The sequence below is a fragment of the Lepidochelys kempii genome, chromosome 8 (genome assembly GCF_965140285.1).
Source record: "Lepidochelys kempii isolate rLepKem1 chromosome 8, rLepKem1.hap1, whole genome shotgun sequence".
Lineage (NCBI taxonomy): Eukaryota > Metazoa > Chordata > Testudines > Cheloniidae > Lepidochelys > Lepidochelys kempii.
The window spans coordinates 65,479,971-65,624,149 of record NC_136387.1 but is presented as its reverse complement, the minus strand read 5'-3'; the positions used below and the strand labels follow the sequence as shown (position 1 = coordinate 65,624,149).

The window sequence follows — 144,179 nt, the reverse complement described above, 5'->3', positions numbered from 1 at the left end:
TGCAGAACTGGAATTAATTCTGCTAATTTTAACTGCAAATTTCCCTCTCCCACACACACACTGTTACTCACACCTTCTTGTCAACTGTTTGAAATGGGCCGTCCTGATTATCACTACAAAAGCATTTTTTTTCCCCTGCTGATAATTGCCCACCTTAATGAATTGGTCTCATTACAGTTGGTATGGCAATACCAATTTTTCATGTTCTCTGTGTATATATATCTTCCTACTGTATTTTCCATTGCATGCATCTGATAAAGTGGGTTTTAGCCCATGAAAGCTTATGCCCAAATAAATGTGTTAGTCTCCAAGGTGCCACAAGCACTCCTTGTTTTTTTTGTACACTTAGTAGTATAAGTAGTTTATATCTCCTGTGTAGATATGCTGTTTGGAGATTATATGGTTTCCATTATCTCTGTTTATTCTGATAGAATGTACTTATTGTAGGACCAAGTCCTGACTGCTTATGCAGGGTGTCAAAGGGCCTAACACCTGAGAAACTATAAGCTTCCATTTTGTAGGTGAGACAAAGCATCTGCATAGGATGACTCAGCATCCTCTGTGGGCTCCAGATGGACACAGAGGAACATGCAGTGGAGGAGGGGGTGTATTGCCTCCAAATGAGGGTGTAGCTGCTGGGTCTTCACACGATGTGGATCCATGTGAAACAGGTGGGAAGCAGAGTGCTGCCTTCAGTGCTCCCTCCACCTCTGTCTCCAAGAGTAGCTGGAAATGGAATGGTTGTGCGGGTGCCCTGCCACTACAACATGTGCCAAGGCTGTGATTTTGTTCCAGGATTTTGGTTCCAGGGTGTGGGTCCAGGATTCCAGGATGTGGTCCTATGTACAGAATATGAAACCAGGAGACCTTGGTACTATTCCCTATTCCGCCACTGGCTGGCTCACTGTGTGACTTTAGCCAAGGCACTTAACTTTTATTTGCCTTAGGTGCTCCAGCTGTAAAATGGGAATAATGACATGTACCCAGCTTTGTACAGTACTTGGAGATCTACAGGTGAAAGGTGCTACATAAGAATTATTATTATTCCTTCAGCCCCATGGTGGGGCAGTTGATTTTTGTGCAAACAAAGTCCTTTTCATTAGGCCTTTTCTCATCTTTTCAAAATGGGGTTCATGGTTCATTTGCCTTTGCTACATTTTTAGGTGAGGAGCTGAATCATTCTCTCTGGTTACATTATGAGAGATCTCTGTGCATGGTTTTTTTACTAAAATTCGTGATTTTCAAATGGGCCTAATGCATCCCTTATGTGCAATAACGGTTTTACTTTGTTTGATTTATGCTTCTGAAGGAAGCAGCCCTACAGGAATATATGGAATGCTGTATGCCAAAAACAACACAAAAATATTCATGTATTTAAAGGAAGAACACCCCCCCGAACAATAAACAAATTCAAATCCAGACCTATGTTTGCCAGTAAATTATTAGGAAGTTATGTAACAGCAGTTTAATACAGAGTAACTTACTGTAGCTCAGTAGAAGTACACTGCATCCTGTGGGCATACAATAGATTGTTTCCTTGAGAAATACAGTTATTAATGTGTCATGCTAAAGGACGTCCTCTTACGGGTTATGCCAAACACAGTTGGAGATGTCAAGGTAGGGAATCTTACAATTAGCACACAGCAGTAACAGGTTGGTATGCATATTTCCCCCACTCTTTTTGTCCCACCTCATCACCTCAGGAGTCAGTGTTCACCCAGAGGTTCCCTATAAAAGTCCCCCTGCAAATTAGATGGCTACATTTTAAAAATTAAGAACAGGGACACTTCTATAGCAATAGACCCTGCTACCCTGGCACACTTACTCCCAGCAGCTTCACTTCCCCTACTGATACTGACCCACACAGCTCAGCACCAGACTCTTCAGATGGCTTTAAAGGCCCAAACAACTACTGGAAGCCACAGCTACAGCATAAGCTGGGGAAGTACTGTTAACCCACCAATTGGTTAAATCATGAAGCACTAACCACCTCCTGCCTCTAAGTCCCCTTTCCCTCTGTATCTTTCTTTGCCAGCCCTTTGTCTCCATCTCTTCTTCCTGCCTCCCTTCTTTCTCACTTTCTTCCCTCAAATGCTCTTCTTGCCCCCTTCCTGTTGCCTCAGAGCTACTCATTTACCTGTTCTGATAGATTAAAGGGCCATCCAATGGTATTGACTTTCTACAGAGATTGAGCTCAGCTGTAAAGGGTCTTCCAAATATAGCAGTTTGTTAATGTTGAGCTGAGGGTGCCCACCACCAGCAGACTTTGGTCCTCATCTTTCAGACATAGTCACTGGCCCAAAATAATGTTAATTCTCCTGAACAGAACTGTAATCATACCACAAAGACAGTCAGAGATCACAGGAACCTTTGGCCTACTGAAAATCATGATACTGGCGAGAGATGCTTTTCTAACATGTACCAGAGAAAGTGTGTGAGGTCTTTGCAGTAACCTGTGCGTTACATAAAGTGACCTGTAAACAAGCAAAGGATACAGGATCACCAGGAAGGAAGGCCAAGAAGAGGCTGGAGCTGTTGGGAATCAGCTTTGTCAATAGATGTAGAGACTGTTTTCTGGTTTCAGAGAAATGTTTGCATACAGTACAAAGATACACTTTGGATGGGCTATCACCAGCAGGAGAGTGAATTTGTGTGGGGGGGGTGGAGGGTGAGAAAACCTGGATTTGTGCTGGAAATGGCCCACCTGATGATCACTTTAGATAAGCTATTACCAGCTGGACAATGGGGTGGGAGGAGGTATTTTTTCATATTCTCTGTGTATATATAAAGTCTGCTGCAGTTTCCACGGCATACATCTGACGAAGTGAGCTGTAGCTCACGAAAGCTCATGCTCAAATAAATTGGTTAGTCTCTAAGGTGCCACAAGTACTCCTTTTCTTAGTACAAAGATATGTGGCCTTAGAAACATCATGCTACTGCCCCTGTGTCTGTAACTTCACTCCTGAAAATAACGAAAGGTTTTGATGTAGTAAAATCACCTAGGAGAGACCTATGTAGTCTACATAGACAGTGGAATGCAGTTTGTTTTACAAGAGGAACTGTAAAGTGACTTATTTATATAATTGTTAGCCACGTTATCAGGTAGACCCTGGCAATCTGTGTTACTGTCTGCATCCACAAAGGTGCTATAGCATTTGATTAGCCTAATCCAATATCTGAAAAGTTGTAACATAGGTGAAGCGAAAGAGAGCAGTTAACTGCAGAAGAAGGGAGGAGAGAATAACAACCCTCCCCCCCAATCTCTCCATATCCAAACCACCCCCCTTCCCCCAACCAAACTAAAAAACACAAAGTTTTCAGAGCTTTTGCTTGGGACAGTTCTTTTTTTTTTTTCTAAACTGGCTCATACCTTTCTAGTTGGCTTTGTGAAGGTGAGCTCTGCAAATCTGTTACTGGCAATTTAACATGTAGTCCACTCTTTGGGCTATATTCTATTATACTGCCATGAAGATGAATAGATAGCTAATTAATGTTTATTTCATTAAGAAAAGGAGTACTTGTGGCACCTTAGAGACTAACAAATTTATTAGAGCATAAGCTTTCGTGAGCTACAGCTCACTTCATTAAGGTTATTTGTAAATTGCAAGCATAAAGGAGGGACTAGTGGATTGTGTACTTTATGGGTGTGAATTATACTTTGATGGTTCCACACATCTTCACTAAATTTTGTATGTGCACTGTAACCAGGGGGGACAAACAGAGGTTTTAAACTGGGCATGATCTGAATCATATCGTTCCCCCCTTTTTAGAAAAATAAGAGTTAGGAGGAGTGGATCTTTAGGCAATCCTAATAAAATGTATTTTAAATCTGGTATACATTTCCCATTTGTTTTAAGATACTTCAGATTAGGAGTTATTTACTGATCATAATGGTCTTATGTTTCATATTTCATTAGAAAAGACTATGATCAATAGTAGACTTAGATTCCTTCATGTTATATTCTAGTCTAGGGATCGGCAACTTTTGGCCCACGGCCCACCACGGTAAGCCCCCCAGCGGGCTGGGCTGGTTTGTTTACCTGCCGCTTCTGCAAGTTTGGCCGATTGCAGCTCCCATTGGCCATGGTTTGCCACTCCAGGCCAATGGGGGCTGCAAGAAGCCATGGCCAGCACATCACTTGGACCGCGCCGCTTCCCGCAGCCCCCATTGGCTTGGAACAGCAAACCGCAGCCAGTGGGAGCCGTGATCGCCAGAACTGGCGGAAGCGGCAGGTAAACAAACCGGCCTAGCCTGCCGGGGGGCTTACCCTGGCGTGCCGTGTGCTGACGGTTGCCGATCCCTGTTCTAATCTATAGAGGTGCTCATCAGCACGGTGTCTGAGCATCTTCCAGTAGTGTCTTAAGCAATGTGACTAACATCTGCCATGCATTTGTTCTCTCATCCTCTCCCCAAGGAAGAGAAGTGGGTGCAATGGAATGTTTTGTTTTGGAATGTTTAATATATAGATACACACACAGAACCTATACAAATGTTAAGGGATACTGAGAGATTCCAGAGAGAATTTCTAGTTCCAGAGAATGGTGGGAAGTTCTGGTCATCGTTATTCTACTGGGATTTTCAAATAAACTAAGGAATTTAAGCTAGGTGCCCAACTCTCCCTGAATTATTGGAACAATTAGAACAGAAGAACATAAGAATGGCCATACTGTGTCAGACCAAAGGTCCATTTAGCTCAGTATCCTGTCTTCCGACAGTGGCCAATGCCAGGTGCCCCAGAGGGAGTGACCAGAACAGGTCATCATCAAGTGATCCATCCTGTTGCAAGCTTTTGGTAAACAAAGGTGAGGGACACCATCCCTGCCCATCCTGGCTAATAGCTACTGATGGACCTATCCTCCATGAATGTATCTAATTCTTTTTTGAACCCTCTTATAGTCTTGGCCTTCACAACATCCTCTGGCAAGGAGTTCCACAGGTTGACTGTGCATTGTGTGAAAAAATACTTTTTTGTTTGTTTTAAACCTGTTGCCTATTAATTTCATTTGGTGGCCCCTACTTCTTGTGTTATGAGGAGGAGTAAATAACACTTCCTTATTTACTTTCTCCACACCAGTCATGACTTTATAGACTTCTATTCCTGCTTCTGCCACTCATGTGCTGTATGATTTTGGGCAAATCAGTTTCCCATTTTGTAAAGTGGGCATAATGATCACCTACGTTTGTGAAGTGCATTAAGCTTCTCAGATGAGAAAACACTATAGACTAGTTTGTGGCTTATCCTCCGTGCCAGCGTAAAGAAGTAAGGGGGCTAAGTGCCCTGCCTTGCACAAGTGGGTGTGGGGTGTAGAAAGGATGGCTGTGCCAGTGCATTGGGGAGTGAGAGGCAATGAATTGTTGGAGGAGGAGGGAAGACTGTGAGTTGAGGAGTCACAGAGCCCTTTTGGGCTGTTTTTGCTCCAACAGTGTGTTATCTCTCACAACAGTCTAGACTGCAGTCTGATAATCTCACCCTGAATTAGCACTAAGTATTATTAGTTATTTTTATAACAAAAGAATGAAATGAAAAATAACCCAAACCCATATGCTATGAATGTGTAAAAACATGGCTGACTGTAAAAGGAATAGAATATGACATCAAAGTGAAGAGCTCTGGCAAACTGTCAGAACTGTTCCTTGAGCAGCTGGAGGTGTCTTTGCTCATTTATGCTGTAAAGATTTTGGGTGTGTGTGTGTGTGGGGTGGGGTGTGAATTGGGCAGAGAAATGTGAAGGGGATTCTAGGGAACCTCCACATTTATCAGGTGGCACTAGCAATCTCCTGTCCACAGGGAACACTTATTTTATTTCTGAAACTTAAAAAAACCCTCATTGTGTAAATAAATTGAAAAAAAATACAAAACTTATCTTGATCTTTCTAGCCATTGCTATGTTTTTGAGTAATATATTGTCTAAGCTATGGCACTGCTGTGATGTATTAAACTAATATATCATAAGAATGCCATAGCTTTGATGATGTATTCATGTAATACATCATTAAGGCGCCATTGCTCTTGCGACGTATTATTCCAAATATTACCAAATGCTTGGGTCAATGCACAGGGATCTATGTATGTGGGACAGAAAAACAGGAAGTGTTTCTAAGTACGAAAATACAATAGAACTTAACAAAAATGCTTCACATGCAGAAACAGTTTAACAGGATTTGGAACCACCTGGCTTGTGCAGGAATGTTTGAGTTGAATAGGAACTTAAGGACCAAAACTTTGATTTGAATGGCAAAATTTATGTTTGAAACATAAATATAACATTTAGGAAGATGGAGCCTGGTCCTACTCCTGTTAAAGTCAATGGCAAAATTCTCTTTGACTTTAAAGGTGAAGGATCAAACCAGTAGTCTCTAGGGATGGGCAAAATGATTTGGAATATCTATGAACCTACCTGAACACCTCTTCAGAACTTGAATTCAACATGCAAAAGTGAAGGAATTTTTTGAATTTTTTGTACAGACTCTTTACAGGACACAGTTTTGCACTCCACTGTGTACACCTAGCTCCCATTGACCTCAGTGGGAGTTTCATGGGTGTGTCTGAGAGCAGAATATTTCCCTTGCCTTTTACTTATTTTTTTCATTGCTTCTGCAGTTACTGGTTTCAGCTGGATGCAGAAGTGAAAGTACTACAGTATGTGAGAGAGGTTGTTGCTGTCACAGCCTGACAGACATTGGGAAGTAGGGAGTGTCTTTCATGACAATATGATCTCACAAAATTTCCAGCCTTTGCATAAGTTTCTGAGACGCATCCAAACCATTAATGTGCCTGAGGTCCAGCCCAATCTAATATTCTCCTCAACAAGTCCTGGGAGTTAGGTACACATGGAGATGAATGTACTCAACAGCATCTGAAAAGCTTAAAAAACTAACCTAATTATGTGATAACTACGAATTTGACAGTAGCACGTCATAAAATGTATTAATATAGTGATGTAAAATCTTACTCTGGTAAAAAAACAAAACAAAACAAAACCCAATCCACAATGTTTTTCTGCCAACAAATTTTTTTTGTGTGAAATTTGCAGCCATCTTTGTTACTCTTCTATTAGAGAAATAAAATTTATTTCTGTGGTATTGTCATGGGCTTTACAGACTCCATCCTCTCCAAGCCTCTAAAAGGTTGACAGGGGGCCTCCTCAGCGGGGGCTGAATGGAGACCCTGTACCACCTTGGGAGATGTCATAAATATAAAGGGAAGGGTAAACCCCTTTGAAATCCCTCCTGGCCAGGGGAAAGCTCCTCTCACCTGTAAAGGGTTAAGAAGCTAAAGGTAACCTCGCTGGCACCTGACCAAAATGACCAATGAGGAGACAAGATACTTTCAAAAGCTGGGAGGAGGGAGAGAAACAAAGGGTCTGTGTGTCTGTCTGTATGCTGGTTTCTGCCGGGGATAGACCAGGAATGGAGTCTTAGAACTTTTAGTAAGTAATCTAGCTAGGTATGTGTTAGATTATGATTTCTTTAAATGGCTGAGAAAAGAATTGTGCTGAATAGAATAACTATTTCTGTCTGTGTATCTTTTTTGTAACTTAAGGTTTTGCCTAGAGGGGTTCTCTATGTTTTTGAATCTAATTACCCTGTAAGATATCTACCATCCTGATTTTACAGGGGGGATTTCTTTATTTCTATTTACTTCTATTTTTTATTAAAAGTCTTCTTGTAAGAAAACTGAATGCTTTTTCATTGTTCTTAAGATCCAAGGGTCTGGCTCTGTTGTCACCTAGGCAAATTGGTGAGGCTTTTTACCAAACCTTGTCCAGGAAGTGGGGTGCAAGGTTTTGGGAAGTATTTTGGGGGGAAAGACACGTCCAAACAGCTCTTTCCCAGTAACCAGTATTAGTTTGGTGGTGGTAGCGGCCAATCCAAGGACGACGGGTGGAATATTTTGTACCTTGGGGAAGTTTTGACCTAAGCTGGTAAAGATAAGCTTAGGAGGTTTTTCATGCAGGTCCCCACATCTGTACCCTAGAGTTCAGCATGGGGGAGGAACCTTGACAGGAGACCAAAAGGCTGCAGGTTGGAAAGGAGGGGTGGCTGCCAGAGCAGGTGAGGAACCACTGAGAGCAGGGGCCTTCAGCAACAGACTGGTCAGAAACCTCCCAGATAGTTTGACTTTCAGAGGAAGAGGATCACAGAGTGTGCACCTGGGAAACAGTCTACATGAGAGGCGTAGTGGGAAACAATAAGAGATGAGGTGGGAGGGGAAACTGCTTTATACAGGATCTCTAGATTCAGGGGCTGCAAAGCACCATTTAAAGTGGAAAGGCCATAGATTTGCCTTTGATCCTCCTGTTCCCTTCTCAGATGCCCTCTCCACCAACAGCCTGATCCCCTGGTTCATGAGCCCCTACACCCACTGCCTCCAAATTCCATTCTTATATAGGTTTTTATACCACGCATATCACCATAGTATCCAGGTGCCTTCCAGTTGTGCATTAAGCAACATGACTACGCATCTGTCACGTTTGTTCTCTCATCATCTCCCCAGAAGCAGCAGCATGTGCAGTGGAGTGTCCTGTTTTGCTATGCTGTTTTTTTAAATATACCTGTTTGCGATGGATTTACATTAGAGAAGGCAAGGTCAAAGGAATTCGCCTTGAATTTGGAGAAAAAACAAGTAAGGTTTGTGATAGTCCTTAATTCCTGGGGGAGCTCATTCCATACTCTTGAGCCATCCCTGGAGAAGACTGTGTCCTGCAGAGACCAGCTTTACTTTTATTGTTGAGATTTCCATTGTGCCAGAGGAGCAAAGTTGTCGAACACAGTCTTTGTTCTGGAGCATTGAATGGTCTTTTAGGTATACTGGGCCCAGGACAAAGAGCACTTTGAAGATAAAGATTGAGATCCAAAACTTGATTCCAAATTGTATGGGAAGCCAGCACAGAGTGCAAAGAACAAGTGTGATGTCTTCATGGTAGTCTGTGTTGCTGAGGAGATGTCCTGCAGTGTTTTGTACTAGCTGGAGTTTCCTAAGTGCTGAAGGTTTCATGCTCAGGTATATTGCACTGCAGTTGTCCAGCTGAGGGGTGACAAAGGCATGAATAAGTGAGGCCAAGTCTTCATCTGCTAGGATGGGACGGAGTGTCCTAGCCAAGCGGAGATGGTAAAAAGCATTATTTGTGGCTATTGCTGTAGCATCAGTGAGGAATCCAAGAGTACTCCTGGACTACAGACTGCATTGACCAATTGTGGATGTGAACCTTCAAACAAAGGAGACTGCACTGTGGTTGCAAATTCCTCTGCCCAACAGTGTTTTGCTTCGGTTCAGCTTCAGGCAGCTGTCCTTAACCCATGAGCTTATCTAATCCTAGCACTGGACCATCTTGATGGTGGTGATTGTGTTGTATCTGATGGATAAGTAGAGCTGTGTGTCATTTGCATATTGCTGGCCCTTCAGTCCATATCATCTAATCACTTCACCTAGTGATTGCATGTAGATATTGAAAAGGACCAGAGAGAGAATTGATCTTTGTGGAACCCCACAAGTGAGGGATCTAGTGGTTAAGTTAGCATATTCATAAACTATCTGGAAAAAGGGGTAAACAGTGAGGTGGTAAAATTTGCAGATGATACAAAACTACTCAAGATAGTTAAGTCCCCAGCAGACTGTGAAGAGCTACAAAAGGATGTCACTAAACTGGGTGACTGGGCAACAAAATGGCAGATTAAATTTAATGTTGATAAATGCAAAGTAATGCACATTGGAAAACATAATCCTAACTGTACATACACGATGGGGTCTAAATTAGCTATTACCACTCAAGAAAGGGATCTTGAAGTCATTGTGGATAGTTCTTTGAAATCATCCACTCAATGTGCAGCAGCAGTCAAAAAAAAGGAACAGAATGTTGGGAATCCTCAAGAAAGGGATAGGTAAGACAGAAAATATCATATTGCCTCTATATAAATCCATGGTACACCCACACCTTGAATACTGCGTGCACATGTGGTCGCCCCAGCTCAAAAAAGATATATTGGAATTGGAAAAGGTTCAGAAAAGGGCAACAAAAATGATTAGGGGTATATAATGACTTCCGTATGGACCTTTGGTCTGACCCAGTAAGGCTCTTCTTATGTAAAGTTGCAGTTTCCCATCACCTCTCCTTGTGTGCGTCACTCTCAGACCATGTTGGCACTTTACCTTGGGCTCCTTCCTCCACTCAGGTGATACAGCAGTACCTCCTGGTCAATGGTGTCCTCATAGAAGTCCAGGAGAATGAGAACAGATACCTGCTCTCTGCCCATTGACGGGGGGAGGTCATCCATCAATGTCACTAAAGAGGTTTCAGTTCTGTGCCTAAATGCAGATTTTGCCAGGTCTAGAATGTGGTTAATAGGTCTTTGGCGAGAGCCGCTATGAGCTTGCTCAGAAATGACAGGTTTGACACTGGGCAATAGTTGGCTAGGACTGTAGTATCCAGGGTGGGTTTCTTCAGTGTTGGCTGGATGATTGTGTATTTGAAGGAGAAAGGGAATATTCCTTCTCTGAATGAAGCATTGGCTATTTTAGTGAGGACTGAGTAAGTAGCATTACAATCTGGTACATGGGGTTGCAACGCCACTCAACTCTAGCCCAGCCAAAAAGGTTGGCACGATGGCCCAAGTGGTTCCCTCCCTCCAGTTCTGTAGCCTATGGGATTGGAGCCCAGAGGAGTGGGTGTGTCTGGGTTTCCATACCAACTCCAGCAAGGAGCTATTAAAGCCTGCTGAGCAAAGTCTGGACACCTAGATGGAGATACTAGGGTTACCAGCCTGTTGACTCACTAGAGGGTAGAGACTATTAACTTTACTGCCCTGAGAGGGTGGAGACTATTAACAATACTGTTGGAGGGCTGGAGTTACTTTGAGGACCTACCAGACAAGTGGCTGAACTGTGATTGGCTGAACAAAAGGGAAACTGAGGCAGAATTGACATAATACTTGTTTGACTGCAGAGGGTGCCACTGGCTGAAAGCAGCCCCAGACCAGCATATATCATAAAGACAAAAACAAAGTACAATTCCTTGCAAAGTCTGAGAGGGACTCATAAGAAAGTCTACAGGGAATAAGCAATAACATTTTAATTACAAATCACTGTATTTCTTGCACTCAGGGACTTATGAACCTACTGGAAGCATTTCTCTTTTCAGTTCTTGCCACTGTAATATCTGCAAGAAGATCTTACACCTTTTAGTCAATTTCTTACATCATATTACCCTCACCTCTAGGTGGTATTGGTAATGTACTTTGGTGAGTAACACAATTTGCATACCATCTCCCCTCTTTAACCCCCAATCCAAAATGTATGGAATTGATGCTATTACAAATTCTTGACTACTAGGGCTTCACAGTTGTCTCTTTGCAGCATGGTCACTTCGCACTTCACAGCAGCTGCAGGGATAGAACCCAGACACTCCTATTCCTAGAGAGCAAACTCTGTTCCTTGAGCTTAAGACAAATCCTGCTGTCTGTGAGCAGTGAACGGGCTATGATATACAGTTGCGCAGTCCTGCTTCTAACTAGTAGAAAACCTGTATGTTTACTACTGGTTTATTCATACCAATATACTCCATAGATTACTTTTTCACCAGATAGTCTGTATTCTGATACCACTCCATCTACAGTCTTTGTTTGAGAACTCTTTTGTATTGTATCATATGATCTCACGAGGTGGTGGTGGAGGATATAGTCAGAGTTGTTGGATGAGGCAGTCACTTGAAAAGTGTCATTTCCCTGGAAGTATCTTGCACGTTCCCTGGATTTTCATAAGAAGAGTGAAAAGAGGGCTTCGGTTTTGAAGCTAATAGCCTAGCGTATGTTAATTTCATCCTGCAAACACAGAAATGACCAACATTCTATTAAAAGATTCTGGGTACCGTAGTCAAAAGGCATTTCCTGTACTAAGTAGAATTTAATTGGAACTACCATTAGAGGGCAATAAATCAAAATGCAGTGCTATGTGCATATATTATAGCATTGTTTTTCCAACCCGATAGAACTGAGCAGTGTTTTGCGCAGTCATGTGCCCATGGGAGTAGGAGCTGTAAAAACTTGGCTGCCATCTTTATCATTGCTGTTTCTAATCTTGGACACCTTTACGCTGTTTTCTTTTACAAAATTATGTTTGAACATATATTAGGGCTAGGTCGGTGGCTGGTTGGCTTCAACTCCAGGTGACTGTGGCCTAGCCAGCAGTGGGATCTTCATCCAGCCTGGGTGATGTCAGGCTGAGGGTAGAGAATAGAGGTCTGGAAGACTGAAAAGACAGACCTGTGGAGAAAAAAATGCCAATGGGGGATGAAGAACTAGAGGAGAATTCCAAGGGCAGTAAAGGAATTTTCATTATAAGAAACACCTATGGACATAGTCATGTTCTGGATAACAAATAATTTTGTGTAGCTGAGGTTTGATTAGTTGAGGTACGACTATAGTAAAAATGAAATTTCTAAACTATTTCCAGAAATACTTGCCACTGTTTCTCCATTTCTGTTGCTGTGGATGCTACTGTTGTGCCATTTTACTGATATTTCCCAGCAGCAGACCCAGTGTGGTGGAAGGAGAGTTTAATAATTTTCAATTAAGCTGCATGTGACTAATAGCTCCGAGAGCACACTGCTAAAATGGTGCACTAATCATTGCTGAGGGTCACAGTAAACATACAGAAATCCGAACTGGGCATATATCCTTCAAACTCATTTTGCAGTTTTCACTACATTTTTCTGAGCGTAAGTGGATGCACATATGTTAACTGTGAAGCTAAATTATTTGCCTTGATTTTGTCAAAAATCTAGCTCACTATTGCCCTGATCCTGCAAAACCTTAAGTTTACTAACTTTAACTTCTAGGGTAGTTCCACTGAAGTCAAGATCCCATTGATCCCATTTGCAGGACTGGGACCTAAGTCAGTTATAGATTCACGAGGCTCATATTTTCTGACTTGTGCATCTAGAAATGGAAAACGCAGCTAAGTTTCTTGGTAGCTGAAAGATGGCAAACCTTATTTGTGCTTAGGTTGGAAGACAATAGTAATCCTCTGCTGATTTTTGCAATACAGGGAGACTGTTGTACTGAGGCAGAAAAATGTATAAGCTGTTTTTTGCTGTTTGGGGTTATAGGTCTTGTTTTCTAAGTGCTACACCTTTATTGATGTAGATTTTTTTTTAAAATAAATGCACCTCTCTGCCAATAGGCTTTTCTTATATGATGGTTCCTGAGATACTTGTTTGTTTTGACAGCAACTCAAATCGGGTGGGTATGTTACAAATGGTTGCTGTAATAGGTCACAGACAGCTTGACAGTTTGGCACATTTTGTGACAAGAAGCAGTTCTCAGACCTAACAGATGCTACTTCACTATTCTCTTTGATCACTACATGCCTTCTTAAGAGGTACTGCTGCTGTAAGTATGTCATTTTCAGTTCAGAGCTTGCTTACTGATATCAAGTGACTGCTGCTGGGACTGAGACTGTAGTCTGCATTACATGGGAACTTAGTGTCTCCTTGGGTATACGCTAGACATAATAAAAATTTCTTTCCATCAGCCGATACAATTTCTTCTGGGATGTTGGTGTTAAAAAGGGATTTAAAAGCTATCCAGATCTGGTGACTGGCTAGGAGGAGATCACTAGTAAAAAAACATACTGCTTTAAATATACTAGGTGGCTTTTTTCCTCCTTAGATTATCTCATAATTTGCATTATTGATGGAATTTACATATCATAAATAGCAAATGAATTGTTTATGAAACAATGGCGTGTACTTCCTTTTAATACAGCCCTATTTATTGCTGTAGTAAATGTGTCTTGGAGTGGGAAACCATTCATAACCAGCCATTAATGGAAATTATTTTAATGGTCGTTTAGTAATATGACATCTTACTTAGCGCTACAGGGAAATGCATTTCAAGAAAAGTCCATCTTATAATTCTTAATTGTTATCCAACTTTTTAATAATTAAAAATTATGAATAAAGAGTATGCATAGAAATGAGAGCAACAAAAAGTGAAAAATTGCAATGAGTCTAGGAACTCTGCAATGCTGCTTGATACGAGTGGAAGAGTGGGGATTTAATGCCACTGCCATCTCTTACACTCCATTCCTTTAATTAAACAGCCACATTATTTAACGTTCTCACTTGTATTATTCCTGAGGGAATTCTGTGCCAAAAAATTAAAAATTCTGCACACAATATTTTAAAATTCTGCAAAATTCTGCATATTTTATTTGTTAAAATAATGCAATATAATTATTTTGGTAATTTATTTAAACTACAATACAATGGATGAAGAATGGGAGTGGGGAGCATTGGAGGAAATCCCCAACCCCCCTCTGTCTAATAGTAACGTAGCTAGTATTGACCCCTCACTGCTGGTTATTAGTCAATAAATATATACAGCCATATGCTCAGTGTTACATCATAGGCAACTGAAGAGCAAGCAAGGGCTGAGGACTCAAACTCTCAATTTATATTGGCTACTGACCATCTCTAGGAAGGTCAGTAGCAAACAGTTCATGGAGCACATTTTGATAGGATATTTTTTCAGTCCAAAAATTTAGACCAGCACCATAAGTATTTATAAGGCTACACTGGCCTTTACAATAAGGCTCGTTTACACCACTCTGGTAATGTAAAGGAAACTTAAAATTTTTACACCTGTTTTATACTTCTGGGGGAATTCACTAAGAACAATGGGAACAATTCACTAAGCAGGCAAGCTGCTACATTCTGTTCTGCCTGAGAAGACCGAGCCTGCCCTATGCCTACCTCCCCAGAAACACCCCAAAGCTCTGCCGCTCCACACCGAGCGTGCCGCAATAGTGAGTGACAGGAACAGAGTGGTGTTTCTCTCTCACATACATGACTGCCCAGCCCTCCCATCCCAGCAGTGATTTATGTCTCTGCTGGCTGCTCCAGGCACCCAAACTGATCTGCCTGCACTGCCAGAGTGGGGAGCATAACCGCTCTCGCAGCTTCCCTTTGCTTCCCAATCAGAAGCCATTTTTCTGCAAAGAAATCTGTGGGGGCCATGAATTCTGCTCATGAGCAGTGACGCAGAATTCCCCCAGGAGTAAAAATTAATATTGTAGTAGTGCCCACAGGCTTCTGGCAGATCAGGATTCCATTGTGTCAGATGCTGTATAAATACTTGTCACATTCTTCACGATGGACCAAATTTGGTCCAACACTCTTTCCGTTAGTATATAGAGAAAATCAGTGATGTTACAAGAGGAAAATGTCCCCCCAAATTCGGAATGACATCCTTTTTCAACCTGCCTGGCCCAAAGTGAATAACTTTCTTTGCCGTGGAAAGGTGGTACAGTAACCTTTTCTTACTATGTTTCGAATTAGGCACTCTCTTCATCATTAATATTTCCTGGGGTGTAAGTTCAGCCTGATTTCTCGGCGTGCTAAAACACCTCCATTCCTTGACACGTTGCTTTCTTCATTCCAAAGAACCCTAATACCCACAGCTTATACTGGGTGGCTTTACCCCCACACTAAACTACTTAGCATCTGGGTCACAGTTGCATTCACTTTATATCTGCGCATTTGAAATGCCAAGTATCCCATCTTAGGCTACAATCTTCCTACAGATTCCTGTCATATTCCTTGTAGATATTTTGATCTTGCAGGACTTGGGCACCTTTGAGATCTACTGAAAGAACCACATAAGAGCTAGATATTATTAATACCTAGGTATTATTAATGATTATTTATTGTAATTTTGTGGGCTTTTCTAATTGCCTGCAGCTTTGCTCCCCAGAAACCCACAAATAGCCAGCCCTAAACACAGAAAGAAGGAAGGATTAGCTAATTTTTGCCTCTAACTGAACAGAGCTAAAAAGCCCAGAGGTGGGGTGGAGCCTTTCATTAGCCTTGACTTTCTGGCTTTGTCTCCTTACTATGAAAGTGAAAGAAAAATTATACCAGTAAAATGACTTATTTCATTCTTCTGTCTCTTCTCCCACAGTCAAGCTGGGTTTGGTTACAGTATTGTGAAACATACATACATTGCCCTTCTCTCCATGTTTTCAGAGTTCTTAATGTTTCTGAACAGCTACTGGTCATTCCTAAAAGCTGTGCATTGTGCTGTGATTCTTCTTCTTATACCCAGGCTTTAGATCAAATTGTAGCTTAATTGTTACCTGTTAACTTTTCCAAATGTGGTTCAAAAGGGTGCAGAAAAAGTGGGGAGCTTTCTCAGATCCTCTTCATGTGCAAGTCTCAGTTGGGTAGCAGAGGACAGTAGGATATGGAAATACAGGAGTGGGCTCCTCCAGGACCAAAGCGCAGCTGTTCTGTGTGCCTGCTTATTTTGAACAATAAGTAACTACAATAATGCAGTACTTAACAAAGTTAGGTTAAAGCCTGATAAAAGCAGAGTAATGAAACAGATTATTGGTTGGCTAATGTGTGCTAAATCATCTGCTGTTGGCCATGTTCTTGGTTCTTATGTCAGAATTATGATTCACCAATCCAGGGGCATTTATACTCTAAACATAAACATCAAACCAGAAATATACTACTTAGAACAGAGTTAGTCCCATTGGCTTTAAGGTATGAAGTGCATGTGGGATCCTAAGAGGAAACAGATTGGGATTGGCTGGCTAGAAAGACAATAGGAAAACCAGGAAGCATGGGTCTCTAGTAACTTTATATGGGGGTAAGAATCTCACTTTTGGGAAAATGTAATATGTGCCTAATAGTTTTGCTCAGCCTTTCAGCAATCTTCAATGAAGTTTGGAGGGATGATTCTTGAAAATCAGCTAGAGCCTGAGAGCAGTTGCCGTAATCTCAAACTACTAGGAAAAGTAGGAGAGTGGTAGTAAAGTTTTATTTTAACAAATTCATTGATGGCAACAGTGGCTGTAAATGTTCTTTGTTACTGGCCTAAATATTATTGAATCTCTTGCAGTAGCAGTTTGTACTCTACTTAAGTGTCAGAACTACTTATATGCATTACAATAAACTGTCAAGTACCCCACTCTAAAAAGAGAGGCTGGTCTTTGAAATCAAAATAGCTAATTTTTTTATCTATTAGCTTCACAAGGAGTTGCTTATGACTATAACCACTGACCCAATGAGCCAAGCACCTCCATCAAATACTTCACTTAATGGTGTCTTTTATTACAGTTCAGCGACCCAGTAGACTACATATTTGGTTGGTGTGCTAAGTACCTCTGAGAGCTCAGCATAAAACTTGCTGCACATCAACTGCTGCAAAATGTTCTCTTGTGACTCTGAGCAGGTATTTCTTTTTACTTTTGCTTAGAAATATCAAATGACAGGAAAATAAATCAGGAAAATCAGTGCTTGCAAACCTCCCATTTATAGTCTGAGATCCCTATTCTGGTCAATAACTTGATAAGGTATAAAATTTATAGAATAAATGAAGAAAAAATGAAATTGTCTTTCTGATTCTCTTCTTGCTTACGTTGTTGTAAATCAGGAGTAACTTCATTAAGTCACAGCCATGTAAAACTGGTATAGGCAAGGGGCAAATCAGATGCTTAGTTTTCAGTGTAAATTGTCGTTAGGCTAAGTCCATCACAGCAATACAACAGTGAAGATTTCTTTGTGTGTGTGGGCGGCACCTCTATTCTGTTATGTTTAAAAGCGCGGTATCATCACTTGTTTATCACAAAGTTCTGTTGTTGTTATAGGTTCATCCAAAATTAAATTTAAAAATAATTAGTGAACTTCCTGATAGAAGAAAGGAATAAGGATAAATCAAACAATAATTAGTAATTTAATATTCAACATACCGTGTCCTCATGCAGGATCATACACCCCCCAAAGTCATCATCCAACAAATACATGATGAGATCAAATTTCTGAACTAATGAGTGGGATTTTATTTCCAAAGAGGCTATCACTTTGAACTCTAAATTCTGGCTGGCTGGCTTTTTTTTTTTTTAATGGCACCATAAAGTATATATCTGTACCTTTCAATGCTGTGCTGTCTTGGATTGATTTTCTTGGACCTAAGATTTTGCAGCCGTGGGATTGACCAGCAAGCAAATAAGTTATATTATGCATATTAATTCTGGCTTTGTAAGATAGTGAAGTGCACAATACTCCCCCAGCAGAGTCATCTTCAGATTGTTTTGTACAGAGTTGAAGGAATTGCTTTGGTTGGACTTAGATCGGTAATGAAGCTATCATAGTGTTTGATAGGTTGGCATGTAACAACTGCTCCATGTATTTCAGTTCATATTATCTCTGCAACATGTCTTGGTCTTTTAACAGTTCATTCAGTAAAGGAGAGAGAGGATGTTAATCAACAGTATATCATTGGTATTCTCTGTGGAAGGGCTGCTTGTAAACAGTTTCTGAAAGGGCACATACTGTAGTTTCCAAGGTGAAATAGTATTTAACATTAGAACGTGTATTTACCATTGGAATTAGACATGGGTAGTATCCAAAACCCAAGATCCCCAAAAATCAGAGACATATGGAAGTTCAGATCTGAATTTTGAAGCTTGAGATTAGTTGCTGGGAGATGACACTGTCTAATTTCTAATGCTAAAGACTAACCCACTGAAGGAAAAAAAAACCTAAAGTGCTGGGTTGACAGGAGTTCTGCAAGATAAGGAAAGAAAGAAGATAAAGATATTTTTTCCTAATAGGTTATACTATTAAGGGCAAAAATGTCAAATTCTTTGTGTTGTATCTGATTGAAATTTTGTTGTCATTACATTTTGTAAGTGTATAACCAGGGTGCTGAAACAATTTATAAAGTGAGGGTGCTGAGAGCCAACCAAACTGTAAACCCTGTACATGATGGAAACCACTGCAAACCAGGAGGTGAAGCAGCACCCCTATTTCCCACACCTATGCAGATTACCCTCCCCAAATAAAACAACAAAACCCACCTTTCAAACAAAAACAAAGAGATGTTGTCATTATTTTGGTTGCCTATTGGAAGATGTGCTTACTTCTTTGGTCCTTACTCTTTCTTGTTCAGTAGCACATCAGAAAAGAGGGAGTTAATCAGAGACATGTCCAAAAAACTCAACTTCTCTAGGGTCACAAAGGAGTTGGTGACAGAAGAGGGAGTGGAATTTAAGACATAGTGGCTCCCAGTCCTGTGAGAAGGACCATTAGACCACATCTCTTTCTTGAAGAGTGTCCTAGATTTTAGCCTCTTGACTAATAGAACTGGTGGAAATGATTCAAAATGTTAACACATTCCCCTCTACACCCCAATTTCTGTTTTTCATACACCTTATGAAACTGGTCAATTTTTTTCTCTGAAAAATGATTAAATTGTTTTTTGAAAAAAATCTTCACTATATTTTGACTAGCTATGTTGGTTAGTATGACCCTTCTTATAGCTTTGAAACTTGGAAAGAGTTAAATTACAAAGCAACTATTGGGAAGATCAGCCTAGCTTTCACAATATCCTTGGCCTTAATTCTATCACCCTTGCAAATCTGACTTCGCTTCCTCTTTGGAATTTTGTTCTTGTTTTGCATAATTACTTTTTATGCAACTGTAGCCTTCAACCCCCTGAGTTCTCTTTATTGAACTTCATTTTGCATATGTAAATATACTATGAATTTATTTAAGAACCATGTGCTTCATGATACATTCTGTGTCTATTGAAGAAATAAGTAAAATGTGATACAATTAAATGAATTCCGTAGTAGTTTTTAAAACTCTGCTTGATGGTAGGGTTTCATATATGCTGCTTTCTCAGTTGACCATAGTGTTGAAAACATTTGTGTAGATGAGTCTTTGAATGCTCCTAGGGCTAAATTCTGTTCTGGGCTATTTGTGCATGTGTCCTGTTGCTTTCTTTTTAAGGTCTGATTTACTAGTGTAGGAACCACTCACGTGAGTATGATTTGCACTGCAAGAAATCATGTGACTTTTTTTCTGCAAGACACACGATAAGTGTCGTTATAACAAAGTTTAGGAAAGCAAACAAAAATCCATATTAATATTTCCTCACCTCTAGATGTCCCATCTGTCCTTATTGTAAACTCTTTGGGGAAAAGTCTGTCCTCATTTGTGGGAACTGGAGAAAGCTAAGCACATTGTTGGTGCTAAATGAATTAATTATGATAGTAATAAAGTGGTCTCAGTGTTACTTCTGAGGACCAATAACCGTTCATCCTGAGATCCAGTTCATGAACTAAAATTCTCAGCTGTCATTTTTTCTGAAAACAAATTTACTAAATACAGATAGTTATTTGATTCTGTAAAATAGTTTCACTTGAGCCAAGATGCAGCAGGCTGACCAATGACCTTGTCTTTGCTGTTGGCCGGATGATTCTTCAGGCTGATCTGACCAGGGCCAGCTGTTGCTTTTCCTGTTTTGACATGTTTTGGTCATTTTGCTGCTTTATAAACACAGCAGGCATGTTATTTTGAATCCTTGAAACTATTTTCAGGTCACATAGGTAACATTCATGACACCTTTCACACATTTTGTTCAGTTGATTTGTAAGCTTTCTTTGAGACACAGAAAAAAGAGGTTACAAAGAGAGAAATGATGTAGAGATTAGATAGAGAACAGATTTAGGGGGAAGACTGAGGGGAGAGAGAAGGAGGTGAGAAGGCAGCAAACAGGAGACAGAAACAGAAGTGTGTTCATGTTAAAAAGGACTTTGGTCTGAGTAGGAGAGCCTGAGTGAATTAATCATTGGAATTAGAGTGGAATAGATGGGCAGAGATGAATGATGAACAGAACTGGAAGTTAAAAACAAGCAAACAAATTTTCCAAAAGGAATAGAAACAAAATAAAATCATTGCATTGATGAGTGAGGTGTCAGGAAACTAAGTAATGAGAGAGTTAAGAACTTGAGGTAGATGTCCCATCTAGTACTGTGACAGGGTTGGGCCAGATGGCTACAGGAGAGTAACAGAAGGCAGATATATTAGCCCCAGGTTAAGTAGGTCCCTTTCCCCTGGGTAATGTAACAGGGAAGGTTCCAGAACAATCAGGAACCTTCTGGAGACAAGACAGACAGGCTGATTAGAACATCTGCAGCCAATCAAGAAGCTGTTAGAATCAATTAAGGCAGGCTAATCAGGGCACCTGGGTTTAAAAAGGAGCTCATTTCAGTTTATGGTGTGCGTGTGAGGAGTGGGGAGCAAGAGGCACTAGGAGCTGAGAGTGAGAACGCGGACTGTTGGAGGACTGAGGAGTAAAAGCATTATCAGACACCAGGAGGAAGGTCCTATGGTGAGAATAAAGAATGTATTGGGAGGAAGCCATGGGGAAGTAGCCAAGGGAGTTGTAGCTGTCGCACAGCTGTTCCAGGAGGCACTCTAGATGGCTGCATTCCACAGGGCCCTGGGCTGGAACCCGGAGTAGAGGGCGGGCCCGGGTTCCCCCCAACCTCCAAACTCCTGGTTAGACACAGGAGTCCACCTTGACTGTGGGTTCAGAAAAACGGTCAAGCTGAGGGCTGCCGTGAAGCTCCAAGGTGAGCAAATCCTCCAATAAGCGCAAGACCCACCAAGGTAGAGGAGAAACTTTGTCACAGTACATATGTCTTGGTGGTAAGTCATGCAAGGGGCCATGGATGGGGTCTCCACAACTGGTGAGTTTCTCCCTTAGGCCACAATCCAGCAAAGCTCTTAAACCCGTGCTTAACTTTAAGAACACAAGTAGTCCCATTGACATCAACAGAACTATTCATCGACTCAAAGTTAAAGATATGCTTCAATGTTTTGCTGGGTCATGACCTTAATGAACTTGAATTTATGAAGTTCTATTTACAATGAAGCAGAACAAGAGTTCCGTGCTTTGCAAAATGTGAACTATACATCCAGTTACAGTGAACTTTTACTCACAGAGAAATTGTTCTGTAGAAAAAATGACTTCACTGTCTTTTGATCATACTTTGGGGGCTTATATTCTAAATGGAAAACAATCCTTTTACAGTTTGCATTTTCTTAATAGTCTGTGAGACAATCATACTATATGATTTTAAATAAAAAACGGTCTAATTTAATCAGAGGCTTCAGTTTTCACAGCATGATCTGAACGAATTGATTGAACGTATTTAATCAATTATGCAATGCTCTGGTTTTCTTCATCATCAGTTTGTATTGATTGGGTAAAACAACGCTTAGATGTATTAGATGTAAATTAATAATGTCACTTTATATAGCAGCTCCCCGAAATACATAAACAATAATTTATACAAGACTTGTTAACACTTCAAAGCAATAGTAATAATCCAGCATTTTATTTAGTTTTATTTCTTCTAGATTAAAAGTGAATTAAGTTTAAATATTTATGAAACATATATGTCATATTCAGCATCTGTGCTTCCTTCTAATTGTATTGTATTTTTATTCTAAGTTCTTTCTCTGCTCTTCCCTTACCCCATCCCCTTCCTGTTACATTTTATGGGTTGTGTTCACAATAACATAGACATGGACACAACTGCATATTTCTTAATATGGAATGCTAATGCAAATAGTACTCCAGCTCATCTGTTAGCTCAAGTAATTTGAGAGTACCCAACTGGAGACGAGATGATCAGTACCTCTGAAATTAGACTGCACCAATAGTTATCTCAAGATAGGGAGATTAAATTAAATTTTAATTTAATTTAGGGAAATTAAATCCTCTAAATTAGAAGACACTTGAAACTTTGTCCCTTTTATTTCTTTCTGTCTCAATTTCCCCATATATAAAATGGGGATAATACTTATCTACTTTAATAAAAATACTTTTGAGCCTTGCATAAAAGATGCTACAGAACTGCAGAGTATTAATTTCATCAGTCTGTAGTGTGCATTGAAGAACTTCTTTCATCCTTTGCTGCATGTAGATCTAGACAGAATCATGAAGTTCCACAAGGTTGTGATCTTCCAAAGGAACGTGGCACCAGGTGCAGTTGGTTGTATATGTTATACATGTATGGTAATAAGGAATCAAGAACTGACAAATTACAGTCCTGAACTAGCTTGGGCCCATGACACACGCTACAAGTCTGAGATCCTTTGCTCTTGAGGACCACAGTGCTACTTTTGCGCTGTTTATGAGGCTACGTTGAATGACTGACTTGTGTTCTTATGCTCTGTTGAATTTTGGAAATTCAATTATTTGGAAAACTTTTCCTCAGTACTTGAAAAACAGGAAACTGGCATGAGGGAATGTAAATCACAGAGCAAGTGGAAATCTCCATCTTCTCACTTTTGCAGTACTTCAAAAGCAAAGTCTAAAGGCTTGGTGGATCTGAGCTCAAAGGAAGAGAAGTCCCACTCTGAAAGCACGCTCACATGGGAAATTAACATCTATCCTACAATGAACCACTGAAATAAAACAAATAACCCAAATTTAAACCAAATTAAATATAACAAAGAGAAACTAGCTTTCTTTAAATTCTGCATAAGGAATTTCTCCCAAGCTGAGATGGCATCATATCAAACTTTATCTCTGAAAGAATTTATTATAATTGTCTGAAAACAGGAGTTTAATAATGAAAATGCCACTTTAACTTCACCTGTAAGATACCTACCACTTCACTCTTATATGGCTTCTGAGAATGATGAGTGGCAAGGAAAACAGCTTGTCACCTGGAATTGCATGATGGGAGCCTTTCAACTTTACCTATGGAATTGCAATATTTTGTGCTAGGTACTATAATATCTAGAATCTGCACTGGAAATCTCCAGATCTAGTTTTTAGGTCTATCTGTGACCTTTTACAAGTCAGAATATGACGTGCTTGTATGGCCGTCAGTTTAAAGAAATATGCAATAGCCACCTATTAATAGTAGGTTAATTTAATAAGATTCTGGACCCTCCTGGAGCCGTGGGGTGGAATGAAAACTCTGAAACTACTTTTATGTTGCGATGGATTACAGCCTACCTGACAGCTGGAGAAGAGAATCCCCCCCCAGTCTGTATTTCTGGCAACTAAGGCAAGAAAACACACATTTTACCAGAACAGCCAGTTCTTCTTCTGTCGAATCTCTTTACTTCTAGGTTGATGCTGAATGACTTCCATCAATGTTGCTTATGTTTCTGAAGACTATACTGAAGGAAGATGGGAGAACACTAGTTAACTCTCCAGGAAACTGACCTCACTTCATTATATCCAGTGGTCACAAGAACATTCTCCCCCACTCTAGTGATGCAGGGCTATGGGAGTAGAAGAATGTACTGGTCAGTAAAAGCACTGGTTAACAACACTTGGGGGCTTTTATCGTGTTTTCATCTTTAAAATACTTACACCACTCCTGTAAAGCGCTGCTGAAATTTCCATTTTATTTCTTTTGAAAATATTAAAGGCAATATATACAACAAATAGTCAGTCTGGAAATGTCCTACAAATAATTAAAAGAAAGTGATGATGCATATTACAAATACTGTGCGTTATTGCCGACATTCTCAAAATGCTTTCCAAATGTTAAACAAGGGAGCGTATGGACCATGGGTAAAGCCAATTTGCGGCTCTTCCATTCACCCCTCCTTAATAGAACCTCATCAGAATCTGGCCTGGGTGTGAAGCTGCATGCTAGGGGTGGAGTCTTTCCATACAAAAGTAATATTGACTGATATCACTAGGGAGGTGTTGATGGATAATGTCTCAATGCTAGCAGCATGTTAAATATAATTATTGATAACTAACAGATTAGACCTGTTATCAAAGGAGAAGGTATCTGTTTTGGAAAGAAGACAAAGTACTCCATCTTTGGGACAGCCATTTCTAAACACATTGTGAAGCTGACAGTTTAGCACTCAGTTTATGAATATGCACTTAGCTCTCACATGGACGCTGGCTGCTAAACAGAAGATAATGTGGTAAACCTTTTCTGCCACTGCAACTCTACTCTAAACATTTAATTTGATGCCAATGGTTCTCTTTCAGTTTTATGCTAACTATATATTATTGATGGAAATTAGTAATAACAGCTCTCTGTACATGACATAAAAATTGCCATTTGTGGCATTTGGGGTGTGTGCATGTGTGTATACAGTTACTGGGTGACATCTAGAAATGTATAACACACCGACTGCAACTTCTTCTGGGCCCTTCACACAATTTTACTTTCATCTCTCTAGTGCAGGTTACTATTTGCTATGTTATTACAAATGACATTGTGGATTAATACCATCCAGGGAAACATTCTGAAGCAACGGTTACTGTGTGACTGACATCAGCTCTACCAGAAAGTTCCTGTTTCGTTAAGGCTTCAACTGAGGCTCCTGAACTCTGAGATCTATCATGCACTGCACTGAATGACTCAACTTCTTTTGAGTGGCTGCAACAACATAACAATGCTCATTAGTGTTGCTGGGAGCATTCTGAGAAATGTTCTGAGCCTCAGTTTGAGAATTGTTTCCCTCCTTTAGAGTGTGAATTTAGTAATCACAAAAGTAAAAGAGGGGGAGCAGATACTGATGTGCAGCATTTCCCCATGTTGCCTTGCTAACGTGTGTCAACCTGTGTGGCGTTATGGAGACAATTCCTGCTGTCCCTTTGCTGTTCTGACTCAGGGAAAGTGCCCACTAATTTCAATGTGCCACTATTGCCTTTGGCCTATGACAGCAAGATTGAGACACAGGATTGGTAAAGAGCTTTTATAACGCCGACAGATCCCGGTTGTCGGCATTGAACTTGGGGCCTTTGGAGCTTAGTGTATGAGCTTCTACTGCATGAGCTAAAAGCCAACTGGCTGTTAGCTAAGGCTGTAGAGCAGACTCATTTAACTCTCTTTAAGTAGTCTCAGTGCCACTAGATGGGACAGAACACCACACGCAGAAGGTGTGTGGGTACACTTGCATACTACCACCCTGTTGCTTTTGCTTTGTGACTTCTTCATTATACCCAGAGTGTAATAGCTGGAGGGCCCCTTGAAGCTGATGGTTACTCTGCAGCTGGCTCTGTTAGTAAACCTGGGACAGGTCCTCAGCTGGAGTAAACTGACATAGTTCCATTGACATTAATGGAGTTGCATCAGTTTACGCCTGGTTGTCCCAAGACTGCCAGTTAGCGCATCTCTCTTATATTAATGGCAAATTGCTATACTTAAACTAATATGAAAGCCAGGGTCTGAGTGAGCTCTCCCCTGCCATCTATTGATGAACTGGGGGAAAAGACCTACCCACAGACATCACTAAGAGCTGAAACCACTAAGAACTGGGCTAAGTGGTGGAACTGCTGAACACAGCATTGCAGTTAGAAGCAGAGGTGGCACTGAGCAGCAGCAAAGATGGCAGTGACAAAGGCAAGCAGTGGCAGAGACCACAGCGACAGTAATGAACAGGAGCAGAGGCATTGCTCAAACCATCTTCCTCCTTCTCCCATTCAGGGGTAGGAGGTGAGCTTACATGCAGATCCCTGAATTCTGGGACTTCACTGACCTCAGACAATCAACTGTGAGTGGGGTGTGGTGGAGGGAAAGAGGCATGGCATTTTAAAGGGACATTTGTCAGACTTTGACACCACAATGTGAGAAACTGAGGCAAAGGTCTATTGCCCATGATACTAAAGGGTGGGTGTTTACTTATGGTTTGCATACTTTTGAATAAGTGGTGCAGTAGTTTCCCAAATTAATCCTGAGTTCCTCCTGTTCTTAATACGTTTCCTTTTGTTACACACAGACTCAATGCTTGCGAGTGGGGAAGTATTGCCTCTTAGAGGCACCCGGGGTGGTGGTTAGTTTTCCCAGCTTTCTGGGTGAAGGTTTAAGCTAGTTCTGTTTTGTAATGTTAAAAGTAACCCCTCAATATTGGACTTGGCCCTTGTTGTTGAGGACACCACCTGGCAGAAGGATTACAAATATTTTTTTTATCCAGCATATATGCAAATAGCAGAGTGCTGCTTTGACACACAGGTGATCTGAATCATTCCAGCATCATAAGGGTACCTCTATAAAACTGTCTTAATACTTGTCCCTAATGCTGTTGTAACTTGGCTGAACCACGCTTTGATCATTGTTACTTTAACACTCTTGGACCTACAAATATTGCCAGCTTAGATATTAGCATCTAGTTTCTACACAACAACTTTTCCTATGAAAGGTAGTAGCTCATTGTGTAATGCTGCACACAGCAAATGCTTTGGTGAGAGTGAAAATATTGTTACTATATCTTATGTTAGAGATTGAACTTCATGCTTCCAGTGAAGAGTTAAAAAAAACTGTTTTTTAGCATGCCAGGAAATTGTCAAGATCACTAAGTGTTGAACTCCGTTGACCTGAGTTACATTGAACTCTCTCTTTGCATGTTTCCAATAAAAACATACATCAGCTTGCTTCAGAACCAATGTCAAACTTAGTTAAAGCTAAAATCCCCTCCTAGTTTGTGTGTACTGTGGATACTAAATACATAACTCATATATATTAGGAAGTTTTTTCTTAAGTGATGCTAACTTGATAAACTTGACATCTTCTTTGCGGGCTGATCCAAAAGTTTCTTGTAATATGTGTGCCTTCAAAATAAAAACATATTCCTCCAACATTTAAGCCACACAATATTATCTTTAATTTTTGTGTCTCTTTTGTGAATTTGTGTTTCTTTTAAGCAAAATATTTGTACACAACTAATTCTAGACTTAACATTGACTTCAGTGGGAGCCTGATCAGGGCCGAAGAGGAAAAAACACTTTAAGCTAGAAAAGGTGTGTTTGATCTCATAGTGGGATTCTACTGACAAATCATAGTGTACCACTATTCCTCATGTTCTTGAAATGGCAGGCAAAATAATTTTTCTAGTAGCAGCAACATCTGTCTCTTTGGCAGAGTCCTCTGGCAGTTGTGTTGGAAGCTCTGGCCTTGTCATGTATTTACATTGCTGACAGGTTAGTCTGAGCTCTGCTGTCCTCCTGAATGCTGTTAATTGATTCTCTTTTGTCTTTGTAGGTAACACTGAATATCAAACTGCTATTCGAAGACTAAGAATGCTGTTAAAGAATACATATAAAACCATGTATCTATAAATATGCTATTTTGAAAGGAGATTTATCTTACCCACTCTTTCAAGTCATGTGTATTGCTTTCAGCATATGCATCTACACCGTGTTCATCATGATATCTGAGGTTCTGAACGTAATGTTTCATACATGCAAATTTATATTCCTTTCTGCATCAAATTTTCTTTGGCCTCATCTTCAGTATTTTTTAACTCCTGCTTGAGTAACTGACTTTTCTTTGACTAGGACTTAATTTCCAATGCAATGGGATTATTATAAAAACAATTTTAAAATAATCAGGATGGGCATATCAATATTTATTGAAATACTGAAAAAAAATCCATTGGTGATGCATAACTCCTGGCAAGAACTGACATGACAATAGGTATTTCACTGATACAGTAAGAGAACTTCAACTTCAACAAGTAACTAACTGCACATTCTAAAAGTTGCATGGATTTAAATCCGAGGCAGCTGCAGAACGTCTGTAATACAAATATTCAGACATTACAGATCGTCTGCTTACAAATACAGAACTATAATAAACCAGGCAAAGCCAAAACCTTTGTATTTCAGTCTGCTTTTACTAATATGTCCTGCAATCAATAAGGCAGTCACAAGTAAATGTCTGGTTACAAAGTGGTTAACAATTAACTTAGGGAGATTTTTGTTTAGAAACTTTGGGCAATCTGGAGGGATTCTTGGAACCACAGATACTGCTAATATATGTTATAGTTTATCTGAAACTGTTTCCATTAAATTGTATGCAAATTGTTGCTTGTCTTTTACATCCTTATATTAGTACTCTTGTCCTGTACATAGATAATGGTGCTGTGCATTCAGTTAGCAACACATTTTTATTTATTTTTTAAGCTTTAATATTCACTGAGGTTCACTGTAGAGTTTCCATAAAAACAAATCAAGAATTTACAGAATCTGAACACTTGAAAAAGAAAAAAGAAATATTATACCCATGTTGTACATATGTGACCACAGCAACTTCACTACCACCCTCAAATGCCATTCACATCTTACTTTCTGTAAGTTTAGTTGTTTTGTTTTTTTCAAGTGATACTTCCATCCCTATTGATTATACAAGATACTCAGGTGAAATATTTTCATATTAACATTTGATCTGTAAAACAGCGTGAGTGGTGTTCCATGATGTGAGACAGACATCTACGTGCTGCTGACACTAGGCTTAGCTAGGTTTGTACCCTACACATGGACAGAATATTAGAGATTATTAATACAGGTGATTAAAATAATCTGTTTTATACTAATGCAGAAATAACTGATGTCTTTGGTATACAATGTACAATGTTTGGAAAAGAATTTAAGATAAGAATGCACCTTGTTAAATTCACATAAACCAGAAGAAGCTACAAGTCACATAATTTACAATAGATTTAAATAAACTACATTTAGGATTATGAAGATTTACAGACATTTATCAAGTGAATGGTTTTAATTTGTAAAGACCCTTGTATGTCCCTGAACTATGTTCCACTAACTTGAAGACATGCTACAGTAAACACATATATTTGGCTTCTTCATTCTGGCTATATCTTATATAAAGATGAAACCAAGGACCAATAAATTAGCATCATCATTGTCTACAGTGGAAACTATGATATACAATATAAATAAACTATTCAAAAGCCAGCAACTGTCATGAAAAAAAATTAAGGGATTAGGAGTTTATACAGTTTCTACAAGTGATTGTGCAGCCGATAATCTCAAAAAATTAAAGTTTAAATGAGATTCCCTTTTTGATTTTAGTGTCTCACGACATACAGTAATTCAGTACTGGTAAAATAATTACCAATCAGAAAGCAACACTAAGGGAATCACTTCTTTGCAATCTTATCACAGATTTTTTTCCCACAGGACCTAAAGAATGTAAACACTAGGGTTCTTTTTAACGTAAAGTATTAATACTCTTATTTTAAACATACGTCGATCCACATTTGCCCAGTTACCTTTTAGGATAATGAAATAAGGCAAGACTTTCATAACTGGGGCACTACATGTTATAATACTGATATCTTCATTTGGATAGAGATGTAATTATTTGTCCTTCTCCAATATTTGTTCTGCAGCAGACTTTGGTCTACATAGACATGGCAGTATCACTCTTCTTTACCCATGGAGAATATTTTAATTACCTAACTTTTTTTTAAAAAAAAATATTTGTTTTATTTAAATTATGTGTTTAAAACTTACTTTCTTTTCTTGATAATTTTAAAGATCACTTCTTAGCAAGCAGTTTTACTTCATCAGCTCATACATTTTGATTGTTGGTTTTTTTCCATCGCTAAATGCACTTTAGATGTTGACTTGCATTATTTAGCAATGTTACCATTTGAAATCTGAGAAGATTTTATTTATTTTTAAAAGAAACTAACTTTAAACAGGATGGCTAAAAGACTGAAAAACTTCAGCAAGCTTATTTAGCATGAAAATCTTAGACAATGCCAGAGCCATGTTTTTGACACTGTAATTGAAACATGGTTGAATTGGCAAATTTACTTTGGAGCAACTATTTGTGATGTTTTATATCCATCTCATGTGATACTAGTAGAAGAGGGATACTGCCTGATTTAATTACATGAACACACAAAAAACAAACTTCAGAACATATTAAGAATGTCAAGCTAACTTATTAACAGACTCTTCATATTATCTATTTGCAGGCCTGAGACACAGACATTCAAAACCAGGCTTTTATGATTTGGTGGAGTTACTATACAGTATGTGGCCTACTCCAGACCTTTATTACAGATTGAATAGGTGTCACAACATTTATCACAGGCAAAGTAAGTGTTGGGTCCTTGGAAGGATGATAGAAGATGTTGATGGTGCAGTTTTGCATCCTTTAGAGTTGTTTTAGAAGTCCTGCTGTACAGTGAAGGATTTTAGTGCACTCAATTTCTCCGCTATATTAGCTTAATAACACAGATCAGTTTGTTCCTAAATTTCTTCATAGTGGCGATCAGAAAAGTTAAATATACAAGAATTGTTCCGGTTTTTTTCATGTTGACATTGGTGATAGATCCACTTGTAAGCTTGTTTCATTCCAGTACAAAGTCCTGTAAAGATTCCTTTGGGGATGTGTAGCATTTGATTCACAGTTTGCAATACAAATACCCTGATACATCACTTATTTACTATTAAATATTTGATTATTATACCATTTTGCAAAGTCTTAAAACCAAGTTTTTAATTAGCATTGCTTGGAGCTGTTCAGAGTATTTTTTTTTCTTGAAAGCAGAAGCTCTAGTGGGTATAATTTATGCTCTCTTTGCATGCAGCATTTCAATGAGAAGGTTATTACATGGCACATCCCCATTCAGGTGTTTGTAGTAGAGGTATTCTTCGGCCTGCATACTGATGGCCCGGATTTCTGGTAGCCGCAGGAGAAGCTGCCCAAATTTGTCTGTCTGTTGTGGATAGTTGCACATTGTATAGTCCAGCAGAGCAGCATTCACTTGTTCCTGAACACCTTCCACAAGCTGGAAGTTCTCAAGGTTTTTGACATCTGAGGGGGGGAAAAAGAAAGTAACATTTCAATTGCATCTGAATTCCTGTTTACTAATGCAATGTTTTACTTAAAAGATGTTTTTTTCTCTTGACAAAAGCATACTTTACATGCTGCTGAATATTCAGCAAATCCATTCCCCAACTTTCCTGGGAAAATGATCACAAAAGAACTCTAGCAGAGTGTCTTGTTGAAATTTTGCATACACCTCAAATCAATTAGACACCAATGGATTTTGAGCAAGGTCAACTCTTTTCATAGCTTACAAAAGGAAAGGTTGAAGATTTCTGAAGTAGATGACCATAATATATTGCCAGCAAATGAGTCCCCAGAGGGAGACCTATCTTTAACCCAGTATATTAAACAATTCATATAATTCTGTATTAATTTTTCTGACCCAAGGTGAAATCTTTGTCCAGGGTATGATGTAGTTAATTCTAATAAAAAGTGACAGGGTTCTTGTTTCTGTTTGACATTTTCTAAATGATTCTGAAAGCCTTTGACTTGTCTAGCCTATGCTAATGAGCCATCTGGTACACTCCAGTGACTGCCAAAATAATCTTACCTACTAGAAACTCTCTAAAATATATATTTCAATGACTAATGATCTTTATAAAATAAAACCCATGTCCTTTGGACAGAATAAAAGATAAGAAAAGTGCCCTTTAACCTGAATATGGTTTATAAATTCTGATACATTGATCTTCTTTGCTATTGGACAACTGTCATTCACACTGGTGAGGTGGGCACTGACAAATTGTTCATTCTAACAACATACCATTATCTATAAAGCACCTCTGAGCTCTCTAGGAATGTTGAAGTAGATGGTTTACTAAAAGGTAGTTTGGTGGCATACTTATTTTGATGTGTCTATATTGCAGTATTATATAGTCCTTAACATGAGATGCTGAACTTTTTTTATTATTCAAAAGAGTGTAAATTAAAGTTCTGTTCAATGCAAAAGACAACACTATTGGAAAGCTTAGTTAGAAACTAAAACACAAAAAGATCTAGAAATTCAAAATTTCAGGATAACTAAAATCATCCTGCATACATGTATGCACCAGATGCTGTTAAATTAACAACTTTAAATATATGTATGCAGTGATCAAGGTACAGTTGCTGTGAGAACGTGTCTTGGTTGTCAGCATAACATTATGACACAAATGAATGTTAGCAAGAAACACAATAACAATGTTAATTAACATGAACGTAGAGGCCAAATTTTCTCCTGTGCAGATTTTTCCAGCATAGTAGGCAGGGAACTTGCTGAATTCCCACCTGTGGAGTCTCCTTCAAATTTTATTGGTGAAGGGAGGTGAATGGAGTTTTTCATTATGAAGAGCAAGAATGGGTTTTGGCCTGGGATACAAGTGGCACTCACTTGAGCCCAAGCTTTGACCTAATTTATTTTAAGCTTTAGGCTATTAATGCTAGAATGTGTTTTAATGCTTTTAATAGGTAAGAGGATAAGAGTGCTTGAAACGCAAGTAGATGAACACACGGTATAAATTACAGGCTTGGCAAAAAGGTGAGACCTAGTAAGGCCTATTACAAAGTTGGCATAACTAAATCAGGAGTAAGCATTAATAAGTCACCTAGGGTCACCAGTTCTGGGGACTTTTTGTGATTTGTATCTTGTGACAAGCAAGTTAGCCACACAAGTGAAAAACAAGTTATATAGTAGCTTTTGGGGGGATTTGGGGTACATCTATCCATGGAGCTGACTACACTGATGTATCAAAAGTAGTGGGAAAGGGGTTGACCTAACAGTGAGGCCAACTGTAGAAAGTTAATTATGGGTAGCCAGCATACCAAAAAAGGTTTCCCAGAATATCACAAATGGGTTGGGGCTGAACCATTGTCAGATATGGTCCCAGTCATGTGTAGATATAAGGAAAGAAAGGGGTATAAAGAAGGCATGTATCTGATCTTTGGTGAGCACCTGAGAAGCTGATGTAAACTGGACCGTCACTTCCAGATTATGGTGGACTCCACTGACTATATCTATTTTTATCTGTTTCCTATGTTTTCAGAAGTTTTAGTATGACAACACTAGGACTGGCTGTTTCTATGCATCTGATTTTTGTTCAGTTGCATGAATGATTTGTGTGCTTTGGTTATTAAATAAAAACTCTATTAATGTGATTCACCAATCTCATTTATTAAATAATAATGTATGTAGCTGGTAGAGAGGGAACCTGCTATCTGTGATTGGTATACTTTGCACCCCAAATCAATTTTTCAGCCTATATGCCAGAGATCAGGTCCATCGGCACCTATTCCTAAAAGTACTTCTGATGGAGCAAAGCCTGGTTCCTGCACAGAGCCCAAATAAATTCTGCTGTGTGCAGGAAGACGTTGGAGGTGATTGAAGGACAGAATTTTCCCATTCCAACCTGGCAACAAGGTCTGAACCACTCTGAAGTTTCTGCATGGCCATTAATGCAGACTTGGGACTACAGTAGCATACGCAGCTCTTTGCATGGGTTGTCCCATAGCCACAAATCCCTACTATGTATGCCTGCTGTAGAGACTGACATGCAGCAGCTGCACTCTTCAGCATGCTGAAAATATGAGGTTTCCCTCCATGGTTACTCTGCACCTTGCTCCTTCAAAGTGCTAGTTTGACTGTGTGTGTGTGTGAGGCCTCCTGTGACCAAGGTGTATTTGGCCCTTACACTCTCTGTCTGAAGAGAGGAACAGCCTATGCCTCTACATTGAGCTGAGTTCATGAATCAACCCTGGGCAATCCACTTGCCTCCTTTTTATTGTGCTGCAGTCCTGAGCAACTGGGAGCACAACCTCCTCATGAATTGCTCGCTGGCTTTAAGGAAGCCAGTGGGAAATCCCTAAAATTGGAGCAGGTTCTATTCATAGCTAGGGGTTCCAGAAACTAGACTTCAAAGCCTGATCAGCCACCTCCCCTAGTTATCCAAACCCTCAGTTATCCAAAGTTTTCTGGTGTTCCCAGAGATCTTTGGATAATCAGGTTTGCATTATATTATAAAAATATACCATGCATTGTTTTTAAAGACATTGTTTCAATGCTCATAATTGCAAACTATGTGGCTGTAATTAGTCCTCCAGGAGGCTGTAATTAGTCACTTTTGCTCTTTGCAATGTCTTGTGTGGGAAATGGCATAATTTCATTTTCTCTAGTCTACAGAAAACAAAGTGCACAGAATTAAATGTGAAAAGTTGTACTGCTCTGCATAAATTACCACTGCCATTTGCTTTTTAGAAGAATAATGACACTCACAAGGTATTTTGCAATTCTGCAATGGTTTAAAAATCTGTCTAAAATATGTTTCTGGGAGGTTGTTAAGAATACTAACATTACTAACTGTCACAATTATTTAAAATGGGTTACTTTCAAATGTGAAATATAATCACTAGTTTGCTGCTATAATGTAAGAAATTCCCACAGACACTGCAGGTGAAGTAAAAGACAAACAGATAAACAGGGAGTATACAGTTTAGACTATATTAAATGAACAATGATATGTTACAAAATCAGTATGTCAAACATCATCTTATAAATGTAACTTTTGAACTGCTTTCAGCTACTGTGGACCTGATCCAAAACCTATTAAAATTGATGGGCATCTTTCGACTTCAATAGATTTTGGATTAGGCCCTATTTTAGGTTAAATTATTATAATATTTTTATAATAAGTTTAATCCTGACTTCTGCTCTATGTTCTTAAATATTACTCATGTTTTCAACTGTAACTTCACAAAACCACTCAATTCTTAGCAGAGATGAAGAACAGCCAAAGTCTGAAAATACACATACTTCTTAAGTTGGTGTTTTTTCTTCTTGTTTTTTGTTTGATATGGAGGCAAAGTATGTGCTGTTGAGAGACATATTCTGCTGTCAGATGTGCTGGTATCATATTGGAGTCAGCTATATACTGCCCTCAGTTAAACTTGTGCTACCTGTGACCTATGACATTAGTTAGGCCTGTGTGACCCTTTGTGAGTTCAGTGGCTCGATTTGATTTAATGGAGGATGCATGGAGGTGAGGACAGAATCTGTCTCTGTGATATTTTCTCACTTCAGTGCACAGAGCTTTAAGCATTCCTATAGAACAGTGATGACCACTCTAGGAATGCCATATAAATAACTTCAATTAACAATGACATTAAATACCAATGCTAGTATTGTGGCTAAAATGCCACATATTCAAGTTGAAAATACACTTCTTAATGCATTTGCTTTAGAGAGGTATTCTTAATAAAGTATTACCATTGCCTGTGGTCTCGGAAAACCCGCTGGGTCTCACAAATTATGCACAAAACAAATGTAGAAAAACACAGGAGATAATTATGAGGCATTGATATAATGGGAACACATGATTTTAGGCTTCATTGTGAGGCCCAGTACCCCTATAAAATATAACATTTACTTCATAATTTTTTTTTCTTGGAACCCTTATGGATTTACTTAAAAGTAGTCACAGTAATAAATGTAAATACTTTTAAAGAGATAGACAAGGTGGGGAGAGGTCCACCTCTGACGAGGATGAGTAACAAGGAAAAATAGAAAATGTAAGGTATTTTTGTTGGCTTCTTCAGCTTTGCAGGTTAGAGCAAAGGAGATTATAACACTATTGGGCCCACTGCTGCTTCCTGATGCTTGTGTATTTAGCTGATTATTCATAATGTGGTACTTAACAGTAATTTTGATTTTCTTTTATTTTAGCTATTCTAGGATTTTTTTTTAACATTTGTGGTTGTACCTCTGGGTAAAGCGATTTGATTTCATTATAAAAATATTTATCTTCTGACTAAAGATTCTATGACCACTAATGTTTTATGTGGACAAAGCACCAGTCAACATATTGAGATCAGTTGGGATGAAATTCACCTGACAAGTATAGTAAGAAAATCTGTAGTGCTTTTTATAAAATTATTCAACCTATTCCAGTTTTTTTTGCAGTCTATATGTCTGTCTATCTTTGTATCTCTTAGTGAGATTTTAAAGTACATATGTTTAAGCTTAAAGTAATAAATTCGTTTAGAAGATTTAAAAACTTGTAAAATAAAATGAGCAGAAATAGCCCCCCCCCCCGGCACCCATACACCCTTTAAATTCTAGCAACTAGAAAACGCATGTTGTGTTGCTACAGTAAGTCCAATCTCTTATCTCATCTACTTTATTCACTCAGGGACTAATTACCAACTTTTTACATGAAACAGCCTTACTGTGAGCTCACAGTGGGGCGCACATCTTTTTCCATCCTTATTGGAGAGTACACCCTTAGGTCTTCTGGAATATATTACATGTTTTACAAGAACTAGCAATAGCTATTCTGTCAAACATAGACTTTGTGTTCTCTATAGTTTACTTCTGAAGATGAAGACAAAAAAATTATTATAGTGGTGCCAGTAGCAGCCCTATAGTCACAGTAAAGGTCTGTCAGTATTCTCACTAAATCCTCAATTTTCACGGGTTCATACCTCTGTCATCAAATTGTGCTCTAAGCTGAAATTTTGCATACAAGATGAGCACACTTGGGTTTTGAAGAAAACACTTTTGCATATTTTCCAAAAAATGGGTCTGGCCTTTAGAGGGGGGAAATATTTAGGTTTCAGAGAGATTTCCTCCCCTCATGTTCCAAACTTGAAACACTGAAATTTGGTGTGCTATTAATCTATAGAGAGCTCTCACTGGTTTGGGAATTTTGAAAAGAAAAATGAAAGGGAATGAGAGATTTAACTTTGAAAAATGGTTACTGTGCAGGAGCTGTGTAAATACTTTTCAAAGAATGTTAATTAATTTTTAGTACTTCATTTCACCAGCCACTCCTGTCTGTATTGCATGAACCAACTGGCCATGCACATGCACAGAACCCATAATTCCACTCCCTCCTCTCTGGACTTTGGAGTTCTCAGCTCCTAATCTAGTTCCACAAATGAGAATGCTAATGTTCTCAATATTTTAAGGTATGAGAGGAGAATTTTTCCAGAAGATGTCAAAAAGTGAAGTACTTTAGAGATGAAAATTCTGAAATGGTTCCTTTTTTAAATGTTTACATTTTCCCCAATGTTTCCTTGCCTCTCTGCTCTTAGACTCCCAAAAATCACATTGGGCTGCAAAATTTGAAAGAGAGAGATTTCGACAACATTTTGTAGTAATAGGTTTTGTGCTGTATTTACAATACTTTAAAGTAACTTGCTATTCTAAAAGACCATGATCCATACTTCCGCAACAGATCTGCTCCCTATAAGTGTTCAGAATCATATCTACTTACTTTTGTGTCAAAATATTTTATAACTGCTTCATACTTCTGTTAAGTTCTGGAGATAAATATGACTAGGAGAGAGTGAGCTGGATTCTGTTCCTTCCTTCCTTTGTGCATCAGCATATTTACTAAGTTCCTATCACATCTGCTTGTGCAACCCCAGAAGACAAGGAGCTTTGTACAGATTCACCTAGGCCTAATTTGACCTCCAGAATCTTTATTACTGGTGATGATACATGAAAAGAAATGAAGCCAGCTTGACTCTCAGATCCCAGGTTGAATTTGCAGGGCTGGCAGATAAAACAAAAACCATTACTACTTTTAAACTGAGGACATTTATCATTGAAATAATTGAGACACAATAAAAATGGAATCCCACAGCAGCATATTTACCAAGTCACTTTTCAAAGTAGAGATTAATTTAAGTCCTGCTCCAATCCCTATTGACTTCAGTGGGCCATAGATAAAATTCTTAAATTTATTATATATTAAACTCTGTTTCTCAAAGGACTCAGCTGTAGGGAAAACATATGGACAAATACAGTAGTATACTTGATGTATACAAACTGCTTGGGTGCCCTATTAAAGACCTTTGTTCTCCTCTGCCTCCTCACCACATTTGCAGCAGCTGAAGCACCCTTCAGCCTCAGCCTCCTGAGGTCACAACTGACATTTACACTTGGACTTTTTTGGCCTATCAGCTGTCAGATGCCTGAATCTCCCACTCTCTCCTCCTTCTTTCCTCTTCTCTTTTCTCCTCATGCCTTCATTTCTTCCCTCCCTTCCTTCTGTCCAATTTATTTCTTCATTATTCTTCTACCTGCCCATCCAAAGAATAAAAAAAGCAACTCTGGAACTAATAAATCATGTGCCATCCATTCCGGTGACCACATGCTTGTAATTTGCATCCTTTCCCTACATTATTTATTTTTGTCTTTTTAAACTATATACCCTTCAAAAGAGGGACTGTGTCTTTCCATATGCAAGGTTGAATAGCAACTATGATATTTTGGGGTCTATCAAAAATAAGACTCCTCATAGGTTTCTAAAGTTGAACATGCAAAATTATAGGATATTTTGGACAATTTGGGCAGAAGTGACTTGCTGAAGGTCATATAAGGAGTCTATGGCAGGGAATAGACTATATCTACACTTATGGTGGCGTGTACACTACAGGCAGTACACATGTCACTACCTGCCACAAGGAAAGAAGGCAGGCAGGGTCCATACTTGTCACTGCAGTGTGTAGCTACGTGCTACAGTGAAAGGCTCTGGCAGTGGGGGAAGGATCTGGGAGCAGGGAGGTAGTGGGGAAAGGCTCCGGCAGCAGGGAGCTGCTGCCAGAACCTTTCCTCACTGTCTTCCGGCTGCCAGAGCCTTTTACTGTGGTGGGGAAAGGGTCTGGCAGCAAGGCTCTACACTGCTAAAAATAGACGTGGGAGGCTCTACTTTGGCATGTAGAGAGCTGTGTGGACAGTGTCAGGTATGTACACTGGGGGTTCAGGCATGTGGGGCACACTACTCGTGTAAGTTGTGTCTCGCTGTCTGCACTGATATTTATAGTGCTGGCTGGGTGTGCATTGTCTGTACTCTACATGTTGCCATAAGTGTAGAACATAGATTAGAACCCATATTACTTGACTCCTAGTCAAGTCCCCTGTCCACAGTATGACTAATGGCTAGAAATATTCAGCTTACCAAATATGGCAAATACTTGTACTTCTAAGCGAGCTAAGGATTTCATTGGCCTAATAATTCTTTCTTCTCAGAGCCTCTTTGTTTCAAGAGTTGTTGACTGAACTAACCGTAGTCATAGGAACCTGATTTGTCAACATATAATGTTTACAATTTGTAGGTTATGAATATTCAAAATCAGTGTAATTTTATATGAAATTCCTGGAAATGGTGGGTGGGGCAATCTTTCAAAAGACTTGAAGCTGAGAACAAAGGTAAATAAGGTGTTATATTTAGATAATGACAAATCACAATAAAAGAGGAATGTGGAAATATACATTCCTTGGATGGGAAGGTACTGAAAGTCTGGAATAAAGAAACAGGGGTTTTTAGATAGGCATTTTAGGGGGGGAAGTTGGAATATTATGTTTCCCCTTTACTAATTAAACCCTGTTTATTAGAGGAATAATGGGCAGATTAATTTCAGGTGTAGTTCCACTTTAGTCAGTGAAATTACACCAGGAATGAATATGACCAAATAGAAGTACAAATATTTTTTGAAAATATAGCCTATATAAATGTCTACTGTGGTTAAAACACAGAAGTGCAGCTGTCACTGAAACCCTCTTGAGTAGCAGGCTGTATCCTTTTATAAAGCCCATCTGTCTCTATGAAAAATGCATGATCATAAAAAGCAGTGTTCCTTAGGGAAAAACCTCTCTGTGCTAATCTTGTAGACACTTTACAAAACACTTTTTTAAAACTTAAGTTTGCTTTTGATTTTCATTCTGGAACTTTTGTGTTTTTGCGAAGTTTTCTTATTCTAATAGAATAAGATATGAGGTTCAGTTTGTTCAGGTGGCAAGTCCAGACTATGAATAAGCTATGTTATAATATGAAAGAGAATTAAACAGGCAGATCCAAGTGGGGATATATTAAGCCAAATTTAAGCTCCAGTTGTTGAATTTAGCCTGTACTGGATGTCTGGTTTGCCTCGGGATAAATTCAGCTTTTCAGCTAATCGAATGAGGAAAACTGCCTCCGGTATGATAAAATTTACAAGAGAGCTCAGTCAAACAGTTCTTGTTATAAATATTAGCTTAAAGGCATTCTTCTGGTTTTTGGATCAGGAGTGTATGTACATTTAATTATTACATTTAAAACTTTTATCAACTTGGCTAAAATGTTAGGTCAGCCAGTTATATTATGATGCTCTATAGGTAAGAGAAGAGCTTCATACTCCTTTTACTTTTGTATTATTCTGTGAATCTTGTTTGGCTACACAACACCATTTGGTTTCAGTGTAACCAAGTCCCAGCAAGAACAAGAATTGTAACGTCTTTTCTTTAAAATGAGAAAATATAGCTTACAGTAAAGATGTTTTAGTGATTTACTAATTTCAGAGACCCTGTACAGTGCCATGTTTTTCTGTCAACATAATAGATATGTTGGCAGAAAAATTACCTAATTTAGTAATTAAAACAAAACAAATACAGATGAAGAACATAAATATTTAGCAAAAAAAAAAGGAGGACTTGTGGCACCTTAGACATCTGATGAAGTGAGCTGTAGCTCACGAAAGCTTATGCTCAAATAAATTTGTTCGTCTCTAAGGTGCCACAAGTACTCCTTTTCTTTTTGCGAATACAGACTAACACGGCTGCTACTCTGAAATAAATATTTAGGTGTACTGTGGAATCTAGTTGATAGGTAGCTGTAAGTTTGTATAAGTTTTAAGTGCTAACCATAGCAACATGTTCTGTATGGTATGGTAACACACAGCCCTCTCCTAATGGAACACAGTCATAGACCGTTTGTACTTTTTTGAAGTTTTGCACACTCTACAATGTGAGTGGAAATTCTTTTTCCATTAAGCAAATGACTTTTCTTGTTTAGTTTTTTTGTTTGTATTCACTTGAACATTTTAGCTCTTACCTTAAAGGGCTCAATCCTGCAAGAGGCTGAGCACTCTGGTCTCAACCCAGCAAAGCAGTTAAGTGTGTGCTTTACTTAATGTGTGTGCGAAGCGCTTTGCTGAATCTGGACCAGAGTGCTCAGCAGGATGGAGCCCACTGTGGCAACAAAACAGTGCAGACACACTCACTATGATCACAATTCACTTTCCTGGGCCCAATCCTACACCACTGAAATCAGTGGCACTTTTGCCATCAGTTTCAATGGGATGAGGGGTCAGGCCCTGACATTTCCATATGGCAAGATTACAAAACCAGGGGCCAAAATGAAGGAAAATAATCCAGAGTCCAACCAGCATCTTATTTCTGGGGGAAAAATATCCATTGTCAAAGTGATTTCCTAACAAGGTCATTAAAGCCAAGTTCTTATCAATAATTTTTTGACATTGTTTAAATTATTAATTCATCCAAGTGCTTGGGGAAATGTATTTTGTGTATGACGGACAGTAAATCCATAGTGTGATTTTTGTCTTCTGCACTCCAAAGCATGTGGCAGAGGGAGCAACAGGGATACTGACCAAAGGAATCTCAAAGTACATTAGCCATTGTAGCTCTTACTTTATATATATATTATATAGGTACAATGAGGTGTGTTAAGAATAGAATGACAGCCTCACTCTTTTCCATGCATTCAGTGCTAACAGTAAGGGGTTTTGTTGTTCATAATATCTATTTTGCTATATCTGGCAAGTAGTTACCATAATGAGAATAAAGATTTGTATAATTGTTATGGTTCAGTAATGTGCTGTGCAGTATGGTATGATAACAATAGTGGTAATAAAGTTTGACTATTTTTACATAATATCAATGAAAAACTTGAGCTTTACTATTATTACATATGGGATAGTCTTTATTGGGAGCATCTGCGTTTTTCACAATGTAGACTTTACAACTACAAAGATGGTTGGAGATTGGTAATGAAATATGGGGTCTTCCCATCTAGGCGACTGGTTCAAATCCATCCAAAATTAGAGCTGATCAAAAGTCATCTGATGCCAGTTTGGTGGAACTATGTAAAATGAAGGGGTGGGAAGTGCCATTCCTCACTGGCAGATGTGGATGTCACAAAATCCACCATCAGGGCCGAGTGTGAGAATCTGTATCTGTGCAGATAATAGGTACTGCTGTTGGCATTCTTGGCAGAGAGGCCAAGGAATGAATGGGCATGGAGACTTTTCACCTTTCCCCCCTTAAAGTGGTCCCTCCAGGTCAAGGCAAGGCACTGCTGCTTCTTGTTCCATAGATAAAAAGCAGGCTTCACTTTCAGAATCCTTGACCTTTCACTACCATTAAGTGCAGTTTAACTATGTGATTTACTACCAGAATATTTCAAACCATCTTTCTTTTTACATAGCCTTGTTACTTGCCTGAAAAGTGGTAACATAATTTTTCTACCAAGACTTTTTGTCTACGCTTGGATATAGAAGTGGTTTGGATACTTAAATTACAGAGAGAGATTTCATCCTGTGGCTTCCACATGTGCAAAGGCACTTTGCAGGTACAAATGCTTGCATATGTACTTTAAAAAGGTTATATACCTGTGCACATGCAAATGTTAAAATCTGTATTAATTATTTCCCCCCATTGGGTCTTCTGTATCAGTTGCTAACTTGCATATGCAGATATTTACAATTTCATGCACACACAGGTAGTGGATGGGTAAAGACTCCACTGAAATTTTACCCCACAGTGTGATGCTTTCCATAGCACAACTTAACTGTAGATTCATGTCTGTAAATTATATTATTTATTTGTATTCCGGTAGTGCCTGTGGGCCCCAGTGGAGATCAAGCCCTACTGTTCTAGATACTGTGTAAATAAATAGCGAGAAGCAGTCCCCGCCCCCAAGCACTCACAGTTTCGACAAGGCAGGGATGGGGGGAAATGAAGTATTATTCTCCCTATTTTACTGATGGGGAATTGAGGCATAGAGAGATGAAACTGACCTATCTAAGTCAGTGGCAGAGCCAGGACTTGAACTCAGATTCTTTGAGTCCCAGTTCAGTGTCTTAACCAAAATCCCATCCTTCCTTTCTAAATATTATTTTATTTTATGCTTGGTGGCCATTCTGTTTTGAACACATGACATTCTCATGAAGTGAGCTTTAATTCTCAGTCACCACCTTCATTTTCCTAGTCACAAATCTATTCAGAAAGGCTTCTATAGTGTAGCAGCAGAGCACATTTTAAAAGTTTTCCCTGGTGTAAATATGAGGGCTAATTAGGGATGGGTGGGCCAGGTTAAGTAAATCCCAGATCTCAAATCAAATTTGAACCATTGCTGTGGATAAACAGCTTGATCCTGTTTGTTGCTGAATGCCCTCAAGTAAGTCAATGTGAGTAAAGGGTGCTCAACACTCCAGAGGATCAGACCCTTAATTCTGCCTCCACTATCAAATCTCTGTAAAGACTTCTAATCCTAGTTCCATCTCCCACTACTGTTTCCTCTTCCACAGGGCTCTGGTGGGCACTAGGCTGAGCTCAGGTGCACCACTTACTGTCACCTACTGCTTCCCCTTTAGGGGCCCAATCCAACTCCCACTGAAATCAATGGGAGTATTTCTATTGAATTGACTGGTATTTGGACAAGGTCCTACTTGAAAGTAAGTGTCCCAATGCACCTCAGAGCATGTGAATTTTTCCAGCTGTGAGTTACAGGAGTGTTTACTTGTGGACAGGGTTACATTTCCCATTCCCATTTTATTTTCAAGAGTGGAATTTATATCTTCATTTTAATTATTTTTTACAGATTCTCATTAATCTTTCTAAATTAACAGTAGAAGTTACACTGGCTGTAGCTACAGAAATCTTTAAAGAAGCTTGAGTTTCTTACTTTTAAATGTGAGGTCATGACCGCGAAATATTGCTTTTCCATTAAATCACAGTACTGAAACAAGGGGGATATATGTTTTGTGGGATATAATTTAAGTAAGTATATACCCGCACCCTTGTGGTATATATTTATATAAACATGCAGACTTTCAAGTTCAAAGGTATTCAGCAGCAAACACTGGATTCTCTGGTTATACATGATCATATCCTAGAAATGCCAGAGGAACTGGTAAAATTTGCTGCAGCATTCTCCCACCCTTGCTGCAGAAAACAATACTTCACTGCTGGAGAAATCCAAGGGCCCTGATCATATCCCAGGCTATCAGCTCATAAATTTTCTTTTGTTTCTCTGCATTCTTGATTTACATTCACTAATTGGAAGTTAATGTGCTCCCAGAGGCACATAAATCATATTTAATCTAAAAATCATACGACTTTCTTCCAAGGTGTGCTTCAGAAGGCCACTGAACATGTTAAATATTCTAAATGCCATCACTGTATCTACTATGTCTTTGGTAATATTATGGTGAACCTTTTTTAGTAGGTAGTGGTGACTGGGTGTTTAACACAGAGGTTATTGTACCGTTTGCTTTAATCAGAGGAAGTTTTCTGAATGTGGACTAGTGAACATTAAAGCAACCCTCACTATATCTGTCCGGCTGAATTTAATTAAATTATTTCAAAACAAAGCAGTGAAAGATTTCATCTTGATATTAATTTTCGTAGTTCAGCTTTTGGGGTAAACAAACAAACAGTTCCCAGTGTAGAAAAGACAAATCAGCCTTGGCACCTACCCTGCAAAAGAATTACCAGCTAGAGTAACATGACATTGGATCCAGTTGCATCAAAAATCCCAGATGTTTGATGTTTCAAATTCAGACATCCTTCATTTAGACCGAAATAACAGACATTTATTGTGTACCTTGCAGTTGGTGACTATTTAACAGCAAGGTGCTCTCACAGTATGGTACTCTTTACTTTATGTGCACAGTAATGAAAGTTCACTATTGATTTTTCTGTAGCTGCTTGTAACTATTATAGTTGATACATCAATAGAAAAGGAAAGCACAATGTTTCACAGGAGGCAGAAAATCAGAGAATACATGATGCTGTGATAGTAAATCATGGCATAATCTCAGGAATTGATAGATGGTTACTGCTCACTTGAAACCCATGGCTTTCTCTGAAAAGACTACCCTATAATCGCCCAATATGTTCTAACAGACTGACTGCCTGTAACAGTGCTAACGGACACAGCACAATGTTTCATCTTCAAAGTAATAGTTTCCACAAGCTCAGTTGTTTTGTTGTGGCAGAGTCCATTTTGCATCTTATTGCAAAGGGAGACAGAGAGAGAATATGGGTAGGACTTGAACTTTGTAAGAGATTATTTCCAGAAAAGAGCACAGAGGATTTAAGTAAGTTGTCATTAATTCTCAACTTGCAGAAGTCTGCAGGTCTCAGTAAAGGAAATGCCTAAGAATTGGTTATTGTTGGTGTCAAAATATTTGAGCTGTTTTGTCAGAAAAGACAACTGCACAGAAAATAAGTTTACCACAACCACTTCCGGTTCCAGTGTTCTGAAAGGGTGCCAGAAGTCATGTGAATAATTGGTGGTGCTCTTAAGTGTCTGCTGCTGTGTCTGCAGAATGTTTTCAGGGCACAAATATGTCTGAATTGTACAGTATGCCTTGTGAGGTTTTTACCAGGAATGTGCTCAGCTGCTCCATTCCCTTTTCATCCCTGTCCCAGCTATGGTAGTTTTACTTGTGGTTTTATTAACTGTATGGTCCCATCTCACTGCTAAACTTTTAAAATGTAAAGATCTGTGGTAAAGAAATGGGATATTACTGGGGGCAAAACTCCAGATAACATAGCTGGCTGGATGAAGCTTTATGTATTATTTATGCTCTCACAGTAGCTATTTACCCATGTTCCTGCACTTGTAGAATTCCCTTCTAGTTATTTTTTTGAAGAGTTCAGGGTTTGACTTTTGGCCCTCTCAGCCCTCCAAAAGGCAGCAGATGATTCCATCTCTGCAAGACATCTGCCAGAAAAAAATGGGTATCCACAAAGGGAACAGACATCCTCAGAAAATCACCTGCCTCCCTACCGAACTTGGACAGCAGCTGCCCTTTGAGGAAGAGTCTGTCTACAGTAATTTATTCTGTTTTGGTCCATGGGTATTTTTGGAGAGGAATCATCAGGAGGAGGCCCAGAGTCCTTGCCTTTCCTGTCCCCAAGCAATCCACTCCCATGAAGGGTTCTCCTGCAGTTGGGAGAATGGAGAGGGTGCTGTTGAGGTGCCACGCCCCATTTTGGCATCCTACCCCTTCTGTAGCTCAACAGCAGCAAGTGGAGGGGTATACTGGGACCCACATTTCCAAAGGGCACTGAAAGTCACTGTCTGGTGGTGATGGTCAAAGTATATTTTCCGCATAAACTCTTGAGTGTAGTTTATAAAAGCAAGTTAAGAATATCCTTAATAATTAAGGACAGTGAGTGAATCTTGTGCAGACTGAGGTTTTGGAAACTGCATTGAGTATTTTGGGGGCTTCTAAAGCTAGTTCACCCTGCTCACTTTCTGCTGCATGCTCCACCATTGTGGTAGGCATTGTACAAACAGATACAGACATAGGGCCTCTTCCCTTAAGAGCTCATGTACATAATTATGTATCTGTATTGTTGTAGTGTCTAGGAGTCCCAGACATGAACCAAGACCCATGGGGTGAGGTGCTGTAAACACAGTACAAAAAGACAGTGCCTGCACCAAAGAAATTGCATCTAACTACCGAAGCCTGTTTCTGCACTTTCTTCCATTGCTCTTTTCCTGTTCATTTATTTATTTCATTCTCCCTCCATCTCTCACTTTTACTCTTAGTTCTATTACATTTTTCTTTCCTTTCTGCCAATTTTCTCCTCCCCACCTTTTAATATTTTTACTTCTTTCTCATGACCCTCCATTCTCTTGCCATCTTTTCCTCTGACCCCCATACCATACTATTCTTACCCTTCATCTTTTACACTTTCACCACTTCCTCTTTTGTCCTGACATGCTCTTTTTCCTCCCATCTGTTTTCCTTCCTGAACTTCCTTCTCTCTTGTTGACCTGCTCTTGCCTCCATTTTCCTTTCTCTCCTGCAGATCCACTCATCATTTTTCGTTCCTCCTTTGCTAGGAAGCCACTCAAACTGCCCCAGTTGTTCCTTCTACTCCACCCAGCATCCATATTCCTTCCTTTTCTCCACTTTCAGGTCTCTCCCCCTTCTCTCTCTCTTTCCAAGTTGTCCCCCCTTCGCTCTCTCCCAGGTCCTCTATTACATGTCTTCATTAACCACCTCAGTCCCCACAGTTACAAGAGTGCTCTCTAAACGAGATGTCTGTATATATATAGCTAGTTAAATAATGTACTAGAAGATGGTGCTTAAGAATATGCAGCATTGCACACAGGTTTTCTAGGAGCAGTAAAAGTTATTGTTGTGCCTTGCAAATGGATTCCTTTGTGCAGCTCTTTACTTCAGTTCTTAACGGCTTTCCTGTCTCCACCATGGCTAATTCCAGCTGTGTGTTTTTGGCTGTAAGTAGGATAGGCCCAAGAATCTCTTCAGCCTGGCTGCAAAGATTCTTTTGATGCAGAGCCAGGATGAATCAGGAGCTACTGCTACTATGTATTTGCATAGCCCTCCACATCAGACCTCTCAGCAGTAGGAAGCAGAGGTCATGTCCACTCTTGCTGCACAGCAAAGAGGCAGGCAAGTGTACATTTGGTTGGCCAGCAGGTGACAGGAATAAAAGCTCCCATTTGGCACTGGAGAAGGCACTGCTCTGCTCGCAACCTGGCAGGGCTGCTACAGCCATCGTCGGGCATCAATGGGATGAGAGAAGTATGACGGGGATTTTTGGCACACACTGCAGCGTGTGTTCCCTTAGAGGCTGACTATCAAGTTTATGTTGGCTTTCAGGTGACCATCTTATGTTCATGCTGTGTTTAAACATGTTTGTAGCCAACAGCTCTGATCCCAGTGTGGAATGGGCCTCTGTTGGGGTAGATTGTTCCATATTTCAGATTTAGCTCATAGTTATTTACAGCACTTCATTGTTCCCTTCTACACCTCATCATAAATTAATGTTTGTAAACAAACTCTCGAGATGTTAGAAATTGGCTGGGAAAATCACTGTTAAGATTTTTAAAGGTTCCATATATTTAGTACTGCAAACTCCTACAAGTTAGATATTATGGCCAGATCCTGCCAATCCTTACTTATGTAACTAGACACATTGCTTACTTACAGCAGTAAGGATTTGCAAGAACCTCTTAGTTTTACTCTGGCGGGAGGGAGTGATGGGGGAATTATCAGTTCTATAATGATCACTTCTACATAAAAATATTTAACTCTCAGCCTGCTACAATTACTTTCAGAATCTATCCATACATTCAGAATATTACCATATGTCTCAATTCAACAAAGCACTTAAGATCATGCTTACCTTTAAAAATTTGGGGTGGGCCTATTGAATTCAAAATTAATCAAATGGATAAGTTTTGCTGGATAGGGGGCCTGGGACACCAAAACTGAGGAACTGGTCTAAGGAGTTTACTGCTTCTGCTTACAGTACTTGAAAATTGTGTATGTATGCTCATTTGCTCCCTCCCCCCAAACACATGCAATCCAGTGCCATACAAACATTGAACATATGTAATCTACATTAAAGACATATATGGTGCACAAATTCCAAAGTGACCTGTCAGACCCAACTGTTGATATGTGCTGTTTTCAGTATAGATGTTAGCAATGGGGGAAGCATCTAATACTACAGTGACTGACATTCTATAAATTCATTAGATAGATAAAGTCCCTTGGTGTTATGATTGCAGAAGATACTGGTAGGCTTATTCTGAAATCCCCACTGAATGCATATAAAGGCAGTATAGAATATAAACATCACTTGGATACCCATGTTTCTAATTACTGACAAAATTGTGTCTAACAAATATGTGACCTAATTTTCTCTTCAGCATCTGATCCTTTTGTTGTTTAAAAAATTGCATTTTTAAAAACCCAGTGAAAGAAACTGCCGGCTTTTTTTGGTCTGTAACATTCCCCCTTCCCCAAAGGTATAGTGACCATATCGAAAGTAGTTCATGCCTGGTGTAACTCCATTGAACTCAGTGGAGATACACCAAGGTGAATCTGCACCATTCATTGTGTTTTATCAAATAAAACCAATGCAAATGAATGATGATTATTTAATTTCTACATAATTTTGGCTTAGTGCAGTTGTTAAAACACAATCCATGTAACCATAAAACAGAAGGGTAACTGTGCTTCCTTTTGAGGAGTTTATTAACCATGACTCTAACATCCAGAGCTGAGGTGAATTATAAAGGATTAAAAACCAAAATGGCTGGTTTAATTCCTCCTCATAATTTATTAATCCCCCACCTCTGTTCATTTTACTCCTTTAAAATAATTTACTTTTTTCATAGACACTGAACAGATATAGATTGAGAAACTCTTTGAAGAAAGAAAAGGAGTACTTGTGTCACCTTAGAGACTAACCAATTTATTTGAGCATAAACTTTCATGAGCTACAGCTCACTTCATCGGAGGCATCCAATGAAGTGAGCTGTAGCTCACGAAAGCTCATGCTCAAATAAATTGGTTAGTCTCTAAGGTGCCACAAGTCCTCCTTTTCTTTTTGCGAATACAGACTAACACGGCTGTTACTCTGAAACCTGTCTTTGAAGAAAGGAAAGTAGAAAACAAATGTTAGCTGTCTGTTTTTCTTCTGAGCTGATTGTACAGTGTTTGGAAACCAGCATGGAAGGCTGGACTAAAAAATTGTCAGCTTGCCGAATAAGTGTTGTCCAAGAAGCAAAGAGTAGTCTTGCATGGTCAACTCAGTTTATCAAAAGCGGCAAAGAGTCCTGTGGCACCTTATAGACTAACAGACGTATTGGAGCATAAGCTTTTGTGGGTGAATACCAGTTTATCAAAATCCTCACTCCACCCATCATCATTTAGCATCTGTAACAACTTCAGGAATCAGGACTCATTTTCCATTATTTGGCTTTTTGTTGCTGGTTATGATGGATGAAGTGAAAGGAAGACAGCTTGATTTCTTTCCCTATATTGAATTTAGAAGGGCCAGAGTAGCAAAGGAATATGGTTTTGATATAAGGTTGCAAAGGAAAGTCAAGTACGTGTCATTTTGTGCCATACAATATATGGAATGTAAGTGTTTGGGTGTGAAAATTGATCTTTGAAAGGATTCATTTCAAAGGGTTCCACACAGTTTTAGCCCCTTAATTCCCACCAACATGAAAATGTAGAAGGTAATTCCTTCAGGACAATATGTTACACAATTTATAAAGAAAAAAGACTTCCCCCAACATCCATAAAGGTTCTTTAATCAGGGGCCTTTAGCTGTGACTTTTATGGAGTCTGTCATAAGGCAGCCCTGCCTAGAGTGTCCGCCTGTGACAGACTGCAGTATAACAGTCATGCTTGCCTCAGTTTCCCCTTTCAGAGGCCCCAGTAACTCTATGCAAGCTGTCTAGACCTACTTCACTCACAGCGTCTAGTCACCCTGTCTCAGTGCCAGATGATATTTTGGTTACGATACTTTCAATTATATAGCATCTTTTATTCAAGCATCTCATTATAACTTACAAAGGTGGATAGATACTATTACCATTTTACAGATAAGGAGATTTAGGCATCATTTGAATAATCCAAAGCCACATTGTGAATTTGTGACAGTCAATAATAGAAAACAATTCTCCTGACACCCATCCCCTTCGGAAAATCCTTCATAACATGAGTTAATCCTAAATGTGTTCAAATCTAAAGCAATTAGGATCAAAGACATAGAAAATAAACAAAAGCAATATGTGAAATATCTTTATTGGGCCAACCCAGTTCAACCGAAGTCTACTTTAATAGATTTTAAGGCCAGAAAGGACCATTATGATCATCTAGTCACAGGTCAAAGAACCCCACTCCCCCAGTAATTCTTCCATCAAGCCCATAACTTCTATTTAAGCTATAGCATATATTTTAGAAACCCATCCAGGCATGATTTAAAATCTTCAGGTGACACAGAATCCACCATGTTCCTAGGTGGTGGTTCAATAATTAATTATCCTCACTATTAAAACTACACCTACTTACTATGACCTGCCTAAAAAATATTTATTAGCTATCTCACCAGTTCCATTAGGGCACACTTAGGGCTTGATCCTAGAAATGTGAATAATCCCATTGACTGCAGTGGGATTACTCACACTAGTAAATATTTGCAGGACTAAACTTTTATCTGATAACCAGGGCAACTCTACACTAATAAGCAACCAACTCAATGAATTTAAAGGTGTCTCCTTGCTTGTGCAAGTCATTCTTAGGCTGGGAGTAAAGAACAGGGAATGTAAATGATCTTGTTCATTTCCAAAAGTAATCTACGCTAAATACCATCAGTTAAGTAAACAACACTATTAATGTAACAAGCATCACATGGGATAAATATATTGTCAAACTGCTGTTTGAAAAAATATACTTAAATTCATGGCGTTTTTAGCTATTGCAGCCAGCTGCCATCTCATAATAAATGAAATTCACTCCTTCCCTTGATATAAATACATATTGATTAGGTTTAAACTCTGAACTTCAAAATGAGTTATATCTGCCCATGGCTCAACTGCTTTGTTCACTAGACAGAGAAAAAAACCCCAACAACTCCAACACCTATTATACTGCGTTTAATTAAGACAAGCATCAGCTTTATGTACAATTATTTGCTTCTGCCAAGTCTCTATGGTGCAAATATTGAACGGTCACATCTCCTGAATGCTAATCAATCCTTTCTGAATTCCAAATGATTACATAAATTTAAGGAAATGTTTATTTGCCAGTATTATCCTCCGATGCATACATTAGTTAGACATTAGGATCAAGATATGTGCATCTATTTGACAAGTGTACAGTAAGTATTTTTTCAAAATTAGGCTATCATATGGGGAAAGTTAAAACTACGGCTGCATGCTAATAAAGCTGAGAACCCCAGGATATTTCTCTTGCTTATCTGAGTTCACTAGATACAATTTTTCTAATGCACTCGGGTAACAGTATGTGATGAATACATTACAAAGACCTCCAATGGTTATCACTTAAAACCATCATAATATTAGACCAGTTATAAAGAGGCATATTTTATAAGCTGTCAAAGGTAAAACAATAAATCTGGCGTGACCACGATGCTCATTCTGAATAAGATTAAATTAAACCATAAGTACTGTCTGATACTTTCAATAAGAATCAAGCATATTTAAGGCAACAATTCTATCTTTGCATGCATGTGTGCAGTCAGCTTTTACAGAACTCAACTAGAGATCTGCATTAGCTACTGGGGGCAGAATTTGTCCCACATAATACTTCACTTCCACCTTGTAAAATCTGTTTTGAGATCTTTGAATGAAACATGCTATATAAATGCAAAGTATTAGGAATATTATCTATGAGCCTCACAACAGCCTTTAAGATAAAGAACTATTATTGTTCCAATTTTACAGACTGTGAAATAGAGACACAGAAAGTCTTAAGTAACTTGCACATGTGAACTGGAAATAGAACTTCTGGGAATAACTTTGTCTGACCTAATCCTTCCTCTTGTTATTTTATGTTCCCAAATTTATAGCACCTTTAGTGAACTGTGTCTTTAACAAACCCAATAGCAGCCCAAACCAGAAAATCCAAGTGGCTGGGTTCAGGTGTGGTAGATGCAGAATGATCTCTGAGGAAGCTGCATTAAAGGTCTGTTTGTTGGGTTGTGTCTCTGTGTGTGATGATAAATTGAGGATCATATACCCCTGCACTGATTAGTTTCTGTCTAGCTCTCTGATATTGTCCTCTGTTCACTCCTCAGACCCCTTTGCCCTGCTCAAGCCACATGACTCACTTTGTTCCATCTCACACTCACCAGATCTGTGCATCCCTAAGCCTTGAAACTCCACCACAAACCAGTCCCCATGCCCCCTTCACATCCCGCTTTAAAACATAGTGCTTCCAAATGATATCCTAGTGTTCCTCACCTAAGAAGGGCTAACTAACCATGTGATAAAAAAATAAACCCTCAGCAAAAACTGTGGAAGTGACAAGTTACATGTGAACCACAAAGCTTTAGTAGTATTTGTTGCTAGCTTTTGTCTGTTTAGATAGTAAGTTCTTTGGAGCAAGGGACCATTCCTTGTCTGTATATCACCCAGCACACTGTGGATGCTATATAAGTAAATAATAGTAATAATTAATAACAAAATGCTTTTCCAGCTTCAGGCTGCTGCTGAGCTCTTGGAACCAACTGAAAAGTGTTGCGGCACAGATTTCTCTGTGTGCTTTCCAAGAAGCAAATGATGGAGCACAATAATGAGAGCTGTCCTCTCCCATCTGTGCTTGAGTACTATAGAGAATACACAGACATAAGTACAGGTTTCTTTGCTAATATTGCTCCTATCTGGCAGAAAAGGGGCACATCCATAATGGACAATATAACATCCAGGGAGCGTGAATCACAATTGTCACCCCATGTGACATGGTGGCCTGCTTGAAAACTAAGGCTTTCTTTGCTTTGTTTAATAGCCCATTGTTTGCCATACATAATGATTAAACGTTTATTGTTTGTACAAGTCCCTGTTGCCTCATGTTAAGTGAGATGCAAGATCAATAGTTGCTCTGCAATTATTTGCCCATTGATAAAGCCTTCATTTCTTAAATGAAGTACATTTATCTCTGTTCTGACAGAGATGAGAGAAGTACCAGTCAGTTGCTGCCTATTCTAGCAGTAAGCTCTGCAGGCAGACAAGTGGCTGGACATGGGTCAAATGATGTCTAACTTTCTTCCTATTGGCATTTCACTTTACAAACTGTTCTGATGGAAGCGTTGACAAATCCTTGCTGAGTTCTAATGGTGAAAGCTAGCAGGACAAATAGGCAGTTTTGGTAAAGGGAAAACAGTGGCTGGATTTCAGTTTAAATGACTTGACTGTAAAAATACTGGACAGCAATAAAGAAAAGATCTGTTGCACTGAAAACTCAAGATGATAGAAAATATCCCAATGAGAAACCTGCTTGGTTGTTAAAATGTCCATCTTAAATTAGTCATTTAGGTAATGAAAAATTAATCTGAACTCTTTTTCTTTTGTAGAAAGGGGACCTAATTTAGAGCTAAAGTGTGAAATCCTGGCCTCGCTGAAGTCAGTGACAAAATTCCTATTTGCTTCAAGGGAGCGAGGATTTCACCCAAGTTATGCTGTGTATCTGTTTCTGCTTTAGGGTTGCGGAATGTTAGTGCTAATCAGTGAAGCAGGAAGGTGACGATACTGTTCTGCTGCTAAAATACATGCACTTTTCTGTTTGTGTGTGTATGTGAAGAGGAATATTTTTGACATTGTTGGATCTGTAAATAATTTGTACGTTTGTAGCTTTGTTTATATTAGCTGTTATGATCAAGCAGTCTGCAACTAGTATTTTAATTGTTAGATGTTTAATTTTGTTGGGGGAATTGATAGCTGTTTCTGTGTGTGCTGATTATTTTATTTAGATATTAATTTTCAAGGTTTGGGTGGTAGTATAATAAGCAGTTAGTACCTGTGGCTACTTTGCTTTCTAGGTCCAGCGTTTGGAGATGGAAAATCTGTGCATGGAATGTTAATACATTGGGGACTTGGTCCTGTGAGATGCTGAACTACATGTGAGAGATGCTGATCACTCCCAAGTTCCACTGATTCCAAGGGGGAACTGAAAGCTCTGAACCCATTGGTGAAGCAGGACCTGTAGGTAGAACTATTCTGAGGAATTATGTATTAGGATATTAAAGCCTGTATTTTCTACTATTTTGACCCATCTTGGTCTTCAGTTCCCTGTAAAATGAGATCAGGTGGTATCTGGCTATTTTTGAATATAGGGGTATAGAATTCCAGACCGTAGTTTGCTGCTCTGTTTGGAAATGCCCTATAAAGTTTAATAGAAAAATAATTTTTCTGTAGGTTTTGGACCATCTTAAAGAAAATTATACTCCTGCTGTAGAATTCTATTGGATGTTTCTAAAATCCCACTGGAAGGATCCCATTCCTTGTTAACTTCTATAAATGTTGAAGGTAATTTCCACAGAACTCTGTTTAATCCCCATAAAATTCCATGGGATTTTCCATAAAAGGCTCGCTGAGAGTGATCCTGCTCCCATTGAAGACAAATACAAAACTCCCATTGACTTCAATGGGAGTAGGATCAATCCCATGAAGAGCTCAGGCTTCAGTGGACTGTTACATTTTGTCAATGTCTGGAATAATTTCTCGGAGGTGGGGTGGGAGGGGAATTGAATCGGTAACAATTTAGTTATATTTTGGTGAGACTTGATTTAATTGTGGCAGAGAAGGGGTGTTTATTGATTTCGGTCTAATTTATTTTGGTCTTATGATCTCTGTGGGTCCCATCCTGCTTCCTTAAAGGGGATGCTGTTTCCAGATACCTGGGCTTGCTGACTCTCTCCTGATATGCTCTGCTCCAGCTCCTCTGCTCTCCATTCCTTGTGAGTTAGGCTATGGACTTAGATCAAAGCTGTGATTTGTAATTGGCATAGGCATATTTTTGCTAGCTTTAATGTAATTAGCATAGTTAAAAATAGCAGTGAAGACAAGGTGGAATGGACCACAGAGTGGGCTAGCAATGTGAATACCTACCCAGGGGGACTGGGCTTGGAGAGGGGTCTTCAGTGAGAAGAGAAGAAACAATGGGATAGGAGTGGGAGGCACCAGAAAACAGATGCCAAAAGGGGCAAGGGAAAAAATGGAACAAGGAAAATCTGTAAAACTCTCTCTCTTTTCTAGTTCCTAGCTAATTTTGGGATTGGCTGGACTTTGGGACTACAATACAAATCTTCTCATTTAAGTTTCAACATCCTTTTATTATCTCTGGAATCAATCAAAAGCATTTTTCTGCACAAGCCCCTTGGATCACTTTACTAGCAGATACTAACAGTCTACGTCTCGAATTTTATATCTAGACCAACAGTTCTCAAACTATGGGGCGGGCCTCCCAAGGGAGGCGTGGGAATGTGCCAAGGGAGGTGCTGTGTGCTTGTGCTTTTTTTGTGTGTGTGTGAAGAGCTCTGGCTGTCAGCCCTGGGTGGCTGGGCTGGGGCTTGTGCAGAAGGGCTATGGACACCTGGGAGGTGGGGATATGGGGACAACCGGAGCCCCACCACCCAGGATTGGACTCTCCTTCCCTCTCCACCCCCCCTACTCAATGCTTCATTGGGAGGCAGCCTGAGCTCAGACTCTCCTTCTCCCCCACCCCCAATCCCTCACCTGGAGGCGACGGGGCTCTAGCTGTCAGCCTTGGGGTGGCAGTGGCAGGGCAGAAGTAAGGATGGCAATGGCATGCTAAGTCTGTGGTGAAAAGTGATATTGACAATATCACTAGGCAACTATCTGCATCTTTATGTGCCTAAATAGGTTCAAAAACCTGGCCCTTAAACACATACTTGGCTTTAAGCCTGTGAGCAACATCATTAACTTCAGGGGGATTATTCATCTGCTTAAAGTTAAATATGTGCTTAAGTGCTTTGCTGGAAAGGACATCTGTGTTTACTATATTAATTGTCTCATAATTCTACTTAAAATTTCTGCCTTAGTTCCAGTGAAAACTTCAGATGAGGATGATGATGATTAATATATTTACATTTTACTCTTAGTAGGATAACATGTAGCTTTAAATATTGGGCCAAATTCAAGCATGCAGTAAGTAGGAGACATTCTATTGAAGTCAATTATGTTGTACTTGGATGTGCTAGGCCTGAATTTGGCCCTGTGAGTTAATCTGTTTTCAGATGCACTGGTCCTCTCTCAGGTACACCGCTTTAAACATGCTGATACATAACTCCTTTGATTTCAGCAGAGTTGGCCCTAATTTACACTAGTGTAAGTGAGAGGAGAATCAGACCCTCTGTCTCTGCAAAGGGATGGGCACCATTGCAAGATGCTGTATACCCTCAACTCCTTTGAAGCCAAGCTCATCACCTTGCAGAATCAGGCCAAGAGCCAAAAATATAAAGGCAGGGAGCAGAATACTTCCTAACTGAATGGCAAGTATTTGAGGAGCTGATGATAATGATCAGACATAAAGACCGCTTAAAGTAAACTTGAGTGTTTTCCAAATGTAATTCATTTTTTCAGCTAATTTGAAATACCACTGAAGTGAGATGAATTTCTCAAAATATTTTATCAGGGAAAAGCTGTAAGTCTCCTCAGACCTTTCTATAACATTGTCTAATGACTACAAAAATATACTGTACTAGAACTAAAGAAGCAGATGCCTTGCTTTACACCACGTTAATTCATAAGACAATACAACTCCTGCCAAGAAAGCTTTTCCTTCTCTGCACTTAACATATGGGAAGAGACAGATCTCCAAATACAGAATGTTAGTATGTTGCGGACAGTAGATAAATTACACCTCATTTGTTTTTGGGATTGAGCATGCACAAGCCTTGCAATCACCCAGAAGGCCTGCCAATGCTGACATCTTCAGGTTTTTTCCAATAACATTTCTGGTTATGTTATTTCACTACACGTTCTATGTCAGAAATTATTTTTTCTTCTTTAAGATGCCTATATTTAAAATGAGTTTCCTTCACAAACACTCTAGTTTTCAACAAATGCTGGGTGGCAAGTCCAAGAAGAGTGCAAGGCACTAGGAGACAACTTTGAACATTAGGACGTAGCTCTCGGATTTATGCTGCTGCCCAGTCATTTCACTCCTGCAGTTTATTTAAAGATGTGTTGCAATGATTCTTTATTTTTAAGGTTTTAATCCTTTGCACAAGAGCTTGTAACTTGAAATTAAAGAAAAAATATCAGTATATTTCAGCACTACTGGTATTTATTTGTTTTTATTACATTTGGTTCAGTCCCGCACCTTCTATTTGGACAAAATGCCCTTTGATATAAATGGGACTTTTGTCTATGGAGGGATGGCTGGATCTGGCCCTATTTATGTTTTTCAAGTCTCCTCCTTCAGCTGTCTATCAGCATATAATAAATTCACCTGGCAAAGCTGTATTTGCTGGCTTTATTAAGTCAACAAAATGCAAACCTAAAACAGACGACAGGCAGAAAAATCTGGTCTCCGGAAATCAATAAGAATCCATCTCCCTAATCCCTTTTTTTATTCCTGGCAATAGTGATTTTTCTTGACTGATTCATTGGGAGCACTGATTTAACTAATTTGTCTTGCATAGGTATCTTTTCCATTCTAAGGCCTTTCCACTAGTACAAAATAATCTCCCCCTTAAAGTCTATTTCCTGGATAGATCTTTCATAAAATGACGACCATTTATTTACACTTTACTAGTGCCTTTCATTGTACTTTTAAAAACTATTAGTTACGTTGTTGGTTTATGTGTTGCAATACTGACACCAAAATGCTAACAAGACTGTGTGTACTTACCATGCACGCTCTTCCAAAATACATGTATATTTCAACCTTACTACTTCTCCATCTCTTACAGAATTGCTTTATAGAATTCAACACAAAATTATGCCTTTCTATAGTTTTTCTGCACCCTCCTTTAGAATTTAGTAAAGAACTATATACCTGGTTTAAAATTTTATAGCATGTTAAAGTAAACGTTGAAAGCATATCATACCCTTTTAAATCCCATAGAATCATTTCCACAGAACCTTATTTTGAAAATCCCTCCTACATTGTATAGCATTGCTCCAAATGTGATAATTCAAGAATAATTTCCAGGTTACTGTGAACATCATAAAATATGTTTCAAAGTCTTACTTCATTTTTCAAGAAAAAAATAAAAAACATTTTATAAAGCCAAAGATTTTCAATTAAAAGATATCAATATTAAATAATGCACAAATAACAGGATTTACCTACCTAAACTAAAGAGCACCAAGAATTTGAGACACACAAACTCCCGTAGATCAAACTGCAGGGAACGAAGCTTTGCTACTAGCTCCTGTGCGTGGCTCATAAGGTTGTTGAGGGTGGCTCCCGCTTGAGATGCTATTACTGAATAATCCATCTGTAAAAGAAGGTCACATTTTTGTCTGATTATCATTGCCAGATATTGTGTCCAGTTGGAGAGTCTCAAGAAATCTTATGCATGTGAGATACCCCAGGAAGTAAAACATTTTACTTTAATGTCAAAATAATTATGGAATCAAATCAAGAAGATTTTGTTTAGAAACCTATTCTTGCACGGCATTGTACTTTTCAAATGTTATTGGTGTAAAGCATTATGGCATGTAACAACATTTTTGAGTACTGGTTTGTACTAAATTAAAGGATAAAATATTTTTGATATGACACTATGCATTACCAAAACTGTCTCCTCTATCTGTTAGTTGTATCCAACTGTTGTGTCTCATCCTATACCTAGATTGTAATTGTAAGATCCTTCAGGCAGGGACCATCTTTTCACTGTGTGTGTGTACAGTGCATATCTGACCCTTGATTGGGAACATTTGGTGCCATTACAAACTGGAGCATGAAAATAGTTTGATTCAAGGGGCTGAAATCCTGCCCCTACTAAAGTCAATGGGAATTTTGCTATTGACTTTAATGGGGGCCAGGCTTTCACCATAGGACTTTATTTTGAGGATCAAAAAGGTTACTGTATTTAAAATATAAAGAGCCATATCTGGGCCTCATTTACACACCCCTGATTTCAGTTGGGTTGCTCAGGTTTAAATGAAGGCAGAATCTAGCCTGACTTGTCTGCTCTGCAGTTGAATCCTGTACTTTAAAAAAGGAATTTACAATGGAAAGCACTTTTAAATTTGTTTGAGAAGGGCTATATAGGAGCTAATTATTATTTATAACAAGATGAAATCCACCCTCAACTTTAGATAACACTTCACTGTAACCGAACTGACTGAGTGAAATTTACCCATTGGAAGAGGTCTTGTACAAGGCCCTCTGTACTAAGGAAACACTGTGGTACCCTTGCTTGGAGGGCACTGGTTGAGGAGCCTCATAGGCTGGTCTTTGCTCCTGTTGTGTACCAAGGAAGTGGGCTCCGTGCCTGCTGTGAGTACACTGATCCAGAGGAGACTGGTGCCAGGTGTTTGAGAGGAGTGATGCAGCCTCTGGCAACCTCCATAAATGAGACAGTTGGGGCAGTGTCCTCTCTTCCAGCCCATAAACTGGAGTCCCATAGAAATTCCTAGGGCTGTGGGAGTGGTTTCTCTCTCTCTCAACCCCTGTCAATCCAACAAAGTCCCATTTGCTTTAGTGAATTCCAGTGGACTTTAATTCCTCTTAGAGGAGTGAAGCAGGAGTGCTATAGACAGCAGCCTCATCCACACCATTCCACTGCTGCAATGAATGTAGCAGATTTATTTATACAGGGAAGAAAGCAGGACTGCTTTTAGGGTTTGCCTTCATTGGTATGTACCCCATTTACTCTGTAGAGGAGCTAGGACTGCCTATGAACTTTCCTACACTATCCTCACATGCAGAAAGAATTGAATGTTGGAATTCATACCCTGAATTACAAAACTTGGTGTGCATGCACAACAAACATTTTTTTTAAAAAGTAGCTTTGATCAATAAAAGCCAATTTTCACCTACCCACTTATTTGCAAGAGGGAGACATTCTGTCTGCTAAATTTCAAGTTTCAACATCATGCATTAGAACTGTTTAAAAAAAATCAGTGACAAAGCCAGGATTTAGAACCCAGGAGTCTGACTTGCAACCCTGTGTTCTTGTCTCTGGCCCAAGCTGCATCCCACAAACCACCTTAATCACCAAACTAAGTTAATTGTTTCAGTAAATAATTTTTTTCAATGTTAACATATCTGTCAGAACAGCAATTTTCTAGTAGTGACATGATGCTACGTACTGCTGTGAAACTATTCACAGCAAAATCATCTCATTCACAACTTAATTTCCCTTTTTGTAATTGTACTGCTTTGTTAGGGGAAAAACATCTCTCAATGCTGTACCAATTTCAGAATCTTCATGGGTGAAAATATGATCTTCACTTCCTAATAATAAGTTAAGATGTTTGGATGGATTTCAGGAATATTACTGGCCTACTGCTGTGATTATACTATAATGGAAAAACCTAATAGGTGTCTGAATGTCCCACCTTCCCTCTACTGGAAAGCTCTCGGGCAACCAGCTACTCTTTCAGGTGCATTTAATATTTGCAGCACCAACAAATTTGTCTGGGAGGCAAGTCCTCATCTGCCACTCACCAAGAGCAGACTGTATTAAATTTTTATATTTATTGACATTTCATTACCATAATTGACTGCACTTGGTTCTCTAGTAGAAGGCACAGGGCTGCCTCCTAAGCAGGAGAATTGGTCCCTTGAGGAGGATTTGCAATTAAAAACAAGACAGAATGGATTTTTTATTGTGTAAATATGATGAGTTGAATTTTCAGCTTTAACTAGAGAATACTGGGTGTACAGAAGCCTTTTTCAAGAGTGAGAAAAATTATGAGTCAGTGGAAAGACGACCCCCAAAGGTGTCAATCAGTTTATATAAAGTCAACTGTGCATGAAAAAGCCTCAGTTAATGTCTATTCTGAAAAAAAGTGTTCATGTTAAACAGCATGGTGTCCTATTTGCTGTGTCTGTGTGCACCGTACACAACTAGAGGTGTATAGTCAGAGTGAGTTTTATTTCTGTATCGAAGCAACTAAATGCTAGACACTCACAGATAGCCACAATTACTTTCACAGATCCAGTAACTATCCAAAATGCACCAAGCAATCTGTTATCTACAGCCAGGCACTCAGAGACCACAGAATATGCTCTGAGGAGAAAGACTAGGACATACATCTTAACACACAACCACCTTCACCAAACAAGGACACTCCACCAAAAAAGTAGACTCCATCATGGAATGGGCTACTCAGAGTCCCAAGAGAACCTGCTTCAGTACAGAAATACCTCCCCTCAACCGTACACATCTAGTTGTCACCTACCACCACACATTGGAGCCCATATTGGGTATCATCAAACAATTACAACCCATACTTGATGGGGATCATCCTGAAAGAAATCTTTCCTGAACCCTCTCTTTCGGGCTTCAAACAACCCTCCAACTTCTCCAAGCTCATCATCAGAAGCTCCCCCAGACCAGGACTCACCAACTCAAAGCACCAGACCCTGCCAGAACAACAGATGCAAAATCTGTGAGTATATCTCCACTGCTATAATGATTAACACATCTTTCAAGATCCATGGGTTCTTCACATGCCTATCACAACATATGGTGTACCTCATCCAGTGCACTAAATGGCCCAATAACAACTGTGTGGGTGAAATTACATAACCACTACACTTTCAAATGAACTCACACAGAAAAATTATGTAAGACAAAAACACCATATCACCAGTGTGTGAATACTTTTTACAAAGCACTCACTCTGTATCTAACCTCTCAGTTCTCATCCTCAAAGGAAATCTGCACACCACTTTCAAAAGACGAGCCTGGGAGCTTAAATTCATAACTTTGCCTAGATATTAAAAATCATGGACTGAATAGAGAGATGGATTTATGACTTATTACAACAATCTATAACCCACTTAACTTACCCAGGTTTTTTCCTTTCCCCTCTATGACTGGAGAGATGTTAAAGGGGACACTTCACCTTGAATGGTCCTTTGAAATGTGTAAACTACTTATGCTAAACAATCTCTTCAACCTTGTATTTAGCTGTGATGCTCTGGGTACATTCCCCAGACCGGAAGAAGAGCTCTGTGTAAACTCAAAAGCTTGTCTCTCTCACCAGCAGAAGTTGGTCCAATAAAATATATTACCTCAAATACCACGTCTCTCTAAAAAACCCCAAATAAACTACAGTACTTGTAACTTGAGCTGCAAATTCACATCATATGCAATTGCATACTGAAGAGCATAACTTTTACCTAATAGTGAGTCATACTGTGCCATCAATGCTGGTTAATTAACCAAATTAACCAAAAACCCGTTTGAAATTAAATGATGATTTGCATCCGATGAAGTGAGCTGTAGCTCACGAAAGCTTACGCTCAAATAAATTGGTTAGTCTCTAAGGTGCCACAAGTACTCCTTTTCTTTTTGCGGATACAGACTAACACGGCTGCTACTCTTAAACCTGCCTTAAGATTGATGGTCTGATATTGCACAATAGATTTTAATGCAGAAGAAGATGGTTCAACATGATGATTGACACTTTCAAAAATAAGAGCTTAAAACTAAGCGCCTAAATCCCTATTTAGGTGCCTGAGGGTGGGATTTTCAAAAGTGCCTAAGTAACTTAGGAACACAAGTCACAATGAATTCAATGGGAGCAATGTTAGGCCAAAGCTGAGTACATTTGAAAATCCCATCTTAAAACTGTGAAAAGTGATGTATTTGGGAAAACTTATACCGGAAACCAGATCAAGTAATCTCTAGTTGATCAATACAGTTGTAAGGTATTTACTTAGATGAGGCCAAATTCTGCGATCCTTACCCACAAAGATCTCTCTGAAGTCAATGAGAGGTTTTGCCTAAGTAAGAATTTAAGGCAAATCTTGTTTACAAGGGAAAACTATATTCTGGGCTAAATAAGCTTTGAGCCTGAAAGCCAAGATATGAATACGACTGAGTTAACAGGGACCATCAAATTGATTGGTGCTCTTATGATTTAGTATAATAATTGTGCTCTCCATCTCACGGGTGCTCTGACCGGCTACTGCCCAGGACTGCCTGAATTTCTCCCCAGCCTGTCACTTGACTTGTGGCTGGCCTTGTCCACAAGCAAAAGGGGTTGTGGCAGTGGCACAATGAATCTTTTGTGCCCTGAACAGGTGCCAGCAAGCATTTGGGGGCAGAAGGCCTAGCTAGGACTACTTCTTCAAGACCTAGCCGAACAGTTGGTCGTAGCAGTCGTTCGCCATTTGGTCTGTTCCTGCGCGGCTGCAAGGGCTTGACGGCCTGAGAGTCCAACATCAGAACAGATTTGATGAACCTATGTAATAGGGGATCTGCCTCTTGGCTGCTTCCACCCCTCGGTTGGTGGAATTTTATCCCAGATGTTACAAGCCACCCAGAGAACGGCGTTCGCTGCAATGTCTTGTGGTATTCTCGCTAGGACTAGTAGCCTCTTAAACATAGATTAGGAAAGATGAGGTCCTCATCCCTTTCACTGGACAGCAGAGCAGCACTGGTCTGAAGGGGAGAGTATGCTGCACCCTCTTGTGGGGCAGCAGAGATCCTGCTGCAGTGGGCTCCTCAGGAGGAATTCTGGTTGAGCCAGCCAGAATGCCACAAAGGATTCCGCTGCTATAGAACTCTTTCATACAGATCCTAATACAAATCCTAAAACGTAAAAGCACAATCTGGCTCCTTCCCTGCACTAAAATTAATTCTTTTTTTTAAGTTAAATTGTATTTAACATCTAGGATCAGGTGGAGAAATAGAGGGTTGGTGGGGGAAGCATGTGAGTGGGGAGATTGAAGCTGAGTGGTCATATTTGCTGAATGCTTATGGATGGGGTGCAGTAGCCAGTCATAGTGTAGCGATTTGCATAATCACTGTATTGTCCTTTTTCAAGAATTAATCCTTTAGTTGGCTAATAATTGTCCCCAGACTAGTAGATTACAGTGACTTTCACAGTGTATAGTTATAAAATACCAACTGTACCACTGAATTTTACATCCTCTTCAACCAGTGCCAGGAACTGCATAACTGAGGAATAAAGCTACAGTTACAGATCAATAACTGGACAGCAACTGGACATTCTGACTGGCTGAGATAATGTAATTTCAGTTTAGTGACATTTAATTCATATATAATTTAGTAAATTAATTTACTGTTTGTGGATAAGCGGGTGTGTTTGGGAGAAGGGGGTGGACAGGCAGGTGACTTAACATAAGTTAGCTTCATACCTGAAACTTTCTCATAAGGATGTGATACTATAGTGACAAGCATGGTTTGTAGAGAAGGATTATTTAATATCACAAGCATAATTATGTTTCTATTGTTTGCTGAAGCGTGAGACTGTATACCTTTCACTGGCAACTACATTTCACTTTTCACTACATTTTTACATAGCTATTAAAGCTCATTTAGAACTTTTCATATATAATTTAGCTCAGTAACTTAATGTTGTTCATAAATATTTGCTTCAGATTTTTAGATCTGCCTTTGTTTTATATAAATTGAGATGGGCTCATATTGGACAAAGACAGAAGGTATAGTTAAATCAGTTTTAGTTATATTAATTAAAATTGTGATGACTTGTACAGTGTAAGATGTCTGACATTTTAACATGGTACACAATAATAGAAGATAATGAATTAAGTTGCCAGTGGACCTTTCCCTTAGAATGATGTTATTGTGGTTGCTAATTAGCTATAATATGCAAATAGTAAAACTGATAACACTTCAAAGTACTGTATTTGTTTTGTCTAACTTACATTATAAAGACCACTAGTACCTCAAGATAGGAATAGATTGCAATTTCCTGTATTGGGCCATATATCTATTATCTACAGTGACTGATTTGACTTTGTTATAAAACCTATCATTGTAAAAGTATTCTCAAGGTGCTGTACAGAGAGCAGTTTTAATCAATTACTTATTTTTTTTTATAGAAGTAATGACCAAGATCAGGTTCTTCAAATTAACAACACTATAAACATTATGTTAAAGTAACATGCAGGACCTGGCTAACTCAGTTACCACAATACATTGTTAAAGAGCCCACTCCATCCTTTGCTCACCTTATCTTGATTAATACTATCACATCTGCTCAGAGACCTCTACAAAATTACTACAGAAATTACTATAACAAATGACCCTCCCCTTGGAGTACAACCTACATAGAGATGGCCTGGAACCAAATCCCTGAGTCTGAACATGCCAGAACTTCAGGGAAGTTTAGATCTGAGATCAGAACTTTCTACTTTTGTGAATGATTACATAGATGCCTTAGTGTCATACTAATTCACTATTTTCCCACTGATAGGTAGTGAGGAGGTGCTTTTAACCCCAAGGATTTAACATTTCCCTTTGTACTCCCCCCTATTCTCAAAGATTTTCAAATCTCCTTCCACTGGAGGAGGACTGTCTATGCTCACTCTGGAGACCATCAGTGTCACTATTGCAATTGCCCTGAGGGGTTGCTAGAAATGATATAGTGTCCACTCCCTCCAGGGATATTGCTTCTGAAATGCTCCCATTGCTTGTTGGTTCTAGAGCTTGAAATCTAATATGGGACCTATACTGGCACCATCCTTGTGGTGCTGCTACCAGACTGCCAGTCCATTAGCTCATGGTTTGGCAATGACCCTCTTTGTCTTTCTGGAAACACTGTATTAAAGAATGAGAAAGGAAAACATTTCCCAAGGAAGGGTCTAGGTGTTAAAACTGCGTGAAACAGCAATTTTGGTTCACAGGGATTAATAGAAGGTGTTCTCCTTGCTGTGGGGATCCTCATCCCTATATATTTTTTTGAGTTTTAGATGTTGGATCATATTAAAGAAGTTCTGTATTAAAATCACAAATGAGTTCGATTCCCCATAGTTTAAATTCCAGGCTATTACTAATTAAGAGATCTCTTGGTTTTTGGTACTGTTTCTCTCCCTCTGTGTGAAACTTGCAAGCTGCTAATTGTGTTCTCCAAGCAATTCTTTGTAACAACAACTACTCACACAGAGAAAGGCTCAAAGCAATACTCTGTAAAATAGAAACAGCACCCAGAGACTCCCCACCCTTTTCTTGTATTCATCTCGCTTTGTTAACAATTGTGATTAAAATAGAGATAGAGGATGTATGTGGATGGATGCTTGGTGTGGATAATAACTGAATGATCAGGGAGGTGCCAGCCTAAGAATCCAGTGTCCATCGGCTGAAGAAGGCGTCAAGTGGAAATAACCAGAGGACCCCCAGAGGGCAGACTGGAATCCACCCAACAGCCTCAAGAATGGGAGAACCAAAGAACAAAATAACATCTGGCAGCACAGAGCCATCAGGAATGTGACATCTGCTGATTGATTCAGCAACAGCATGATGAAGCAATTCCCATAGACTGGCATAGAAAGAAATTCCTATAAAAATGGACTCTAGAAAGTGAGAACTTTGGGGTCTGATTCTGCAAACCAACTTCCAGGAGCATCAGATGAGCATCTGACAAGTCCCTGCTCCCTCTTCATGTCCAGGCCACCTGGCCAGTGGCTTGGCATGAGCAACTCTAAGGCTGGTAACTATGATGATAACCTTGCAGAACCTGTGTGTGTGTGTGTGTGTGTGTATGAATGAATGTGTGAATAAATATGAAATTGAATGGAATGTTATAGCTGTAACTAACTGTTTACTATGATTCTTTCTGTATTCACAATAAATGTGGTATTTTGCCTTTCCCCCTTTAATAAGATCCTGCTGGTTTTTATTTTATTGGTATAACATTTATTCAAACTCAAAATCTCAGTAGTAAACTGGTTTTGTATTGAATGCATAACATAGCAAAGCCTCCTAAGCAAACACTAATCATGGCAAGATTGCTGAAAATCTTGGTCCAGGGTTACTTAAAAGGTTCAGGATCCTTAGCAAACCTTTAGACGGACCTGAATTTGGCATTTGTAATTAAGCCTACAGTCTGGTGAGTTTTGTGTAATTTGAGGTGTCACTGTAAACTTTTAGCACAGATGGAATGAACACACCATTTTATCATCAGAGATGAGAGACTGTTAAGGACAAACCTAACACTGTTTTAAATATGTGGGTTAAGGTTCTGTTTTTTCCTTCCCTTTTGGTCAGAGATAGCTAGATCAGATGAGACTTGGGCAAACCTGAACACAAGAGGACAATAAACCGAACACAAAACAATCATTGCTGTACACTGTTTGTATTCACCTTGTCCCAAATCCTGCAGCCCATTGCCTGTGTAATGACTTCAGGATTTGGCCGCTTGTGCACAAATTAGTACTGGATGCTCTGTGCGCTGATGCTCTTTTTAAATTTACACCACCACGAGCTGCACTGACTGCAATGTGTTCTTGTCACAAAGTTAGTAAGAAAGCAAAAAGAAATACCATTTTTTTTCAGAACAATTTCATGCAAAAGTTAACGTCATTACCATATGCCTCCTTTATAAAAATCAAGGGTAATCATCATTTTGTTGTTAAGTATTGCAATATACTGGCTGTGGATTCCATTTCACTAATAGACTAGGGGTGAAATTCACCTCTGTATAGAGGACTAACATAAGGTCTATTTACCATTTAGTTCCTACTTCAGTCCTTAAAATTTCTTCCAATAATATTGGCTGAGTGCAAAACAAAATCTCATATCCTTAACATGCAGCAAGTTGGAAAGTTTGAAAGTTCTGCCTAAACACATGGGATGGACAAATTCAGAAATTGCACTTTAAGAAAAGTTGAACAACTGTAACACCAAGTATATATCAGATATTTATTGAATGGAACTGGGGTTTATAGTTGAAATATTTTTTCATTCCTTCTTTACAAAATGGAGAAAGAGAAGAACAATTCACTTATGTCCCTTCTTTAACAGCCTCTTTTTTCTCTCTCACTACAACTCTTTCTCCTGTTCCTCCTGTAGTTTTATTTAGGTGTTGCTGCCATGGGACACTGCTTCTGAAATGGATTCCTCTTTCTCATGAAGTTGTGTGTAGCCAGCACCTAGGAAGCTCAGCTGTGCCCCCAGATTCTCTCCATCAACTATGTGCTATCAGGGTGGATCTTGAGGCAAATTTGGTCTCCAAAGGCCTTGGCTAATACGATTGAGGTGAGTAAGTGTCCACCAGAGATTATGGCAGCGCATAAAAAAGCCCACCCACTCCCCACCCTGCCAACATCTGATAGTAATGGGGAATTAAAAGAAAGCTGCAAAGTATTTCACCAAGAGATGGGTTCAAACCACAATATTCAGATGTAAGTTGAGATTCAGATCTTAACCTGCTTCAAAACTAGACGTTGTTTAGATCTTCGATTTCAATTACAGCCCATCCTCATAAACCCAATTGGGGATAGAAAATCATGTGACCTGTTTCAGTCAATTGGCCAACCAGTCAAAAATTTTAAAAAATATCTCAAAGAAGTCTGAGTTTTAGGCAAAGTTGTGAGTCATTGTTTTTTATCTGAATTGATTTGACCAAATGTGGTGATCTGTGGTAATCTGTCTGTACAATTTTATGAATTAAGACTGGTGCTCTGAAGTTGTTCTTATGAAAATACTGTATTCTGGAATACCTCTATGTAAATGTGGAATTCACCATGTGCTGACAGGGCCTGTAGCACATACAGACCAGACTAGGGATGATGGAGGGTAGATAACCATAATGATTGTACTCTGCCCACATAATAGGTATGCTAAGAAGGTTGGCTGATGCAAGGAGAACCAGTTTTTTCCAACCCCTCCACTGGGGACTGACATTTAGAGCAGTGGAAAATCCCCAGAAGCAGAACAAAGGACATATTGTTGTTGGTGGGACATATAAACTAAAGGTACTCAGAATGAGAGAGGCAGGAAGGTTTAGGTAGGAAGAGATGAGTCAGGCATGCTTTCATAGCTGCGGGATGTGCGTGCTCTCTGTTTAGTTGCTAGAACAACTAACGTCAGAGAAAGCGAGAGACTCCCTGGTTCAGCAGTAAAGCCATGAGCTGCAGCAGAAGTATCCTGGATATGCCTAGAGGATACCTCAGCCCAAAGGCTGCCCTAGAGTGGTGAAGAAATCGAGGCAGGGAAATGTGTGTAGCATTCATTATTTTTATATAGATCTGTGCATTTCTTGTGGTTTTTAAAGGAAGAATGATGGTTTTAGAAATCTGTGCAAAATCTGTCTGTGTTGTGTTATGCCTCTCACGTGCCTAGAAGAGTTAACCTGTGGACCCAGAACACCCACGCAACTGGAGTTCTGGGAGACAGTGTGTTTAAGCTACAGGAGAATCGGGGGGAATGGTCAGTATTGGTCCCAGGGTCTTGGCAGTTGGATCACAAGGTCTCCGCTCTCAGGATGGGCTGCTAGACAGATCTGCATCACAAGAGTGTGTCTGAAGACCCCAGCCTGCACCTCAGAAGGAGCCAGAATTTACCTATGAACATTGCCAAAGAGCCACAGTAATACATCAGCAGCCCCGCATCAGCTCCCCCGCCGCCTGCCAGCAGCCCTGCTGATCAGCACCTCACCCTCCTTCCCCATGCCTCCAGTGGCATGCAGGAGGCTCTGGGGGGAAGGGGAGGAGCGAGGGCATGGCAGGCTCAGGGAACAGGGCAGGAAGGAGTGGGAGCCTTGGGGGAAGGGGTGAAGTAGGGACAAGGCCTGTGGCAGAGTCAGGGGTTGAGCAGTGAGCAAACCCCTGACCTCACCCAGCTCATTGGAAAGTTGGCGCCTGTAGCTACAGCCTCAGAGTTGGTGCCTATGGAAGGAGCCAGATATTAAGTTCTGAAGAGCCACATGCAGATCTGGAGCCACAGGTTGGCCACCCATGCTCCAGAGGCTTAAAGCACACAGGATACAGTGGTTGGATTCCCTCACAGCTGTCTGATGAATGTCCAGTAGGGGGAGTTCAACTAGATTTATAATACCATACTAAGAAAGCAGAGGATTTTACTGCAACTATAAGGGGAGCATGGGTAAGATCAAAATGAATAACTCATGTCCTGGCAGCCTGGGCAATATATCTCATGTTGCACATTAACTACTGCAGCAAAATGCATGAACAATGAATAATATTCTGTTGTAATGTCTACTCTTGAGTTCTGAGAACAAGAAAAATGACAGCAGCTTGTTATGTAGAGAATTCAGTAGGATAGCACATAACCCTGGAGGAATTAAAGTTTCTCTTTAATGGGAAATGGTTTGTTACCATCACATACCACGCGGTTAGCCTGTGAAACCTGGAACATGGAAAGCAATGTGGCAATGATTTACAATTAACGAATACAGTGCAACTCATTCCTTGGTTGTTTTGTGTTATGAAATTTGAAGAGATGTAAAATGCACCTGTGCTAGTTTATGTCCTTTTGAAATGGTAATTACTGTTGCTGAGGGGCAGCATTTAGTACAGAAAATGAAACGTGCACAGAAAGGAACTCATCCATGAGGAACTGCTGAGGGACCGTAATGATCTGAAAAAGTGCTTTCTTGCAACACCCCCCCCCCGCATTATTTATGAAACTCCAGCCAAATAAATAAATAAAACAAAGCCTTTCTGTGCAAGCCCCAGGGCTTGCTGCTTTGCCACTGACTGCTCTTTCCTATCAAGGGTCGGCATGTGGCTGGAAAGAGGGCAGTACAGCTGTGCAGAACTCCAACCAGAGCCCCTAGACATCCTGTACTTGATTCGAAGCCTTTGAAAGGGTACAGAGTGTGCTTCATGCAACTGGCCCAGTTCTGCTGGCTGGGGTGGAGTAGGTGAAGTTTATGACACTTATTTATCCTGCTCTTCCCATGGCCTTAGAGAAGGTTGGCATCACTAGCCAGGAGTGGTCCTTCCCCTATGAGAGCATAATGGCTATGATTATAACCAGCTCATGGGCAAAGGTGCAAGGAGGAAGGCTTTCTGGGCTCTCTTAACTTTATTACCTTGCAGGGCTAGTCACAATCTAGCTCTTAATGTCTCCAAGTTAACAAAGCAGACTATATAGGACTCCATTTACAAAAAATGATGGGCTTGTACTCAAAGATAGTGACAGCCAGAACCACAAACATTTCTCCTGAAAGCTTGTATGTTGCCCTATAATCTTGCTTATAGTGAGGATGATAATGATAAATAATATCCATAGCGCTTCTCAGTCAAATGACTCAAGTACTTTCCAGACATTGAGCAATTTAATGTCATGACAATTACTTAATATAGGCATTATTGATGTGATGCAGGCATTATCTGCATTTTACTGTTGGGGAAACTGAGGCACACCGTTACATCTTGGGTGCCGGGCAGCAGTCAACAAGCACACAGCACACTGCACAATAGCAGAGGTTGGAAGTATTTTGGTCTAGGACATTGGTGCCCCAGAATTACTAAAAACACAGTGGGATCTTTAGCATCAGTGTAAAGCCGACAGTTTCTAAGCTTTCTATCAAAAATTCTCCCTGCGTAGTAAGCCATAGTTTCAGTTTATCTCTCTCAGATATAAATGGGATGAGTTTATCCTGCCAGGATTTGAACTTGTGGTTCTAGTAAGTCTGGATATTTAAAACCTGATCCTTGGAACACTCAGCTAGCCTCTCTGTAAAATAGTTTCTGTTAGTCCTGAATGGCCTTTTAAACTGAGTGTTTTAAAATTACAAGTGGCAAATTACTTATACTGGCATAGTTAGAGCAATCCCATAGTTCCCTGCTAATGTTCCAGTGGATAGGCCACTAGCATAAACAGGCACAGTCAATGGAGTAGTGTGCACTTCCACTAGCAATGAATTTGATTCCATATTGATGGTGATCAGAGTAGGATGAGACTGCATACCTAGAATCTACCAGATGTGTGTTTGATTTCAGACTATTTACTGTCTTATTACCAGCAGTCTCAGACTGCTGTTATTTTTGGATAGCCTATTTGATCCGGCTGCTGTTCATCTCTACTTCTCAGTGAAAGTCTGTAGGAGATTAGCTGGAGACTAAGTTAGTTCTCAGCACGAGTGAAGTGAGCAGTAGCCCATCCATAAGGAGAGGCACTGAAATTGGTTTTTGTTGTTGTTCTTGCAGGGTGGGTCCCTCTATTCTCTGAACATTTCAAGTTGAAGGAAGAGTGCTCAATGGATGAGGAGAAACTCTTTGAAGGGGATGCTGAGAGTGACTGCACCAACTAATGCAGCACTAATGCTGGAAGAGACGTAGGTGAAATTGGGTCTGAAAAGAGGACATATTAGACCAGCTTGTCAGTGGTGGGGCAAAAATGGATGCAACCAGTCCAATTTAGTCATATTTTGAGACTCTAGTTTTGCCTGGAAAAATAAATTTTCCAAGCAACTCTGATCATTTGTAAGCAGTGCAATTATTATGCAGCCTGCTGTGCATTATTGCCCAATAGTCATGAAATCTTCTGCTTTGTCTTTGTATCACAAGCACCTTTTTTTTTTTTTTTTTTTTTTTTTAAGTACAGGCTAAAAGTGCACAAGGCAATAAGAAATTACTATTGCATATAAATGGCTGCAATGCAAGGGAATAAGTTAATCATAAAATAAATTAGACATTAATTTACTACAACCCTCAGGAATAGAAAACTGCCAATGTGTCATCGTGACAGATAGTATTTTCCATTTTGAAAGGGAATTATAAACATAAAAATCATAAGCATCCTTGTGTGGTAGGTAAGCCGCTACTATTATCTTCATTTTGCAGATGGGGAAACAGAGGATCGACTTTGCTTTCACTGACACCAATATAAACCCAGAGTAATTCCACTCCTTTCAGCTGATCTCAGTGTGGGGCAGAATCTTGGCCTAGGGACATTAAGTTATTTGCCAAATGCTGCAAAGGGCATCAGGATTAGCCAAGATTAGAATGTGGGAGTAGTGTGGCTGCCCAGTCCTGGTCTAGCACCACTAGACCATGTCTGTGATGATAAACTTTCTAATAGCAAGCAGAACACTTCTTCTGAGCATAGGGAAATGGCCTCCATTCATAAAATTATGACTAAGTTGCTAAGCAAATTCTGCACAGCATAGACCCATGCATGATGTATTTCTGTAGTTGGAAAAAAGAGTTGTTTCCCATTGTGCATATCAATCTAGGCAGCTTAGTTTTACTCCTGAGGGCATTCTGCGCCAAAAAATTAAAAATTCTGCACACAGTATTTTAAAATTCTGCAAAATTCTGCAAATGTTATTTGTCAAATAAATGTGGAGGCTCCATAATGGCTCCACTGGCTGCGCTGGCTGGATATTAGGGGGTCTGGATGCATGCGGGTTGGGCAGATGGGGGAGCAGCTCCCTGTAGAGGGATCCCTCCCACTGTAGCTGAGGAGTGATGGGTGCAGGAAGCAGGGGGTAGAGGGCAGAATTTTCAGAGCTTTCTGCAGCTGGGAAAGAAATTGGGGGATGGGTCTGACCCAGCCCTGGATGCCATGCAGGGGAAGAGGAAGCCCAGTCCTTCTCAGCCCAGCCGGGACTAGCAGCTGAGCCCAGTGCAAGAGTAGGAGCCACCAGCCGGGTCTTCCCCAGTCCTGCCCCCTGCCCCACAGTGATTTACCTCTCTGCAAGCTGCTGGGGCACCGGAAGCATACTGCTGGGGAGGGTCACATGACTGCTCTTTTGTCATTCCTTTGCTTCCCTGTCAGAAAGTCATTTTTCTGCAGGGAAGCAAAGAAATCTGTGGTGGACATAAATTCTGCACATGCGCAATAGCGCAGAATTCCCCCAGGAATATAGTTTGCAGTTACTTAAATACCAGTGGACCATCATTTGTTTTCACTTTGAATCAGGAACCAAATGTACAGGCACACTCTACCTCTCACTGATACTGTACATTTTGTTCCATTAAAGTCTGAATATGTATTCTATTAATAGGTTCTCATTTTCATTGTCAAGCCCGTTGTGCTTTTGGAAATTATAAATGATTCAAAGCTTTCTATATTATTTTGATTTTCCCACAATTTTCCTCATTTCATAATTTAGCCTGTTTTTTGCTGTGTCAGACAGACTATACCTCTGATGCCTGGAGACAATCAACTTTTTTAGAAGCTGTTTAGCAACACTGGGTAATAGCTGCAGGGAACTTCTGAGCTGACCAGTGATTATTCTGAGTAAACCAGAATTCTCAAAGAAAAATAAATTTTTATTGCTCAGGTCTAAACCCTAGTTTTTGTCAGAAACCATCTTAGCCCTAGGAAATAAAACTTCTTGAGAGACACTTCAGGTCTACTCTCTTTCAATCATGGTGGTATACAAGTAGATTGGAAAAGCAAAGTGCTTATAATTATATCTGCTTTTATAAGTTTAACTGTAATCATTGGACTAGGAACAGAGTACACAAGTCATTTTATCTACATTATTTGTAGCCAATCTCTCTATTTCAGAACACAAGTGCTTCTGATCTAGTTAAGCTCCTGCTATTCTGAAGATGATTAATAAAAAAACAACACCTCTTGGAGTCTGAACACTCACTTGTTGCCCAGTAACCAGAAGGATAGAGCCTTCTTTCCCATGTACCACTTGCCGGAAAATGTGATCTAGAATTAAGAGTTCACTCCAGCAATTCTGAAGCAGCTTCATTTGGTCATCAACCTGTAAAACAAACAGAAAAATTGATAATATTTCTTTGGTAATAACTTTTACAGAACTCATACTGCACAGATTGCTGAAGGAGAAGAAGGTAGCATACCACCCTTTTTAGTTGTCTAGTTAAGTTTCAGATATTCAGATTTAACGTTTTGAGAACTGAAGTGATGTCAATAATTATGGGTGTCAGAACACTGATATCGCAGCTGATAGGCCTTTGTCATTAGATGGCACAATCTATGGTTAAGTAGAATATTTACAATTGATTAACTGCTATAATAAGGTGATCCATGAGCATAATAACCAAATTATACTGGACACCTGGTGAAATGCCAATGACTGAGCAATTAATTTTATTTTTCCACCTTATTAGGTGCTTATCTCAGGAGATCAGCATTCTTTTCCTTTCTCAACCACTAGCCTGCTGTGTGACCTCATGCCTCAATTTCCTTATCTGCAAAATGTAGATGATACTCACTTTCCTTTAGACTGCTTTGAGATCTATGAGAGAAAAGCTCTGGAGAAGAGCTGAATATTATTATATGCCTATTATGCTCTTATGGCGATGTTCTTTTAAACTGCAACTTTCACCATGGATTAATATAAATTGAATAACTGAGCGTGACACACACTTTAAAAGAAGTAATTAAAGAATTTTAGGCCTTCTGAACCCCCCCCCCCAGCTTTGGGGAGTGGATCTTATTTGACTCACAGAACAGGCATAGAAAAGACAGTGCTAGTGCAGCCATCTCCCTGCCACTGAGCCTCACTCTTTAGAAGTACTGGAGAATCAGCAGAAAAGTATCAAAAACCCAGTTGCCTTGACAAGCCCAGGTCCAGGATTAATCCCGTGACAAGGAGCAGGCTCAGGAAGAAGTAAATACTGCCTCCAGCAGTGGTGGTGTTACACTGAAAAAGGAAGGATGCTTCCTCTCCACGGTTTACTTCTAGAAACAAAATGGAGCAGGGTGACTCCAGGCAGGAGAAGAAAATGTATGTACAAGCAGGTGTCAGAGAATTTGTACAGTAGTAAGAGCTGTATCACTGACTGCATCTGGTAATAGCAGAAGCATATCTGACACTAGTCCTGATTCTGACCACCTAGAATATTGTCCAGGCTTTGAAACATAGCAATTATAATCTGAGTCAGAGACAGACTGGAAGAGGCTGAGATTAAAGGAGTCTGTCTTCTCCCAAAAGGGAGGAGAAGAAAAAACATGCAAAATAAAGGGTAAATTTCCTGTGAGTAGTACACCTTCCTGAATACAGAGAGTAAACAGTGCCAGAATGAACCTAGAGGATTCTGGTGCTACTGTATACTGAAACCAAGATTTTCAAAATGCATTCCTGAATTTAGGTTCCTAATTGATTTAGGCAACTTAATCCAAACGTGCTGAACATTTGAAATCAATGGCTGTTGCTATGTGCTCAGCACTTTTGAAATTCAGGCTATGGATTTAGGAGCACTCATTTTTTAAAAACTTAGTCTGAATAAATAGGCATGACAAAAACTAAACCAATGCTATGGCATTAGGTAGTGGGACCAGTGAAAAATAATCTTTTTGAGAGAAAAATGCAGGTAAAGTGCACAATGTCAATGTTTTTTTTACAGAAAATGGCCCAGATGACATAGATGATACAACATGAACAGCCACAGACGTGCAATTTTAATGACTGTATAATAGTCATAGATGAAGCTTCAAAAAAAATGAGTGATCATTTCTTATTGCCACATTGTTAATCTTATTTCTATACTTAGAACATATTGAGAAACATATTGTAAAACATCTAGAGAATAGTGGAACCATATTTAATATCTTTATTAATGCTCAAAAACTGGGGGCATAATATTGCACAGTACTGAAATTTGAATAATACAAAAGGCTTGCTCCAACTATCATTAAAATTAAGAGAAAACAGCATTTGCTAGAAGTGGTTTGCCAGAATGAGTGATAATAGCGAATAGCAAATTAGAGAGAAAACTTTAAAATATGATATGGCTGCAAAGAAGTGGCTTGCAGTACAATGTATATACGTGCAATGCAGTTTGGGTTGGTTATGTAAAGAGGCACCGTGTTGCAGACAAGGATGGTTCCAGCAACTGAATTTCTCAGTGAAAATGTGTGTGACTGCAATTGGAATATTGTTTTTAGTTTTGGACTTTCTTTTCCTGGCCAAAAAGAAAAATAAAAAAGAGACAAATTGCAGGGGAATCATATAAAAGCAGCACAATTGTTGGGGGGGGGGGGGGTGTGAGTCTGACTTTTAAGGAATGATTAAAGGCATGACCCTACAGTCTCATTACAAGTAGTAGTCCTACCAACACCAAGTGAAGTTTTGCTTGCTTAGGATACTGCATGATTTTGCCCTAAAAAAATACATATTTGTACAGTGGCTTTGCTGGGCAACAGTTAAATGGGAAGCATGATAAGGTTCAACAAATATTTAAAGGCTGTAAACACCACTGATGGATAGGAACTGAGGATAATTAAAATATTTATAATTCAGAGAAATAAAACAAAATTACAGATGGGAAAATTTAAGCTGAATATCTACCTAAAACAATTTCTGAGAGACAGACCTATTAGGCTGCAAAAGAGCCTCCCAAAGGAAGCGGTGGACACTGCACAATTTGATACATTTAAAACTAGACTGGACAAAGCACTAGAAAAATGTATTTCAGGGAACAATCCTGCATAACTGGAGAGCTGGAATAGGTGATGTAATAGGTCTTTTCAATTTTTAACTTCTAGGACTCAATGAACTTTTTATCAGTTGCACCCTTTCAGACTTAGGCTACAGCCAACAGGGTGGTACTAATTGTATGGTTTGCTTAGCCTAAGAAACTGAAAGCTTTTATTATAAGCTTGGCTAGTAGTGCCGCCTATTATTAAGGCTGCCTGACACCTCCCATTATAAGTTCCTGTTTTCAGTTGCTTATAATTTTGTGAAACTTTATCCATTTGGGCTGAAATTTTCCATGGTGGTTGTCTGCCTCAGCCTAAATTGTTGTGGAAAGTTTCAGCCAAAACAGTTCAACCACTTTCCAAGAAAGAAACATGGGAAAAGTGCTTTGTTCTTCCCCTGTTAAAAAAAATCCTGGTGACCTTTTCATTGAGAACCTCTAGCTCTCCCATGCTTTGGAGCAGGGACTTTGGACTTTGTATGAGGGATGTATCTTTTTCCAGCCCCGGGAAAATCTGCCCAAATTTGGTCAAGTTAGAAGCCTTTGAAAAATTGCAGTTCACATATGCTCAGTACAGACCTTTCAGATTTTTAGCAGCTAAATTTCCTGAAGATTCTGTCTGTACTTGGCATGTTCCAGCCTACTGCTGAGCAGGGCTTCTGCTGCAATTGCAGTGCTGTCAACCAATACCTGTAAAACTCACTCTCATCTCCTGCTATCCTCCTCACAGAGGATGACAGCCTACTACTGTTATCAGTTAACTCCATTAGTTTAAGTGGTAGAGATATGTGGTAGAGATTCCAGCCCTGCTGATGACCTATATAGGTATCAATTTGATGCCACATGATGGAATTTTGTGGGTTTTTTAAAAACCTAAGAAATTACACACAACATCTACAATAAAAGAATATTATTAAAATTGCAAAGTCAACCACCCAAAAGTTAGGTAACGCCAGAAGTCAGGTTACCTGTGCAACCTTAATTTGGCCTTGTTGTGCATATGCATTATGATACGGCTTTTAACTGCGTAATCACATACTATTTTTTCCACAGAACCCTGTCTCATTCAGTGTGCAAGATGGACCTGTTCTGGGGATGAGTGAGGGTTTTGTAGTGAAGAAATTGCTGACTGTAGGATACCTGCTTCTACCTTGCAGAATTTGGAAGGTACATACTATTTGTAATACTGGGACCGGCGGGTCTAGGCCTGCTCATAACTAAAGGCCCACCTCCTCAATTAAAGGGGGGAGACACTAAGTCCAGGTTACAATTGATTGTTGGGGACAACAAAGGAGAAAACAGGAACGGGAGTGAGGTTAAAGGTTGAATATTAGGAACCAGAAGGGGACACTGGGCAGAGAGCCCCGAACAGTACACCCTGCTTCCCAAAGGAGCTCAGGAGTCAGTGGACACTGCCCAGAGGAACTCTGCCTGGAGATGTGGCAGACAAGGGACTGGAAATAGGCTCCACAGTTGCAGAACACCCCTGCCCTATCCAGCTTTCTCCTCCTGGTATGACTGATGGCCATCTTGGCCAATGCCAGAAGGAGGTTGATGAGGAGGTCTCGTGACGCAGGGTGGTGGATGGGGTGCGAGGATCAGGAGATGTGGGGAGAAATGCAGAGAGAACTCAGTAAGAGGTTCTGGAGGAGCTGGAAGAAGAGCTGCAACCTGACACATTATGTAGATTTGTACCAGGGTCTCCCTCTCACCACAAAGGGGACAAATGTTGGAGGAGTTTGGGAGCTGTGCCATGTACATATCCATGCTCACAGGTCCATGGAGGAGCTGTCAACTAATATCCCCAGTGGACCATATATTGGCAGGTATGTAGTGAATGAGGTGGGAGATTGTGGGAAGAGAAGAGTTGGTCTCACAGTTAAGGCAAATGAATGCTACCCTAGAAATTTGGAGTCTATCCCTGCCTCTGTTACAGAGTTCTTATGTGATGCTAGCCAAGTCACTTGAACCAGACTTTTTACAGTTGTTTAGTAATAGTGTATTCCTCATTATCTGTGTGCCTGAATTGAGATTCTGGGGTCTCATTTGTAGAAGTGCTAAGTATTCATAGCTGCAGATGAAGTCAGTGGGAGCTGTGCTTTGAACACATAAAGTGCTATATTATGGTAAGTACTCTAAAAAATCAGGTCCTAGGTGTCTCAACGTGTGCACCAAAATTAGTGGATATTTTTGACCTTAATCTCTCTGTGCCTCAGTTCCACATCTGTAAAATGTTCCTTCATCTCACAGGCATGTTGTGAAAGTAAATTCTTTAATATTTGTAAAGTACTCAGATACTATAGTGGTGACCACCACAGAAAACACCACAAGGAAATTAATACTTCTGTCTTCAGAGAAGACTTTGAATAAATGTACAATAAATAAGGCCTGGGGCCACATATTGAACAACATGTAGAAAAAATATTGAATAGTTTCTTATTCAGTAGCACCATCCATTCTGTGCACTGCACAAGGCAGTGGTCCTGTGGAAAAAATAGTATGTGATCAGGTAATTAAAGACTGTGTCATGATTCATATGCACAAGGGGGACAAACTAGGGTTGCACAGACCACCTTTATTCTGGCATTCCCTAACTTTTGAGTGCTTGACTTAGCAAAAATGTTCTTCTAACGTGTTTTTATGTGAATAATTTTAAATGGGTTAAAAAACCCCTTGCTGTATTTATTACAATCACAGTGTGCAAACCAAGTTAATATATGTACGCTCAAATATCAGCTACAATTCACATATCCATTGGCAACAGCGACGGAGGAGAGAAAGAGGAGCGGGCTTAGTAGATGGATATATTTCTGATCAAAGTGAAGCTGGAGCTATCACTAACTCAGCTCTGTCCCGATGTTGTGTGTGGCCACGATAACTCATTTCTGTTCAGATCACAGAGCAAGGCTGAGTGTGTATTAAAAATGTTTCTTTTCCTCTGCCCACAACGTGTATTTGACACCCCTTGCCATTTCAACCAAGCAACATGTTAGCTGGAGAGAGGATTGTAAATTACAACATTCATACACACCCTGAAAAGACTGTGGGTATGTCTACGCAGCAACCCACCCTCCGCCCCCGGCAGCAGTGAGTCTCAGAGCCTGGGACAATTGATTTGGGCTTATGGGGCTCATGCTATGGAGATAAAAATAGCGCCTGGGATCCAGCCCAAGTCTGAATGTCTACGTGGCTATTTTTAGCCCCACAGCTCAGGTCCCATGAGCTTGAGTCAATTGATTTGGGCCGTGAGATTCGGTGCCGTGAGTGGTTTTTTTGCTGTGTAGATGTACCCTATGGGCCAGATTTTAAGTAAATGGAATTACTTGGAATTTACAATAGCATAACTGTATTCAGAATCTGCCACTATAATTTGAATACCTGAAACTCTGCTTTGTGGTCATTTTGCTGTAGTCTACGCTGCACAACAAGGATTATAAAACCATTTAAACCATGCTCTACATATAATAACCTCCAACATAAATTGCAATTTGCACATTATTGTGTCTCTAACTCTGTTTACCGCATAATAAAACAAGCTCTGAAACAAAGTTTAATCATACAGTCTTCATGAGTAACAACTCATACCTGGAAAAGAGGCCAAAATACGTGACTCCATTCATGCAATTGCTCATAGAATATATTTTTAAAAAATCTACCTCAGCTACAGGCAACAACTTTTGTGAACAAACTACTTTACATTTCTGGTTTTAGAAGGATCCAACAGCAGCTAACATTATCAAAGCTCACCTCCCAAGTTTTTATCATCTCATTACAAAATCAGTGCTGGGAGAGCGCTGGGAGATGACAAATTCACAATCCTCCCCCCACCATGTTTTCACATAATCTGCTCCTGCTGTTGTACAAGATTCATAAAACTAGCAACAGTGAACATCTGCCAGTGGCTCACAAACTTTGCACCTATTTTAATTTAATGAGCAAGAGCCCATAAAAGTAGTAGAGAAAAAGCAAAATACACATGCACAAATTAGTGCGTTCTTGAGAGAACTTAACTGATGCATCTCTTTTGACACAGAATCATAGAATCATAGAATATCAGGATTGGAAGGGACCTCAGGAGGTCATCTAGTCCAATCCCCTACTCAAAGCAGGGCCAATCCCCAACTAAATCATCCCAGGCAGGGGTTTGTCAAGCCTGACCTTAAAAACCTCAAAGGAAGGAGATTCCACCACCTCCCTAGGTAACGTATTCCAGTGTTTCACCACCCTTCTAGTGAAAAAGTTTTTCCTATTATTCAACCTAAATCTCCCCCACTGCAACTTGAGACTATTACTCCTTGTTCTGTCATCTGCTACCACTGAGAACAGCCTGGATCCATCGTCTTTGGAACCCCCTTTCAGGTAGTTGAACGCAGCTCTCAAAACCCCCCTCGTTCTTCTCTTCCGCAGACTAAACAATCCCTCAGTTCCCTCAGTTTCTCCTCATAAGCCATGTGTTCCAGTCCCCTAATCGTTTTTGTTGCCCTCTGCTGGACGCTTTCCAATTTTTCCAGATCCTTCTTGTAGTGTGGGGCCCAAAACTGGACACAGTACTCCAGATGAGGCCTCACCAATGTCGAATAGAGGGGAGCGATCACGTCCCTCGATCTGCTGGCAGTGCCCCTACTTATACAGCCCAAAATGCCATTAGTCTTCTTGGCAACAAGGGCACACTGTTGTCTCATATCCAGCTTCTCATCCACTGTCACCCCTAGGTCCTTTTCTGCAGAACTGCTGCCTAGCCATTCGGTCCCTAGTCTGTAGCAGTGCATGGGATTCTTGCATCTATCAGAGAGGCTGGTAGAGCAGCAGAATGCTATACAGTTTGCATTAGAAGGACACAGAGATGAATTTAAAGGTGGTGGTGTTCTACATCTTACGGGATGTGATCGTTTATGGAATATTCCTGTAAGCTTTTGTAAACTGGGAGGAGCCACATAAGATATTGGTGTTAGTGAAGTATAAGTGAAATAAACTTAGCCCCACAGTCCACCACTGGAAAAAACATGGTAAGACAAGATGATTGATTGATCAATGATGTGTATAAAGCCTATAAATAAATTAACGAGGTGCTGGTATATAAAGATTTTTTTAAAATTGCACAGCTAAACCACAAGGACCTCACTACCTCCATGGGTATGTTAATAGCCAAATTACATGTACATACACCATAACCAACATCAACTCCGGGCTAAAGTAAGTAAGTGTCACTAGCATTGTTTCCTGATGGCTACTCGTCTCATATTCTGGTCGCCCAATAAGTAGAATGGATTCCCAAGATGAGGGAAGCCTTCTGCTGAAAAAGCCATACTGCTCATCCTGCCAACTTTAATCCTATGAACCAACAGTAAGATCATGCCAGCAAATGTTAACAGGGTCAGTGGGCTGAAAGGTAAGAGGTTGTCTCTTGGTTAACTGGGTCCCAGACTGTTCAAGACGTTATATATTATCAACATCATCTTGAATCACACTAAGAAGTGAACTGGAAACCAGTGCATAGACTTTCACTATTAGATGAGAGGAGAGAAGACATACAGAAGAAGGTAGAAGTAAGGTAAAACCTTGAAAGCAAGGATGATAAACCTGGACTTGATGTAGACTTGAAGGATTCAAGTGTAAGGGTGTGTGTGATGTGATTGGACTGATGAGTGAGCAAGATGATCTGGCCATAGAGGAGGTTACACATAATTAGACTGAGAGGTGGCCAAAGCACGGACCTGTGCAGTGTCTTCTCTCCTTGACTTGGAAGTGGACACACACAGGTTGGGGAAGAGACTAGAATGGAGACTGGAACATCATCCTTCTAACAGTGCAAGTTTATGCATTGGTTTAGAATCATAGCATATCAGCGTTGGAAGGGACCTCAGGAGGTCATCTAGTCCAACTCTCTGCTCAAAGCAGGACCAGCTCCAACTAAATCATCCCAACCAGGGCTTTGTCAAGCCTGACCTTAACCTCTAAGGAAGGAGATTCCACCACGTCCCTAGGTAACCCATTCCAGTGCTTCACCACCTTCCTAGTGAAAAAGTTATTCCTAATATCCAATCTAAACCTCCCCCACTGCAACTTGAGACCATTACTCCTCGTTCTGTCATTACTCCTTGTTTAGGTGGGGGAGGAAAAGAGAGCCAGCTACCCTCTAACTCCGGCTTAGAGTTAAGGGGAAGAGAGAATACCCTCGTGTAGTCCTTGGAGTCTACCTTCTGGTGAGTGGGTGCCTGGGAATGAAGCATGGCAACAGGAGTTCAAAGGGAGTAAAGAGATCTAGGATTTAAAGCTCAAAAAAATTCAGCTCAACCCCTGTCCATGTGATGTCCTTGGAAGCCAGTTTAGAAGGGGAGACTTAGAGTGAGAGAACTGGGAGCTAGATGTAAGCTTGTGTCTCATGCTGCTTGGACTATTTGTATCATCTCCTTCTGTAAGTAGAGAGAAATACATAGTTGTCACAAACACCCAGCAGAAAACATCCATAATGCTGCCTATCAGTTGCTTTTCCAGTGGGAGTCTCTGCATTTAACAACCAAATATCAGCCTTATGAGGAAAGTGCCTGGCATGTAAAATACTAAACAAAAAACATGGCCAGCTTAATGGTGGGCTATGGCTGACTATTGATTTGTACACGGAGCTTCTACTGATGGGTGTTCTGCATAGGGTTACCAGATAGCAACTGTGAAAAAAACGGGATGGGGGTGTGGGGTAATAGAGGCCTATATAAGAAAAAGTCCCAAAAAACAGGACTGTCCCTTTAAAAACGGGACATCTGGTCACCCTAGTTCTGCATGCTGGCTGATGGCAGGACACAAACCTGTATTTGCTGATGAGGATTTAAGAGTTTTTCATTTCAGAACTGGCTCAGAATGTGTCCAGTAAAATTAAGATTGTTGTTAATTACCCAAATGCAAGTATGAAGATAGGACTCTTTGGTTCTATGCCTGAGTTCCTCCACTGACTCACTGTGGAACCTTGGGCAAATTACTTATGACTCAAAGTTATTTTTAAAGAAAAGTTTGGCGCTCTTTATGAGATAACTATGAGCTATGCATGAGAAATATATTAAATATATACTCATTTTGGCTGATTTCTCTTACACAGTATAAAGCACATAAAAGGATCCAGTATAGGATATTTTTGTGTGTGAGGTAAACACATCTGTCAAAAATGCAAGATCTGATTCTGAGTATTGTGTCATCACAGTACCTCCAGGATCAAATCTATCTGAGGAGTCCTGCCTAATTTGGGCCCAATCCTTTCCCAAAGAAATCAACAGAAATTTGTCATTGACTTCAGTAGAGCAGGAGCAGGTCCTTGTTGACACTGCAATACAGAACACATGCTTATCAAGTCTAGTTAAAGGAAGGACTTATCTCAAAAATGTTGGCTACTCATCGTAAAAACGATCTATGCTGGTGTTATAGATGAGGGAGGCTAGTGCAATACAACGGTAGTATTGTTGGACAGTGTATACTTCCCACAGCACAGAATGTTAATCATTAGAAACTTTTGTTTTCTTTGAAGAAGAACGCTGAAACTGGCAAACAGTAAAATGAAGAAAAATGTGTATGTTTTGCTGAAATGTACTATAACCTTATCAAAACCATACTGTATGTATCAAAACCTTCTTTTTTAGAATAGCGCTTCACAATACTTATCGTATTGTAATCAACAACTGCAGCTCTATTTCTGTTTTCCTCTTGAAGAAGTGTTTTCCAACTGGAACTTGATGAATTACCTTTGAGTTTTCAGGGATTACACATTTTTGTGCACTGCATAAAGATATATATTTTACTTATTATTGTTGAAGTTTTTTCGAAAGAACACAACCTGCATTCCAGTTTTACAGCTCCTTTGTTGAGGATCCTATTTCATGCAAACATAAGTTGCTTTTTAAGTTGCTTCAACTGCCAATATATTTTTGTGATCTATTGCTAGTAAAAATTCAGGAGGGTATCTAATTACTGAAATTAAAATCTAAAACTGACATGATAAAAAAGTTGTAAGTGTTGGCTTTGGTTGAATTGGTTTTACTTATGTTTCTCAAAGTCAAGAAGTAACTTGAAGCATTCACATCAAAATGTTGCTTTTTAATTCCTAGGCAATTGAATAGCCATTTCCCAGTGAATCTGAAGTGATTAAACATCTGTCTGAACTGTTCAGCCTGAAGCACAGAAATTCAAGGGATGCTGGAACTTTCTTTCAAGCGTGGTTTGGAGATCACTCAAAAGTCATTGCAGGTCTATAGCTAAAGCAGTTATTACATTTTCTTATGCTATGGTGAAGCAAATCCCCCCATATCAAAGTTTTATAAGACAAGTGCACTTGAAGGGCCAATTTCTGCCCTGGAATGCAAGTGTAGCTCACAAATTGTTACATAGGTGGGGAGGGGTTTGGTACATCTTGATATGTCGCTGGTAACAATGAAAAATTCTTGCACACAGCATTGTCTTCTGAATGCAGGGTATAGCTGTCTATGTGGTTTTAAATGACAATGCATATAACTCGCTGAATCAGTGAACACTATTATAAAGTTTGATGATTATCTGTATGCTCAGCAATAAAGTGCTACAAAGTCCAAGAAAAAATGATTTAATATTAACTCTGATTGTTCCAGCCATCCACTGGTACTGTAGTAGAAACCTATCTGCCAATAAAAGTGCCCCCCCCTAATTAAGGGAGAGGAAATATGTTTACAAACTAGGGGGCCAATTCACCATTGCCCTGCACCTGTTGTACTTGTGCAGAGTGAGTATCAGATCCATTCTGATTTGGTAGCATTTTACATCCACTTGGTGCTTCTGTGCACGACTCTAGCAGGTGCAGGGCAATGGTGAATCTGGCCCAGGATAGCCTTAGGTGGGCAATGGCTAGTCCCGTGTATTTCAGCGCTAATAGATATACTAGTTAACTGTACGTTTTATCATGATTTGTGTATGCTGGGTGCTGCTCATTTATGGTCTGTATAGGTGGCCTTTTAAAAAGTTTTAAAGATATTTTAAACGTCTGGAATATCAAGCCCTGGCTTCCCCCTTTCAGTCTGTGGAGGACTTGGAGAGTGACACCTACTTTATATCTTCCCCTCAGCTAACAGTAAGGGGAACATGAGGCTAACATCCCCTCCAAAGTCACCCTTGCTCCAGGGTGATGTATGATGTCTTTTGTTTAGCGAGGCCTGAACACGTTGAATCCACTGTGCTCCCAACCACTACCAACCTCCTGGAATGAGATGCAGGACTAAGGAATAGACTTTAGGACTAGAGCTGTGGGGGTGAGGGAGGGAATGTCAGCTGAAACGTTGCAGATTCGACAACAGCAAAAAGTTTTGCAAATTCATGTCAGTTTTGCCAGATTATTCACATCAAAAAAATTCTGAAGTCTAACTATTTCATTTCAACATTTAAAATGAAACATTTTCATTTAAAATTATTTTTCTTTCAAAATTTCCTGCAGTTTTATTTAAAACATTTGAAAATGCTCAAAATAAAAAAAACCACATGTTTTGTTTGGGGTCAAATCAGTTTTTTGACTTTTCAATATGCTGAGAATTTTAAAAAAAATTGGGGTTGACCTGAAATGATTTTTTTTCAGAATTCCCAGCAAACCAATTCACAGCTCTACCTAGGACTCTGACATGCAATGCAGGGCTCTTGCTGCTGACTATTCCACTAACCATTGTCTTTTGATAATTCAAACTCCTGCCACTGTTCTGAAAAAGTACGGAAAAATGTGTACTGTATAGTCAGCTGCAACATACTGGGCTCTTGTACAGTAGCTGTGTTTTGACTTTGCATTTTATAAAGCTGCACTTGAGGATCAAATACTCACTTTAGTAATCTAGGGTTGGTTTCCTCCACTTACACAGGCAGAAAGGAAGAAATTGTGTGGTAGGAGCTGTGCAAACGGAGAGCAATGGCTCTGTGGCATGCTCCCTTCTGATATGCCCATCAACACCTACACATAAGATCGCTGCAAAGTAGGGACAGGCCAACAGTCAGGCACCGAGAGACTCCCAAGGTGTGGCAATTTCTAAACTGCATGCTTATCTCCCAAACTTGCAGAAATACCGGCATTAACAACACCCTGTTCATGTGGTTCCCTCTTCCCGTAAGAGTACAGCACAGGGATATATGTGTAAGGACACCATACTGCCAGAACGGGCCCTGGAGAGCAGCAAATGGCAACCAGACTGCAGATCTGGCACTTCTATTCCTCATGGATGCTTAGAATCTACACAATTTGGAGATTGTACCCCCAAGGAAAAGGTAAACAAAAGCTCTCATCATGCAGAGGAAGACTCAAATGATTTGAAAGTTAAAATGAGGTCATAGCTGTATATTTATATGTGTTATATAATCCAACAAATGCAACACTTAAAATACTAGCATGAGCTTTTCAGAAAAATAGATTTCTGTCTCTGTAATCAATGTTAGCGTATATGTAGATTATTCAGTATCTTGTAGCCAGCATTATTTTTGATGAATTATAAATGTGTGTTTCTTGGGTTCTTTTATTTTTTTCTTTTACCAAAAAAAAAAAGTTATTTTGTGTTTCAATTGGAAATTCTGCTTACACTGCAGGGACTTCTCTGTATCAGAGTGGATACAACGACAGGTATAGAGAAACACTATACTTTCCAGCACATATTTTACTAGGAGGCAAGAAGATGCCTTCTACAGGATCTGGTCCATAGGACCCTGCTCCTGCAAGCTTACTTCTGTAAGTAATCCTTACTCCAATAAGTGGCTCCACTAAAGTGAGTAAAGCTATGCAGAGATGAGCCCATAGTTAGTAAAATTTTGCTAAAGGTACATACTTTGCATATTAGTTTTTGGTAATGAAAGTATTCTCTTCCCTTCAGTAGATCTACTTCTATTTCCAATATGCCAAATACGAAAACACGATGGGTCTGATTCTTATCACACTTACACTAGTAGACTGGTGTAACTACATTGACTTCAGTACAAATGAAATCAGAATTAAGCCCAGTGGGTTCTCTGTTGGGAAACAGAAGACAGGACAAAGCCGGGTGAATTTTAAAACGCTGTTGGTGATTTTATTTAAGAACATAAGAATGGTCATACTGGGACAGACCAAAGGTCCATCTAGCCCAGTATCCTGTCTTCTGACAGTGGCCAGTGCCAGGTGTCCCAGAGGGAATGAACAGAACAGGTAATCATCAAGTGATCCATCTCCTGTTGCTCATTCACAGCTTCTGGCAAACAGAGGCTAGGGACACCATTTCTGCCCATCCTGGCTATTAGCCATTGATGGACCTATCCTCATGAATTTATCTAGTTCTTTTTTGAACCCTGTTATGGTCTTGGCCTACACAACATCCTCTGGCAAGGAGTTCCACAGGTTGACTGTGTGTTGTGTGAAGAAATACTTCCTTTTATTTGTTTTTAAATCTGCTGCCTATTAATTTCATTTCATGACCCCTAGTTCTTGTGTTATGAGAAGTAGTAAACCACACTTTATCATCTACTTTCTCTACACCAGTCATGATTTTATGGACCTCAATCATATCTCCCCTTAGCCATCTCTTTTCCAAGCTGAAAAGTCCCAGTCATATTTTTGAATATATTGAATCAGCAATTATAAAATATGTTACAACAGCCTTTGATTAAAGTCCTTATTGACATCTTTGAGTCACAAGTGTTTTAGCATTATGTAAAATGATTTCTAATATTTAAAGTTCATCTCCTGCTTGGTGATTTATTGGATATTTATTGCATCATTTTTCTCACACCTACCCCATTTTTGCAGCTGACACTTATTTCAGTAGTCTATATATAAAGTTTACCACTGTATTAGCTCTCATTTGTGAAATTTATTAGAAAACAGCAACATCAAAACCTGAGAGAAATCAATACAGCACATACAGATGCATTGCTAAAAGAAAGATGAAGGAGGACCTTCATCCTAGTGAGAATGGAATTTATTTTTTGCAATAAGAAATAGTCTATTAACAATCAACTAAATATAAGATGGAGAACATATTTATTTCTTGTGCAACAGAGACATGCTAATTTCAGAAAGAACCACTGTTGTCATAATGGACAACTAGAATAACCTCTCTATGCACATAGGGTTCTGTACTTCCATGTGCTGCATATCCCATAGTGCCGATTTTTGCATACGTTAAAATACACAAAATGCTTAAATTGGCTCTAATTTAAATTTTGCTATGTGTATATTCTCCTGTCTATCAAGCTCTGCATCTCTTGATTTCCATTATTGCTACTTAAGGAGGTGTAGATAATAGGAAAGAGCCAGGGAATAAGGGAAAGGAGGTGTAACCTTTCTCACTAAACAAGTGACACCTACAGTACCTTCCAAGAACTGGTTTGTACACAAGATTCTGCCAGATTCTGTTCTCAATTATACCAGTGCTATTCTACAATTACTCCACTGACTTCAACTGTAGTTATAATTGTAGTACAATCTCTTTATCATGAAAGTTGAACTTACAAATGTAGAATTAAGTACAAAAAAACCTGCATTCAAAAATAAAACAATGTAAAATTTTAGAACCTACAAGTCCATGCAGTCCTACTTCTTGGTCAGCCAATCACTCAGACAAACAAGGTTGGTTTCAATTTGCAGGAATTTGCTGCCTGCTTCTTGTTTACAATGTCACCTGAAAGTGAGAACAGATGTTCACATGGCACTGTTGTAGCTGGCATTGCAAGATATTTACGTGCCAGATGCACTAAAGATTCATATGTCCCTTCATACTTCAACCACCATTCCAGAGGACATGCTTCCATGCTGATGATGGGTTCTGCTTGATAACGATCCAAAGCAGTGCATACTGACACATGTTCATTTTCATCATCTGAGTCAGATGCCACCAGCAGAAGGTTGATTTTCTTTTTTGGTGGTTTGGGTTCTGTAGTTTCCGCATCAGAATGTTGCTCTTTTAAGACTTCTAAAAGCATGCTCCACACCTTGTCCCTCTCAGATTTTGGATGGCACTTCACATTCTTAAACCTTGGGTCAAGTGCTCACATCGGTACCTTCTTTGTGTTTTGTCAAATCTGCTGTGAAAGTGTTCTTAAAATAAACATGTGCTGGGTCATCATCTGAGACTGCTATAACATGAAATATGTGCAGAATGCAGGTAAAACAGAGCAGGAGACATACAATTCTCCCCCCAAGAAGTAGTCACAACTTTAATTGACCCATTATTTTTTTAATGAACATCATCAGCATGGAAGCATGTCTTCTGGAATGGTGGCCGAAGCATGAAGGGGCATACAAATGTTTAGCATATCTGGCATGTAGATACCTTGCAATGCTGGCTACAATAGTGCCATGCAAATGCCTGTTCTCACTTTCAGGTGACACTGTAAATAAGAAGTAGGCAGCAGTATCTCCCATCAATGTAAACAAACCTGTTTGTCTTAGCAATTGGCAGAATAAGAAGTAGGACTGAGTGGACTTGTAGGCTCTAAAGTTTTACACTGTTTTGTTTTTGAGTGCAGTTATGTAACCGAAAAAAAATCTGCATTTGTAAGTTACACTTTCACGATAGAGATTTCACTTCAGCACTTGTATGAGGTGAACTGAAAAATACTATTTCTTTTGTTTATCATTTTTACAGTGCATATATTTGTAATAAAAAATAATATAAAGTGAGCACTGTGCACTTTGTATTCTGTGTTGTAATTGAAATCAATATTGAAAATGTAGAAAAACACCCACAAATATTTAATAAATTTCAATTGGTATTCTATTGTTATAAGTGCGATTAATCGCGATTAATTTTTTTGACTTAAGCGCATGAGTTAACTGTGATTAATTGACAGCCCTAATTAAAATGTTTTTCCAGTAAGGGACTTGGTGCTTGTTCAAGGCACGAAATGAACATGGACCTTACAACAAAGTGAGTATGGAATGCTGAAGCAGTGGTCAACTCACTCAATTGGACACAGCCTTGTGAGAACACCTCTAAATGTTGCTCAGTGAGTTCCTAAATGCCTATATCCAAGAGCAAGTTCTTCCTTAGTCTGGGAAGAAGTTTAAGAGGCTGTTCCACCCCAACTTATTAGGTTTTCTCTGCTCACTTCTGGGTGTCAGCCAGGGGATGAGGAAAGGAGCTATGTTGCCTGTGGTTCACTCCCCTTCATCCAATGTGTGCCTTGCATGCAGTAATTTGTCAATGAATTAGACCTAACTAGATGGTTCAAGAGCTCACCCAATATTTATTCTTTATTCACTGGGAAGTTATATGATCTTGTAATAGAGAATGCAAGGAATGCATAGAAAATTAAGTTTTCCCTATGTTGTAGGATCTGGCATCCACAATTAATCTGAGAAATTTGTGTGCTTGTAACTTGAACTGATCTAGAAACACATTCATTGTGATCGAATAGACAGCGCATTGGACTGGGAGACAGGAATTTTTTGGGTCTGCTATTAACCTGCTGTATGACCTGGGCAAGTCTCTGTCTTTGTTTTCTTTCCCACCCTTTGTTTGTCCTGTCTATTTAGATGGTAAGCTCTCCAGGGCAAAACTGTCTCTCATTATGTGTTTATACAATACCTAGCATAATGGATCCCTGTCTCAGCGGAGGTCTCTGTGCTATTATAAAAATAATAATAGTAAAGGGCTGCTTCACTGTGTGGAACATGCATGGGAACTTCTATGTAAATAAAAAAAATCTACCATTCCCCATAAATGGACAGTCCCCCAAATAAAGCCAGAATGTCTAGGGAAATAATGCAGCAGGATATTATTAGCAATTTGCTGTCTTATTCCATATACAAGAATACAGTGAGAATGTCTAACTCCATGTCCTTTATAATGTTGCATAGCTGTGTATCCTGCAATCAGACATATCTGAAATTGGGCTGTATTACATTTTATTATAAATACTTTAGAGCCTGATCCAGTAGCCAATTTTCAGACAAAACTTCTTGACTTAAAAAATGATCAGGCCCTCAGTTTATACTGCTTTATATTTGTAAAGACTCTATGACAATGCACACATTTTAAAACTCAATCCACCATTAGCGAATTTTAAATTTGTCTTCTGGCTGCGGTTTATTTTGTATCACAGATTTCCTGTCTCATATGTAGGACCCTACCAAATTCACAGTCATAACAAACACATCACGGACAGTGAAATCTGGTCTCCCCCTGTGAAATCTGGTCTTTTGTGTGCTTTTCCCCAATACTATACTGATTTCATGAGGGAGACCAGTGTTTCTAAATTGGGGGTTCTGACCCAAAAGGAAGTTGCTTCACTTGGGTCAGAACAGTTGCTGCAGGGGTGTTGCAAGGTTATTTTAGGGGCACTGTGGTATTGCCACCCTTACTTCTGCGCTGCCTTCAGAGCTGGGTAGCCGGAGAGTGGCGGCTGGTGGCTGGGAACCCAGCTCTGAAGGCGGCGCCACACCAGCAGCAGCCCAGGAGTAAGGATGGCCATACCATGCCCTGCCACTCTTACTTCTGCGCTGCTGCCTTCAGAGCTGGGTGGCCGTGGAGTGGTGGCTGCTGACTGAGGGCTCAGTTCTGCAGGCGGCAGCACAGAACTAAGGATGGTAATACCTACCATGCCATCCTTACTTCTGCACTTTTGCTGGAGGCAGCTCTGCCTTCAGAGTTGGGCTCCTAGCCAGCAGCCGCTGCTCTTCAGCTGCCGAGCTCTGAAGGCAGCGCTGCTGCCAGCAGCAGCAGCAACGCAGAAGTAAGGGTAGCAATACCACAACTCCCCCTACAATAACCTTTGCGATCCCCCCACAACTCATTTTTGGGTCAGGACCCCTAACAATTACAACACCATGAAATTTCAGATTTAAATAGCTGAAATCATGAAATTGACCAAAAATGGGCTGCTAATTTGGTAGGGCCCTTCTCATATGCGATAACACAGCATTAAAATCCAGTGTTCTGTATCAGATATATGCATTTTGCAAATATGTGACTGGCTGATGAACTAGGTTGAAACTGGGGTCCTGCAAATGATCTTTAAAGATGGAAAAAATTGCATTTTTTATATTTTAACTCAAATTTTGCGTGCAACTTGTCACTTAAAAGTCTGAGCTGGACAGACAATACTAGTACTACATGAATATATATATATATATATACACACACACACACATACACACACACATATATATACTTGGATATATATATATATCATCAGTATCCTGTCATGATATAGAGGTTTGGACTACATGACCCATGAAGTCCTTTCTAAATCTAATATCTATTATTACTTTGCATTGGAAAAATAACATTATAAAGTCACTAATATGTGGTTGTTGAAGGTAGTCATGCTTAGCATTCAGGTTATTCATGGCTACTTTTTATGTCCTGGTTGGAAAAGATTCAGTATAGTAATAGTATAAATCAAAACTGAAAAAAACCCTGATGTCTTGTTCTGAATAATTGATAAAACAATTATATAACCTTTATTCCCTTATTATGTGAGTCATGCACATAATGAGCCACCCAAATGAAGTGGTGAAAACATCTAATTCTCCTGTCATGGGTGGTACCCTGATAGAATCCTCAGGGTCAGAAACCCATCAATCTCTTTTCACACATGAGCTAATCAGTTCAAGGAGGGAAGTGCCAATGAGCTATTAGGTCAATATGATGAAGTATGGAGATTGATCTTATCCCAGAGTGACTGCATTAACAGACTCATCAGTGTGACCTCTGCCCTATAGTGCAAATTATACTGTACCGCAAACCTCATATCTGAATGAAGACCTCAGGTCGTTGCTTTTAATAAATCTCCTTTGCTACAGAGAAAAGAACATAAAGCTGAAAAGAGATGACTAATGAAAATACAGTGTGCTTTTACTTTCCTCTTGCTTTTTAGTTCTTATAGAAATTACACCACCCTTGCACAATTGTCATGGAAATTTTCCAGCCCAGGTACAATTCTACTTACTCACTTTTACCATAATCAATTAAGATTATGGATAAAGTACAACTAATGATACTTTACTGGCCTGTCAACAAAAAATTACTAGCCTTGGCAAAGTGGATAATAGAATTCTTGAAAGACTGAATTACTGTAACCAGTGGTTTTCAATCTCTGGTCCGCAGTTCCCCAGGCAGTGGCATTGGAACAATTTGTATAGTAGGGGTGCTTAAAGCCATTGAACAAAACTGTAAACCCTGTTTATGATGGGTGGGAGGTGCTGCCATATCCCCAGCACCCTTAGTTCCAGCGTCACTGCCTAGTGTCTGCAGACTATGTCTAAGGGGTCCGTGAATGGGGTTGTCGTTACCATAGAACAGTGGTTTTCAACTGTTTTCAACTGTCTACGATTGCCAAAGGGGTCTGCATCTCTTTCAAAATTTGTAGGGGTCCACAAATGAGAAAAGGTTGAAAACCACAGCTGTAACTGATTAATCTAAGCAACAAAACTAACAGCTATGCTTAAATTTTGGAGGTCATGGCTAGTGTACTTTCTTTAACATAAAATTGTAACAGCTGCCATTGCTGCTAAATTTGCTAATAAAATTGCCACGTTCTGCAATTACTGTGTAGCAAGCATAACCCTCATAATATTTCCTGTTAACTCTGAACAAATCCTGAGGGTCTTACTTAGCTATCATTCAAACCAAACGCTACTGACTTCAGTGGGAATTTGTCTGAGTAAGGACTGAGTCAAAAGTTGTGGGTAAGTTCCTCAAAAGGTAGCCCTTACTATTATCACTTTAGGAACTGATCCTGCAATGGGATCCTAGTAGGCAGACTCAAGTCAATGCACTCCATTAGAGCTTAAGTGTTCACCTGCTGCTCAGAACCTTTTGGATGCTTGGGGCTTTGTAGTATTTAGGACTACTACATGCATACTTCTTATTATGGTGCCTGGCTCTTTTACGAATTAGCTCTCATATTGGCATTGACTTTCGTGTGAGTTCTACATGGGAAATTATTGCAGCACTGAGTGTAATCTATACGTGATGTCTCATGGAATCATTTCAGCCTTTCTTTTTTTAAACATCAAATTTTTGTCTAGTACCTGGTTTCAAAAATGTTCAACAAACCATACTTAGTAGCCCAAAATCTTGACGTTTCTATGTTAATACATACATATTTAAAACCCTGTATAATCTGACTGTAATACAGTATTTATATATAAAGCACATTTTAGTACTGTATTTTTATTATACTAAACATTTTTATTGTTCAGTGTATAATTGAATCAATGAATTAGAAGAAGGTTACTAAAAAAGGATTAATGCATTTTTAATGAAACTGAATGATATAACTTCTGTTATTCACTAAGAATAATGGCAGATCTATCAGGCTTGTATAGATAAGAGCTTTGTGAGCTTATCTGAAAGCCTACATAATGACTCTCATTTAACTGTAACCTAGAAAAACAGACTGAGATCCTATTCAGCTTTAAAATTCATTGTTTATTTATATGATCTCTAGTCCTCTTTGTAATCAGTTCACCTGTCTAAGCATGAAATTGTAAATCATTTTAACAAATATATTCATTTCTCTTAATAATACACTTTTTTGAACAACACGGTTTCAAAATCTAGATGGGAGAACTAAGATAACCATACAATACCACTGGGAAATATTTTGAAACCCTTAAGTTAATAGACAAGAGAACTGGTGAGAACTTTGTTTGGTAATAATGAGAACGTGGATATTTCAATGTTCGCACAGCTCTAATCTTTAATTATCCCAACAGACTAAATTATAAATGCTTTCCAGGTAATTACTGATGCTTTTAAACTCATTTCCCATTTAAAAAAAACCCTACATTAATATAACATTACATTTGAGATTTTAACAATACACAAATCAGTAAATTTATAGTTAAGATTGCCACAGTAACCTTAACACTGACTCTTTATAGACACAGCCCATATTGCAATATGATCTTGCAATTACTATAACACTTGGGAATGAGAAATACTATTAATCTAATAATACAAAATGATAATACAAGGCAAGATGAACTTTCCCTTACAACTTTAAAAGTATATTTGCCTTTTGCATTAGGAGGTGCATTATTAGGCTTCAGTTTGAGGCATATTACACATAGATGCATCTATCTGTCTCTCTCAATATACATCTGTGTATATGCCTACAGAATATCTATCTTCTATATATTCAGATGTATTACATATATACAATGTATAGATATATACTAAAATACATGTTATATACATTATGCTGTGGTATAGGATGAAAGTTTTGTGGCATGAATTTGTGGGACCACGTAACCTGCAGTGGTGAAACCATGCGACAAGTCACTAAAATGGGTAGCAAAAAAATCTCTAGACAGCACTATGATATAGTTTTTACAGCACATATTTGCTGTATAACTTTATTAAAAATGTTTTAGATTTGCATTTTGAAGAAGTTCTAGTGGTCCTGATGTTTGTATTCTCCCGCCCATAAAGCTAGGAGCTTGAGCCCAAGCTCACAGGCCTCAGAGGGGCTCTGATACAGAAAAACACCTGTGCACTTGTTTAACTTTTAAGCATGTGCTTCAGTCCCATTAAGTACCTGCTCAAGTACTTTTGTGAATAGGGATGCTTTCCTGAATTGGTGCCAGAGAGAAAAATGTATATCCAATAATTTTCAGAGACCCTGAATAACAGCTAAAATACCTTTTCTGTAAATCATAATGTCCTTTTAAAATCCAGTATTTCACAATCTACTTGTGCTAGAAACAAATGTTCTCTCCTAATGGAAAGTGGGGGATTGTTAGCTCTCCAGTTGGATAAAGCACCCATTTCTAGCCCGGATAGTTTATCATACATAGGACCTTAAACTTCTTATTATGGGTTTATAACTGAATATTTTTTCGCTTAGCCCTCACACTGAAGTAGTTTTGTAGGGAAATTCCACACTGGCAGGTAAATAAGGAAACATTTTTGCAGCAAGTTGTTTTTTTAAAAATGGCAGCTGCTTGGAAGCTGCTGAAAGGTTTGGAATCTGAGGCAGCAGAGATGGATTAGTGGGCAGAGTTCAGGTGAGGCAATCAAAGTGCATGATAAATTATTTATCATATAAATCTGCAATTTATCATATAGTTCCCCAATTTATAACTTGGATACCACTACTACATGTGTTGTACCAACAGATCTGTTTATCTATTCATAGTATCTATTGATAATGTTACTACTGATAGATATTACTACCTATACATCTAAATGATGGTTATTTATACAACTACAAATAAATTGTATGCATAGTTTCTTAATCAATTAAACATACCACTTTTCCACCTTTGGATAATTCAGAAATGATTTAATAGAATTTTATAAAACTTTCAAAAAGCGGTTGCTTATAGACAGAAAACAACCATGAAAACTTTCAGCAGAAAAAGACAGTTTTCTGGGAAAGTTACAATAGATTGAAAATAGTATTTCTGTTCTATACATGTATCTCAGCCTCCAAAGAATAAATAATAAATGCTTTCCAGGTAACTACTGCTGCTCTTTTGATAACATATATATTAATAAATTAAAAATATTTGTAGACTGACAGCAACTGTTTTGTGGGCTTATACTGGAAAGCCAACAACTAATTATGAAAGCCTGACTTGACTAATCAATTATTCAGATGAACATTAGGTGCCTATTATATACATAAACATGGGAATTGTATTTCCCTTAAGTAACTTACTAAAATAACAAATCCAAAACATGCACATTTGAAATAGAAAGAAATGGCAGATATAATCTGACACCCTTATGCACTCATTGCACGTACAAAACTTGAATTATTCAGGGAGTGCAGAATCAGGCCTGTTGGTATTTTGACTCTAAGCAACACAGCAATAGTTGCACATGCCAGCTGTATTTGTTATGTTACAATATAGATTTAGCTTATCCTTGCTGGTAGTGTTTTAGATTCGTTCCATGTTGAAGGGGTGGAGGAGAGAGGGAGGAAGTATCACTGGATTGATTTTTGCATCATATGTTTTACATCTATTGTACACTCAATTATCTTGTAAATGAATAAAACTACAATTTCTATTGTGAAGAAAGGCATGAGCATTGTAAAGGAGAACATTTCAGGTACTGGATTGTGTTTTGACAAGGTTTACAGTTACTCTTCCTGAATTTAAAGATCCAGTGAGTGCTAATACATAAGAAAATTACTGAGTGGATTCATCGGCATTTCATTTAATTTGTCACAAAATAAACATAATAAGCTAACACATAATTGTCCTTTGCATTTAAAAAAGACCAAGCTCTGAAAACAGATTGCAGCAGTAGGGAAACCAGAAATAGATGTGACCAGACACCTGCTGACAAATAGTGACAAATCCCACTGACACTGCAGTGACCCCCAGTTAGTCAAGATTTAATTAAGGAGTATAATTAAGTCACTGGAACAGAACAGTAATGAGTGTTTTTTTTAATACAGGTAATTACACATAAGAATACAAAGTAAGATGAGGCCCTAAATATATCATTAAAATGAACAGTATAGAATGACAAACAGGGCATTAAGTATGCCTTTTGCTTTGGCTGGAAGAATGCAAGTTGAAATAACTCAGATCCACTAAAGCATTTACTGTTTGATGAGCCCAATCCTTTTAGTTCTTTCTTGGTCAAAACTCATTAACCTCAGTGGTGGTTTTGCCAGAGGAAGAACTGCAGTATCATGCCCTGCCAACATTTAGTACCAGCTATACTGCTTATTGGTATAAGTAAGCACTATACCTGATCTCATTGACCACTCACCATAGAAAATGCTATGGGCACAATCCTGCAAATGTTTAAGCATGTCAGTAACTTGCAGTCAAAGAGAGTATTCACGAGTAAAGTGGATCATATTTGCAGGATTGGGCCCTACGCCTGTTGTCATGTTTGCACTTGTTTGTTTCATGCAGGGATCACTCGTTCTAACACATGATATTGCTAATGTAATTCCCATTCCAGGTATAGAACCCATTGATTTTAAAGTGTCAAACATTTTGTCTACAAGAAAACAGCTAAGCAACTGATTACAAGCAAGTTATTCCTCCCAGGGCATGCGTATGATTATCTGAGTCCTAGGTGCAATCCCTTCATGTTCAGAACAAACGAGAGATCTACCAAGGCAGCAGAATTTTATATTTGATCTAGTTCTTTGGTATTCTGGGATTCCTCGTTCAGTTAAATGAAATATCTGAAGTATTTTTGTCTATTTAATGATAGACAAATAACACAGAGAAGATAAATAAAAATAAATTTTAAAATAAACTTAGATGACAAACATTTTAAACATGGACAGAAGATACCTACATCAACACTGATGACGATGACAAAAACAACTTCTCTGTATTCTCTATAATTTAAAAGAATGCCTGTGTAGTCTGGGAGCAGCCCTCTGCCAGGAATATTCTATTTGCTCCCAGCTGGTATCTTCTAGTTCATGACAGCCTTTTATCCATTATCAAAGCAACAAGTGGAAAAGCAGATCCTCCTGACTGCTAACACCCTCTGTTCAGTTCTCTCTGTAGAATTTCTGATTCTAAATCTTTCCTTTTAACAAGTTCTCAGATTTCCTTCCTACTGCTGCAGTCGGTACTAAATACATCTCTCAAGTCTTTAACTCGCTTGTCTAACCTAAACTCTGCTGGATTCTAAAGGAATCCATAATTGCTTTACAACAGTGCATTATCTACAGAGACTGACTGAAATACAAGATGATCTTAATCCTGTTCCCACTGAAGTCTGTGGTGGTATTGCCTCCAATTTTCGTGACAGCAGAATCAGGCCCTAAATCCATAGGCTACCCACGTAGCAATACTTCTGTTCAACGTTAATTTCAGATTGAACCTCCCATGATTCTAAGTTTAGTTTTTAACATAACAACCATTCTATAAAAATCAAACAATTATTTCTATAAACACAAACTCTTAAAGACAGCACAAACAAACAAAAACTACACGGTGACTTCATACATAGATATATATGTCATGATTTTGTTTGTTTGCCTGTTTTATCCAATATATCTGGAGCAAAAATGTCAATAATAAAAATGTGGCAGATTTGAAAATAATTGATATGAACTATTTTAAATAAAATCTACTGTAAGTATGGTGAAGTCTATTAGAAAATAATTTTTAAATGAATAATATTTTATGTAGCTAAATTATAGACCCAACTTTTCCTTGCTTCATGTTGTCAAAGTATACGAATAAGTTATCTCCAAAATAAAGTCTTATAATAGTTATCAGGAAATAGAGACACAAACATTATACGTGTATTTAAACATCCTAAAGATCAAAAGAAAAACTTGTTAACAATCTGCTAACTATCCAGAGGCACTTTAAACAAAATGCTAGATGATAATTTATCATGGCCATACAGCCAAAGGAAAGCCAATGGGAATTCTGGGTGTGCAATGAATGCAGAATCAAGCTCTTTGCTGAATTGAGAGCTTTATCGAAAGGTATTTAAGCATATGCTTGTGACACTTAAGCATGTGTTTAAGTGTGTTGCTGAATCAGGGCCCAAATGAATGTATAAATTAACTTTCAGAGCAGGGGCCTGATCCTGCAAACACTTACTGTTGGCTGTGGTGCTTACCACTAAGCATAGTTCTATTTAATCAACAGGATTATGTTTAGTATTAAGCGCTAATCTAAGCAGTACATTTTTGCATGATCATGCCCTATTGGCCTAATCCTGACTGTTCAACTCAATCATATATTACTGATATCAATGAAAGCAGGATTGGGCCCTAACTGTACAATAGCTTAATTAAAATGTGGTCAGTAAGGACCTGATACTACAAGGTATCGACTTTAGGATTTTTACTTAACTGGTTAGAGCACTCATCCAGGATGTGGGATTCATCAAAGGGGAGACTTAGGTTCAAGGTACTGAGCACCTCATAGTAAGTGTACAGCAATTCCCAGTAGGCATTCAGCACTGTGCTGGATAGGCCCCCCCTAATAAAGCATCTTTGGCTATGGATTGGGTAATTTATTGCATCACCAAATACTCAAGCACATTTGAAAATAATTAGTAAAAATGAAATATTATAAATCAAAATGACAGGGGACTGTGAGAAGTTCTCTAAATTGTTACATTACTCTGTGTATCCTTACATAGGTAAAATGTCAATACAGAAATATTGCATTTGAAGATTTAAGCTCATCTTAGGACCCTGACACACACATTCATAATTGATTCCTGACATCTATTTTTTTTGTTGTTGTTGCAAGGCCACCCTTATCAAGTTATGTATGAATGAACAGAAGTGTCTTTCATCCCCCACTTGCCTCCTGGTTCAAAAGGAACTACTAAAATAGCAGCCACAAAAATTCAACAGCCTGCCAAACGGCCTGCACACGTCCCATTCTTAAAGGCATGTGAAAGGTTGGAGAGCTCAGCAAAATTTTTATGTACGGGAGCAGGCCCAAGGAAAACTCACACGCCATAACCAATTGTGGACAGAGGATCATCTATCAGCAGACAAATGCAGGAACTCCAGAATGTCTCTCCTCAAATGAAATAATATATCTTTGAAAGCCAATGCCCGTTTTAGGCCTGAGGCCCATATATCAAGCCTGAGAGGCTTGTGGATACGCTCCAGGGCCATTAACCTTCCACCTGTTTCCCCTTGTCCTTCAGGATGAGACCCTGCCCTTGATTTTACTCCCTTCCCCTGTTCATCTTCCGACAGAGTGTAAATGTAAAGCAGAGGGCCTGTGAAATAATTCAAAGGCAATGGACCAGGGACATGGTTACAAATCTCTGCCACTGGCACTGTGACTTATGCAGGCAGTTTGTCACACATGAGCCAGGTGACCTCTGTGACATAACAGGGAAAAAATATTGCCTGAGATCAAAAGATGAGATTCAGAGCACTCTAACTAACTCTGGTTTACAAAGTGACATTATACAGTGTCCAAGGATTTCCTCTTTTCCAAACAATATTTGTTCAAGTTAATAAAACGTAGGGCAGGTTCTTTCTAATTTAAGTTCTCTCTGATCTTCTTTGAAATCCTTCCTGTAACATAAAGATTGAAATTTGTTTCCAGGTTAAGTTTCTCTTTTTTTAACACCTAAATGTGGCCTGGCAGGAAGGTACAACCAGAAATTATTCAGTGGACATTTAATATATTAACATCAACAAAATTTTCAAAATGGACTAGCTACTTTTACAAAGAAAAGACTTAACCACCCCCCCTATAATTATTGAAATGCTAAGTAACAGCAAAACTTTAAGATAACCACATTCTAGAGACAGTATTACAATTAAAGGTCTTAAAAGTCCCAAAGTGTTTATTAGAATTCAATCTGCATGATGGCTAAAACAAGATTAATATTAATATTGAAAAAGACAATGCACCAAGACAACACAACAGCTATAAATCTGTATTTTACAAAGACAAGGACTACAGGGCCAGGAAATAGGGTTTGTTTCATTTGACTATTTAGAATTAATTTCTCACTTGGATTCATTATTCAAGTTATATACTACACATGAAGTTTCCCAGCTGTTTTGTGCATTCAGGGCTTCTTCTCTGTTGGGTGCAAGGTCTAATACAGTCTTTCCCCTCTACCCCCTTAACCTAATGGGATGTCTGGTATGAACGTTTAATTTTGTCATTTTCATAAATTAAAGATCTGTCTGTAGAATCCAAGGCATGATGATGAAGTGAGAAATGTAACTGCTGCTCGATTAGTCTAAACTCCTGGTCAAATACAGATTCAACTCTAAGCCTAAATCATTTTTGGCACATGCCAACTCCTATGTGATGAAAACCTTAATTTAATCCATGCACAAATATACACATGCACACACTCAAAAATATACATATAATTTATGGGTTTCAGAGTAGCAGCCGTGTTAGTCTGTATCTGCAAAAAGAACAGGAGTACTTGTGGCACCTTAGAGACTAACAAATTTATTAGAGCATAAGCTTTCGTGGGCTACAGCCCACTTCATTGGATGCATAGAATGGAACATATAGTAAGAAGATATCTGGTCAGCTAATTTGTTTCATTCGTATCATATGATGAATTTGGAAGTCAGGCATGGAATTTAACCTTTTAAAGGAAATCATCTGAGGAAATAGTGCTCCTCCATTACAACTATTCTTTTATAGTAAGTTTAAAACCATTAAAGTTGTGGGATCATAACGGGAATCTTAATGTTCAGTGTTCTGATAGTTTAACCCGCCCCACCCCACAAAGTTGAGGATCAGCTCATGTTTTCCGCTGATAAAAATATTTCATGCAAACGGTACTAAAGTAGTTTGTTGCAGGATACGTGAAGCAATGAGAGCAAAATTACTATTACAGAAATTCTGTCAAATACTACCCCATGTCTTTGTAAAAATGAATCAACACTTTGGCTTTATAGTTTTAAAATAATTTCACTCCTGGTTGGACCCTATCATGAATATAGTCTTCTTTTTCTTTATTTTCCTATTGAAGCATGCTCACATAGTTGATTTTTGTAGCTTCAATTTGTCACCGGATCGGAGGTTTGCCATTGTCTTCACTGGGCACAGAATCAGAGCTAAGATGTCTTAATTTTTAAATGTATCTTGAACATTATATCACAGATTTGCAGTGTAAGAATACAGTAGGAATGCCCCCTGAGTTATGACAATCATGTCTTTAACTTTCATTATGGCTCATATTGAGAAGAAATTGTTTTCATAAATATAGTCACATGGTAGGCTTGATTTCAAGTAGCTTTTCTGCATTCAGTATATTGTTAAATATGGTTGATGCATCTCTAAAAAATTAATATTTAATTTAAAAAGCACCTAGGCTAATCCATTGTCTCTTACAGTAAGTATGATCTAGTGCTTTTGCTTTTGTAATATTCATGATATTTTCAAATCAAGGCTAGGCATTCTATTCTATTCTCATGAGAAAATTTTACTATTTTGAGTGTTTGATAATTTTTGAATGATTCAAAAATCCTGAAAAAATTGCTAAGAAACAGAGAAGCCATTAAAATAAATTAACTGTTTTATGTACAAGAATGCTAATTTGTAACTTTTACAGAAGAAAACTGCTGAGTCTCTAGGAAAATAGATAGATACTATGGACCAGATTCTCTGCTAGCATAAATGAGTGCAGCACCGTTGACATAAGTAGAGTTTTATCCATTTTATAACTGAAGTGAATTTGACCCTATGTGCTTAACATTTTCATAATAATAATGAGAATAGTCATGACTCTGGGGAAAATGTTGTAAACACTCCTCAGTAAAGTATTACATAGATGCATCAGCATACTGTATTTTGATTGTTTAGTTCCCTATTGTTCTGTCATTTAGATGTGTAGCACCTAGCAAATGAAAAAAATAATCATTTGGGGCATGAATCACTCCTTACATTCTTTTCCATCCACAAACAATTTCAGTTGGGAAAAGTGCCACATAGTATCGACAGTGACAACAAATTGTATTGTCCAGTGAACATCTGTTTCCGACTCCCACACTGATATTGCAGGTTGGGTACTTATGAGTGAGTTAGTCTTCACAAGCTGCCTGGCCACAAAGGAACTGGAAATTACTGGTACGTTCAGCTTTTATTATTGGAACACAGGAAAACTTTATCATCATGCTGGGAAGTTCTGTATCTTTTGAAATATTGGAACAGGGGTTATGTGAGCACATAAAACCACATGGAATACTACTTCTAAAGAGAGAAAAATGCCTCTTGTTCAATATGTCTTTGGGTATATGTGGGCATGCAAGCTTGAGATCAAAATCCCAAAGCAGAAGAATATTTTTTGTTCTCAAGATGTTAACAACAGTTACAGAAATTTTGTTGCTTAAAAAAAAAAAAAAGTCAGGAAGCAGTGCAAACTAAGGGACAGATTCTGCCTGTCTTACTCAAGTTGAGTAGCATCTTATCACAGAGAGTCCTATTGAAATCCATGGGATTGTTTGCATAGTATAGTACTATTCAAGGTGAGTAAGGGTGGCAGAATCTGGCCCTAAATTTGGTAGAGAGAATTTTGGTCCCCTACACAGAAAATGTAATTTTTCTAGTTTATGTACAGGGTGCTAAGATTAGCATCAGGATAATTAAAAATATTTAGCTAGCTAGATACATATGTTGCTGTTTTAAAACAAAACAAGATAATTTGAATAATTTATATAATTAATATGAATTTGCCAGGGTGCTGAGGTTTAATTTTTCTTCATTGGTATGATACAGTTATTTGTGTGGTCTACGGAAAGGCAGGTCATGTTCCATAGTGACTGTGGTAGTAAAAGAAAGAACAGAAAGGATGGTCCTGGTAGACAAGGAAATATGCTAGGCACTGTAAAACATATAACAAAAAGATGGTCTCTTTGATGTCATTTTCTGCAGCAATTTAACTTTTCCAAAGAGTAACAGTATTGGCAGCGTGGGTTTGATTCATATTAAAAATTACTGCTAAAAGATTTTAAGCCTCAACGCTTTGGGCATAAAATAGTCTGGTCATGCTTTTTATGAGGAGTTGTTCTACTGCATAAGTTATAGTTATTAATGATCTCTTCCAAGCTGCACAGAAGGGGGAGACAGGGAGTTCTACATCTGTGGCACTGTTTCCCCCTCTCTAGCACCCTATGAAGTCCCTCTGCATGGAAGGGACTCTACCAATTGTGGGAGTGGATACCAAGTTAAGTGGGAATGGAGCACAAGACAGGCTACTCTGCACAGCATCATCATCTGTTAACAGCTGGATTTCTTTGTTGAAACCTGGGGGAAGCTAATAGAGTTCGGATTGGCTACCTCTGGGCCATCTTTGTGGCTGTTCCTGAGCTCCAGAAAGAAGGCCACTGGAATATCACAGAGGCTGAGTTTATCCATGCAGAAGATTCTCTTCCCATAGATTTGAGGCTTCAAGAGGGATGGGAAGCCTTATCCCCTTCCTCACCTCACAACCCCACAAATTCCTCTCCCCTGAGAGGATGATTCACAGAGATGTCTCTGGGGGAATCTCACAGAATTTTTCTGGCCCCCGCTGTGGGTTTTTCTGTGGAGGGATGCAAACTGGCCCATAGATATAAAGGGGCTAAAAATGCTACTCCAGGTGGCAAAGCTGGTGCTAATACAGTTTTCAAGAGGCAGAGAAATGAAAGGAAAAAGGGGTGAATATCTGGGAAGTTGGAAACAGGTGAATAATGTCTTAGAAAAATATAATAGTGAGCGATTTAACAAGGGAACTCCTACCAAAGAAACCAGGCAGACACTTCACACTAAATTCTAAATATACATATGTAGGACCTAAGACTGCACTCGTTATTCAGACAAACTCCCATTGACTTCCATGCAAGTTTTCTCCCAGTAAGATATGTTAGACTGAGTTACTCACATTGATAATCAGTAAGGGAAAGGTTGTTACTTTCTCAATCACCCGCCTAGGGAGCAAGGGGGCATAGATGCCTCTCAACATCCTTGCACCGCATACCACAGGGGTACGCTTCCCTCCCGAGTCCCCATCCTCACCCCCTCCCTCTGCAAGGGGGGAATCAGAGAATGAATGATGACAAAAGGCTTGTCTTCACTGCTTTAAAAAAAAAAAAGCTGTGTTTTTAATCTCAGGGTAACTAATGTACATGGGCTATCTTGAGGTAAATCATAATGAAGACCAGACACTTCAATTTTACTGTGGGGTTAACTTGCCATAGTCAGACTTATACTTCCACCTGGGTTTACCCTTGGTGAATTTACCTCCTGGTAAAACTAATGTGCCTGTGTTTTTACCTCAGGCTAGCTCACATTCATTACTTACCCTGAGGTTAAAAAAAAAACACATCCTTTTTAGCAGCGAAGACAAGCCCTCAGAGCCACAATTCAGAGCACTGTCCCTTACTTAGGGCAGACTGTGAGGTTACAATAAGACCCTAAATATTCACGAATAAATACATAAAGGTAATCAGTTGAGACGAGTAGACCATGCTCATTGTAGCACTAGAATGAAGATATAATTCTTCGTCTCATCCAATGTCACTTAGGAAGGATGATATTTCCTGTATATAGGAAACATGCCAGTAAAAGAATTTTCTTGGCAAAGAGACAACATGGAAATGTCCTTTTAAAATCAGTTAATAGCCACAGAACTCTTGAGCTAGCTAGAACCATTTCCTATGCTATGGAAAGAACACTTGAATAAGGTTAGCCAAGACATTTCACCCTCCCCCCATATCTATTTCTGGATATCTTCTTTTGTTCACTCTTTGCTAATTATAGTGGCCTAGCTTAGGTGATATTTATAGTCTTAAAAGATTTGCCTGACTTTCTGAACACTTTATTCATGTATATTTCCTGTGTTTATTGTTGCTTTAGCACATTATTAATTAAATTTATTTGATCCAAGATTTTATTTAGCAACAAACTTTTCTAAGCTACTTTTCTTTCTACAAACGAAAGAGCTGTATTTAGATGTAAACAAAGCATTTTTCTATTTCTGTATTAATGAAGACAGATTTTTGTTTCTTTCCAAATACAAGAGTGAGGACCACTATAGGAATCTTTAGAAATAGAGAAAACAAATATTCGTTTTTTCAGTAATGTGTTTATTCAGTGTCTTACCAAACATTTACTTGAACTTTTCTTGTAAATTGCAAATTTTTTAACTATTGGTACTTTATCAGAACACAAGTATTCAATAGTTTTAAAATTATTCAGTGTGATTTGATTTTACCAGCAGTGTATCCATCTATAATGCTTCTAAGTCACTCATCACCATAATATCCATGAGAAATACAAATCTTTCTTTCTTTCGTTCTTTTTCTATTTGCCCTATACTTGTCCTGACAACCTAATAGTAGTGACTCCAGTTGCAACTGCTTATGACCAATATTTAAAATGTATAAATAAGGTACATTTGGGGGCAAAACTTGTACCATGCCTTTTAACTCTATTGAAATCAATAGGGTTAAGAAAAGTTTTGGAGGAAAGCGTGAGAAAATTATCAATGATTTGCTATTCAATAGGTAGCATTAACTCAAATCTACCACTGGTCAGAAACAAGGGGAATTGCACTTGTGTGGAATACAAACCTGAACAGGTGGTAGCCTAACTCCTTATCCTATTTATCATATGCTGTCTTGAGTCTGTATCCCAGTTATCTTGCAACTGGGCAGATGTAATGGACTTTGTCCAAAATGGCTGCTGTGCACTGCAAGATCAGGAGCAGGAAATTCAACCCAAACCACTCCTCAATCTATTCTGAAGCCTTACATATTCCCTTCTCCTGCCTTTGTGCCAACGTGGAAAATGGAGGCGAGATGGGGGCAAAGGGAATGGGTCAGAGTGGGGTTAAATTCACCCTTCTGCAGGAGAGCAGCACTAGGCTTATACACCACCTCAGTCCTATTTAAATCCAGTTTGGAGGGTTTATGTAGTGCATAGGCCTTGGTCTGGCCTTCTGTACAAGGGTGAATTTCATGCAGGGTGCAGAAGCTTGTGCAAGTTACAGATTATCTGACAGGTTTGCACTTGCAGTATCTCTGTGCTCTTGTGGTATACAAAGTCCTTCCCCTGCCCCCTTTTGCACTGCATAAGATTGACCCTATGCTGTAAACGTCAGTGAAATGGAAACAGACCTGCCGTCAAACAGCTAGATTTGAGATTTTAATCTGTAAACTAGTTGCTGTTAGGCTAATGCTTCCCTGAAGTATGTTGCTTTTGTTCAGCAAATAATTGACATTTTTTTTTTCATTTCAAGATGAAGTCATTTCAACAACTAGGCCACAGTTCTGTACTCCCTTACTTAGGCAAAATTCCTATTGATGTCTATGGGGGTTTTGTCTGAGTGAGGGTTGCATGTCTATTTCTGTTTGACACACAAGGTAGTGCAATCCTACATCCTGCTGCCAAGCTGAATTGACAGAGCAGTACATCAAGAGACTATAAAGTACAAATGTAATGATAGTTTAAGAGTACTTTTTAAAAAAAATTAGTCATTTTTGCAGAAGTACAAATGAAAGAGCCATTTCAAATGAATGTTACGATATGGAAAGCCCACAAGTAAGCAAAATGTACTCGAATTTACTATTAACTCCTCTTCATTCTCTGAATATAAACGGTGCTTTTTTATAAACAGTACTTACTTATAAACCTTAAAACCACTAGAACAAGGTAATTAGATGGGTTTTCATTAGAAAATCAATCAGAAACCAAACAGGAAGTTAGAACATTCAATTCCCAAGAGCTTTCTTTTAACAAAAATATTTTTTACTATTTTGCTTTTTAAAAACTGATCATACTAGAAGGTTCAGGGGAAAAGGGAATAATTAATAGAAGCGAGCAAATTGATTTTTCAGTTCAATGGCTGAACAGAAAAAATCAGAAAAATAATTCGATTTGTTTTGAACTGAAACTAAATTTTTTTAAAGGTCTTTCTTGCCAAAACAAAAAATATTTTTTTTGTTTGGGTCAAATGAAACATTTCCAATGTTGATTTGAAACAACATTTTGAAATGGAATGGAATATTGATTCAAACCGACATGTCATTTTGAAAATGTTATTTCAAAGCTAAATGTCAATACAAAATGTTTCAGTGTTTCCAACTTTTTTTTTTCAGGTTTCTTTTCTGACTGAAACTAATTGTCAGATTCGACCCAAAGTCATGAATAGTTTTGGTGCTGCAACAAATTAAATATTCACCAGAAGGTTTGCCTGCTTTAGTAATTACATAGCCATGTTATTCATCATGACTCACTGCAGGATTTGTCTTACCCCTATGTTAACAGAACAACAAATTCTGGACATAGTTATTGTATTAACTGCTACTCTCCAGTTTGGCTGATTGTTTTGTGTTAATAGAGTTAACACTGGGAAAAATTACATAGACACTGTAAAGTCCACTCAGATATAACCTAATTATTGAAACTATCACGCCTCCACCTTGTGTAATGAAATTATGATGGATTTCACATCAAAATTGAAACTTGCTCTGTGGAGGTTGTTTTTGCTCCTGAGAAAATAGGTAGAGTAGTTAGCATGAAAAATAATTAAGCAACTGAATTCACTTTCCACTGCCTGACTTTACCTCCTGCTTGAGTTTGCAAGTAAAGCTGGCAATAATTTGAATGCTCAGATATTGAGGCTGGGTAATGGAGCAAACCTTGATGGATTCAATAAATGCCAAAAATAATTTTAAAAATCTAGGGATCAGATCTTTGGCTAGTGTGAAATGGTACAGCTCCAGTGAAGTAAATGGACCCATGCCATTTATGGACCAGTAAATGGACCCCAATGAATGATCTGCTCCCTAATTTATATTCACTAAAACTAAGAACTTCAGTCTACATCTTTGTTACTTCCTGCCTGTGGGGCTTAAACTGATTTTTACAGTGCAATCTTAAAACCAAAGATGGAAAAGACATAGTAAGTCATCTAGTTCACTCTTCTGCATATGTTGGACAGTTCTCTGTAGTATACAGTTGTATACTTTGTGAAGACCAGTTTTAAATTACTCAAGCAATAGGACTTTCATCGCTTCCCCTAGGAGACTATTGCGTAGTTTGATAGCTCTTGTTGTTAGGGAATGTTTCCTGACAGTCAGCCTAAATTTTCCATTTCTTAGTATCACTCTATTACTCCTAGTGCAGTTAGAACACAGTTCTTCACTGTCCTTGGTGTTTGCTCCATTCAGATACAGCACTTCTATGTGTTTATGTGGTTCCCAAGGTGGTTGTTTGACCAAGCTCTGCATATGCAGTTCTTTTAATCTATCTTTAAAGTCAATTTCTCCAATCTCAATTACTACTACCGCTCTTCCCATAGTTACCTCCAGTTTGTCAATATTTTTCTGCCCCAAGAATTTAATGCATTATTCTAGGGGTTGCCTCCAAACTGTATATATTGTATACAGAAAGATAATCCTCTCCCTACTCTGTAACAACATGATACCTCTACATATGAAGCATAAAATTACATTGGCTAGTCCCATAGGGACGGAACCCCCACACCTTTGAACTTAGTAAGGGTTTTGACATTGGCATCTATGAGGCCAGGATTTTACCTAGATGTAGCAGTTGCTAGCTGCAATGGGTTAAATTAAAGATGCCCTTAAATCTACATCTCCTTGATAGAACTGGATGAGAAAACTTTCAATGTAACTGAAAACAGCCTTCCCTCCAATTCTTTTCATTGTTTGCAAAAAGCAGGGCATTTTGTTCTCACACAGAACTTTTTGCAAAGATGAAAGAACTTTTTACAAGGAGAAACCTTCCACCATGAAACTGTAACATTCCTCTGTGAATGGACAAATTGTGATTTTCCCCGGGACTGGAATTTCTTCCTTTTTTCACGGTTATAAAAGTTGTGTCATTTAACAGAGAATGAAATTGCACCCTACATCAGCACAGCAAATAATAGTCCAAATAATAGTTTGGAAGATTGTGGACCATATCATATCCTTCTCTAGCAGCACCCAGTGCAAGGGGTATAGAGGTGGTGAGTGCTGCCTCTGTGGCACGCCCGAACATCTGTGTGTGAAATGGGGCAGGCAGTGGGTGCAGAAATTGTTACATCTCCCTACCCACCCCATGGGTCTTTAGTAGATAACTTGATGCTGATCTAGTCAGCATCAAACTTAATACAGCTTTCCACCTCCATGAGGAGGAACATTCCCCAGCTGGGAGAATCTGGGTTAAGCAGCCAGTACAGAAGCGCTAGAATGTACCCTTGAGGGGAGTACCATTCTCTCCTCAATTTTACTCATAATGGGGCAGATTTTCAAAGGTATTTGGGAGCCTAAAGATGAAGAGAGGTGCTACTGGGATTTTTCAGAAGCACCTAAGCAGCCTCGATAAAAACAAAGGGAACTAGGCACCTAACCTGTGTACCTGTTTTTGAAAACTCTACTAGGTGCCTATCTGCATCTTTAGGCACCTAAATACCTTTGAAAATCTGGCCCATTATTCATTGGGGCCCACTTTCTGATCAAGGGCCCAATCCTTGCTTGGATTGACTTTAATATAGTTTTTGCTTGACCAAAGCCTACAGAATGAGGCCCCTAAAGAGCAGCATCTTTTCATTCTAATCTGGACGGATAAACGTCTCCCATGTAACAGTTCAAAGTTCAGTGCAAATAGTTGCCTTGAGCTTCTGATTTTGCACCTCGGTTTTGAAAGGGAAAGTTAAACAAATGGAAATTCTGAAATTCCTTTACCTGTCATGTTTCCAGCTAATTGTTGTACTGCATGCCTTTGCTTATCACATCAGACCCTAGTTCTAGGGTGGACTGGATGCCTCATGGCATCATCAGTAGTTCAAGTCCTGCTCAGTTCATAAATGACTAAACATCATTATTACCTGCTGGCTATTCACTAAGGTGGGTTGGTGAGTCTGTCTACTCTAGTGGAAAGTGTCTACCTCAAACATATACCCCCTTAAGTGGCATGTTTATGGGCTGCCTCAGCACAAGCCCTGCAGTAATTGGGCAAGGTCAGCTTTCTTATCATCCCAAGAAGGCTTGGGATCAGGACTGAATATAGTGTTCAAGAAGGATGTCAGAATAATGGCCCTAGATACTGAAATCCTGTATTTATCCTTAGAACAGATACAGCAAAGACAGTGGCAAAGTAAACTTCCACACACACCACACTGACTGAGAAGGCTCACCTGTAGATGGTGTGTGTAGCTTAGTCTCCATGCTCCATCCATCCTTGTCCTCTCTCGAGGCTTTTCCTTTTGTAATATTGATTTTACCACTGCCTTCCAAGTCTTCTCAGATAAAAATGTCAGTATGAACAATTGTTTTTCATCAAAGTACACTCAGCGTTTGTCAATTTAAAGTTTTTTTTTAAATGAGTAATTCTTTTTGTTGTACAAGATTAATACTTTCACCCAATATTTCTTCCACACAGTTTGAGAAACAGACTAAGAATGAAGGCAATTCCTATTTCCATATCATGGAATACATTTCCTAAGCGTGACCAGAAATCCACGACTATACGTGACAGCTAATATAACCATTGATACTAAGGGAAATCCTGAACCTAAATGTTTTAAACAGCAGAGCTGTTCTCTCCTTATTTGCTCTGGAAGATCCCTGATTGAAAGAACACTGCAAAAGATTCCTTTCATCAGCTCTGTTAGTTACATTTCCTGCTTTGATAAATGTAAATACAAGAAAAATCTAAAGCTCTTCAAGCTACCCAGTTGCATTTGATTAGTTAGTCTGAATAATGTAACAGTCTTTCAGCACCCAAAGGAAAATTTTGAGTTCCACTGCTAATATTTTTCTCCACAAACAAATATAGATTTCCTACTCTATATAATTATCTTATAAGAGATAACTTAATATTTCCTGGACTTCTGTAATTCAATTCCCTCTTTTTTATAGGTTCTGTTTTAAGATGTTTGATTTATTTGTTTGGAATTAGAAATTTGGAATTAAAGGTGATGTACGAAGTATTATCTGTAATACTTTTGGATGGAAGATGTAGCCGAGTAATTTTGTTGATTCTGTCCACACTATACTTTTTATCATATTTAGAACCCATTTTAGTTTCTGCTAACTGTTGTGCTGATGGTGAGCATGGGATCTAAATTTATTTAAATGGCTTTTGCCCAGTTGCCATCTGTCTCTGATACCAGGGTAAACAAATTTCCAAGTATTTATACAGCAGAAGTAGCAGAGTAGACTGAGTCCTATGGAACATAAATTGTCAAAGCTGTAACTCATGAAAGCTTAAGCTCAAATAAATTGGTTAGTCTCTAAGGTGCCACAAGTACTCCTTTTCTTTTTGCATGGTTTCTTAGAGAATTTAAAACCTTGGAAGAAATATATTTTAAGTCAAAGGGCCAAATGCAGTTTTGGTGCAAGTGTGGGCATCTTCACTGACTTAGATGAAATTAGATCCATTTACAGCAAGGAGGATTCTGGCTCTGAACTGATACAGTCAGAAATCACTGGATTGTCCAACTCAGTCTACAAACTCTGGATCCATGGTTGTGCAGGAATAAAGGACACAGTATCCTTCACCCAGCTCTGCGCTGCCTTGACCAACCCTGAAGACAGTAAATATATTGGAAAATGGACTAGCACCTTCTCCAAGGGTGCAAAGCCACTTAACGGGGAGGCCTCCATAAATCTGGTTTCCCCTTTTCCCCTGCACAGGAGGAACAACGGCTCCTGTAGCCCCAGGTGAGCATTAACTCCAGTGGGGTTGCCACACAAAAGTTGAAGAGGTCCAAAAACATCATTGTTAGAGGGGTTAACTAAGAAAGCAGTTTCTGGAGGGTCCTCTTGGGGGTCTCTCCTGTACCAGCCAGGAGGGGAGAAAAGAACTTTGTCCTAATAAATGTGTCCTTTCAATGTGTTTTAAAACTGGGTATGTTCAAGATACTCATTCCAACTTTAAATTGCATGCTCACCTTGTAAGAATCTCACTTCCTCGCTATTATCCTGTCTTGACTACATTACCAAATTGTCATCAACATAATAAAAATGATCATCTTAATGACAAAGAATGTATGGGTTGTGGCTGGGAGAGGACTTACCCCATTGTGACAACAATACATAGATTAAACTCCTCTCATTTCAGCCCCTGCTCCTCAAAGGTCAGTTAAATGACATATTAATATCATTTCTTTCCAGCAACGTAATGAAGGAAAAGCAGTCTAAAACAGGAAAAAATGGGGCAATACTTGAAGTTGCAAAAGTCACAAAGAGGAGCACCCCAGACAAGGAGAGGGGATTTATGTAAATGTGGCTTTGTATACACTGTGTAAGCATGGTTTACATACCAGAATCCTCCTTGCTGTAAGTGGGTGTAATTTCATCCAAGTCAGTGAAGCTGCCCACACTTGCAACCATTTGCTAAATGACCTCACCACACATTAAATGATAGGGGCCGATGTCTAGCTTATAGGAAAAATGTGCAACTTGTGGAGTGGGGGGACTACTTAAGTCCACCCTGGTGCAGGAAAAGCCCTCTCTAACAGAGCTGCACCAACCCTCCCCTCGTACCCCATTGGAAGTAGTTAAATGCCAGGTTCTGTCATGATCTGCTGTGGTCATTATGCTAGTTATTCCATTCTCAAAGGGCTGGGAAGGACTTTTTCTCTCACTGCCAGATTGGCCATTGCAAGGTGGGTTGTTTTCTTCTTCCCACAGCAGGATGGGGGCTTAGTTGGGGTGGACATGAAATGGAGGTTAGGCTATGATGTCACAACTCATTATGTAAACATGAGGCGGATGTCCACTGCAGGTACTCCATAGGGAAGGGATACAGTGTTCAGATAGCATGGATTGGTAAAGAATTTAAAGGAGATGAAATAGGTTTTGGGACTCCTATGACTGGTACAGCTGGCAGCCAACCCCTCCTCCTTTATAGCCCCCCCTTTTAACCCTTTTTTGAGGTGGGTGGGGGGCCCAGCAGCAGGTTATCTGGGGACCAGAATGAGTAAAGGGGAGAGCTGACATCACTCCCCTAACCTTTAGTATATATAAATTATTATGGGATTACCTGCACTGTATGCTTTTACATGCTGGGTACTCCCTAACATTTAGGAATAAAGTTGCAGCCTAATTAAACCACATCCAGTGCCTCCTATCCTTCTTCTAGCACAGCTGGATATTGGGATTTTGTGGCCATATAGTATTTTGACCTATAATATCCACACTCCAAATTATGGGAATAAATTGAGCTAAACATTACATGATCCTTGCCTTTTAGGTACTACCAACCTCAGTTAATTTTTGGAGCCCAGGGCCCTTGCTACTTTCCAGGATATTATGCCACAGCGTAATCAGGACTGCATCAAGATGAAAGCAATTTGATGGCTACTGCGTCATGGAAGTGTTATTGTCTTCCTGAGTTATGCAGCAACAGAGATTGTTCCCCATTATGGAGTGGGGAATATGTTAGCTTTGATAGCAGTAGGTGAATTCTTTTGTGGCTGACTAACATTTTGATCAGGGAAGATGGAGGCCACTGGAACTTTCTGTATCCAGTCTTGGGGCCATGCAGTTTTTGGACTGAAGAAACTCTTGCAGTGTTTTCTTTTGAGCCTTGCAAAGACCTTTCTCCTGGATAGCACAGCCTGCTACACAGCCATCATCTAGGGCTACACACAAGATATATTTAAGTTTGAGATATTAGCAAGATGTTGAAATCAAAGTTTCCAGACTGCAGCTAGTCACTTGGAGACAGATTTTGACATCCATATTCCCTGATGCATAGTACTTTACTTCATGTGGTTTTATTAATTTCAGATAGGACAACTTTCAGAATAAGGTGCCACTCATTGTAAAAACTGGCAGAATCTGGCCCTTAATAAGTAAGATTATCAGTCTTAAAACATTACATTTTCTTAATATAATTTCACTACCAAGCTTGAAAAGTATTTGTTATGCATACTTTATAGTTCATTGCTGCAAATGATAACAAACATCATTTGAAGACTAATGATTCCTTTCTCTCCTTCTCCAACATGAAAAGGATGATCCCCAAAATTTAACTCATACATGGATTGAAAAGATCTTTAACTTCATTCCAAAGCTCTGAAGAGTCCAGTACAATGCAGAGAGCATGCTACAATATATCATTTAACTGACCTTTAAGGAGCAGGGTCCAAAATGAGGAGTTTAATCTATGTACTGTTGTCACAACAGGATAAGTTCTCTCTCGCTCTCTTTTTTTCCCTGGTGTAAGTCTACTACTCTAGTGGTAGGTGTTTCCTGTTGTATGTATGTCATGGACCACAGAAGAGATGTTGCGTTTTGATAGAGCAGATATACTCAGAGGAAGATGATCATGGATAAACTGAATGGAAACTTCAAGACATAACCATTTAAGAAGTAAATATGCATTTATTATCATGTGAGTTGATTTTAAAATAATAATTATAAAGGGAAAACTTAAAATAATGAACAAAATTCAGTGCCATTTCCCCAAGGATGAATTTTTCCTAATCCATTTATGAACTAAGGCAGCACGTTGTCATCATATGTCCTTTTCAGTCCCGAGTTAAAGGATGTTTAAGCTTTCTGGCTCCAAATCGGTAGGGTTGGGACAAAAGAAAAGGTTCCCCTTTCTTGTGCATGGAAGAGATGAGCATGTAACAATGGGTTTGGAAGGAACTGAATGGCTTGCAAACACCCTGTTTAATAATTTGCACCCATTTGTGTAAGATGTGATCTATATGCATTGGATCATTATGAATTTGTTACTAGTCACTATTTATGCAGATTTTTTGTTACATCAGTTGTGATTCACTCATCCAAGGGAAACTCTTATTCCCAGATCTCTTTTTATGCAGCTGTCTAACCTGCAATGGATGTTCAAGATTCATACTTTAAACTTGGAGAAGTAGGAATAAAAAGAGATACATTTTTCTCATTCTTTTTACATACTTCTCATGCTTCTCAGCTGTGACTACTGATTTGAATCAGTTGAGACTGGCAAGACGAGGGCTAGTTCATTTGGCGATCTAGTCCCTCTTTCCTCACAAACACCTCTCACTCCCATACTGCACTTGAGTTCTCCCAGTCATATCCACAGGCCAAATATGCTTCCTTCAGTATCCATGCTCTGTGGAGCATTCTGAGATGTCTGCTCCTTTTGTACTGACCAGGAATGGACACCTGAAACTGATGCAAAAGGTGATAGGAAGGGGGGACCTGGGAAGGAATCCATGCGCAGATAGGAATGTAAGTCCTGCTTTAGTGCTGTTTCTCTCATCTTCTTTCAGCAGCAAAGGGATATGCTGTTGTCTTTCACTCTAGGACCTGATCCACGGAAGTGCTGAGCACTTACAATTCCCACTGAAGTCACTGGGAGTTGAACATGCTCAGCATTTTGCAGGACCTGGGCCATAAAATCCATCAGATCTATATGTGCTAGTGTGCTTCATTTTCTTGTGATTTTCCAGGGATGCTCTGTGGTTTAGTAGCTCATTGTCCAAGAGGAAGATCTCTGTCAGTAGACATTAAACTGTCTGAAGTATAAGGTCCTATGGTGTAAAAGGTACAAATATTAAGATGAAAAAAGTGCCTTAAAAAGCCTATTTTAAAAAAACCTGCTTTCTGGGTACAGAATGTATGTAGTCCCCATACTTCTGTAGCCTGGAAAAGTTGGCTCTCTCTTGTATGGAACACATTCCTGCATCTTGTGTGTTTACTGTAGTGGATGGAAGGGATAAAGAGACTCTACAAGGCTGATGCTGGAGGTAATGGCTGTCTCCTATAACTGTCCTCACTACAGCCATCTGAGTGGTTAGTCTTCATACGCACTGGGTTTTGGGACACCAAAAGATGAATGTTTAAGGAACATCTGTTAAAGATGTTTTCAGATTATCATTTTATCACATAACTCCATAATAATTTTAGGCCAGATCCTGCCATTTTTGCTCACATTGAGTAGTACCTTACTCTGTGAATAGTCTCAGTGATTTCAGTGGGTATTCCTCAGTGTAAGAGCAGCAGGGTCTGGTCCTTTATAAATAAATTTGACTTTTAGGAAATGGTTTGCTAAAAGTTTGTTTCTGCATTTTGTAGCTTAAAGTTATTTAAAATAGAGCACATGGCTCATTATAAAATCTTAAATAATTTATATTTGCAAATAAATCAGAAGAAATTATACATTTATTTTTCCTTTTTAAATCACCTTCCCTCTAAATGACCTTCCTCATCATTCAGGCTTAGTATGCACTGCTCCTGCAACTACTCTCATGAATGGAGTGGGAACAGACATCTGAGGTCAGAGTCACCCATACTTCAGCTGCCTAGGTAGCACGAGGTTCCTTTAGCTTCCTTTGAACTGGCCTTCAGAGATCACTCCAAATGTGTCTTAGCATCGTCATGCTTATAACAGCCAGCAACTCTGATGCAGCGAGCGTCCTATTGTGTACCTGTGCCTTTTTTAACAGGGTCCCCCATCAGTGCTCCTGATTCACAATGGAGGTTTCAGTGCTCAGTGAAACTCTGCAGCAGCAGTTCTATCAGCATACTGGGTTACCTTCCATTGGCTACAGAGTCAGCCTGCAAGGAACCAATGACTGTCACAAGGCTGTACAACAAATGATGTTGAAGCAACAGCATCTCCCTGAGTAGCAGAAGGAAATGCAGAAACAGGAACTAGAGCAGGAAGTTTCAGAGGTGGATTCCAATGCATCTTCTCTTTTGGGGACAGAAAGAGACCATTTGGTCATTCAAGAGCGATCCCCCTATTAAGCTAGTGGGTAGAGAATGCTCTTGTTTACCCCTCTAACATTCTGGGCCTGATGTTTGCCCCCCACCCCACTTCCCCAGTTCTTCTATGCCAGACCAATTGCACAATTGGGCCATAAAGCTGCCCTAACAAATCAACTGGGGAATCCCTTGGTGTGAGGGAATTCCTGGCTATCATAGAGCTGTCATTCATGTGTGTTAGGGGTTCCAGCTGTTTAGTGCTCTGGCAAACCTTGGCCTGAGTAACAGCCTCTAAGGGGCTGTTGCAGCCAGCATGGGTTAAAGCAGTCCATTGGTACCTCTAGGATCAGGGGAGTGCAAAGGAGACCTTAAGCCACCATTGCTTGCTCTTCATCAGGTCCCATGCTCCAGTGGTACACAGTAATTTTGGGGCTGTATATACATAAGTGTATAAAGTGTTTTTTCCCCATATGTGACTACAGTAACAGGACCAATTAGGTAAATGCTACCTATAGTGGTGTAACGTGCATACAATATACTCAATGGATGTATTTAGAAGAGTAAATGATTTCTGATCAGAGGGAGAGCGAGAGAGAGAGGGAGATGCATTAAATATAAAAAAGGCGGAACAGTGTCTAGTCTTTCTTATATCCCACATAATAGGCTAAAATAGCAAAATCAATTGAAAGTTTATTCTCATTATAGTAAACCTACATGAAGCCGAAGTAAAGTAAGCAAGTGTGATGCATTTTAACAAAATAAATCATATTCTCTTGCTTAAAAACCTGTATCTAAAATAATACGAGCTTTTTACCTACCTTAAGTTCTCTAAAAAAGATGCTACTCCTTGCCCACTCAACAATGGAGAAGAGGGTTTGGTCAGCCATTTTACACATAAGCCCAAATGTGTTGAGCTTTTCATGTTTGCTTCTGTTAGCTTGCTCCTGCTGCAAATATGCCATGATCTTAGCCTGGACTTGTGGCTCATCTGGCTCGCACTTCAAGAGTTCCAATATCAGATGTGGAATACTTGCTGGTGAGCTTGTCTGATAACTATCCATGTATGAGTAGCCCATTATTGACTCTGGAGAGCTAGTGTAAGGGTCAGGATACTCAGACTTGATAGCACGGCTTGGAAAGTGGCCATAGGTTTGGTAACCTTGTAGGCTGCCATGAGGCGGCATTGTCATGCTAATTGGAGAGGTTACAAAGGGACTTCTGTCATAGTCTGTAGGAGGCAAGGCAGTATGGTTCAGAGGTAGGCCTTTGGAAGCAGAGTGGATATTCTGGATTGCAGAGGATATTGTCAGGTCAGTGGGCATTGCTTGGATCACTTGAGTCATGGCTTCCAGTTTAAGTCCATTTGCTCGGATAAGGGCTTTCTTCTGCTGCTTCAGTGCCCTGTCTCTCTTGTACATTGGTCCAAATTTGTTTCTACCCCCACGCATTCGGTCAGCTCTCACAGCTGTTGGGGAAAAGAGAAGGAAGTAAGATATTCGTTAAAACTTAAGCAGGTAACTAACATTCTTGAGTTGAACACACGTTTAGGAAAGAGTGGCAAGACAGCAGCACTCCCTTAATTTACTTTGATCAAAATATCATGATTATTCCAAAAGAAAAAAAAATCTTTTGATTTAATGAATTTTAATTGTCTTAGTTACCTATTGGACAAATATTCTTAACATGTATGAATTCATTGTTTAGGTCATTTAAAATGTAATAATTAGGGACAAACACAGTGGTTGGCTGAACAAATTTCACACATGATGAGATAACGTGATTCCTGTTGAGATCTCATACTTTTTTTTAACTGCAACCCACGGTATCATTAGGAAAAAAATGGCTTCTGTCCTGAACTCATCTGAGAAGTATCCTGAGGGCCATGTTATCTCATGATAATCATTCCATTATTGCATACCACCATTACACAAAAATTGTCTGAAATGTAAGCTGTAAAATGCTCAATAGGCATAAAGGTGAATCTGGTTTCTTTGGCAAAAATTAAAGATTATTTCCTTTATGGTTTATGTATATCGTTGCAAATGTTTAAGGAACATTCCTCATTTTCTAGAGATGTTTCAAATGCAATTTGAATAGGCATAGAGAAAGCTGCCCGCTTGCCATATTCCACACAGAAGGTTGAACTGACTCAGAAACTACTGACAATGTTATAGCTTGTAATATCTCTGGAATCAGAAATAATTAAAACAAATCTACTTCAACAGCTGCCTCAGGAATCATATTGGTGGTCTCTGTCACAGCAGTATCTGTCACTATGGCATATATCTAATGGACTAGTGAGTAGTTCTCGCCAAGCCCACCTTGCCCAATGGCAATTAGATAGAAACAGGAACCTCTGACAGCTTGGTGACATGATGAGACTGCTGAGATTGCTGGAGGTTAAGTTCTTGAGCTTTTTATCTTAGGGATTAGTGTAACATTAAAAATTTATTATGAATCCTAGGTACACAATACTGTAAATTATCATGAAGACTTTAACAATTAATGATTTTTGGTATACACGGTAATTTATTAACTAGAATTCAAGTCCACATATCACTATCAGGGAAATAGATATATAAATGTTACAGGCATTTATAATTATGAAAGCATGTGTTCTTCCAATTTTCCAGATAGAGAAAGAGAAGTTGTACAGATGTGACAGAAGGATATAAAGATAAATCTTTTATAGTCTCTCTCAGTTTTAGTTAATGCTGTAGTTAAAGCATTTTTTGCTGCTAACACTATCCCTTATGAATATTACAGGAAACTGAAAAGTCTTATACAATATTTTGCTGATAAATGTAACATATATAAGCATCCTTCTCAAAACAGTTGCAACATGCTGCACAATTAAATATTATAGGTCAAATTCCACCCTGAGATACTTTGATTTCAGTAGGAGTTGCACAAAAGTGAGTTGTATGTAATCATACGATTACAGAATTTGGCCCTGTATGATTATCTATAATTAAAAACAGTTAGAAGTAGCAGTTATGCAATATATTTTCAACCTGATAAATGTCCATACTGACAAAAACATTAAATGACTTATTTTACCACTAGTTTTCAGAGGGATATACTGCAACTCAAGATGTTTAGCTCATTGCAATATACCAGTTTTATCTGTGCACTGTGGGCAAATGTAATGAGTGTGGTATTTACTAAATTGTGGGAGGGTGTCTGTATATTTGAATGCATATTTGCATTTATATCTACATATTTCCATTGTAATACTGGCATGATCCTGCAGTCTTAACTCAGGCAAAACTTATTCATTACAATAAGAGTTTTGCATGAGTAAAGAATGTTCAATTCTGATCCTGCATTTCTTACTCAGGCAAAATTCCCATTGACTGTAGAATCTGGGCCTAAGTGTAAATGATATGTTTAGAATGTGTTGAGTTGAACTGCCAAGATTCTCTTACTAATCTCTTGACAGTAATTTTGCGTTCTATTATTTCAATAGACTCTTGTAGTATTACCATTCTTCTCTGTATGTGAATGATCTTTCTGAACTCTAAAATCTTGTATTTCCTTTAAATTTTTCAAGAAATCTCATTGTGAAAGTATACCTATTCATAATAGCTTTACGACATACTTTTGGAGATTATTTTACCCCTATTTTTAGCTCAATTCTTTAGTCACTCTGTGTACTGAACTCCCATTGAAATCCGTTGCAATTTTGCATGAGGAAAGACTCTTAATTTTTCTTTATTTCACATTCTCTTTAAGATGGATATTGCAAAACAAAACCACAACAAAAACAAAATACTCTATAAAATATAAATTAAATAAAATAATCCCTGATACTAAAGACCAGAAATTAGTTGCAATTATTAATTCCCCATTCTGTATTCTGTTTTTATTCTGAATTAATTCTGTTTGTTCCTATAAAGTTTAAAAAGTAATTTCCATGCTATTCTTACTCTTTCATCCAAGTACTCCTAAATGCATCAAGCTATCTATAAATCAAATGTTTTCAATTTTTTCTTGTGGTTTTAACTAGCTTTAACTTATAATTGCCCTGCTACTACTTATGAATAGATTAAAAATATCCTTTATTTAAAACATACAAGAGCAGCATATAGTAAGTTACTAGCAAGTATTTTTAAATGGGTATGGTAAATTATATGCAACATAATTTGTATAAAACTAAAATGTATGTAATATTTTCAATAGTTTGTATAGATTATAAATATACAATAACAGTAATAATTCTTACCTTCTAACTTCATTCCAACACTTAGGCATTTTTGAAATCGACAGTAAGGGCAGCGCTTTCTCTGTGTTTTGTCAATCTGGCAGTTCTGATTTTCTATACACGTGTACCTTTTGTTATTCTGGACCGTTCGTTTAAAGAATCCCTGTATGATAGACAAAGAGTCAGCCCGTTTCACTTTAACAGTAGGTTTCAGCATTTTATTTTATGGAAATTTGTCAGAAACTTGTCATATACCACTCAAACACTTATGAGGTTACGTGGTTTATTTTAGATTTCAGCAAGATATACCCTGGAGAAAACTGCTAGACTAGAGAGGAGTTTTTCTGGTAGTAGTACTGTGTTTTTTGTAGACTTACGTCAAAGATTGGTGAGACTTGTCTGTATGCCACTGCATCCCTGACAATATGACCATAAACACTGATGCTGACCAGTATCTCTTTTGTCTGCTCTTTAATATTCATAAAATGACTGAAGCCTGCCTTATTCAAGTATTCTTATATGGAATACATGATGCAAAATGTAAGAGAAACATAAGATACATTGGCTCTTTGTATATTGTTATGGTGTATACCAGAGGCATAATAAATATTTCACTTTTATTGTCTCGATACAATTTTTTTAAAACAAAAATGCAATTTGCTAGGTTTATTCTGCTTTCCATACAGTGAAATGTTTAAAATTGCATTGTTCTGGTGTAGAGGGTAAGAGATTCTGCTCTTAGAAAACCGATTTAAATGGTTGTATATAACTTTAAAAGGTTTATTCATGACAAATTATTGCCTTCACTTACAAGGCTCAACTATATTTAATAGTTGGTTTCATTAGATATGGATTTAGTTTCCAAATATGTGCACAGGATAAATTACATGAGTGACTATTCTTTATTTAATATACTGCAAGAAATTATTTGCTTGACTTTAATTGTGTACATGTCCAAGTAAATACTAAAATAAAATACTTTGTAGGAAAAATAAGCATGAAGTTGTGATGACAACAGAAATTTACATTTTTATATTGAAAGGGAAAACCTTGGAACAGTGGCATTAGATTTTGTAAAACTGAAATGTATTGAGGATACCAGTTTGTCACTTTATCCTACAGGAACAATAGTACTCTAAATGTATATAAATCACCTAAAATCAATAGTTGAGTCACTTAGGACTGAAAGTTCTACAACTCTATCACTTCACAACAACAAAATATTTAAAAGCAGTGGACACAGACATACAACAAAACAATCTAACTTCTTGGTTTTTTCCATTTGGGCAAATGAGGTTTTTCAAAATTTTGGGTGTGAATCTAACAATAAATGGAATCAGAAAGAAGCCAAACCCCTGTTTGTTTATTTTTACCAGCACTTTCCTTTAACATTTTAAAACATTTTAAACCATTTTGATTTGCATTCTATTAAGTAATTTGTACTAAACCTTGCAGCTTTCACAGGTGAGAAGTCCATAATGGTAACCAGACACTTTATCTCCACAAACTGGACACAGTTCTTCCAGGTCTTCATCGTAAGAGTAATTCACCATTTTAAACTGAGACACTGGAAAAAACAGAAATAACACATTCAATGAGCATTTACATTAGTAGTTCAAAAATGCTTTCCTCAGCTCCAACTATCAGACATTAATTTTGACCTGAGGAAACAATTCATTAAACACCTTCTGCAAATTAAATAAAAAGACTTTAAAAAAATCCAAACAAACAAAACATCCCACCATCACAACTCACACAGAAACATGGAATTTTTCATTCAACAGCAAAACAATATGGACTCTTCACAAGTAAACAAAAGTATAAACTTCAAAGTTTTGTGTTGTAAGAAAAAATTCTAGAGTTATTCAGAATTCCAGTGCTCTTAAACCATCTACAATCCATCAAACCAGAAACTATGTTAAATAATTTAATTTCACCACTTATCAGGAAAGTGCTTTGAAAAGTCAGAACCAAAATTGACAAGGTTAAATCTCACTGATGTATGTAAACTAACTTTAACTAGGTTTGCTTCCTTTAAAGTTTTGTTAAAATAATACCAATCTGTAAATATTTACTTTATCTAAACTTGAAACCCACATAACCAGCACTCTCCTAGTGTGTTGAATGTAAATTACTTACAGCACCAAGTTAAAATGCTGTCCTGACCCCCAAAACCTTGTGTGCTTGATTCTGATCAGGCTCATCTTTAACAAAAGCCTGCTTCCTGTAATACCTAAATCGATCAGTTTTAATATTAAGTGTTCACATTTCTTATTGTTTCCCATTTTATTTACTTTTGCCTCCAAACGTTTTTAACCCCCGGAAACTAGAGAACAGCAAAGAAGGAGACAAGCAGAAGGCACTGGGATTGTTTTTTTGGAGAGATGAGGTGGTAAAGTACCTAAACCTAATTAATTTTATATAATCGCCATGCTAAATTAAACCCAAATCAAACCCCAACGATCCAGGATGAAGGTCCCAGGCGCAAGTAACCAACTTCCTCGGACAAAAGTAATCAGTGTTTGCGGGAGATCTAAAAGATGTACAGACTGTAAACAGGAAACGCAGCAGTTCCTATACCCTGATTTTCCCAAATACCCCTATGCAATTTAGACAAAACCCTGAAGGAAAAAAACTGTCTGTAGGAATCTAATGCGGCCTCTGCCACTCCGAGGAAAGGTGGAGGAGGAGCTGGGAGATGAGGGGGTGCGAAAGAACCTGAATGAAAGAGAGAGAGAATTGATCCGGATTCACCCCACAACCAGCGCACCCAGCAGGTCTGATTATCCTCCCCCCCCCCAAAAAAAACCCCTCCCATCGCTCACCGCAGAGCCAATTTCCTTCTCTTTTCCTGCTGCAAAATACACCAGGCAGCTGCCTGGTTTGTAATGTAATCAATGATCTCTGTAAGGGGGTGATGGACACAGCAGCGGCAGAAGTTATTATTTTGTTCCCCTAGAATCAAACCGCTATCACGTTTTTGAGTCATCTAAGGGAGTTACATCTAAGTAGTTGTAGCAAGGGAGAGATCCCCCAGAAAGCGGCTGAGGATGTCTTGGAGTTAAGAGTCTCTGGGTTAAGAAAAAGATGTGCTAAGACTTAAGTAACTAACAGCAGCCGTGTCCCCTAAGGAAAGAACCCCCAGGCTCTCTCTGGGAACTAGAGAGGGAACTGGAGTGAAATTAACACGGCGTGAAATAGCCGAGAGAAAATATTTTCAGAACGACTTCTTCACGGTTTATGAATCAGGGCCAATCTGATCAGAGAGTAGTGTGTGTGTGTTATACGCTATGGGCTCTCCAGCTACCATCTCCACGCTTGTTGATTTCTTTTATATACCTGACCTTAGGTGGACGATTCTTTAAGATTAAAGAGCGGATGAATGCAGTTTCTCTGCTCACGGTATGCAGGCAATAAATACACAGGGGGAGAGAGAGAACGACCAGTCCCTTCCTTCTCCTCACTTTGTCTGGGCTGCAAGGGCCGACGCAAGAACAAAGTTCCCGGTGTCACAAGAGAAAATAAACGGTCAAAGGGGTCAGTAGGGAAAACAAGGATTTTTTCCCAAGCGCTGTCCGGGAGCGTTGCAGGATAACACAGTGTTGAGCGAGACACATCCAAAGAAAAAGTCTGAATTACCCTGACACCCCAATCCCCTTAAAATTTCTGCGTCCCATTAGCCTCAAGACAGAAAAGGGCCCCTTGAAATCGAACAATTTAGGCTGAAACAAGCGACCGGTAGAGAAGTTTCTGCTAAAGGGTCGCCCAGAGCCCTCAATCCTACCCCCTTCAGGAGTTGAGGAGTACATTGTGTTAAAATGGGGCATTTCTACAGTGAAGAATTACCGCTGTGTCTCTGGCCAGCTAGCCCCACCAGACACCTGGGACTATAGGATGTAGAGAATTCCCGAAATGGAGACCCAGCATTTAGGGGATCCTCTCTGCTCCTCCATTTAGGGGTGTGAATGGGGTGCAACTCCAGCGCTGATGCCGAATCTCTCTGTGACACAGCGAAAGCCCCCTGCCTTTAGCATGGCAAATAAGGACCACCTTTAACTGAGCTCGGGAGCGAGCTGAAAATCACTGGTTCCCGTGCCGCTCACAGTCACTTCTCGGAAAGAGCGTTCAAATCTCCTGTCCCGAGCTCAAAATTCACGCAGGTTAAAGCGAAAGTCTCTGGGTTTCAGACAGAAAGTTTCCAGCTCCGCTCTGGAGTTAGGACTTTAAAAAGATCTTCCTGCTAAACTATGGTACCCCAGCGACTCAGCTCCAACGCCTGCATTCTCTGCCCACCCAGGAATGAAATTCAGAGGCATAAATACGCCGTCAGTTTCAGGACTTGCTGAATCAAAGTTTCCCAACGCATCTGGTTGATCACCTGTGTTATTTGAACTGAAAGACAAGCTGCCCTTATTACCACACTTACTCTCACACAAAGCCATAAATGCAATTAGCAAACCGACAGGAACAGCCCAGAAAACGACCGCTAATAACGCATCAGAATGGCTAAAACCCTGCTTGGAAATGGTCCCCTGACAGCTGTGTATTTCGGATGCCTTCGAGGCGTCAGTCTCCAAGCCTTATTCCTTCGAGTCTATGCTAGGTAAAGTTGTAAAGGGGTGGCGAGGAGCATTTCGAGAGCAGAGACAGAATCTGGGTCGTGCAAAGGGCGAGTATGGAATTGCTGCAGGGATTTTCCTGATGTCACCCCCTCGTTTGCTTGAGAGAAACTTCAGAGGCTCTCTCACGCGCGCCAGAATCTGGAGCTGCCTTTTTTTTTTTTTTATTTAATAAAACACGTTTAAAATAGAGCCAGTGGGATGGATATGTTTTCTTGCGAGCAATCAGGAGCTAGGAAAATAAAGGGGAACTGCAAATCCCCGCTCCCATAGGCCTCATTCCCCCCTTAAAATACTAGACAGCGGGTCCGAGTTTCCCTTAACAGCTCAACCCTGCGTCTGATGCTTTGAGGATACGACTGCACCGTGTCACGTCTCCCATGCACCGGGGGCAGAGGGTAGATTCGGATCGTTACACGTAGCTCTCCCTCCCATTCATTGCTTTCGTGCTGAATTTCCGAAGGCTTTAACCCCACCCCCCCGCCCCCCAAGCTTTTAGTAACTCGGTTCTGGAAGTTCAGCGAACTTCCCAATTGTCAGGCTCAGCTGCCCGGCTCAGCCCGGCTCCAGCGGGCGGTGCCGCTAAGCCCTGCCGGCTCGAAGTGGCTAACTGGCAATCGCTTTAGAAACCTCCGCAACCGCTTGCTCAGGAGCCCCCAACTTTTTATGGAGGGAGCCGCGGAGCTCTGCCCCCGGGGCTCGGAGCCCTGCCCGGCAGGTACCGCAGGAGCGAGCCCCCCTGTGCTTACCTTGCATGTTTTCCGGCATCTGCCCCTGCTCCCCATTCGCTCGGGCGAGTCCCAGGGCTTCCGTCTCCACTTTGGGCAGCATGACAAGGCGGCTGCGGGCCGGGATGGGGGCTCCGTGTCCGTCCGGGAGAGCGGCACCTGGGCACGGCAGCACAGATTTAGCTCGGAGAGGGGGGGAGCGGCGGCGCCGGCGTCCACCCCCTACTCCGGCCCGTGCCCCGCGCGCCCCGCTGCTGCCCACACCTAGCGCCGCCGCCCGCTAGCGCCGCGCGCGTGGGGCGCTGGGGCTCGGCGCGCGCCAGGGGGCAGCCCGGGAGCCCGCGGCGCAGCTCGGGCGGAGAGCGGCGGCAGCCAGGCTGAGCGCCAGCCCGGGGAAGCCGCGCTGCGGCGGGGCTGGTGCGCGGCTGGCCGGGTTCCCCGCCCCGCTTCTTCTCCTCCCCTCGGCCTGGCAGGGGCTCCCTCCAGCCGCGGCTCTCGCCCTCTCACAAGTGTGGAGTTGCGAAGTTCAGACCTTGCGGTCCTGCCTTGTTTACTCCACATGCACCGTGAAGAGGCGCTTCCCAGCCGGCTGGGGTTGGGGGAGGGGGGCTGGGGAGATAGCGAGTGTGAGGGCTCCCGGGGGGAGGCTGACACTGCCGCTCCAGCCAATGAGGAAGAGGCACAATCTGCAACCAACCCTTCCCCCTTCACTAAAGCCCCCCCTCCCCCCGTTACAGTTGTTAAATCACCCTGATATTACAGGGCTAGTAAAACAGGCACGGGCCGCCTAAGGGAGCGAGGAGCACCGGCCAGCAGCTTGCAAACACCCCTAGCAAGCCAGGTGATCTCTGCATCCAGGGGAACTAAGACATGAAGGTGCCGTGCAAGGAAGGAGCCGGGCAATGCATTATTCCTGCTCCGTGGAAGGCAGGGCTAAGGGGTCTTCTTTAGTCATCGCAGGCTGTTTCCTAACTGTGCAGCCGCGCTCTTGCCTTACACTCTCACCCAGCCATTGTGCGGGCACAGGGGGTATGTGCAGGGCTGATAAGAGACGTTTTTGTCTCTCCCATTTTCACCCATCAGGGCTATTCCCCGCCCCACAGCAGCGACAGCTGGAGTTGAACTCTCTCCAGTAGAGAGTACGTTGTCGCACACGGTCCTAGGCTCGCCGCCTGTACATGGACTCAGGTGGGAAGCTATCACCCCCCGCCCCACTATTATGAAGGAATTGTATATCTTTGCAAACACTGCCTCGATCCCCCTTGTTTACATTTCCTTCTTACAGTCCGATGGAGACCTAATGGAGGTACAGTTGGGTTTTCTGTATTAATTCTACATTTTCTAGCGTCTTGTGAGACGTATCAAGACGAGCTACATAACTTAAATAAAGCAAACGTCCTAAAGAGCAATCTGTCAAACAACAGCCAACCTGCCGACTAAAAGTGCAGTAAATGGCACCAACCTAAACGTTACCAGAAAGACCTCGTTCAAATAGTATTTTTTAAATGCTAGAATATTTAATTATCGGTGCCAGCTTTTGCAATCCCACAGTTATTGCAGCCATTCGCAGTCCATTCTAGTGAATGGGATTTCAAAGATTTTAATGTATTCTATTTGAGTAGCACGAGGAGCAGAAATATTTCAATCAAAACTCACCGTCCACTAGTCGAGGTAATACAATTGCTGTGATATTCAAATTAGTTGTATTAACATATATCTATTTTGTTGACATTAGATGAGCAAGCATTATTTCCATCTTCAAAACAATCAAAACCTCCTCTATCTGACAGTTAATATGATTATTTTTCTATGGCTTGTTAATCATGTTCACGTTTATTGAAAAATATAAATATTTGGAAAATAAAAATCCCTTTGAACTGTAAGTATTATATGCTATTGACTATAATAGTGTATGGAAAATAAAGGTTCATGACTGTTAATCCAGATTCTATAAAAGGTAATTATTGCTCTAACTTTATTAAACAATTTTGATCACCAAAGTGCTGATGGAAAAGTGGCAAAAAGTCATTTAAGAGCGATAACGGAGTCGGTTGTGCTCTGTGCTTAGTTAGTTTGAACTTTTCCCATCAAGCAGTTAAAAGTTAAAACTCTAAACTTAATTTCCTGGAGATCTGGATATCTCCAAACGACAGTGTTACTGAAAAATAGGTTTCTTTCTTTCTCTCTTTCTTTTATGAGACTTCCGGACTTGATATTCTTGGGACGGGTTAAATGTGGGGAGGGAATCAGACCTGTAAGTGTTGCAACTTAAAAATATTGAAATAGCCAATTTGGGGAAAAAAAATCCTGCTCAATATTAACATGATTTCCAAACCTGGAATTCTATCTCTCCAATTCTCTTGTGGACAGGTTTTAAAAATAAATACCGGCGCAGCTATCTTACTAGGGAGGGCTGTTTGAGTGTCCCCTGAAAGATGCCTTCCTCTCAGGGGAGCAGACGAGTATGAGATGAGACCATACCATCTTGGCATTTGTGGATGTATTATTTACTTATTTTTTCAAACCTATAGACTTTGCTTCTATAAAATTGTTGTAAGCTCAGGTTGAATGGGCTCAGCAGTTGTAATACCTTCAGAATAGAGGCAAAGGGTCACAAAAGTGGATCTGATGGAAGTTGCTTTTGGTTCAGCTATGGATTAGAGGAGAACACTTTGGGCTTCCTGTCTCCGCAGCAAAGAGGAGCAGATCAATGGATAAAAACACAGAGGTGTTTTCGAAGAGCCGGTCTTAGACGGAAAATTCTGATTTGGAGACATGTAACAGGATAGACTGACGCTGCTTCTCTCCCTACATGCCCACTCGTTCCAAAGGGAGCAAAGGTCCTATTTTAAAATTATTTTAAATCTGTGTCCTATTTTAAAAGCACCTCGTTCTCTGTTAGAGGGATCTGTGCCCTGTCCCTCCCACCCCACTTTACCTCCCCGCAGGACATAAATTATGAAAGGCACAGCCTATGACAGTATTTACAACAGACCTTGGAAAGTTAGATTAATACCTATATACAGATCCTCAGTCCTACAGCTCTCTAAGGTTTCCTGGGCAAATAAGAAGGGCCGTTCTCTATCCCTCTCTGCAGTATATTGTTCCGGGGAAAGTGATTTCATGTTGTTTGTCCGATAAACTCGCAGCGAGACAATCCATTTAGTTTCTCCCGCTCTTTCTGGTGAGTAAAGAAGATCAACATTTTAGCCCACCAAGGCAAAAGCAGAAAAAGATCATGCCAACTAGGACAGTATAGCTCAGTCTCATAGTTCGTCTGGGACCAGATTATGCATTGAAATCAATGGGAGTTTTGAGCGCTCAAATCTACTCTGGTTAAGATCGAGCCCTTAATGTTCAGATTTTCCCCATTACTTATTTTCACATCAATACGAGCCAGTCTTCTTTGTGAAGATTCTACCTATTGCTTCATTTATAGCTCTCTATGTCTATCTCTACTCTCTACAACCCCATCACCCCCCCAGTGGTTTACTCCCACTCAGGTATAAACAGAATCCACCCTCTAAATGACTCTTTAGTGCTTAAGTCTCTGTTTAACTAGGACTTGTGGAGTCAATGTTACAGGCAGTATCACTCCACAGGGGCCTGACTTGGAAGGAGTTCAAATGGTACATTGCAAAGCTACTCCAGGAGTTATTAGTGTCGATGAAAATACTTTGGAGTGGTTATTAAACATCTACATTTCTCCGAAGTAACACTTTAGGGCAGTAACCATTATAAATTATACCTGCTCCCTCGTGGCTACGTTAAATTTAACATGGAGCTTTAGCTCTCACAATTGCCTTGAGCAACCTTAATTACCCTCTCTTCTAATCCCTTCGCCATTCCTTACCAAGTTCTCCAAACTTTTTAATGTGACTTCTCTCCAGAGTTTGCCTGGCTTGTTCTGATGTAGCCTGAAGGTCTTGATTGACGCGTGTAATTATAATAATAAAAGATGATGGCTTGGGGAGCCTCTAGCAGCCTTGATTAGTGCAAGGAGCACAGCTCTGGAATATTTATGTTTTCCCGTTTAAATGTATGTACAATTCCATTAAAAACACGGGCTGATTATTTATCTTTTTATTTTTTTAATCGGGAACTTCCTCTGCTCTTTTTGTTTTCACAGTGCAGGGCTCCATGGTCGTGGAAGTTCAAGGCCAGCTCCAATTCTTGGGAACTTGAAAGAGGCCCAAAGCTGGGCGCTCCTAAAGGCTTTCCAGCTAAGCAGGAACATTTCGAACTTTGATGGGCGTTCCTGTGAGCAACAAATGCGAGGCTACCTTCCTTCTGCTTTGCTTAGGGTAAAGTGTCCTGCAGGGGAGAGGGTTTGCTTTATCTGACCACAAAGGCAGGCAGCTCTAGCAGAAGAACCCCCCCACTCCCCCAGATCCCATTAAGAAATAAATGAGAGCAAATTGTAACTTTGCTGTTGGCAAGAGTCCTCTTACTTCTATACTAATGTTTAGGGTGGAGAGGATTTGCACTCTCTTTTTTGCCTCTGCTGAAAGTTCACATTGCAAAGATCAGCATGACAAACTGTGTCTGTAGATGGAAGGCAAAGAGCCACAAACGCGCAGCCTGTCCATAGCCCACTCACTTGATACGTCCCCTCACAAAATACAGCAGAGGAGCCAGTGTTTAGCTGCTCGTGTCAACTTCGGAGAGCATGAAACGCAAGGGATCTCTTTACAATGGGAGACATGCTCTCTTCCTGAACAATTCATGCGCTTTATACTTCATCTCCCCGACCACATGCGCACACATTTCTTTTCCGTGCTTGCTTTCTGTCAATCAGAATGTGAAGCATACCCACGTCTCTCAGACAGAGAAAGGGAAGAGTGACATGAAGTCACTGCAAGTCCCTTAAGAGAAGGAGTTGGTTGTTTTTTCCCATTAGACTGGAAGTCTTGTATTTAATACCTTGGGTTTGAGGCGCTAGGGATTGTTAGTGCTCTAATCCAAATCTCGCAGAAGGAGGCGTTAGAAAGTAAACTGCCCGGTCTAGAGAAGTGAAAACCAAAACCACACCTTTCTGATCCGATGTAAAACGCAATACACAGTGAGTGAGTCGGGCTGTAAAATATACGTCGCAGGTGATCAACCTTTTCAAAAGTCTATTACATTTACGAGCTTGAGTGATTCAGTTACCTTACTGAGGGTGTCGATCCCCTCCACTCCGAAATACACAACTATTTCGACACAATCAATTATTGACTGCAGTGCTATTTTTAAAGAACAATAAAACTTACTGCTGCACACTGGAACGCACCCATGCCTTATAAACACCTTGCAGCGTAGAGTGAAACTTGCAGGACATGTTATATGACGAATAAACCTGGTCAGGTAAGTGGTAAAGTATCTCTGTGATTGTATTTTTTTTTTATTGCGAAATGAGTCATCACCAGTGAGTTGTAATGACTTCACCTCCTACTAGTTGATGTACCTTCCAGCCCATGCAGGTAGGGACACGACACAATACCCACCTGATCCCTGCTTAATTCTCTTACAAATCTCAATACAAATATTATGCAATAAGGTGTTTTACAAGCAAATTTCACGTTTGCAATTTATGGTTTGGGAGTAAAATATTCCCACCTTCAATAGTCATACCAAAACTCGAGTTTATAATTTCCCATTAGCTTTAGGTTGCAATGTAACTTTCTTACAGCAAACAAACTGGGAGTATGGATATTGAGGTTTAAAAGAGATGAGGGTGAGGTGTGTATAAGGGGGTGGTGGTGGACGTTTAGGGTGGGACAAAGTGGTTGTAACTCTGCAATCCAATTTGAAATTAAACAATGACAACCTTTGGTACATTTTAATATGTGAACAACACGTGCCCAAAGGTTGCTGTGAGGAATTTCCTGAACTAACAGCATCAATAGCAAACTGCAATCTATTCCAGGCTGCAGTTTTCACCCAATCCCATTAGGCCACCTTGAGAGCCAAACGTTCAGGCAGAAATGGTGTTCGGGTTTTTTTCCCCCTTGCGATTCACTGTTTGCCTTTCAGATGGAAAATCTGATCTAATGGAGAAGGATTAAATACAGCTCAGACCTGTTGCCATTAGCAGTCGGGGGAGGGGGGAGGGAATTTGTTCAGCTTTGATAATTTTTTGAAGTTGAGGACATTTTTAGTTTTTATCATATAGACAAAGAAGAGTTGAATACAAAGAAGAGCCCCATCCTTAACCCCTTACACAAACAGACATTTCTCATGGTGTGCCAACGGCGTTATTTAGGACAGTAAATACTATTCATGTGAGTAAGGATTTGCAAGATCGGAGCTTTAGCTTTTACTACTTTATTTTATTAACGTTTGTCTAGTTACTATTTATTAATTATCACATTCACCTACTTTTACTGTTGCAAATCTATAGCATGTTTACTGCAGTGTTATTGAAATCACTATACTGTTCTAGTTAGGTTCCTCTGTCCATATTTCTGCTTCACTATTTGAGGTTTAGCTCACTCTGTAAAAGGTTTCCACGATGAAGTGAGCTGTAGCTCACAAAAGCTCATGCTCAAATAAATTGGTTAGTCTCTAAGGTGCCACAAGTACTCCTTTTCTTTTTTCTGTAAAAGAAAAGCTGTAGCTTGGAGTACACATACAACTCTACATCTGTTTTTATTAAGAAAGTAAGAATTGTATTCGAACTAAACCCAAGTCTCTATATCATAAGAGATAACTGATTTCTATACTGTACAGCCAGATTTTAAAAAAGTCTTTATTATTTCTGGGACAAGTAACCTTGATTCAATAGCAAAAAAGTTTTCTTGGGTCTCCTCCCCCCCCCCCTTACCAGTTATGTGCTGAAGCTTGCAAAACTTTATTTAAACAACTAATCTTTGTAATTAATACAGTTTATGCTCATACATCTATATATCAATATATACATATACTTTATATATAATTTCTCTCACACATATAGTCTTAAAATAAACCTTAAAAATTTATACTTGAAAAATGTGTGTGTGTCTCTCTCTCTGTGTATATATATATATATTACCATAGGAAATTATAATTATTCCCCCACCCATCCATCCTGTACTGGTGACCATAACAGCAGATTCTCCCCCTTCACTCTATATAAGGAACAGTTTAAGAGCTGATTCCTAACCTACCCACATGGCCAGGTGCCTGGTAGAGATCTGTGAACACTGCAATCCTTTCCTCTTAGACACTGAAGACATCATCTCTGTTACTTTGTCTCAGCTATTCTGGAATCTAGAATCAGAATGAATGCATGTGTAATGTGTAATGTGTAATGTAGGTGTAAATGTGTTAATGCTTGTAACACTAGATTTGGCAAGTTAAATATAATGTCTAATTACTCCATTACATCAAAATGAAAAAAAAGTTGAGTATTTAGTCACTCAGGAGCCAAATTTTCAAAAGTATCTTGAAACGAGATTGACATAATACATTTAAAAATGACAGACTCAAAAACTTACTGTTGTAAACAAGTACAGAATTTAACTTGTGTCCTGACAGTATTGGGGCATGCCCTGAATCAGGCAAAACTACATTTGTTAGTGGAAACTTTGCTGGAGTAAGAAATTAAGGAGGGGACCCTATTTTGAAAAAGTACAGTGAAACTTGAGTTTACAGCTATCTGCAAATGCTGAGATTCTCATCCAAATTTCTCAAAAACCTAATTCCCCACAATACAGATCCACAGTACAAAGGACACACACATATCAAGGTTCAACTTTTTAATATAATCTTGCTGCTTTGTCAGTCAATTAATATTGCACTATACATTGGAAACTATACCTTATCAATTACCTCATTAAACCCTAAAAACACTTTAGTAAATATAATACAATATAGTATGAAATATAGATGTTACCTCGGGGACTACAGAAAATTTGGATGGCAGTAAGTATTATGCAAATTGGAAAATTTCATAGGTGGAAGTTACAAATAGATTATTTTTTCCTTCCACTTAACCAGTTTTTCAAGTTAATGGCAAGTTAAATAATCATAACTCAAGTGTCTACAAATTGTATATTGGTTCTCTGAGGAACCCTGAGACAAGAGGCTGAGTAAAGAAAAGTAAAACCATTAAAAATGTGAAGCCCTGGATGAATATTTTCCAAAGTCTATTTAATGACATGGTCTGATCCTGTGAATGCTGAACACCATCAGCTCACTGAATCCCAGTTGCCTACCATGACCTTTGTTGGGGTGAGGGGAAGGAAAAGATAAAAGGCAGGAAGTGAGGAAAAACGAGGGGGCTGCTTATGTTCCAAGGTTGATTCACCTTTTAAGGGCAAGATAGAACTTCTCCAGAAATCAATAGAAAGATTCCCACTGGGAGCTGGATCAGGCCCTTAATGCTAAGTAAAAGCTAGGTTTTGATTTAATCACCGATATTCATTCCTGGTCCAATTCTAGTAACTGATTTACACAAAGTATAAATTTGAATAAATGGACAAAGCACATGGGTGCTCTGAATGGAAGTGTGAATCACATGTTGTTCATCAGTTGGCCAGAAACTGTGAATGGCAAAATATTGTGATTTTTATTGTTGAGTGAGCATACAAAATGAAGGCTATCTTTGAAGACCAAAATCAGCTGTGGTTTTAAGAAGGCGATATGCCCATTGAAGTCAATTGCTCTTATTCACCTCTCACACAAGTATAAACTAGAAATAATTCCACTGAAGTTAGTGGAGATACACTGCTGTAAAGCTAGAATAACAGATATCAGAATCCAGCCCACTCAGTGCCTGTTATACCAAGGGCAAATGAGGCCCTGAGAGTAAGGCAAAATAGACCAGAGTGATTTATCTTTAAGAATTCTGGATCTGACTTTGTTCTTGCTTATACTGGTTTTACACCAATGAAATTAATTTAACTTCAGTAGAGTTATTCCTGGTTTACATTGGTGCAAGTGAGAGCAGAAGCCATTTAGTTTACTTCTACACCACTTCCAAACAATAGTGTGCAAGCTGGACACAGATCTATTGAATGAATACCAAATTGGTGCAAGGTTACAGTGCTTTGCCACCTACATTCACTTACAACTCTTTTATGACGCCTTGACATCCAGATTCTGTTCTCATTTGTACTGCCATAAACTGAAGTAACTCCATTTACTTTAATTGCATTACTCCAGGTTTACACCAATATAAGTGACAGCAAAATCTGGCCAAGTGCATTGATCACCACTGAATTTAGCCCAGAGACTCTCCTGGGAGTTACACTGGCTTTTTCCAGGGTTCAGCATTTGTCTGAATTTGTTCCAGTGTCTCAGAGATACAATGCACATAATATAGTCACTTTGAAAGTGCATGCTGTCAGTAGAGCTATACTAATTTACACCAGCTGAGGGTATGGCCCCTATGTAAACAAAATGTAAGTGAATAAGGTATTCTGCAGCATCATTATATTTCTGTAAGGGACATACTTTTTGCAGCTGCCACTTGATGAACAGGAAGCTTAAACTGAGTTGGGGATAAATGTGATACATGCTAATATATTATTAATGATTATTGTTACTGTTGTTGCAGTACCTAGGAGGCCTAGTGATGGACTAGGACTCACTGTGCTAGGTACTACACTTCTCTTTATGATATGGCCTAGAACCTTCCCCTGATGGACCATTCTCTTTCATTTTTTCCTACTCCTGAGATGCACTCAACAATTTATTATACAACAGTTTTAAGAAAAGAAGACAGACATTTTATATCGTACTCTGAGCCACATTGTACAGTTCTTACTCAGGCAAAAATCACACTAATGTCCTGGGAGTTAGGCTAACTGGAGTAAGGGCTGCTGGATTTGGCCCTATTATAATTATTTAAAATACATTTGGTATTTAAATTGTTCAGCAACAGGGCCATATTTTATTCCCACTTAAACTAGTGTATGTTTGGCTTGTAAACTGTAGAAGTACACACCACACACACACCCACACGCTGGACCTGGTTCTGATCTCATATTGGTTTTACACTGAGGTCATTAACCCAATTGAGGACAGTGGAGTTCTGGTTCACCTCTGTCTGAATGAGATCAGAATCAGACTATCTCTTTTCATATTTTCCTCTACTAACAACTCTCTTGTTTTTCTTAAGCTTGTAGAATTGTGGTTTAAAGGAGCACAGGTATACACACACAGTAGCAGTTTGGGTTGATCCTTTCTCTGCTAACCATGTCGGGGAGCAGCAGTCTTCAGATGGACCTAAGTTTACCTCTTGTGGTGTCTTTAGCCTCATTCCAACCGATGACTATTAAGGCTACCTGAGAACGTCTGCCTAAAAATCTCCCAAAGGGTCCTGAGACAAGTGGGTCAGAACTTGCAACATTTGGAACACATATGGAATCCCTGGGCCAGAGCCTGCCCTCACTAAATCTGGAGTAACCCCTCTGAAGAAATGAGAGCAGCATGCGGCCCTTCATCACAGCGAAACACACAATTTAGAGAGCTGCTTTGACGCAGTACAAATCTCCTGAAGCAGAGCGGGCCGCAAGGTGCCTCTCACACCGCGCTAGCTGAGCAATGAAAAGCAATGGATTTATACCCCCAACTGGCATGGGAAGCGAACGAAACCCACTTCGTTGTGCCGAACAGCCTGTGGCTGGGATGGCGAGAGAAAAGGCGTGGCTCGAGTTTGGGAAGATGCATCAAGGCTATTAGTGGAGAGCCTTCCGCTACTCAAAGCGATCACAGGGGACTAGTCCCCCAAGAGCCCCATGGGCCTACTCACCTTGATCTGGGGCATTTTACGCAGGTCTATACTCTTTGGCTAGTAGATAGGGACGCTGACCCACATAACCTGCCGCTTTGCACTTGAAAGGAGACACAGTCACGCTCTAGAAGTACACCTGTGCCAGGCCAAGTTTAAACAGCAAGGCTTAGGCGCCGAAGGTGATTGTTTCAAAGGTTCATTGCGAGCAGAACACGCTGAGTAGCCACCAGTCGTTCGCTGAAAGATGGACCCAGGAGAATGGGAGAGCGAAGCGAAAGGGAAAGGCCCCCCGCAGAACTGGAGCCTGGCCTGGGGACGACTCTGGAGTCACTGGGCGCTGGCTGGCTAACCCACCTCGGGAAGCCGAGCTAAGTTCTTCCGTGGGGTTCAGTGAAAGGAAAAGCAGCGGCCCGTCCCAAGAGATAAAGATCACGTTTCAGCTGCAGTTGCTCGTCTTTAGACTGCCGGCAAACTAAGATCTCGAAGCCATTCCCCAGCCCGCTAGCAGCACCCGCTAAAGAGGGTCCTCAGATCGCTCTGCTCCCAGCCCACCCGGGGCAGAGGTCTCCATCCCGGAGGCTTTCCGCCAGGCGTACCCCTTCTTTCAAGGGCAAGGGTTCGAATTCGTCTTTGCAAAAGTCCAGCCTCAAATTCGCGCCTGCCATAGTTCTCACAAAGCCAAGCCCCAGAAGTGAAACACAAGAGGACACAACGTCGGTGTATTTCAACGCTGCCGGGGGGCTGAGAAACCTCCTGCCTGGGGCTGCGCTCAGCCGGGGTGTCGCACTCGCCCACTGTAACTTTCACGCGAGCCCTGGTTGGGCATCTATGTACAACCCAGACGGCGCAACTGGAGACCCTTTGCAAGCAAATCCGGGACTGTCAACTGAACAACGATCAACACCTGGCTAGCTCAAGGCACGGAAAGGACACGCTCAGGCCACGGGACACAAACGGGATTCGCAAGAGATTTGGAAAACCATTTAAAAGTAAAATTCCTCCACCTCCAAGCCTGGCACAATCACGTCCCGGTCTAACCCCAGCGCCCAGCATTTGAGTGATTCTCTGCTGTTCTGTCTATGCACTTCCTACTTTTCCAGGCGTTCAGCAGGCATTTCATTCTTCCCTCCGCTGACATGCAGTAAGATGTCTCCTTACGGAAAAAGAATCCCGACTCTAGATCTAATTTGTACCAACTCCGAGGAACGAATAAACAGAATAATTCGAGATTTGGCATTTTTATGAAGGTCAAAGCGAAGTATAAATGAAAGGGAAGAACTATTCAGAGAGAATTTCAGAGAGACTGGACAAGGCTTAAAACACAGAAGCATACCCCTCCCCCCCTAAAACAGTCAAAACCACGCCTGAGAAACAACATCAAGAACAAGACACACCATGCAACATTCAGTAAGAGCTTGGATGCAGTAAAATAAATGCCTTCCAGTTTTCCAGTGGAGTGGATGATTCCAGAGGCTAGCTGAATGCACTCGAGCTTTATAAAGATACTTTAAAATATTAAATGCATTGTCTTATTTACAGCCCTGCTCACACTCAATGAATATTTAACTTCATTTGTACAGTATCTAAATAAATATGTATTAGATGTCGGTATGATAAGACTAGAAAATGCTTCTGAGGTTTTATTGACTTCAAATCATGCAATAGACTTAGGCCTGATTTTTATGTATTTATGCCTTTTATATATTTAATGACAATTGCACAAGTATTAGTAATTGTAACAAATAATTACATTAACTATGTTATGCATACCTCTTTTAGACTAGAGTGATGACAGATTATGTATTTAGTGATTATAGTATACCGGGAGAAGAGAGAGCTATTCAATTAAATCATCAACTGTTTACTTAACATTTTAAACAGGGATTTTAATGCATTCATATTCTTGCTGATAAAATCAAAGTGCAAATTAAACAGTTGTTAAGTTATTTTCAGTTTGGCATGGATGATACGGCTCATGGTTAACAGATTTAAGCAGTTACCATAACAGAAAAGCTTTTACTTACCAACTGGTGTAAGTCCATGTTTTATAGATTCCTGTATGTTGCCATTGTCAGAACTAGAAGACATTATTAGGTATAAATATACAGTGTCCTTGAGTATAGGGTGTACAGCATTGAGTTTGGCAAAAGGTGTGGTTTGTAAACTTTTCTGGCCTTGAGACCCAGGCTACAATAACCTTCAGTGAAAGTCAGCAAGATGAACAACAACAACACAAATCCAAGAATTCAGAAAGTAGCAAGTATGTCTTTCAATGGACTCTGTACTTTTTCCAACATTAGTGGCCTGCCCTAAACCATGTATCCCATTTCATGATATTCTCTAATCAGAAGAATTGAAACTTGTGATAGGTTCGGCATGGTCACATGACTCTGCACAGGTTGATAAGAGGACTCTGTTATAAAGTGACAGCAAAAGAGATAAGAACTCTTGGCAGATAATGGCAGAGAAATGATTAACTTAGCTGTGCTATGAAGCACAGAGAGTGGAAGGTTGTAAAATTGCGGGGTCAGAAGATCATACTGAGTGGATAAAACCCAGTACCAATGTAAGTGTAATGACAATAAACTCAGGCTTGTGACCTGTCCTCTCGATGTCATCACCTCTTTGCACAGCGGCCAACAAGTATGGCTGTTTTGTCTTCTGTAAATACTCTTTGGATGGCAAAACAAGCAAACGTTAATTTCTTAAACTCGGACTATGTAGCTGCTTAGGACTGTATTCCCTGGGTAAGAGCATTAGCAAACCTATGGCGATTTTTTGTCAGACAAACCCATTTTATTGCACCTACTCATTAGACAGGTGACTATCTCCCAACTTGTTTGGATGACAGCCATTTGGTTAAAAGCATACACTATATTTTCAATAAAGCAAGAGCTTTATGCCATAGTTAAACATTATTATCCTAGGAAAATAATGTATAGGCAATATTGTATTCACAATTAAAGCTGCTTTAATGCAAAAACTTTTCCTAATGTGTAGAATTGCTTTGAACAATGCTTTGCTGAAAATAAATGTTACAAGGGCGTGTAGTGCAAATGATCACTACATGTCATTTTGAGCATGTCTGTCAATGAGACAAAGTTCTGTTCTCAGCTACACTGGGAGTAAATGCAATGTAACTCAATTTACTTTAATAGAGTTAGGCTGCATGTACATCCATGTAACTGAGTGCAGAATTTGGCTCATGGAGCTTGTTTCTCCTCTTATACCAGTGTAGATCAGGAATAACTTCACTGAAGCCAATGGAATTTCATCAGTGTAAAACTTTTGTGAGCTCAGAATCAGGCCTGTCATATCCAGTTTACATTAATTCTATATTTCCAGTCTATTCCAAAATAGAGAAAATTGACTGTGCTGTGGGCCAGATCTAAAGCCCTCTGAAGTCAGCGAGAGTCTTTCTAAGGACTTCAGTGAAATGTGCATCAGGCCCTAAAGCAACACACACATCCTTTTATACATTTTGGCATGGCAGTTGGCTCAATTTAAATAGTGCACAGATTGAACTGCTTTTCACTCCTGTTCTTCTGGTCAGGACTGAAGCTAGAGCAGGGCATTGGGGTAGGAGATTATCTGTAGTTGTTTTCTAATGGTCTGGACTGGGAATCTTGAACTGGAGTTATAATTTGGGCTATAACACTGTCTCCCCCTATGACCTTTGCAAGTAAGTCATGTAGGGCCTGATTTTCAAAACCGCTAGGTGCACAAACATAAGTACAAAACGCATGCCTTATTTGCCTGTGTACGTACCACAATGGGGTGTGCAAATCAGATATTTGGTTACTCAAA

General features: G+C 39.5%; 1 protein-coding gene across 1 annotated transcript; it reads right to left on the bottom strand.

Moving 5' to 3' along the window:
* Positions 1-30,295: 30,295 nt before the first annotated feature.
* Positions 30,296-129,948, bottom strand: NR5A2 (nuclear receptor subfamily 5 group A member 2). The gene is made up of 7 exons (XM_073356777.2): positions 129,695-129,948; positions 125,775-125,893; positions 124,348-124,489; positions 120,941-121,587; positions 75,266-75,385; positions 59,088-59,235; positions 30,296-31,415 (listed from the first exon to the last, which is right to left on the bottom strand). Exons 1-7 carry the CDS (start codon positions 129,774-129,776, stop codon positions 31,168-31,170), a joined length of 1,506 nt encoding a protein of 501 aa, XP_073212878.1. The 5' UTR covers positions 129,777-129,948; the 3' UTR covers positions 30,296-31,167.
* Positions 129,949-144,179: the final 14,231 nt, after the last annotated feature.

Bases quoted from the DNA above. Each gene is read 5' to 3' on its own strand.
- NR5A2 (XM_073356777.2), bottom strand. From the start codon at position 129,776: ATGCTGCCCAAAGTGGAGACGGAAGCCCTGGGACTCGCCCGAGCGAAT. The intron at 125,894-129,694 runs GTAAGCACAGGG...TGTTTTTTCCAG, and splicing joins GATGCCGGAAAACATGCAAG to TGTCTCAGTTTAAAATGGTG. The intron at 59,236-75,265 runs GTGAGTGTTCAG...CTTCTTTTACAG, and splicing joins TTCTGGTTACTGGGCAACAA to ATGGATTATTCAGTAATAGC.